At 33.0% G+C, this 144,179-nt stretch overlaps 7 protein-coding genes, 3 long non-coding RNA genes and 1 pseudogene across 22 annotated transcripts; 6 read left to right on the forward strand and 5 right to left on the reverse strand.

The window, feature by feature from the left end:
• Positions 1-1,268: 1,268 nt before the first annotated feature.
• Positions 1,269-18,419, reverse strand: LOC140049463 (uncharacterized). Of its 3 annotated transcripts, none has more exons than XM_072094352.1 (12): positions 18,312-18,419; positions 16,566-16,815; positions 10,891-11,021; positions 10,210-10,601; positions 9,791-9,859; positions 9,593-9,667; positions 9,196-9,252; positions 8,465-8,563; positions 8,137-8,275; positions 7,524-7,690; positions 6,593-6,673; positions 1,269-1,474 (listed from the first exon to the last, which is right to left on the reverse strand). In XM_072094352.1, exons 2-12 carry the CDS (start codon positions 16,785-16,787, stop codon positions 1,464-1,466), a joined length of 1,443 nt encoding a protein of 480 aa, XP_071950453.1. In that variant the 5' UTR covers positions 16,788-16,815; positions 18,312-18,419; the 3' UTR covers positions 1,269-1,463. The 3 variants fall into 3 exon arrangements, with proteins under 3 accessions (XP_071950453.1, XP_071950451.1, XP_071950452.1); XM_072094350.1 differs by lacking the exon at positions 1,269-1,474 and adding an exon at positions 3,812-5,603; XM_072094351.1 differs by lacking the exons at positions 1,269-1,474; positions 9,196-9,252 and adding an exon at positions 3,812-5,603.
• On the reverse strand, positions 13,897-15,702 carry LOC140048911 (uncharacterized; annotated as a pseudogene).
• Positions 18,420-36,284: 17,865 nt separating the features above from the next.
• LOC140049792 (uncharacterized) lies at positions 36,285-37,823 on the forward strand. The gene has a single exon (XM_072094739.1). It carries the CDS (start codon positions 36,285-36,287, stop codon positions 37,821-37,823), a length of 1,539 nt encoding a protein of 512 aa, XP_071950840.1.
• Positions 37,824-53,212: 15,389 nt separating this feature from the next.
• Positions 53,213-62,901, reverse strand: LOC140048599 (uncharacterized). Its single transcript, XM_072093351.1, has 11 exons — positions 62,790-62,901; positions 61,672-61,750; positions 61,345-61,489; positions 60,499-60,680; positions 59,839-59,938; positions 59,194-59,301; positions 58,517-58,623; positions 56,533-56,750; positions 56,135-56,211; positions 55,678-55,840; positions 53,213-54,827 (listed from the first exon to the last, which is right to left on the reverse strand). Exons 1-11 carry the CDS (start codon positions 62,827-62,829, stop codon positions 54,793-54,795), a joined length of 1,254 nt encoding a protein of 417 aa, XP_071949452.1. The 5' UTR covers positions 62,830-62,901; the 3' UTR covers positions 53,213-54,792.
• Positions 62,902-70,938: 8,037 nt separating this feature from the next.
• LOC140049468 (uncharacterized) lies at positions 70,939-75,471 on the forward strand. 11 transcript variants are annotated; one of them, XR_011845266.1, is made up of 7 exons: positions 70,939-71,158; positions 71,915-71,991; positions 72,444-72,698; positions 73,419-73,479; positions 73,756-73,828; positions 74,770-74,829; positions 75,092-75,470. It is a non-coding gene; the product is annotated as an uncharacterized lncRNA (long non-coding RNA). The 11 variants fall into 11 exon arrangements; XR_011845267.1 differs by having other exon boundaries at positions 70,939-71,116; XR_011845263.1 differs by having other exon boundaries at positions 71,128-71,297.
• Positions 75,472-77,349: 1,878 nt separating this feature from the next.
• Positions 77,350-79,852, forward strand: LOC140049491 (uncharacterized). The gene is made up of 3 exons (XR_011845276.1): positions 77,350-78,479; positions 78,661-78,718; positions 79,166-79,852. It is a non-coding gene; the product is annotated as an uncharacterized lncRNA (long non-coding RNA).
• Positions 79,853-80,770: 918 nt separating this feature from the next.
• Positions 80,771-81,897, reverse strand: LOC140049492 (uncharacterized). The gene is made up of 2 exons (XR_011845278.1): positions 80,978-81,897; positions 80,771-80,844 (listed from the first exon to the last, which is right to left on the reverse strand). It is a non-coding gene; the product is annotated as an uncharacterized lncRNA (long non-coding RNA).
• Positions 81,898-83,047: 1,150 nt separating this feature from the next.
• On the forward strand, positions 83,048-85,134 carry LOC140049490 (uncharacterized). The gene is made up of 3 exons (XM_072094388.1): positions 83,048-84,114; positions 84,304-84,421; positions 84,534-85,134. Exons 1-3 carry the CDS (start codon positions 83,327-83,329, stop codon positions 84,966-84,968), a joined length of 1,341 nt encoding a protein of 446 aa, XP_071950489.1. The 5' UTR covers positions 83,048-83,326; the 3' UTR covers positions 84,969-85,134.
• A 114-nt stretch (positions 85,135-85,248) lies between these two features.
• Positions 85,249-87,318, reverse strand: LOC140049302 (uncharacterized). The gene is made up of 2 exons (XM_072094152.1): positions 86,698-87,318; positions 85,249-86,297 (listed from the first exon to the last, which is right to left on the reverse strand). The coding sequence occupies exons 1-2, from the start codon at positions 87,074-87,076 to the stop codon at positions 85,642-85,644; spliced, it is 1,035 nt and encodes a 344-aa protein (XP_071950253.1). The 5' UTR covers positions 87,077-87,318; the 3' UTR covers positions 85,249-85,641.
• Positions 87,319-105,547: 18,229 nt separating this feature from the next.
• LOC140050258 (C3 and PZP-like alpha-2-macroglobulin domain-containing protein 8) lies at positions 105,548-106,561 on the forward strand. Its single transcript, XM_072095372.1, has 2 exons — positions 105,548-105,621; positions 105,962-106,561. The coding sequence occupies exons 1-2, from the start codon at positions 105,618-105,620 to the stop codon at positions 106,387-106,389; spliced, it is 432 nt and encodes a 143-aa protein (XP_071951473.1). The 5' UTR covers positions 105,548-105,617; the 3' UTR covers positions 106,390-106,561.
• Positions 106,562-128,108: 21,547 nt separating this feature from the next.
• On the forward strand, positions 128,109-135,006 carry LOC140049397 (uncharacterized). Its single transcript, XM_072094271.1, has 5 exons — positions 128,109-128,193; positions 131,561-131,639; positions 132,002-132,261; positions 133,638-133,725; positions 134,066-135,006. The coding sequence occupies exons 2-5, from the start codon at positions 131,579-131,581 to the stop codon at positions 134,491-134,493; spliced, it is 837 nt and encodes a 278-aa protein (XP_071950372.1). The 5' UTR covers positions 128,109-128,193; positions 131,561-131,578; the 3' UTR covers positions 134,494-135,006.
• Positions 135,007-144,179: the final 9,173 nt, after the last annotated feature.

Genomic DNA, 144,179 nt, shown 5'->3' on the forward strand with positions numbered 1-144,179 from the left:
TTATTCATCCATATACGGTATATGGTTTCATCCCTTATTCATCCATATACGGTATGGTTTCATCCCTTATTCATCCATATACGGTATGGTTTCATCCCTTATTCATCCATATACGGTATGGTTTCATCCCTTATTCATCCATATACGGTATATGGTTTCATCCCTTATTCATCCATATACGGTATATGGTTTCATCCCTTATTCATCCATATACGGTATGGTTTCATCCCTTATTCATCCATATACGGTATGGTTTCATCCCTTATTCATCCATATACGGTATGGTTTCATCCCTTATTCATCCATATATGGTATATGGTTTCATCCCTTATTCATCCATATACGGTATGGTTTCATCCCTTATTCATCCATATACGGTATGGTTTCATCCCTTATTCATCCATATACGGTATGGTTTCATCCCTTATTCATCCATATATGGTATATGGTTTCATCCCTTATTCATCCATATACGGTATGGTTTCATCCCTTATTCATCCATATACGGTATGGTTTCATCCCTTATTCATCCATATACGGTATGGTTTCATCCCTTATTCATCCATATACGGTATGGTTTCATCCCTTATTCATCCATATATGGTATATGGTTTCATCCCTTATTCATCCATATACGGTATGGTTTCATCCCTTATTCATCCATATACGGTATGGTTTCATCTCTTATTCATCCATATACGGTATATGGTTTCATCCCTTATTCATCCATATACGGTATGGTTTCATCCCTTATTCATCCATATACGGTATGGTTTCATCCCTTATTCATCCATATATGGTATATGGTTTCATCCCTTATTCATCCATATACGGTATGGTTTCATCCCTTATTCATCCATATACGGTATGGTTTCATCCCTTATTCATCCATATACGGTATGGTTTCATCCCTTATTCATCCATATATGGTATATGGTTTCATCCCTTATTCATCCATATACGGTATGGTTTCATCCCTTATTCATCCATATACGGTATGGTTACATCCCTTATTCATCCATATACGGTATATGGTTTCATCTCTTATTCATCCATACATGGTATATGATTTCATCCCTTATTCATCCATATACGGTATGGTTTCATCCCTTATTCATCCATATACAGTACGGTTTCATCCCTAATATTCATCCATATATGGTATATGGTTTCATCCCTTATTCATCCATATACGGTATGGTTTCATCCCTTATTCATCCATACACGGTATATGGTTTCATCCCTTATTCATCCATATACGGTATGGTTTCATCCCTTATTCATCCATATATGGTATATGGTTTCATCCCTTATTCATCCATATACGGTATGGTTTCATCCCTTATTCATCCATATATGGTATATGGTTTCATCCTTAATATTTGTAAACCTACTTTTAGTGCGATATCATGAACTCAATAATTATACTTACCCTCAATAATAATTACCTATTATAAACTTTATTAACCATAGTCTGAAAAAGAATATATTACAATTAGGTTAGTATTTAGTAACATTATGTAATAAAAACATAGATATAGTTATAATGTACAAGATTGTAATTGTGTTTAACTAATGTTATGTGGAGTAGCTTTGCGTCAGGGAGTTGAGTAATTGGTCAGATGTTTTGCCCTACTCCGACGTAATTTGTACTTTATACTAAGTACATTGAGAACACTTGCAGAACAAATTTAAATTGGCAAAGTGTTCTCAATGTACTTCGTATAGAAATTACATCAGAGTAGGCCAAAACTTCTGACCAATTATAATGTACAACCAATTTACAGTATTAATACTATTTTTTTTTTTAAATATTGGTCTATTGTTTTTATTTATTTACAATTTTTAAACTATTAAATATTGTATGTACAGTATAACATTGAGGAATGGCAAATTCTGCTATGACTTTAAATGTACATGTACTGCATATAAACACATTGTTAGGTAGTAGTAGAGTAATTGTGGGTTTCAACTATTACATTTTCGCGAAGCTTTCACATTCCATTTTTATTTTACCTTTCTTTTAAAATGTTCAATAAATGGAAGATTAAATTAAACTTTTTAATATTTATTATTAATATTTTTCCATTTTCAGTGCACTTTTGTCAAAATAAATTATAAATACAAAGTTCAGCAAAATACAATAATAGTTGAATATGTCTAATATTAGAAATATTTAAATATCGGTCAATTTTCAATACTTTGGTTGCTTCAGTTAAAAGTACGAGAGGATATTATTTGTTAAAATACTAAAATATTTGCTTTTATTTAAATTTGTTCACTTTCAACCAACCTCTTCTGTAAGTTTTTAATATTTACAAAGTAAAAGTTATGTATGAGTCATGAAGACCTGAAGATAGCAAAATTTCTGATTCTGAAGTTACATTTTTAGGTATTTGTGTCTAATATTTGTATTTTATTTTGACTGCAACATTACAGCTTTGTGATGTACTGTTATCAACATTTCTACTCACCTCGATACAATATATTTTGTTGTTTCCCTCGTTTGTTTTTTTTTATTTCTTGTTTCTTTTGTTGTCAAATCCCATATTTCCATTTCATTTTTTCAAATTATACATCATTTTTTATTCTTTTCGGTAATGTCCATATTTTAGGTAGGCTTCTGAAATCTTGTAGCATATAATTCAGAGTACATGGACAATGTTTCTTTTTCACCTTTTATATATTTTGCTTGCTGACGTCCATATTTTTTCAAAATTTATTGCAGGTTTTACTTCAATTTCTACAGTTTTGTGGAATATATTTTTACTGATGATTGTACACAAATTCAGTTTATATTTCAGTATTTCATTAATACAACCACCTGATATTTAACTACAAAGCATTTTTATACTTAGACTTGTACACAATCAATATTGTTGTTAAGCTGCCTTTCATTATGGACACTTGCTTTTTTCTTTCATCGTTTATTTACTGTAATTTGCTTGCTTGAAGTATATATTTCAGTATATTTTTACACAAACACTGTAACCACCTACAAAGTTTGTTATGGTTAGTTTGCATCGCTGTTTGTCATAGAAAATATGATCTACAGTAGGTTTAAGAGTCTTTCATCCAACAATCATAGACTCTATATTATTTTTACTTTTATTTCAATCTTTATCATGTTTTTGAAATTGCTTGCTTACATCCAATTATTGATTGCCGGTTTTACAGTGTTGTATATGCAATATTTTTTTTTTTATGCATTGATTTATGAAACATTTTACAAGTAACTCATGATTGTAAACAAATTATTACATTATACAACCACCTGTAGCTACCCACATTCGTAAACAATTGGTATTGTTGCTCAGCAGTCATACATTATATGGATACTATTCCATTTCCTTTATCTGTTTTAAAAATATAATTTGCTTCCTCTCTTGACGTCCATGTTCTCAAAATCTAATGAAGGTTTTACAGTGTTGTATACTCATTCGTCTTTCTTTTCTCGACATTGATTTGTGAAATATTTTACCAACCTACTCATGATTGTAAACAAATTAAGTTTACCAAAATAAACATATGGTACAGTATTTCAGTATTCATTTAATACTTGAATCAACTGTAAAATGCAACCAACTACAACGTTTGCAATGGTTAGTTGCTAGTACACAGTTGGTATTGTTGATTAGTAATCATTTGTAATCAAGGGTCATTTGAAAGTCTTTCCACCAGAAATCATAGGCTCAGTATTATTTTTACTTTTTCTGAGGAAAAAGTAAAAATTTGCTCGCTGACATCCAATCAATTTTTTAAAGAACAACCGAAACGTTGAGACATTCTTAACCATATTTTATTTCCTTTTGGAAACACATTTTGTACAAACTAACTTTTCTACCATTTGTATTGTTTAACCGTTCATAGGAGAAATATGGTTTCTCATCCAGCAATATTTACAAATTTTACATTTGCATGGGATTAATTTTAATCACATTTTGATGACCTAAGTTGTTCATCATAAGCCAGTCACCACAAAGAGTGTTTATCATTTTTTGGTTATTTAAAAAAAATGTCTCTTTCTGTCATTGTTCAACAACCTATCCGTCCGGGTGTGCTTCATTCATTTCCATTTCAATATTTCTTTTTTCTACATCACATCTTTAACGCAGAAAGTTATTCTATCCGAGATATGGCAATCAAATGTGATAAACATAGTGAATGTTACTGTAAAACTAGAAAATCAATTTGACTATTTTTAATTAATCGGAATACTTGCACATCGCACTGGAATATATACTTTGTAAAAGAAGCAGATGTCTTAAATATTCATTAGACATGAGCTTAGTATTTCGAGAGTAAAATTAAAACCACATTTTCAAAAACTTCAAATGTCTAGTATTCTCGATAGCAGATCTAATTTACTTTTGTTTTGTTAGCTTTTATTACTTTCTAAAAATTCTATTACGCTCCGCATTCGGCATACCTTTTGTTTCTAGTTTTACAGTACTGCGATGTATTTGATTAATGTTTCAAATAATTGATAGAATAAATAAAGAATTATTGTACAATTTATAACATACAAAGGAGTTTTTTTTTAATGTTCAATTCTAATTGTTGATGGATTCAGGTTACACACTAGATTTTTATACATTTTTCTATTACATATTAGACGATTACACAATAAAAGAAATTTGAATAAAACGGATAGTTGCTAACAAACATTCTTAACTTGTTAAGCCAATCAGAAAGATTATTTACAAAATATGAGATTGACAGATTAAAAATGGTTTTAAATGAATGTACTGTAGTTGTACAGTGATTTTTCTTCAAAATGGTTTGTTTTTTGTTGAGCCATGTAAAAATAAACAAAAATGGATGACCTAATAACAAGTTTTCATGGCAATTAAAAAGAGAATTTTTATATAAAATAACATTTTGCATAAATAAATTGATTTTACAATAGACAATTATCCGCATGTACTTTTAATGTTTCGTTTATAATTATTCAACAATGTTTTGTTTGTGCAAAATAATCTTGCTTGTAAGCAAGTTGTAAAGTAAAAGTAGGTTTTGTTAAGCAAAACAAAAATGAATCCCTTTTAAAAACATTTCATGTATATTATTACCTCACATATTTACTAGTACAATTTATTTACAAAAAAATAAAAATGGTTTGCTAAGAATACTAAAACAATAACATGTTGATAGCATTAAAAAGTTAATGTATGCAGACATTTACAAAGTTTTACAAAAAAGAAGTTTATCTCATAGATAATGTTTGAAGATTGTATTTTCGCTCAGTTAATTTGTTTCTCCATTCTCATCGACATCAGTGACTTTGAACTTTGACCTCATTTGTTTGCTTCTTTTAATGATAAAATCACTGTTAAAACACAATTTAAGGTAATTTGTTCATTCAACATGCTAACACAGTAGCATTGTATTATTTTTCATGTTTCCAAGTGCAATTATTTAATAACGTTCATAGCCCCGTGTAGCTTGTGGGGCTCTCCTAGGGACGCCACGTGATGCTTCAGCACCAGCGGCGAATGGGTCGCGAGATCCATAATCCATGCGAGGGCGCTCTGCACGGGCTTCAGCGTACGCATCGCGAGGTGCAGTATAACTGGCGTTTGGTCTTCCACGTGCTTGGGTACCTGGTTATAGAAATTACATGGGGAAAAAATAAAATTATATTGAACAAACTCTTGTTAACTGGTTGGATTAGAAGTTGTTATCCTTTCCATTAATGTGGATAGTGGAAACAGCTATTTGATGGAATATTATTCGCAACAAGATTTTCCTTAAAAAAACAGTTGCCGCTTCTTATACAAGAAGTATTGTGGTAACGATTTCGACATTAAATTACATTTTTATAGTTAATGAACAAAGTACTGCAGAAAAACTGACGAATATTGTACAGTATTTTTGCGACTTGTGGCTGTGATCATGCAATCATTATTACATACCGATCTCATATGTAAATGGCTGATAATCAACCTTTACAACAAATAAGATAGTTATAAACAATATGAACAATATAATTTTTGTTAGTGTATGGTGAAAACATGTTGGGAACTGTCGGACACTGTATACATTTTTTTTTAAATTTAATGCGTTTTAGTTCATCTATTATTTATTAAATTCATCATGTCATGTAAAAGTTTCATGTTTTTTTATTTATATTTTATAATCTCACAATGCACTTTGTATTAACTGTATACAAACTGAATAGTAAAATCCCACCAATTTATGTTAAAAATGTATTCAAATTGATTTTTCTAATGCAGAGCTTTAACAAGTTGAACAAATATGCTAGACCATGGTTTAGTTGAACTTCTTACAATAAGTTCTAGCACAGAATCTATTTTACTAGACATATTTTCATAAAGTACTGCTCGAGTTTAAGGGATGTATTTTATTGTATACAACAATTTTCTATTTCATACTTTTCAGAGAAAAAAAAAATAGATATTACAATTGTTAAAGAATTGTCTTAGTAGTGTAAATCATAGTTTGGTACATTTATATATAAATTTTTATTAATTTTTTTTTTGCGTGTGTAACATTTTTTTGCATTAAAAAATGCTTTGAAAATTCTTTGTTTTTTTTGTCCGATATTCATATTTTAAAAAGAAAAATTTACCGTATTCCTTTGACGTAGCTGCTTCGGCGTATGGATCCATGTAAGCTGGCCGGGCTGGGCGTGCTGGTGCTGGACGCGATTCTGTAATAAAGATTTCAATTATACTAACATCCTTTTGCCAAATATATTAATAGCAATGCTTAAATAATTGAGAGTAGTAAACACACTTAAAATATAAAAGGATGCAATTGTAGATTAATAACGTATTGTAAGCATATTTTGAAATCTGTGAATTATTATAGTGTTAATGTTACAGTCAGCAATTGCCACCTTGACCTTTGTGGACAATGTGATGATATGGGTTAGTAGTATGAACAATTATCTATCTATTGAACTGTGAAAACAATACAATTGTGTGAGGTGAAAGCCAGTTACTAGTGTTAGTTACTAAGGACAATCAAGAAACATCATTATGGAACTTTTGCACTTCTTATTATTTGTGCCTATTGTTTTCATTGCTTCATATCCTCAACAGAAGGCGTTTGAATAAAAGGAATTGTTCCTTTTGTTGTTGAAACACAATGCAAAGAATCTTAGGCTGATTTTGTCTCAAAGATCAGCAATAAAATAAGCAATATTTTGGTACCAATGTCCTTTAATATAAACATTCAAGTATTTGTTCATGAAATTGTATGCATTTTAACTTTTTATATGAATTCTTTTGTATCTTTATGTTTGAAATGTTGTTTGTATATTTTGTATTGTTTTTGGGAGGTCAGCTGTACTGCTGTAGTACAGCTGATAGAGCTACTCTTGTAAAACAAAGTTGGATAAATAATGTAACATATTATTAATTACTATTAGCACATCAAATTAATGAATATGTCAACTTTACTTTTCAGTCTTTTCATACTGTTATGGTATACAACAATGTAGAAATGATAAACAATTTTGTCTTTCCAAAATGAACTTTCAATTTGATTTATGTTACCTGCAGGGTATTCACGGTTATACGTTGATGCATTTCTGTCATACTCTTCATATCCAGCAGCGGCAGTACCGTATCCTCGTGCTGCAACTTGGGGTTCACGTCGGGCAGGATACGCTGCTCTTTCTGGAACTGCCTCATTGTATCCTGGACGTGAAGCATATGGGTCCCTAAAATTATGAAAAAAAATATATTTAACAGCAAGATAGAAAGCAAACAGTGATAAACTGGAAATTAATTTACTCATAACAGCATAGATGAAGAAATCTGAGAATTGAGAAAGACACAACCCAACCTACATTCCAAATAAAAATCTTTGCTTATTATGATACATTCGCAGTATGATTAAAATCTGATTCCATGGTGACTCTTTAATATGATATGGTATGGCAGAACAGATTAAATCGATAACCTGCCACATCGTATGTTAAAAGATATTAATTTGGGATCTTCAAAGATCATAAAGAACATAAATTTTTAAGTCATAGGAGTTATTGTTAAAAGTGCAATAAATTTGTTAATGGAAAGCTCATTTAAAAGAGTTATTTATTTAAACAAAAACAAACAAAAGACAGCTGCCATAGATCTTGGTTTTAACTTTAAATAAAATATGTACCTTTCACGTGGCGGATAATCACGGTGTGCTTCCCTAGCAACCGGATAACTTCTGGCTACTGCAGGCTCTCGTGGCCTATCACGAGTGGCTGCAACATCAGCTCGAGCATCTCCGTAATCATACCTAGGTGGAGCACGGCCTATAATAAAAACATCAAAACATTAACTTTATTTATTGAAAAAAAATTAAATTATCTTTATTACTCAATTGTTTTTTCAACTTGGATGTTCTAAATTTAAATTGTGTAAATTTCTTAGTCTATTATGCAATGTATTCTTTGCATTCGTATCAGTATTTTAAATTCCTCTTACACCCTTAAAACACTAACCTAAAACTGAATCTCGAGGAGGTGCTGGATCTCGTACGAGAGGCTCACGAGCTGGAGGTTCAGCCCGACTTTCTCCATACTCTCTGGCAGAAGGGCGTCCTATGCAAAAAGAGTATTCATAAATATTAAAATAGCAAAAACACTAAGAGTATACCCAGATTCACACATTTATATGTTGTCACATGGGTTGTATGGCAACACAATGGAACTAATAAGGAGCTTTTGTTTTCACAATGCGCCATGCAGCTGTCAGTGTAAAAAATGTCCTGACTTTTGTACTCGATTGCTGCATAGGCTTGCTGCATCATGGAAACAAAAGCTCTTTAATAATAGGGGTGTGAACTCATAGAAAATGTGTATATACAGGCCTCGCAGAATCATGGATTTTTTTTTCCCCCAAGGCAAACTACTGTTGTACTCTATAACCGATGCAAAAACTTGTTGTAATTTTACTTTTTATTTTACCCTTTTTAATTTTTAGTTATAGTAATAAAGGACAACTGATTCTGCGAGCTCAGTGTTGATAAATCTCTATTTTATTTCATGTGATTTGCAATACTATAATAAAATGGATTAAAAATCACTGAAACGACTGGAAACTGACACTCCTGTAACAACCTAAAAACATTTTACAACTACAGTACAACTCTGTGTTTTTGTCACAACATGCCTTGCATGTATTCAACAAATTCAGTTTTTTATCCTGCCAAAATGTAATGTACATTTCTCACCATATAAATGTTTAGCAGGCCTTTCTGCAAGATATTCAGGAGCTCTGCTGTGTGTTCCTAAAAAAGCCAATTAATTTGATAATTATCAGGGAACATGTTCGTTTTTGATTGGCCAATAATTGCCAATCATTCTCAAACCGTTTGCATTATCTTGTCTGCTCTACAGTACTGCATTTACATAGGAATAAGATTTTTTAAAGTTGTCAAATTGAAAGTGGCATCTAAATGACTCAGAAATGATGTGATTAGGACAAATTATAAATAACTGATTAACAACAAATGACATTGTAATGGATAGGGTATTGCTTTCGTCTGCTCCTGTTCTGTAGGTAAATGTACAACATTAACTACACTGGACATTAATAATCATGCATTAGAAGAGAACATTTGCCCCTACCATAGCCATTTTCCTCTTGACCGTATCCACCTCTTGCTGGTGGGTAATCATCTACAGCTTGAGCTGGGTAGGATTCTAAATAAACCAATAACATAAATCACAGTTTGATAACATTTTTTTTTTCATTTTTTTTAAGTTGCAAAATTAAATAGAAACAAAAAATTAAATAGGAAAAAATGTATTACAAAACAAATTTACCTGGTCTGCTTCGCTTTACTGGCGGGCCATAATCTTCTTCTTCATAGTGATGAGGAGTAGATAAAAGACCTGCAAAAAAATAACCAGTTTTATAACTACTTCTTTCCCATTTGATTGGTTTATTTTGTTTCACACTACTTGCAAGTTTGTTCCTTCCACGGCGCTATAGGATGTTTGCAATGTCACAACGTCGGTTGTTTTTCTTTTCTCGTGACAGATTATTTAGAGTGTTAGGTTCATATAATTGTGGGTTAATTTTCTAGAAATTCCTTAAAAAGAAAATAATTATGTTTGTGCATTATGCAATTTTAACCTGTTGGAAAAAAATTATAACATGGTTAACTCATTTTCTTCAGTATTTTTACAAAGTATAGATTTTTAAATAATTTATGTCAATAAAGGTATACATGAATGCTTACCTCTTTCTCCTCCTCCTCCTCCTAGTCGTTGAGCTGGTTGATAACTTTCTTCATATTCACCACCTCGTCCTCCCATTTCATGTTCAAGATGGAGAAGACTTCTTGGACCATTAGCTCGTGATGGTCCACCTCTTCCTCGCATCATCATTGGTCGTCCATTGCCTAAAAGACCTCCTCTGCCTCTTGGGCCACCTCGTCCACCTGGTCCACCTCTACCACCTGGCCCGCTTCTACCACCACGCGGGGGTGGTCCACCACGGGAGCCAAAACCACCGCGTGACAATGGCCCACCTCGAGATGGAGCTCCACGCGAGGGTCCACTATAAGGTGGTCCACCTCTATGTGGGCCACTCATGCCCCGTCTCATCAGTGGGGGAGCACCTCTACCACCACTAGTGAAAACAAAATATGTCTTGTATTTCAACAATTTACAATTTAATTCCAAAAAAATAATTACTAATGTTTTGTGTGGAATTAAAATTGGATTTAAAATTTTAAATTCAAATATAGATTGTAAAGAACCTCGTTCTACAACAGTTAGAAATCAAATTTAGTGATTGATAATGAAAATGAATTCAATTTCCCTAGAGATACTGTAAACCCTAACAAATTCCTTGTCAGTTTTCTTAGGTAAAAATACAAAATAGTACTGTACTTTAGAATTTGATATTAAATACTTACAATCCACCTCTTGGTCCCCCTCTGCCCATTGGTCCACCACGTTGTCCCCTTCCTCTACCTCTGCTAGTATTATCGAGAGAATGAAGTGCTTTCAATGCACTGTCAACTTTTAATGGCTTTCCATCTAAAACCTGAAAAGTATGAAATTTTAATAGTGAATAAACAAAGAATCAGTAACTACTGTATGGCTCTTAAAAAGAAGACTGACATTTGCAGGAGACTGTCTTCGCGCAATAACGACAAAATTATTTCCGATGTTCTGCTGTGGCACCCAAAACATGGGCTTGCAAAACAAGGAAGACCAACACTTACATACATCGATGTACTAGAGACAGATACGTATAAATAAAACATGGCAATTAAATAACATACGCAAAATTGTTTTTATAACTCATGTGTCTATCTTATTTGTGTTGTGTTCGGGTAGAGGCTATAAAATCAGGTAGGAATATAAAATATCCTCCCTTTTTACCAAGACAAAATGGATGAAATGATAAAGAAGAATGAAAAAGTTAGAAAATTTGATATTTAGAATGATAGCATGGAATGATATATTTAATGAAAACCGTAAGGTTAGAGTCCATACACTGTGTGAAAGTCCAATTATGCTGTTTGGCTCTGTGTGTATGTGAGACGCTTCATACCCGATGTCATCATATTATTATATACCTATATATATATATATAACTATATACAATTTGTATTTGCAAGATAAAAATATTATGTCTTTTAAATGTCATTGTCATCTGTGTAATTCTTTTATTTTGCTTCTTATGAGTCACTGTCCGAAGATTCATTGTCTTGGATGACTGGAGTGTATTTCCACATCTCTTGAACTTCACGCGGCAGAGGTTTTGACTGTGGAGTTTTTAGAGAAATGCTGCTGATAACAATATCCCCTGTCACCATCAAACGATGAAATACATCACTCATGTTCTCGACTCGTGACGTTTTCCTTGCATGTTTTCGTCGATAGACTTTATTGTCTTTGTTCCTTGCTTCTTGAGCCTCTTCGCTTATCATACCTATCGGTAATCTGGGGCGGATCCAGAAAATTTTGAGAGGGGGGGTCCGCCGATAAAAAGGGCACATCAGATATTGAGTATTTGAGCCACAGCCCCCCCATGGTGGGGGTTGTGGCGAAGCGAATTTTGTTACAGGACACACTTAGATGGCCGGAAATGGCACTCTCGCACGCAAAATCCATGATAAATGGCACCTTTCTAGTTCGCCGGAAATGACACTTTATTAGCAGGGATAACGATGCAAAATTAAAAGTTGTTATTTTTCAACCAATTTAAACATTATCTGTTGGTATTTTGTTTCAATATTCCAATAAAGAAAGAATTACGAAAATCTGACTTGTAGTTTTCGAAATATAGGGTCTAAAACATTGCCGAAAATGATCGTTTTTAGCCACGAACGTTGTAAACAAATTGCGCCATTTTTCGCTAAAATAATTACATATAATTACGTTTTATAGTAATTTCTTTTATATATCAACATTGGAAATATCAATAAAATATGTTATTAAATGTTTATAAAATATATAGAGTTGTTTATTTAACGGAATTCGTACAAATTCATTGCTCTAAATTTGTGTAGAGTACCGTTCAGTACAGAGAGATCACGTGACTTCTTGGTACACGCGCGCGAGAGAAAACATTCCGCTGTGGGTGATTCGCGTCCACCAATCCAAAATAGCCAGAATCCAAAATCTTTCAACCGTGAGCTCTGCCAATCGCGGGAAAGCTCAGCTTTGATTGGCTTACGATGACATCATATCACAAAATGGTGGTTTTGTAGTTGAGCCTCACGTAATTTTCACAAATATTGTTTCAAAAATGAAATAAATGAACCTTCTTTATGGTATGTGTGATTTTTCTTTAAAATATTTGAATAATAAAGGCTTCATGTCGAGAAAAAAACATTTTTTTGGCACTTATAATAAATATTTCTCAGAGAAAAAAGCACATGGCTTGTAGAACTATATTATCTTGGCGTAGGAAGACAAACAAATCCCAGGTCATGAGAGGCTCAACTATAAAAACAAGGTTGAATAGTATAGAAGTGTAAGGACCGTTCGATGATTTTTGAGTAAACAATCTACCGTGTATCATGGTCGTACGCGGTAGATAGTACGATATTTTAACTACATTTTTTACATGTTTGGTTGGATGTAATGGAAATAAAAAATAGTTGATCTGATGGAATGATATGTAAATAAACAAATACTCAAAAGAATTATGTTTACAGTTCAATTATTTTCAGAATAATAATACATAAAAATGTGTTTACCAATGGACAAATATCGCGTCAATGACAGAGCGCGCATGGTAACGTACGCGGAGTTGAATCGTAAAAAGTTTACATGCGCCCTCTGTAGTATGCGAAACGATCTATTTTTAGAAGTTTAAGTAGAGATCATCACGCATCACCACCTCTCACAATGCTCTTTGATCGGCCGCCGTAACTTAACATCGCGCTCATTGTGATAAATTTCTGTTTTTATTTTTGGGGTTAGTGTAGCTTACTCTGTGCATACTACTGTAATATACACACAAATATGTCACACGAATAAAATATTGAACCTCTAAAAAAAGGGCACCCTTAAAATTTAGGGGGGGTCTGGACCCCGTGGACCCCCCCTCTGGATCCGCCCCAGGTAATACAGAACTCGAAATGATTGATGAACCATGAACTAGGAGAACATGTACACTCACTGGCATTTTATACCATGGATAGAGTTGTAATATAACTCTGCTGTTTTTCGGCAGTATTCACCAAATTGTAAAGGGTCTAAACACGATTTGCATGATATTGCTACTAAAATAATATGGATTCTGTGTACTAGGTTTACATCCAACCCGCAAATTTCAGCGAAAGTCTCCTTTTCCTGGAAAGCTCTGCGAGCTGTGTTGCCATCGTTTGAATTTCCTGAACCTTGTTTAGGTTCATCTACTTTCAGTCCCATCTCTTCTTTAAACCGATCGTGTATTTTTTTCTTCATATCGGCATCGATAGCTTTTTCACTATTATCAGACGAAATACGCCACTTTTTTACTGGCATTCTGTACCCAATATGAATTAGCATTTCGAAGCACCTAATCCATTTGTGTAGTGGCGAGAGCCCATAGCTGTAGGCTTCTTCACTTGACGATGGGAGTTTATCCAAATCATTAAACTGTTTTGGAGTAGCTCCACATATATAACATCGCATTGATGACTTGGTTTCAGTCAAAGCATTCACAACCTTTTGGTCAACCATGGTGAATTGTAAATTGTAGTGTATTTGGATGTTGTCTTTTCTGTTTTCATTTGCAGCCAGTTCATAGTTAATATCCAATAATATTTTCGTTGGTTGCAGCTTTTTTATCTCATCTTGAACATACTCATTCTCTTCCTGTGAGAGTTGAGTCGTTTCTTTCTTGAATTGCAGGTGTATAGGTCGGCAAAATCGCGAGGAAGACGCCACCGGGTTTTGCCATAAAATATGGTCTTTGAACTTTAACTGCAAAGGAACGAGAGTAGTACAAAATATGCTACTATCATTGAGTGTACCTGTAGATTTTTGTTTATATTCACTGTGGCCTGACGAGCCGTCAAACCCCCATTTGAAAACCAATTTACAAATCAACATCGTCTCTTTCTAAATTTTCAACTACTTCTGTAATTTCTTCCTTTCTTTCCTAAACAATTTGAAGTGCAGTATGGTCCAGCAAGCTTTGAAGGGGTAATATTGCCGCATCTTCTTTAACCGTTATATTGTTTGGGTAGCATTTATGCTTAGCTTCCCGCACGTTGTTATATGGTGGGTAAATATCTGCCTGTTTGCCTTTTGCAGCCAACCTGAGGTATGACTGTTTTGTCATATCAGTTTCAACTAAAAGTGACAAAGCTTCTTCACTTGTAAACTTGATCAGTTCTGTTTTTTTATCGGATATTAACTTTCTTATTTTAGCTTGTCTTGATGGTGTTAGCATTGCAAACTTCAGCACATATTTTAAATGTGAATTTTGCCTTATAGACAGACGCCTTGTGATGCAGCATAGAGAAGTTCTTCTGGTTCTCTGACTACTAATAGCTGCTGTGCTTTTCTTTTTTTAGAGCGTTGCGAGAGAGAGCTCCAGTTCTTAGCCGGACGTCCCATATTTTGTGATAATGTTCCTGGCAGAGAGTCAGTTCCGTCACTAAACGAAAATGTTTGGTCCAGCCATTCTTTGTTATGGTTCTTGAAATGAACCTTGTGACGGCCATACTTGTACCATCTTCTTCGTAAACAATAAAGAAATGCTTTGATATCTTTAGTAGTACACTCCAAAAGTTCTGTTGGTATGTTCTCGTCATTCCTTTACATTGTAATGTAAACGCAATTCACGTAAACATACATCGCAGGCTAGTTTAATGTTGGTAATTAAACAAGCCGAATGGACAGCTTCAAAAAGTTGTCTTTTTGATATGGAGGCCATGTTACCTGTACCTATACTTATTCTCACACTGGTATCATTCCCTTTTCCAATGCAGACGTGTGGGAATGTTTTCTCTTCGTCAAGTTTGTGCGATTGCGGTACATCATCAATGTGCGCAACCAAGCATAAACGGCCGAATGCATTATACATTTATTTTAAAACGGCACGCATAGGGACATTTAAATCGCTTCCTACTATATGCAATGTCGCGGATTGTCGCAGCCAAATTTGGTATTAACGTAAAGCTCAAGCTTTGCCCGAAATATTAATGTCAAAATTAGCACGCGAATCGACGCGAATCCAAACTATTTTAGTGGTTTTACTTTAAAAATACGGTTTTTGGTATTTTTGGGCTATATTTGGCGACTTTTAACCCCAAAATAAAGCAATGGAAATTTTATTTTTACTGCCTAATATGGTTAATAACAGACAACAATTTCATGCAGTATGAAATCCATTGCTTTTTTCTAGAAAAAATAACAGCGAATTTATCAAAACTGTTGTTTTTGCTCATTTCAAGTGAAATGTCATGGTTTCTTCCAGTTTCCATGGTTACAAGACACTATTAAAATTTACAAAATATAATATTATTAATGAATTTATATAATTTAAGATGTCTTCTTCCTAATCCAATATTAAAAAATTTGGATTGCCACATTTACCATTTTGGACTTTTGGCACACTTTGAATTGATTCTGGCCCACTGTGTGGCGGTGACAATGGCAGATAGGAACTTATGGAGGAATCGAGTCATATAAGTTTGGGACTAAGTAAGTAAATAGAGGTAGTTCAAATGAAGAGTGTAAAATAAACATTTTGAGGAAAAAGAACTTTAAAGAATTAGAAGACAATGAAATTACAATCAAGCTACTGCGACTGTTTGTGTGTTGTAAAAATTACTCCAGTGGTATTGGTCCTGTACAAGGATGAACTGTAATTTGACCAATCATGACGCGATGAATATGAAAACTGCCACTTTTTTTGGTTACCGTTGTGCCTACGTTGTGTCCAATTGGGAATTAAAAATTGTATTATTTGGAATTACTGTATGCCAAGCACTTTTTCTTTCAGAGGTACTAATAAGATATGAGTGGGTGCTGTCTGTACTGCATTGAAAGATGGTAAGAAGAGTACTGTAGGTACTGTACTACTACTACATGGGGTACAGTATATAATGGTAAAGAAAAAATGGTTAGCAAGACTTACGAATCCATTCATTTCTTTGACAGCAATATCTGCATCTGCTGGATTTTCAAATGTAATAAATCCAAATCCTCTGGAAATGTTGGTCTCTTTGTTCTTAACGATGATAATCTCACCAATCTTGCCGAACTTGGCAAACTTTGCTTGCAATGCTGATTCCAAAGTCTCCATGGACATGCCACCTACAAACACCTTGCCAGGTCTATCTTTTTCGGCTGGAGGCATGGTTTCTTTTTAAGCAGCTAAACAAATACTGTATTACCGGTAATATAAATAAATTATGTGTCACCGTCAATGGGCAAAATACTGTAGAGTAAAGTACTGTACAGTATGTATCTTATTTATTGATAAAGTTTAAAATTCAGTGCTACTACTAACTAACTGTGATTAGTATTGTAAGGATACTTTTAATAAAAGGTTTGATTTGATTTAATAATTTAAAAAACAACATTCATGTACCCACTGTACATGAAGTAAATATCCACACCAACACAGCACAGTTAATCATACTGATAAAATACTAATGTAATACAGATGCATGATTGACCATGCCAATATCAAACTGTTATTACAGTGCACATGTGGTTGACTGCGCTGTGAGTGATAGGCTGGGATATGACCGGTTGGGCCGCCGACAAGTTGAGCCGCCGGTAATTTCTATGAAACGCCCAGTGCGTCTTTTACGACATTTCGCGTAGTGATAGAGGGGTGTCCTAGTACATAAGTTCATGGTCTCTAGGTTTATTGTGTCATGAAAATAAATAATAATTACATACTACAATTTTGTTGGTTTGAACCGCCATAACAACACAGCAAAGGAAAGTAGTCATATTTAATAATTTAATTGTTTTTAATCTTTCAAATTCTTTCAAGTGCAGTGCACTCCATAATATTTTTCTCGTGTAAAATCATGTTGTCTCTCAGGACTAATAGAGTATTGATACTCTTCGAATGAGGTTAAATAATAATTATTTTTTATCTACTATCTTTTAATATCATATTTTATTGAATTTTACAATGTTAATACACAAAATATTTTACTAAAAAACGGTGGTTTTATGCAATTAATTTACCGAAAAATGGAGTAGGCCTAGTTCATACAACTGCCGCCTAAGGGGGCAACATGTTTACGTCATTTTTGGCTAAAAACGATCATTTTCGGTCATGTTTTAGGCCTTATATTTTGGAATCTACAAGTCAGATATTCATAATTATTTCTCTTTAATTATAATATTTAATAATATATACTAAAAACCGTGATATATAAACTTTGGAATATACATTGTTATATCTAATAATTAATATAAATAGAACTTCTATTAAATAGAAACGAGCACCGGCGAAAGTAAGCATTTGGCGTTTCATAGAAAATAACGTTTTTCTGGCGGCGGCTCAACTTGGCCTAATCCGATAGGCTCATCTGTAATTTCAGTAGGCCAAACATACTGTACAGTATATACCTAGGCTAGGCCTAGTACTGTAGTCTAGTAGTAAAACGAAATTTCATAAATAAAATACAGTACTGTACCAAATAGAACAAGGCCTACATGGACTGGTGGTACGGGGTGGTACGCCGCCGGGTCGGAAAGCATCACACACGCATCATGCCTACTAGCCTAGTAGGCTCGGCGTGGGCATGCCTTCGCTGTTAATACCAAGTTTTCAAGAAATATCGTGGATTATATATTGGAACTACCTTAAAAAAGACTACAAATTTGACACCGTTTAATGTATAAATTAATAGTTTACCTATTATCAGCAAATGCACTTCTAATATCAGTCTTTAAGTTATAATTTAGTAAGCCATATAATACTTGAAATAACCACTTCCAAAAAACAAAAGGTTAAAGAAAGACGCAAGCAGAGGCAGCGTTGCCAGCGATAAAATTTAAATTATGCCGTATCCTGTCTCAAATAATGCCAGATTGGGAAAAATAATGCCAGATCCCCAAAATGTGGCCCTAAACAGCGCCACCAACGGTTGTATGTCTAATAAACGTTTGTAAAACCCCAACTGACACAAAATAGGGCCTAAAATTGTATCCCCATGTCATACAAAATTTATATTTTTAGTTTTGTGAGTAATAACTAATAATTCTAAATATCTGGGGTGCGAAAATGGTAATTGCAAATGACACCAACACCAACCCCCACCCCCCTCCCCCCCAAAAAAAACCTGTTACAGCCATGGAAATTTATAATTTTTGAGCTGAAATATGAGAGCTGCTCGATGGCCGGGATCTTTGCACTTAATTTCAAATATGAAAGGATCTTAGCCCACCATAATTAGAAAATGGCAATTATAATTTAAAATAGGAAATAAAAAAAATTATTTTGAGTGTCTCCAGGACCTCAGCCCCACCATGGTTGATAAGAAAATTTGGAAAAATACAGCTACTCGATGGCCGGAAATGGCACTTAATTTAAAATATGAAATAAAAATATATTTATTAGTGTCTCCATGATCTTAGCCCACCATAGTTCGAAAATGGCAATTATAATTTAAAATAGGAAATCAAAATATATATTAATTGTGTCTCCAGGACCTCAGCCCCAACCATGGTGGGGCTGAGGTAAGAAAATTTGAAAAATATAGAGCTGCTCAATGGCCGGAAATGGCACTTAATTTCAAATATAAAATAAAAATATATTTATTAGTACCTCCAGGATCTTAGCCCATGATAGTTTTGAAAGTGCCAATTATAATTTAAAATAGGAAATAAAAATATATATTAAGTGTTTCCAGGACCTCAGCCCCACCATGGTTGGGGCTGAGGTAAAACAAATTGGAAAAATAGAGCTGCTAGATGGCCGGAAATTGCACTTAATTTTAAATAACAATGTATAAGAGTCCCTAGGACCTCGCCCCATCATGGTCACTGAGAGGTGAAGAAAATTTGGAAATATAGGGTTGCTACGACGATGCAAATGGAACATAATTTGAAATATGGAAAACAAATTCTCTAGAAGAAATTCTTTTTAAAATTAGAGCTTCTAGTTATCGGAAATTGCCATTTTAAGGGTTGGGGTAGGGGTGTGGCCGCTTATAATTATGAACTGAAAAAACAAAACCCCTTTCATAATGTTTTCGTTCAATTGTCTCTATATCTGGGGATCCAATAACCTGCATGGTCTCTGAAATAGAGCAACATAATTGGCCAATAGCTAGCCTCTTCGGATTTGTTGTGCTGCCTATATCGCACACACGGTAGTTTTTGAGCAGCCTTCCTATCCGAAGAGTCGATTAAGTCCGAAACGAAATGATGGAAGAACTATTGTACGGAAAACCCGAACAGATCTGTTTTGTATGATATGATATTGTGTAAGGTGATATGTATTAACAAAATATTTTATTTTTGTTCTGTGGTATTATTATTTTTTTGGTTGTTCAAAAAACACTAAATTATGCCAGATTATGCTAAAAACGGCTAAATAATGCCGCGGCATTATGCCAGATGCCGTGGGCCTCCAAATAATGCCAAAAAGCATAATAATGCCAGAAATGGCAACTATGAGCAGAGGGAATAATAGAGCACCGCGTTTCGGTACTTTACAAAACATGAAACATACGGTCTAAAATGAAGTAGAAAAAATATGAAATATAGGGCCTAGTCTAGTAGTATAGTAATTAATATCATTTGTGGTGCTTTATTATTATTTACTGAATGTTGAAAACACGTATTTTTAACCAAATATAAAAATCACAAAATAAGCAGTATATTAACTAGATTGATGTATTGCTTATAATATCATTCAAGTTCATAATTAATTGTTTTTGTAATGTAGTTACATTGCGCCCTCTATCATCTTTACATTTTTTGTGTGTTGAGTGTTTTAATTTTAATATCTATGGTGTTTTTCACGCTGTTGCTTTAGCCAGCTACGTCCCAAGAAGACTACTCATTTCAGAAGCTATAAGCAAGCAGCAGTTATAATAGAGAGAAATGGTGAACCGCGATGACGTCACTCAAATTTCACCGAGTGGGTATAGATTGTAAACAAACCATTTCGCCACATGTTTTTGTATGGGAAATTCCGATGGGTTGAGTTAAAAAGGTAGTTAGAAAAGAACGTTTAAAACACACATAATAGCAGTATCTTTTTTTTTTGCAACACTCTTAACAATTTTAATGTTATATGGGCAAATCTTAACATATTTTATTTCAATTTGGATTGAATTAAGACGCGTTTTTGTTATATACTGGACCCAGCTCTAGGCCCTAGATAGTTTCGCTGATGCTGTGTTGACCTCGAGTAGGCCTACTCGAGCAGGCCTACTCGAGCGAGCCTAGCACGGATTATCGGTTATTATAATAATAATAATAATATTGGAAATTCTTTATTGCATACTGTACTACTACTACTTTAGCTAGGGTGCTGCTAGGCCTCTCCTATCTAGGTAGTAAGACTAAATAGAGCATCTCTAGTAGACGTAGCCCTAGCATTTAGTTTCAGCTTGACAACTGCCATTTTGTTATGTGGCTAGTAGTGATGCTTCCTGCCGGGGGGCTACCGCCAGTAATGAATACTTGATAAGACCATTCTACTATAATACTATAGGCCTAGTCTAATGTAGACCTACAGATAGATATGAGATATTTTTAGGAATATGATTGTGAATGATGGATGACTAAATACACAAATAGTAAAAGAATTATGAGCGTTACAGCAACAACATTGGTTAGACGACGCCATGATTCACGTGTATAAACATAGGAAATGTGCCGCCCTCAACGGTTTGCTATGATTTTATACCCACTCGGATTTTAGACGTCGGTTCGCCATTTCTCTCTATTCTAGACGAGAGGCAAACGTTTTTGATAATTTTTAAAATAGAACGAGTCATGCTAAAATTACAAACCCGAAAGCACGTCTGGGAGAAGAGAGTGAACCAATTTGCACAGTATTATATAGACTGCACAGTAATCTGTAAAATCTTACCTAGGCCAGTATTATAATAATTCACTGTCAAATAACCAAAGCATGTATTTCTGGTATTTACAATGAGTCCCATTTAACTGTCAAGACATTGAATTATTATCAAAACAGTCCCGATAAGATTAATAGTAAAGTTTTTGTTTGTAATAGGATATACAGTTCACACTTGAAGCATCTAATAAATGTTGAATTATTATCTCTTGATGAAGTGACACCCAGACTTGATCTTAGCAATAAAATAAACTAAAGTGACTGAAATTGAGTCTGTTTAGTATAATAAAGTAATATTAGTTAGGCATCATTTTTATTTGAATTATTTAATTAAGCACATCATCTTTTACAGATTCAGTATTTTTTATTTTTCAATTTCAATTTCAGGTAAATAATTGTTTACTTAAAGATGTATTGTTCCTTTGACTAATTCCAAAAAAAATATAAAAAAAAGATTTCGAAAAAAAGTGGGTCATTTTGAAGTATCATAATAGTTATTAACTTTCACCAAAAATCAGTCGAAAAAAAAAATCATTTAACTGAAATACTGACGTACAGTATTTTGGTTTAAAAATTAACTTTGACTGGAAGTCAAAGTTTTCGATCAAAACATATCTCATAACGCAACGTGCTTGATTTGGCTACTCTGTATGCATAATCATAAAACTTCCTCGCGATCTGTGTGAGAACACCTTCTCAACCGTGACGAGTTGTAAACAATCCTAATAGCATCATGCATAATGCATAATACTCATGGTTTGAAATCTTTGTTTACTTTCGCTCCTGACGATTTTCCTGACGAAATGTCAAATTAATTTACCTGTTAATTACGTAAACTTGTTGTTTTTGGCTCGAATTTTCAACTTAAAGTGAATAACTTTAATATTACTTTGATATGACCAATTTAAATTTAGAATATTTTGATTTTCATTTGTTTGTGTTTCAAGGGACAATACATCTTTAACGTGAATAATTATTATGTGACAATAAAATGACAAATTTGAAATAACAAATATTTTTCAGGGGGACAATATATCTTTTAAACTGTTACGTCAACAAACGAGCAGCGTTTTCTGTAAGAAATATTTCTTGTTTAAGGCCTATAGTATTTCCATTGTAATTCTTAAAGTTGTTATAATGTCTTATAGTTAATTTTTTAAAGGTTATTTATCAATACATATAAAATATAATTAAAAAAAACAAGGAAAATAGAAAAAAAAAATGTTTTTTATTGTAGAAAAAGGAATCTATAATTCATGTTGTTGAAGAAACAACTTTCTGACAGTAAGTTACAGTGGGAGTCTTATAATGTAAACTGTATTATATTTCTGTATAACAATTTGCATTGTATATATAATTATTTTATTTATAATTTTTTCTCCATTGCTATACAATCTACTAATCTGTGAATTAGCCAAACTTTTATGGCGCCTTACAATGGTATCTTCCTCATGGGTATTTGTTTGGCTGCCCGAATTTAATCAACACAAAATGGTACAAAGTACGGCTAACAACAGCATCACGCTTAACCCATTCCAAATGAAAAAGCTCGCGTTTTTAGTCGCGTGGAAGCGACTCTATAGTTCACTATGTCGGTCGGTCGGTCTGTCTGTCTGTCTGTCGGTCTGTCTGTCTGTCTGTCGGTCCGGTATCACTATGCGTTTTATCGCTTTCTGACCTTATCTTGATATCAGTTTAATCTAGCTAGGTCAATTTTTCACAGTATATTCCTTATGGCCAGGAATCAATGTGGTTATGTTTTCACGGTGCGCAATAAAAAATTACGCGGTCTACGCACGATTTAACGAAATCACGTTTGTAATCATATCTTCACAACCATGAATCACAATTAAATAAAATTTGGTACTCATAAATTTCAGGGCATAAATCATCATATGGCAATACAATTACGTGCGTAGCGCATGTAACGCATGCGTACGCGCGCTTAAAATTTTCAAAATTTATTTTCGATGAAATAAGAGTACATTTCAGGCAATTTTAAGCGTTTACAAAATTGCCATGAGTGCGCATATTTTTGCGCGCGCACTGCGCGTTAAATGTTATTGCGCACTCTTTTTGCCCGATTTCTGTTTTCTTGACTTACTTTTCAACTCGAAATTACGTTATACGAGCACGTCGAAAGTGACAGGCTACGCACGTGTAAATAAAAAAAAATAAATGTTTTTAAACATTTCAACATTTTTAAACATGTTCAGTAATTTCGGTCAGTATAGTTCACTATGTCGGTCGGTCGGTCTCTCTGTCTGTCGGTCTGTCGGTCTGTCTGTCGGTACGGTATCACTATGCATTGTAGCACGCGACTTAATGGCTGTTGGCCTTGTTCTATTTTATAGCTTGCAATAAATATTCATTTCATTAGTGTAAAATTACTTCCGTTTAATATACTGACAAGCCGCTTCAGTGCCCGAATGGCGGCTGGATAAAATAAAAGCTGTTACGAAACATATTTATACGAGAGATGATGGAACGGTAACGTCTACCACTATGTAACACCTTTAGGCGCGCCTATGCATTAGAATTATATATTTGAACTTCCTTGCACACAGAACAAAAACATTTTGAGAAAAAGAGATAATTCTCATAAAATAGAAACATGATTCAAAATAACAAAACGTTCCTTTCAAGTGTAGTGGCCATTAAAGTATTTTAAATTACACATTTTTGTTACAAATTATATATCGTAAAATCTCGAAAATATGCCCATGGGAATTGGGGCTTCTTTTCGAGATGAATGCTGTACATTTTGTGAATTGCTACTAGACAAATATGATTGTTTTAAACATTCTCCATCATGCCAATTTTACATATTTACCATTTTAATCTCCTTACTATGTGTTTGTATTATTTGAGATTCATAATCTATAATATTTATAAAGATTGATTGATTTCGAAATGGCCTTATCTCGGGAGTTTTTTAGCAAGCCAAAAAAAAAAAAAAAAAAAAATTGTATTTTTAGTTTTGTGAGTAATAACTAATACTTCTAAAAATATCTGGGGTGCGAAAATGGTAATTGCAAATGACACAAACACCAACCCACGAACCCTTCTCCCCCCCCCCAAAAAAAAAAACCTGTTACAGCCATGGAAATTTAGAATTTTTGAGCTGAAATATGAGAGCTGCTCGATCTTTGCACTTAATTTCAAATATGAAAGGATCTTAGCCCACCATAATTAGAAAATGGCAATTATAATTTAAAATAGGAAATAAATATATATTAAGTGTCTCCAGGACCTCAGCCCCACCATGGTTGGGACTGAGGTACACAAATTTGGAAAATAGAGCTGCTCGATGGCCGGAAATGGCACTTAATTTCAGATATGAAATAAAAATATATTTATTAGTACCTCCAGGATCTTAGCCCACCATAGTTCAAAAATGGCAATTATAATTTAAAATAGGAAATAAAAATATATATTAAGTGTCTCCAGGACCTCAGCTCCACCATGGCTGGTGCTGAGGTAAGAACATTTGGAAAAATAGAGCTGCTCATTGGGCGGAAATGGCACTTAATTTCAAATATGAAATAAAAATATATTTATTAGTACCTCCAGGATCTTAGCCCATCATAGTTTTGAAAATGGCAATTATAATTTAAAATAGGAAATAAAAATATATATTAAGTGTCTCCATGACCTCAGCCCCACCATGGTTGGGGCTGAGGTTAAAAAAAATGGAAAAATAGAGCTGCTCGATGGGCGGAAATGGCACTTAATTTTAAATAAAAATTACCTCGCCCACATGGTCACTACTGTGGCTGAGAGGTGAAGAACATTTGGAAAAATAGGGTTGCTACGACGATGCAAATGGAACATAATTTGAAATATGGAAAACAAATTCTCCTAGAAGAAATTCTTTTTAAAATTAGAGCTTCTAATTAGTTACTGGAAATTGCCATTTCAAGGGTTGGGGTAGGAGTGCGGCCACTTATAATTATGAACTGAATCAACAAAACCCCTTTCATAATGTTTTCGTTCAATTGTCTCTATATCTAGGGATCCAATAACCTGCATGGTCTCTGAAATAGAGCAACATAATTAGTCAATAGCTAGCCTCTTCGGATTTGTTGTGCTGCCTATATCGCACACACGGTAGTTTTCGAGCAGCCTTCCTATCCGAAGAGTCGATTAAGTCCGAAACAAAAGGATGGAATAACTATTGTACGGAAAACCCGAACAGATCTGTTTTGTACGATATGATATTGTGTAAGGTGATATGCATTAAATTGCAAGATTAAACAAAATATTTTATTTTTGTTCTGTGGTATATTATTTTTTTGGTTGTTCAAAAACACAAAATTATGCCAGATTATGCTAAAAACGGCTAAATAATGCCGCGGCATTATGCCAGATGCCGTGGGCCTCTAAATAATGCCAAAAAGCATAATAATGCCAGAAATGGCAACTATGTCCCCGTCCCCCAACCCCTTACTCTTTTTTTAAATATGCAAATTAGTTTTAGAGAGGAAAAGTGATTGGACCATAGGGGAATTAAATCCTCTGTGATTGGACAATGGGACAACTCATGAATATTTATGATTATTTTTACCCTTAAGTTTAACCCTTAAATTAAGTGTTTTCCTTAGGTAAGTGAATCCCTTAACTCATTTGTGAATACCCCTTAAGTGTTTCCCTTTGTTAAGGGAATTCTTAAATTTTAAGGGTAAGTATTTCCCTTAGCCTAAGTGAGATTGGTGAATACGGCCACAGGATCTTGATTTGGATGTTAGCCAGAGTGTTTCTGAAGCCGATAGCCTCTCACTTTCGGATATTTGCACTAATGCTATTGAGATAGTGCAGGAGCTATCGGCTAATTTGCGTATTGATGACGTAGAAGTAAGTGTTTGTTTATTTTATTTTTTTACGTAATATTTATTTTACCGTGTATAATTCTAAAAAAGTAGATTGTGTGTAACCGAACGTGTGTTTACAGCGTTTTACGGCTTCTGTGTGTTTCTTTCTAATTTATTTATTTACAAAGTGTTTCTGCGTTTACGGTTTATATGCGTTTTCCTTTCTAATTTATCTATTTTTTTTTCTGTATAGTACGGTGTTGGTGCTCACACCAAATGTTTGAGATTGAGAGGAAATGTCGAGATTAATGATTCAGTGGAGTCTTCGATTATTGAGGTAACTATCGTTTTATTCTCTTTACTACTGTTGTTGTTGTTGTACCACGTCTTTTATTTCTTTTTCTTTACCGTTTTATTCTTTTTGTTTTCAGCCTGTACCCATACAATACGGAAGGGGTATTAATAGAAAGAGGCTCAAAATCGAAGACGGGGAAGAAGAAGAATTTGCCGATATTGATACTGTTGAAGATGAGGACCTTAATCTTGATGAGGTAGAGTTGATCACTTCTGTAGAATCGTTCAATTAGCTGATAGGTTTAACCAACGTTTTAACGCGACTATTAGCGATTTTTTAGTTAATTTTTTTAATATTGATCATTTAAGTTTAGAGGTGTTTCTGCCCACATTGTATCGAATTTTCGAGCATGTCGTCGATAATCTCTGCATTAACGTGCATGTCGACGACATGCTTCGAATAGTCATACAGGCTGAGGGGTTAGATTCACCTATCTCTATCCCTTTTGGACGGAGGGGCCATCTTACGGCTGACGTTATTTTTGCAGCCATTATGAAGGTCCTTCAGTCCAAAACGGATATTTTTATTAATAACAAGTTTAAATTTAACGTTCTCCATATGAGAATGCCTAGGGGTGGGGGCTATAGAAGAAACGGTATCGACATATTGTTAAATGCTAAAAGTATAATTAAGATTATGAATGATGATAACGAAACTATCTGCTGCGCACGCGCTATTGTTACGGGTATTTCTATGCTCGAAGACAAAATTAACAACGTAACTAGATGGAATAACGTTAGACAGGGTAAGTGTGAACAAAAAATAGCCACCCTTCATTTACTTGGAGATTCGGGGGTTAGGGAGCAGACATGCGGCATCGAGGAAATAAAAAAGATGCAATCAAAATTACCAAATTACCAAATTATTGTCATTTCAAAAGACAATTTAAGAGCCATTGTCTGTAAGAATCAAAGAAATATCAAAAAGAGTGGCAGACTAAAAAAAATGGATTTCTTTCAAATTTTGCACATGGCTATATATGTGTTGAGAGAAATCAAATATGAAGTATTTTTTATTTCACACGTATATTTCCATGGCAAAGGCCAAATTTGTGTTTTTGACAAATTTTGTCCTTTTTTAAGGTTTTTTAAAATGGATATTGGTACTACTTTGATGAACGATATTTTTGTTTTGTTCATTTAATTATAAAAAATAATTAGTGTATGCATAATAAAAATGCATTGTGCACCTGTTTCAATTTTTTTTATTTTTTTTTATTTCATACTTTGGGAGATACCATTTATTTAAAAAGGGGTGTTTTTCACTTTTTTTTAATTGTTCAATGCAACTAAACTTTACTTCACCATAACGCCCAAAGTGGTGTATTTTTTTAGCTGATTTATTACAAATAGGTAGTTCCAATGTTTAATAATTGATTTCTAAAATAAAATACTGGGGTAAATTTAAAATCTGCAAGCAGTGTTGCGAGAAACATAGGCATTTTTATATTAAAAAAAACATGGTATATTAGTAAAAACATTTTATTTTCTTTGATTATTTGATTTGAAACTCATTGGTCAGAAAAATTCTTAATGTTTTATATAGTTCTAGTTGTGTTGTGAGAAAAAAATTTTTTTTTAAATTATAGATTCTGTAATTCCCAGTTTTAATGTCATTTTATAGGTTATATCCTCTGGAAATTTGAATAAATTATCAGATCGTTGTGAATTTTAATCTTTGCAACAGATTACTCCTCTCTTATTTTGAAGCTCCTCTTTCATTTGTTTACTTCTTTTATTTGCTAACCTAAGCAGATCCCACATGCCCATCAACCACCACTTTCGACTACCATCCCTCCCCTCCCCTCCCCCCACCCCGACTATAACCACAAAAAGATAAACTGCAACACTTTGGTCGATCATCCACTATCGAGTGTCAAATCCATGCATTCAAGCACCACCCACACTGCCGCTACTATCGCCCCAATGAATAGACAGATTCAAACTCCTCCATCCCACCCCCTCCCCCTTTCTCCAAGCCCCACCCACCCCAAGTTAAAAATTGCAATGCAAAAGATAGGACATAAAGTTAAGTTTTTAGACCCTCGCCTTCAACCTCCTAACTATTTAAAAGTCCTGGATCCACCACTTTTCCCTCCCCAAAATAGAACCAATCAAAAGTCAATGATATACTCAGGTATGTTAATGCTACATAACAAATATTGAAGCCCTGATTTGAAATTTCATTTCATTTAAGGTCAGCATGTAAAATATCACACTTTATTATTAAATATTGGTTTTAAATTCTATATTTTTTTAACGGTGATGTTTGGATTCAGTATTAATTATTAATTAATAATTATCTGATAATTTGCAGACATGGAAAAGCAGTTGTGTGTTGGGTTTGTAAACAAGTAGGACATAAAGCGAAATTTTGCCAAGTTGAACACTGAAAAAATGGCAAAGTAGATGAAGCCGTAATAAATGTAGCTAAGATGAAGTGTGCTGATGATAATGACATAACATTAAATGAAATTAATATAAACAATGATTCTAGTAATAATAGCAGTAATATTGTAAATTCAGGTAACACAAAATCAAGTAAAATGTTAAGTTTATTCTATTGTAATATAAGAAGTGTGAAAAACAAATTATTAGATTTCAATGTTAGATTTTCTTCTTCGTCTCATGACGTCATTGCTATATCAGAGACATGGCTCGATAGCACAGTATATGATAGTAAGCTTTTAAACAACGATTATACAATTTTTAGAAAGGATAGAAATTCTCATGGAGGGGGGGTTTTAATTGCTTGTAAAACATGTTTAAATCCATTTTTATGCACAGATCTCAATGTTGATACACTTGAACTGATTTGGATAGAATGTCATAGTAATATAGGTAAAATTTTATTTGGAGTGTTTTATAGGCCGCCTTCTTCAAATGTTCAATATTTAAATTCCTTTATTGATAATCTAGATAAAGTTCAAGCAAAAGTTGTTGATTACAAACAGGTATTACTCATAGGCGACTTTAATATTCATGTTGATGTGATCATGAGGCAATTGAGATATGTCTAAGGATATCAAAACAACGTGACAAAGTTATAACAAAAACTGTATATGCACTAAAAAATGCAGATTTTGAAAAGATGAAAAGCATATTAATTAATTTTAATTGGGAAAATTGTTTTATGTTTGAAAATAATAATATTTGGGATAGTATAATGAACAATATAAACAAGGCTATTTCTGAATCTGTGCCTATTAAGAAAAGAAATAAGACTAAATCATTTTCATGGATTACTACAGAAATTAAGAAACTTTGTACAAAGAAAAGAAAATTATATAGGAAGGCTAAGATTTTAAAAACAAATGAAGCTACAGATAGATTTAAGTGTTGTAGTAAGGAACTGAAAAAAGCCATATATTGTAGTCACAGAAATTATGTTCTAGACATCTCAAATAAGGCTACTTCAAATATAAAGCAATTTTGGGCATATATTAGGGCAATTAGACAAGATTCACAAGTTATAAGTTTTAAGATTAATGATGCTATAGTAACAGATGCTAGAGAGATAGAAAATTTGTTTAATGATCAATTTTCTAGTAATTTCAGTAATAATGATGATGGTGGTAATGATGACTTGCTCTGCAACTCTGATATTATCCCTCAGCATTATATGGAACTTGAGAAATTTAATGTGGTGGAAGTTTATCAGGCATTAAACTATTTAATTGTTTCAAAATCTCCAGGACCTGATAATTTACTTCCCATATTTCTAAAGGTTTGTAGGGCAGAACTAGCACGATTGTTGTGCGACTTTTTTAACTTATCTTTAGAAAAAGGCATTTTACCAAAACAGTGGAAAACTGCTAATGTTGTACCTGTTTTCAAAAAGCATGGAAAACCTAAAGGTGATTTTAAGAGTTACAGACCTGTGTCTTTAACACCAATTGTTTGTAAAATTATGGAGAAACTTGTGTGTACCCGAATCAATAATTTCTTAGAGGCTAATAGTATATTATCAGATAATCAGTTTGGTTTTAGACATGCTTATAGTAGTGAATTGTTACTCACTAAGGCGTTTCATTCATGGGCTCAAAGTTTAGATGCAAAAAATTGTAAGCAAGTAGATGTAATTTTCTTAGATTTTTCATCTGCTTTTGATAAAGTACCCCATAATCGTCTGATTAAAAATCTTAAACAAAGGTTTAAATAAATGGATCCAGGATTTTCTTTTAAATAGAAAACAAAGAGTTATCTATAGAGGTGAAATATCGCATTGGAAGAATGTAATTTCAGGGGTACCCCAGGGGTCAGTTCTTGGCCCTCTTTTGTTTCTATTGTATGTGAGTGATCTTGAATATGGTATAGAATCTTCAATTTTTCAATTTGCAGATGACAATACCATTTCAAGACCTATTCATGAATTAGAAGACTGTATAAAGTTACAGAGTGATTTAAATAAGATTTATGAATGGTCAGTTTTAAATAAACTACCATTAAATGCATCAAAATGTGCAGCAATGAGTTTATCCAGGTGTAAAGATCCCATCATATTTGCTTACGATATCAATTCCGATTCAACAGAAAGAGTCCATGAATTCAAACTACTTGGTGTATATATCAACAGTAAATTAACATGCCACTCTCATGTAGATTATGTTTGTAGTAAGGCAAGCAAACTTCTTGGTTTTGTTTCAAGATGTAGTAAAGCAATGTCTTGGATGGCAATGCTAAATCTTTACAAAGCACTAATACTACCTGTTGTGACTTACTGTTGTTGTATGTGGGCACCTACTGAAATATCTCATATGTATAGACTTGAAAGGGTTCAGAGAAAGGCCACTAGAATAATTATGTACAGAAAAGAAGGAAATTGGGACACTTCATATTTATATAGGTTAAAGACCCTAACTATTTTAAGTATTGAAGATATATTTAAAGTGTATAGACTCACATTAGGTTTTAAAATAATGCATGGCCTCTGTCCATCATCCTTTAATGAGTTTGTGAGATCAAGTGAGAGGTGTGAAGGGCGGTTAATACATTGGAAGGCAAAGACGAATACATTTTTAAATTCTTCGTTTGTTATTTTCCCTAGAATATGGGAGCAACTTCCCAATGAAATTAAACAATGTGCTACAATTTCAGACTTTAAAGCCCAACTCATCAAACATTTGATCTCAAAATATTAAGTTGTACTGTAATTGTTTATATTGTTTATTCAATGCAGCTTATTTTTAATTGGTGTATCTCATTATAACTTTGTTTTGTTTTGTTTTATTTTTACTTAATTTGTGCTACTTAGTTTTGTTATTTTTGTATTTTATAAGTAATGATGGAGTAAGAGCAGTTTTCTGTTTGGGCTCATGCCTATTACTTGCTCCTGGCAAGATGAATTGTAAAATGTACTTTATGAACTTTTGCCGAATAAATATTATTATTATTATTATTATTAATTATTTAATTTCCCTTAGTTATGCATAGCAACAGTTACTATGGTAACTAAAATTGAGATATTCTTTAGATTTTGCATATTTATCTTATACAAATTTAATTTTAATTTGTAGATTATTAGCAGGCAATGCCTTATTTGCATTTTCAAATTACCGTTTCACAAGGTCATATTCGTAAGCACTTTCTTCTGTGATTATTTTTATTCATGAAAACCCCATGTTTTATTTACAGCGGCCACCTCCCTTAACGGACGCACTTTGAAAAGCCTGTTTGTTCTTCCTATTTAATTAGTGCATTTGGTGCTTACCGTAAGCAGCTGCGGGCACCTTTTTATACAAAAAATGAGATTTTTTGTAAGCGGCCAATCGAAAAATGTGATACTTATTGCATGGACCTATGAATTAGAGATGCATGTTTATTGTATTTCTTTATATATTAGCTTTATTTTGAAGAGGTTTTAAAAACATTACTGTGAAGAGATGAGAAAACTACACTGATTTTGACCGACCATTTTTCATATAATAAAAGTTTTTAAAATTTGTCTGAAAATGCTAAAAAATACTAAACCACCTGATTATAAATAATAATAGGCCTACAATTATAAGCGGCCACTTTTCCAGGTCCCGAGGGTGGCCACTTACGGGAGGTTCTTGAACTGTATTTAAACAAGAATATTTCTTACAAAAAACGCTGCTTGCTTATTGTTATTGCTAAGGTCAAGTCTGGGGGTCACTTCATCAAGCCTAGATACTTCAAGTATCCTATTACAAACAAAAACTTCAATGGACTGTTTTGATAATAATTCAATGATTATCTGACAGTGAATTATAGTAATATCATGGGACTCATAAATACCAGAAATGCTTTGAGATTTGTCATTAGACTCTTTTCTCAGCCGTTTTTTGGATTCAACAGGTGGTACCTATAAATTATAGTCGATTTTCCATTTTAACAAAAATGTCAAAGTGTAGTACTATACTGCTGCTTGATTTCATCTAATGAATAAGTCATCTCGTGTGACGTAGCGGGCTAGAGCAGCAATTATCCTTAGTTATGCAAAGAAACAGGTTCTAAGATAACATAAATAATACATTTTGACATAACTTGACCCAACAAATAACCCTTTCACAAGGTCAGACATTTTCTGGGATTCAGTAGATAAGTAAATTTGGGAAAAGGTAGTAAAGCTATGTAATCAAATGTTTGTAGTCATGAAACCCCATATTAAAAATATTGTACTTAGTTAGTATAGAAACAGTTGCTACAATACACTATAGGTAAAATGTTGATGTCATTTGACCTCAATATGTAATTTTTTTTTTCATGAAAACTCCATATTTTATTTTTTTTTACCTTTATTCAGATTCGTCAAGACTTTCTTTCTGAGATTATTAGGATTCAGTATTTAAAGTAAATTTGGCAAAAAGTAGAAATGTAAAACTATGTAGAAAAAATGTTTTGTATTTATGAAAAACCCCTTTTCGCATAGAAACAGTTGCTATGGTAAAATGTTGACCTCAAATGAATGAATTTACAAGGTCAAGTTTGTCATTAATGGAATGCAGTAGAAGTAAAATTGAGAAAAATTACAAATGCAATCAATTATTTGTATTTATAAAAACGCCATTTTTTACATTTTTTTAAAAATTACTTTCCTTAGTTACACATAGAAATGGTTGCTAAGGTAACACTATAGGTAAAATATGAAAATTGTTGAGAATTGTTATGAACTATCTTGTAAATGTTGATCAAACATTAATAGTTGTAGTAAAGTGGGGACCTGTCCTGATTTGCATTCTGACCCCTTTTGACCTTTGGGAGGTCTTTCTGTATCTCTTTACACAAAATAGATTTAAAAATTTATAAAAAAAATTGACGCAATTATTTCCAAGTTTAACATTATTTTCCATCAACTAAATATTTCATTGCAAAATACTGTTTTTCTGGCAATTAATTGAAATAAACCTGGCAACACATTCTCCTATTTTATCTAAACTATTCGTATGACTCTAGTAGCATTATGACAAGCCACATATACATTTTATTATTGGATTAGCCATATTTAAATTGTGTTTCATGTGTTTTGTTTGTTGATATTTTATTATATTTTTTGTATTTCTCGTATTTTCCTGGCAACACAAAACCTATGTACGAAATTTGCCCCAGTGTTTTTTTCGTGATTATTGTTGAAAAACCTATTGACTATCAAATTAAAAAACCTCATTGATTTAAAAACACCACTTTGGAAGTTATAGGTACGTTTATGGGGTATACTTTTATAAAAAAAATATTTTTTAAAAACACCCCTTTTTAAAATAATGGTATCAACCAAACTCCATTTTGTATTTTTTTTTTTTTACATTAAATGGAACTCAATACATGTTGTTTACACTGCTACAAACAAAAACTGTATACTGTAAGTATTTTTGGTTAAAATAAGTATACAAGTTTGTACTTTTTCACTATAGAAAATCTGTGAAAATGGCAAAAACATCAAAATTTGGATAATTGACCGTTGTCATGGCAACGGAGGCTAAAAATTCAAATGAATGATGTAGATATGCTTTTTAGTGAAATGTCTATTCATGGTAAAAATTTGAGAGAAATCCATTTTTTTACATCTGCCACCAAATCTTTGATTTTTACAGACAATGGCTCTTAAATTCTGTCATTTTTAGCGGCGATTATAGAAAGAAGCAGATATATCTTTATCATCATTCTAATCATTACGATCTCATAACCACAATGACAGGTTTTCTAAAATTTGACTATTTCTGCGATAGATGTCATAAGGGGTATAATCACAAATACCAACACAATTGTCAATTTACGTGCGTGCTGTGCAAGCACAACGACTGCCCCTCTTCTAATTCTTTTGAAAATAGAGAGAGTAGAATAGAATGTAAAGAATGTAATAGATTTTTTAAGGATAAGCAATGTTTCACCAATCATAAAAAATCTCCTGATTCTAAAGTTTCAGTATGTGGCAAAATTAAAAATTGTTCAACTTGTAATAGGATCGTTCAAAAAGATCACAATTGTCAAAACCGCGTTTGTAGAATTTGTAGGACTTTCGTTTCATACGATCATCAATGCTACATGGAACCGGTTGTAGCCCCTAAGCATACTGAAAAAAAGTTTAAGAATCAGGAGGCCCGTAACAGAGCTGTCACTAAATATTTCTTTTTTGATTTCGAATGCACGCAAGATACAGGCGAACACAAACCAAATGTATGCGTTCTTCAAAAAACTTGTCTTAATTGTATCGACGGTGCTAATGATTCCTCCGATTGTGACGTGTGTGGGGAGAAATAAATGGTTTTTCACGGGGGGGTCTGCATGCGAAGATTTCTGCAATTACGTATTCAAAGATTACAAATTTAACGAAAATATTACGTGTATCGCTCACAACTTCCAGGGTTATGATAGCTACTTCGTGCTCAACTACCTGTACGAAAACTCCATTGTACCGGATGTAATTGCTCGCGGTGGTAAACTTTTTTCGATTAGGACTAAAGAAACGAGCATTCGATTCATCGATTCCCTTTCATTTCTGCCCATGTCTCTATCCAAATTGCCCAAAACTTTTGGCATCTCCGAACTTAAAAAGGGTTACTTTCCTCATCATTTCAATTCTTTAGAAAATCAAAATTACGTAGGTCCTTACCCCGATTCTTCAAATTATTCCCCCGATAAAATGACTACTTCAGGTCGAAAATCTTTCTTTAAATGGTACAACCAGAAAATTGAAAGTAATCAAGTATTTAATCTTAAAAAAGAACTCGTCGAGTATTGTATCAGCGATGTAGATATCTCAGAAAGTGTTGTCTTACTTTTAGACATCTTTTTTTGAAAGTAACTATATCGCCGAAAAACCCTCTACTCGGCGGTGTTGACCCCTTTTCAAATAATTTAATCAGCGTGTAACCACGTATTTTCTAGAAATTTTTTAAAACCATCCACCATCGCTCTATTTCCACCATCAGGGTATCTAACAACCGTTAACCATTCTCACTCTAGCATGGAATGGCTGTGCTACGAGTCGCATAAAAGGGGGGTCTTTATCCATCATGCCAGAAATGGAGGGGAAAAATTGTTTGGACCTTACTTTGTCGACGGCGCATGTTTAGAAAACAAAATAATTTTCGAATTTATGGGTTGTTTTTTCCACGGGTGCCAAGATTGTTATAGATCCGATTCCATTCATCCCTTCAATAACGAGACCATGTTGGAATGCTTTGTCAAGACAAGCAAGAAAACACGGTTTCTGATGGAACAATTTCCAGATTTCGAATACGTCGAAATTTGGGAACACGAATGGAAACGGATCAAACAATCGTTGGCCTCAAACATTAAATCTATCGTCTCCAAAGTTCCTTTCATTAGGCAAACTTTGAATCCAAGAGACGCGTTTTTCGGTGGGAGGACTAATGCCAGTTGTTTGTTCTATAAAGTAAAACCGGGTGAAGAAATTAATTACATCGATTATACTTCCTTGTACCCTTATGTAAATAAATACGGTACCTACCCCGTAGGGCATCCTGAAATCAATGATCGCAACGATATGTCCACAGATATCAACGATTATTTCGGCTTGATAAAGTGTACAATCGAAGCGCCTAAAAAATTATTCCATCCGGTCTTACCTTATAGATCAAACGGTAAATTAATGTTTGCTCTCTGTAGAACATGCGCCGATTCTCAACAACAAACCGCTTGCAATCATTCCGGTACAGATAGAGAATTTACGGGTTCTTGGGCAACGATCGAGGTCGCTAAAGCCGTGGAAGTTGGGTACGAGATACGTAAAGTTCACGTAGTATGGCACTTTAAAAATAAAAGCGCGTACTCTGCAGATTCTCCCTCGTCCGGTCTATTTGCCTCTTACATTAACACGTTTTTGAAATTGAAACAAGAAGCTTCGGGTTGGCCTGAATGGTGTAAAACGTCCGAAGATAAACAAAAATACATTTTGGACTATCGAACCGTAGAAGGTATCGACTTGAATCATGACGACATTGCGTACAATCCTGGGCTTCGATCTCTGGCCAAATTAATGCTAAATAGTTTTTGGGGTAAATTTGGTCAGCGTGAAAATCTCACAAGAATTAAATATACGCAAGATCCTAACGAGGTTTACGATATTTTATCGAGCCCTGGGATAACCGTTCATGACATAAATTTTGTTAATGATGATCTGGCGGAGGTAAAATACGAGGACGAGGAACAATTTGTTGAAGTTAACCGAAAGGTTAACGTTGTCATTGCCGCATTTACCACAGCGTTAACGCGTTTAAAATTGTACGAGCTGTTGGAGCAATTACAGGACCGCGTCCTGTATTACGATACTGACAGCGTAATCTTCGTATCAAAACCCGGGGATTGGGACCCTCCCCTGGGCGACTATTTGGGTCAGTTAACGACTGAGGTCGATCCTAAAGATGGTAAATTCATCGAGTCCTTCGTTTCTGGAGGGCTTCAGAACTACGCCTATAAATTGGATACGGGGAAGACCGTTTGTAAAGTTAAGGGTTTTACCCTTAACTTTACAAACGCTCAGAAAATTAATTTTGACACCGTCTCCAATATGGTAAGGGGTGTTGGTCCCGATACAATTAAGACGGTTGAGAAGAATCGCATAACGCGCAAGCCTAAAACACGCAAGATAGTCAACGAAACATCGACTAAAGACTATCGAATCGTGTACGACAAAAGAATTATTATCGAAAATTATCGCACAGTTCCTTACGGGTATGTTTGGTGAATCACTGCAGTAAATTTCTTTTTTAAAATTTAAACATACTTTGTTATAGATAATTATTTGTTACTCTTTATACATTCTTTACCGTACTCTCTCTTTTTTTATAGTTTGAACAAAATATATTTGTAGTTTTAATGTAAATATTTTTATACCTGTTTTAATATAAATAATTTTTATACCCGTTTTTTAAAGTCGAATTTTTGCGGGGTTAAGTAAATATATTTTTAAATATTTTTCCGCTTGATTTTCTTATGTCGATACCGTTTCTCTTTTTGTAAGTACATATATTTCGTAATTTTAATTTAAATATTTTACCACTTGAATTCTTATGTCGATACCGTTTTTCCTTTTTGTAGATTAAGTAAATATATTTTTCCACTTGAATTTCTTATGTCGATACCGTTTCTCTTTTTGTAGATTAAGTAAATATTGTTATAACTGTTTTAATGTTAATAAATTTTATACTTATAAAATCGATTTTTGTAGATTAAGCAATATTTTTGTAATTTTAATTTAAATATTTTTCCACTTGAATTCTATTTCGATACCATTTCTCTTTTTGTAGATTAAGTAAATATTGTTATAACTGTTTTAATGTTAATAAATTTTATACTTATAAAGTCGATTTTTGTAGATTAAGCAATATTTTTGTAATTTTAATTTAAATATTTTTCGACTTGAATTCTTATGTCGATACCGTTTCTCATTTTGCGGATTAAGCAAATACATTTTTGTAAAGTTATTTTGTTTTATGCGAAATTTGAAATAAATTGAATCACTGTACTTGTTTATAATATATATACTTGTCTGTTTCTTAATGTTGACGTAGACGATGACGATAACAACAACAACAACAAAAGACGTACGTAATGGTGACTGTAATTTTTATTTTATCGTATCCAATATAAATATTGTAATCTCTCCTCTTTCTTGTTTAAATTTTTTATTTATCCAACGTCACCAAACAATTCGTTCCAGCAAGGCTTTATAAATGCCTACTAGCAAGACTTGGAGTAAATGGTCAAGACCGGGGGAAAATGGTCAAGACCGGAAGAAAATTAAATTTTACCATTCTATAAGTTTATAGTCAGTTATTGTGTTAAAATTCATTTATTATTAGACCTGTATACGTATTCAATAACAAAAAATAACTTTGTTACATTAATAACATATCTTTAGTGGTTAAGGTACTATATTATTTCTCTGTATACTGACGTCACAAATATAAATAAAGAGAGACTGTAACTAAATGTTTATTACTTATTAGGGTTACAGGGAGAGTTCCGGGCAACGTTAAAAGGTCAATTAATGAGCCACCCAACTTAATTAAGTACCGGTACCTAACAAATGTGCTCAAACTCAATATATGGTTGCAAATCTACAAAAGAGGACATTTTATTTTTAAATTTGGGTTAATCATTAAAAGGTCAATTACTTGAACTCTGAACATGGGAAAAAGACTTGTGTCAAGTGACACTTGAACTTGACCTCTACACAAGGACGAATAGACTGTGACAATTAACCATGACCTCTGGTCTGCCGTTTCATTGGGGGGCTCTCAAATTTCGACGGAGTCGAAAACTGAAACCCCCATGCTTTTGGGACCTGAGGTCATATACCGTATATGGATGAATAAGGAATGAAACCATACCGTATATGGATGAATAAGGGATGAAACCATATACCATATATGGATGAATAAGGGATGAAACAATATACCGACCAACTTAACTGAAACCAGGTAGTTGTTGCAAGGTGAACCTGTGAACTCATCGTGAATCCGGAAATTACTTTGACCGCGTACAATTGAAATTGAGTTGAAAATCTACCAATGAATCAGAAATTTTGTTTTAAAACTCTTTATAATATATTTCTAAGATAGAAATATGGAACAATATCGTAATAGTGAAAACTGTTTTACATTTTGCGGTACACCTAAGATTGTTCAGGTAGGTATCCAAGGCAGAAATTTGTTCCAAAGTTTTTCCATTGTGCTCGCCTATGTCAGAATTAACCATAATTTATATATATATATATATAGATTCTAAATTACAGATCTCATTTCTTTTCATGAAACTGAAACTTGACAGGAGACAGGACCACAATATAAAACAAGTGCATTTATACCTTATTGTGAAATCCTGTATAAATATGTTAAATAATAAATGCATTATTGCTATGTAATTCAATGTCTGAACCTTCAGGGCCATAGTCACCAGTATGGTTGGTAAGTTTTCAACCTGTCAACTTTTGGTAGAAGCTTGGTGATGAATCTTGCCCGAGATGAGTGGAGGTGGACAGAGATGACATCAAAAAGCAATTATTATGTCGACCCGGTAAACTATATGGCTTTTGGACATGTATCATTGTGAAAATAGTGTTGAGGCAAGTGCTTTTGTTGAAACTGAACTTTTATTACCTATGCCACAAATATCTTAAATGGAAAACATTTCTAAAGGACAGAAGCACACTAATTCTGCTTTCTCTCTACAACTTGCTTCTACAAATGCAGACAGAGAAAGAGATTCTAAGTTAAGTATCATTTTGTTTGAAAGAGGCTGATCATAAAGATATTACTTGAATACTGAGAGTCGACGAAATCTAAATGATGTGGTTAAACTATATCCCTATATATGTATATGAGAGGACATGTATGTGTGGGACTTGCTGGATTTACATCAATTGATCAGTGTCATTGAGCGTGGTATCATTGGAATAACACAAATTAATGATTTCATCAGAGCTGGCAAATCTAGTTAACATTTAAAGAGAGATGATATCCCGATTAATGAAGAATGCTGCAATTCGCACAAAGGTGTTTGTTGGCCATGGCATGATGAAATTGGACAGAAAATGTTTGAGGCATTGGTAAAAGTCTTGTAGAAGGCAAACTGTCTATATGGTATCCTAAGAAAAAGACGAATATTGGCAAAAAATATATATGACGGTGAATACAGGTCACAAACTTATCAAAGTAAAAGAGGACTCCTATAGAGATTATTTGCCGGTGAAATGAGGTATTTCAGTTATTTTGCCAATTTGTTTCTGAACAAGGTTGTTGGGAACGCAGATCAGTCTGTGGAAGTTTGATGGATACAGTAGTAGAGAACGAAGGAAGGTCAACTTACTGTATCGCATTCAAGATTAGAAATATTTCATTGAAGGACTTTGGCAGAGTTAGTTGTCATTTAACTGAAGAAGTTTATAAGATGTTTTAATATGAAGAAGTGTACTGTCAGTACTGTAGACCTCCTGATGGTCAACATTTTGTGTTAATCACCATGTTGTTGTCATAAGCATATCATTTTGTGTATTTCAATCTAATTTTATTTAACTTATACAAGTTTTAAAAAGAAATTTAACCCATTTTTAAAAAATGGCGGCCATTTTAAAATTCAAAATGGCCGTCATTTTGTGTTAATCACCAATGTTGTTGTCATAGGCCTATCATTTTATGTGATTTCAATCCATGACATAACTTGCACATGTTTTAATAAGAAATTTAATCCATTTTTAAAAAATGGCGGCCATTTTGAAATTCAAAATGTCAGAATACTAATGAATATAGGTTTATAATAATTCTTATATAGCAGAGAACCCATATGAACTTAAAATATTATTCATAATGGGTGTTACTTTGTCCAATATGGTACATTTATTGGATATTTTACGTATAGGCGGCCATCTTGGATTTGACACCCTTAAGCTTTTTTTAAAAAATGGCAACATATTTTTTTCATTACTTTACATCCTAAAGACACTAAATCAGCTGGAATTTTGCTTTTAACAAAAAAATGACACAAAATTACATAGTGGCCTACACTAGAATGTAGGTCACATGGCTTGCAATAGTACGCACTATTAAACGATCATTTAATAGTACTTTTTTTTCGTATACGAAAAAAAACATCTTTTCGCGTTTGGGAAAATATTTTGTTTTATACTATTGCTTTTGAAACACAACAGCGCCACATATTTTGTACTTTCGCTGCGATTTGATTGTTATGACTGGTTTTTCGCGATAGAAGTGCATTTTTGGAGATATATATATAGAGAGAGAGATTTACTCATTTAGATCAAAAAGGCATTTAAATTTGCTTTAGATCGAGGATTTTGATTAATTAATAGAAACATCTCTACAAGACGTGGAATCGTTGGAAAAAACATAATTAGCCTAGACGAGTTCCAATTGTCTGTCGAAGTTTTGCCTTTCAGCCTAGGCCTAGCTAGTACTAGCCTAGGCATAGGCCTGTTAGTATTAGGCTAGACCTAGCCTATGCGTTTCAGCCTCACTATGCCTAGGTTTTTTGGTCGTTTGTTGACATAATTAACACTATAAAGTAGGTGTGTTTATAAAATCCATATAAATATAACATTATAAAAAACCAAATGTTACTGCTGTTTTAATCAATGTGACTCAAATGTAGGCCTTGGTTAGGGCTACATTTTATTTGATTCAAATGACAGGAATCTATTTAAATGTAAAATAGGTACGTACCGGTAATGGTACAAATAATAACATTTGGTGAATGATGAAAGGTTAAATATTAACTCGGCTTCGCCTCGTTGATATATAACCTTTCATCATTCACCTCATGCCATTATTTGTACCATTACACTCATTAACATTCGTTATTTATATAATATTTATACAATTTTCTACTATACATTAGCCATAACTTTGATGGCGCCTTACAATGACATTTATTTATTTTTTAAATCATAGCAATTTAGGATATTTTGTTTGGCAGTCCCAATCTAATCTCGTCTCTCATATGTAAATAACTTGTTTTTCGACCAAAATGCCATTTTTTTTAAAAAACTGTGTGTTTATTTTAGGTATCCATTAGGAGAAGACGAGTTTTGTCTACAGCGACGGAAGTGATACAAATGTATATGCATACCCTCGTTCGTCAAATAAGAGTTTTTATGATGGTAACAATTTAAATTAAAAAAAAAGATATAATTACAAATATAGTTCATTTTACTTTTTATTACAGATCTTTATCGCCACTCTCTTGTGCTTCACGTTGCAAGAAACACTACGATAGTTTCTAGTAGATCTAAACGGATATGTTTCAGCATTCATGATACACCAGAGCTACCATCAGTTGATGAAATGCTTGATGCTGATCGGAGTTGCAGGAGAAAGTTGCCACTGCGTAAAGAGGTCCAATGTAATCTGCAGTACCATCACGATACCAACACTCCTGTATAGCTCAACTAGGCAATCTAAACGTGTGTGTTTTAACATTCACGACACACCAGAGCTACCATCAATTGATGAAATGCTTGATGCTGATCGGAGTTGGCATAAAAAAAGTGCCACTGCGTAAAAATTCCAATGGAAGCTGCAGTACCATCACGATACCAACACTCCTGTATAGCTCAACAAGGCAATCGAAACGTGTGTGTTTTAAAATTCACGACACACCAGAGCTACCATCAATTGATGAAATGCTTGATGCTGATCGGAGTTGCCAAAGAAAAGTGCCACTGCGTAAGAGGTCCAATGGAAGCTGCAGTACCATCACGATACCAACACTCCTGTATAGCTAGCTCAACTATACTAACATTCACGACACACCAGAGCTACCATCAATTGATGACATTCTTGATGCTGATCAGAGTTGCCAAAGAAAAGTGCCACTAAGTAGCAAAGGTGAGAGCTGTAGTAATATCATAACACCAACGATCATACATAGCTCTATTAAGGCCTGTGCACACCGAACGCGAAGCCGCGAAGCGTCATGCGTCACGCGTCATTCGACGGATCGCTTTGAAAGTTGAATTGTCATGCGTCTATTAGTTTTTCTTGTCGGTTCCCACTAAACGCGTCACGATGTGCTGATTCGTCGCGATTGCTAGGCCTAGGAGATAGTGGGTTGGCCAATACAATGCTACATTTAAAATAAGATGACTGAAGTATTTCCTATGTAAGTTTAACCAGAGAAGAGTTAAATTAAAATGTAATTTAACTCTTCCCTGGTTACACCAATCACAGTGTTTGGTTTTGGTGGGAAAATGTTATCCGTTTCCAAAGCCTGAAATGTGCATGATTGTATGTATATATCACAAGGACAGAAGAAGATGTATCCAATATCAATACAGTTACAAGAATTAAAGCATTTATTGCATGTTGATTACACGTACATGTGATCTGCTGACTGTATTTATTAGTGGTGTTACAAATATCTTTCAACAGAGGTTATTATAACCATATAAAACATTTCATATAAACACGAACTGGGAATCTTCCTGGGTTTGTCATTTTCAAATATAAACTATAGGCCTAATATTAATGTAAAGTTTTCACATTCATTTTCTAATTATTATTAAATATTATATTATTCATGACAAAACATACAGTTTTTTTCTCATTAGATTAAATGTAATAAATATCCCAAACTCATATTTACACTGTATATTATCTTATGACTTTTTCACATAAATACACTTATTGAAATAGTGAATCATTGTTTTTAAAGGTATCATTAAATATCAACCAGATTTTCTTTTTTACTACTCCTAAATACTTTCGCAAAATAATATCAAAATAATAAATTTAAAATGTATCATCCCAAAAAAAATGAAAATTGAAGAAATATTATTATTGTTAAAAGTGAATATACTAACCCTAAAGTGTTATACTGTATTACACACAACGAAAATGTTTTAAATTATATTTTCAGGAAGACAATATAATAATCTTTTCCAAAAAATGACACTAAACTTAAAGATGTATTGTCCCATAGAATCATGAAAAATGAAGATGATTAAAATCAAATTTGAATAGGCCATTTTGTAGTTTTAACAAAGTTAATCACTTGCATAGAAAAAAAACCCCAAAAAACTTATGTTTTCACTTATAAAATGAAAAAAATTCCATTAGCTGGCTGCCAATTTGACTATTTTTTTTAGTATTGGAGTATAACAAAACATATACATATTATATTTCCATGTGTTCTCTATTGCTAAAAAAAGACATTCAGTTCAGCTTTCCTTCTATAACCACTTAATAAATACTAGTTACAGTCCAACTCCTCCTTAATCTCTTCCATTTTCTAAAAAAAAAAAAATGAAACAAGTATTAATAAATTGCTATAGTAAGGCATATTGCTCAAATCATTTTTTCTGGCCAATGTATGTCACCAACTGACATACCCATTTGAAAAAAGTCTATACAAACCTGTATCAGCCTCATAATTGCCAGTCCACATTTTTGAGGAGCAATTGCTCTTAATTCCATGGCAATAATATACTGGCCGCTTAAACTACTAGCTTGGTCATTGGTGGAGTTTGTAACGCTGGTAATAGCCTGAAGGATTCCATTTATCAATGTTCATCTAATTGACCTAAAAGAAACAAAAACAAAAGTATTTATGTATTAATATTACTACTAGGCCTATCCTAGCCTTACAACACTAAATCAACTAAATATTAGGCCTATAAATATGGAAATACTTACCCTTCTTGTCTTTACGATAAGGGAAGTAAGTCATACACAGACAGAAACATAAGGATTAATGCATGAAGACAATAATTTCAGACAAACATCTGTGTAGAAGAATGCCAGAAAAACTAGGCCTAAAACGCGTCAGAGATCAATTTGTAAAGTGAGTTGACAAGCCTATTTCTAGCCTAGGCCTAGTAGGCCTAGGCGTACCTAGGTTTAGGCAATACTAGGGCCTAACTAGCCTAGCTAGCTAGGCCTACCTAGCCTAGGCTACATATACCCTAGTAGGCTAGGCCATGCCAAGTAGTACTTATAGGCCTACATAATACTTACTAATCCCTACTAGTCTACTATGTGCTAGGCCAGGCCTAGCCTAGGTTAAGCCTACTACTAAATATGAGTACAGTACTACTCTAGGCCTAGCTAGGCCTAGCCTACTTATTATTATTAATTAATATTTATACGCCGTGGTTAGGATTCCGGCACCGGAACTCAACTGCCCAGCGTTAGGGAATCCGACACGCTATTGCGCATGCCCAGAGCGAGGTAATCGGGGCGACTCTATACTTCTTATCAAAGAACTTAGTTCTCTTTGTTCTTATCAACAGCGATGGATCATTTCATAGCTGCGCCACACGGCGAACTAGCCTAGATGCCTACTAATATGGGATCCACTAATCTAGGCTAGGGCTACCAGTTAGACGTGGCCAGTGGTCCTATAGTATTTATTTTGTAATTAAAAAGTGGTTGCTTCATTCATATATAAACTTCATATCATTATGAATTATATAATTACATGACTAGTTTTATGATTTTTCATAACGCATTATAGTTACTCTCTACATAACAACATGCAATCACAAGTTGATTTGTTGACGGCAGCCACCGCGTGAATGTGAAAAAAACTGTTCGGGAAGTCAGGGTCGCAACGCTAAAAACAGCATTACGATTCTTAGATAGATACTGATACTTATTAATACCATTATATTTATTTTAACGCGTGGCGTAGTCGTATTTTAATTATTAATTCATGTATGGCATAGGCCAAGTTTCATCCATCGCTCTCTCGCTCGCGCAACGACTATCTAGGCTACAGTAAATCCCTATAACACTCCGACTCTCCGTGGTGTGGCACACTATTAGTGCAAGCTATAATTCACTTCCCAGAGCTCTGGGCATGCGCAATAGCGTGTCGGATTCCCTAACGGTGAGCAGTTGAGTTCCGGTGCCGGAATCCTAACCACGGCGTTTCCATAAAGACCTCGCTCGTCAGCCACCATTTTTTTGCCGTCGGTGTCGTCGATGAGAGATATTCCTGGCTTCTGATTGGTTGACGAACGCAAACCGCGCTCGCGACGCCTCAAAAAGTTGACCAAGGTTCAACTTTTGAAAATTCGCGTGCGAAGCCTTCGCTGCTGTCGTTTTCAACGCGTTGAAGTTGAAATTCGACTATCGTACACTGTTCGCTTGTATGTTCACACTGGAAGCGTCCGTCGCCTGCCGCGTGCGTCACTTTTTAACGCGAAATTCGCGGCTTCGCGTTCGGTGTGCACAGGCCTTTAGACATGATGTAATGCTTGATGCTGATCGGATTTGCAGGAGAAAAGTTTCATTGCGTAAGTAGTTTGATACAGTAAGTCTACATGTTTAGTTAAGGTGCAATGTCGGTGGCTAATTGAACCACGGATGAATTTTAAACTTGACATAACCAACATAAATATAAGAAGGATATTTAGTTCTTATAAATCTAAATCCATTGGCAGACATTAAGGTATGTAATTCACTAGGTATTATAGGCGTATCCTGTAAGGGTGGTATACACGCGCGTGTAGGTCTTAGCATTTATTGAAAGCTATGGATACATAAGCAAGGCAACCAAACACTGAAATACACTTTTATTATTTTATACAGTACATGAGGAAACCTACCACCTCTTGATATACGTATATACATGCGAATAGGCCACTGTGCTGATAGAATAATACTTTAGGTCTTACAATTATAACGAATAGTAAATTTAACTTTTCGAGATTACTAATAATCGCATATTGTTGTTTTCTAATGTTTTTTTAACTTACTGTAAACATTCTTTTTTTTAAACTACATTATTATTTTATGATCACATTTCAAATTGAAAAAGTAGGCTTAACAGTTATTTTTAAATAATATTATTTCAATAATTTGGCCAATTTGGAAAGAAAACAAAATTTCCAGTCTGAAGTCGGAGATGCTACCTCATCGTGGTAGACTGGTGTCAACATCATTGGTGTCAACACCAAATGGTACCAAGGATGGCTAACAGCATCACGCTTAACCCCTTCCTATGCTAGCTTGCAATAAACAGAATGCTCCTATCACTTTCAGCGAAAAGAGGGGAAATATAATGTTAAGTACGGTCCCCCTAATAGGGACACCCTATTACTTTATTATAAGCCTATACGAAAATTCTTAGAAAATCAAATAAGATAAATTGTTATATGTAGCTTAATTTATTTAAGCATGGTAGCCTACTACAAATACAATCCATAAGGCCATATTGTAAGATGACTACGGAAATTGAAGTTTAGGCAAAAACACTTTAAATGATATAGACTTATATAGAGATATAGAGAAGTTACACTAAAAGAAGCAGCAAACTAGTAAGTAATACCGGTACAGTATGAGTAAATCTTTTAAAACAATAATATCATCGTTAATATTGTGAGAGCTTAACGCTATATTTTTAACATGTATGGTGGTGTAAGATCGCAGGGCCGAGGATTTTTCTATTTCACTGGCGATCACTTATAGTGTAAATGGTCTTAAAAGACCATTTACACTATCGAAACTTGAAGTGCAATAATTAGTAATATAACTATAGCTTTACTATTGTTTTATTTCTGTTATTAATTTGGTAAAATAAAATAGTCACCAATATTTCTACGTTGGTTACATTTAACCGAATTATTTTGTCTTTTATACTGCACGGTTCATTTTTCGACCAAAGTAGTTAACTTTATTAAACTAAACTCATGCCCTAGATTTTGACTATCTTCTTCATTTTTTTGTTGGCGTTAGGGGAAATACATCTTTAGGTCAACCTGTTTCTTTTTGTTTATATATTATGATTATTAAAGACATATGCCTAATATAACAAAGCCATATACATGGCTGCAGTCACGTGTTCAAGTTAGTGTTTACCGACCAACCGACCGACCGACCGACATAGTGAGCTGTGTTGTCGCGTTGCACGCACGCGACTAAAAAACAAATACAAATAATTTCCTTTGTGAAGTCACCATTATAAATAAATATTCTTATTTGAATATAAGTTGTCTTTGCTATTTGTTTAAGATTTAATTGTAATTGTAGGCTATAGTAAATAAAATGTATATTGGAATAGTGTAACTGTTTTCATTTTTTAATAACCAATGTTTTTTTTTTTTAATAACCAAGATAACGCAAAGTGGATACGTTACCGGTAAATAAACGCTTGAAGACGAACGTTAGGTAACCGTTGTTTTGAATAACAATGAAATATAATACGTTAAAAAAACAATCAAATGTTAATTTAAAATTGAATTTGATTGTTCAACAACTATGGCCTAACATCGCGTTGAAAATAGCTCGGTAACGGTAATAAACGGACAGGTTTTGGTTAAATTAGGCCTATTAATATTTATTATTTATTCAAGCACACAATTGTTAAATAAACGATTAAAAGGCCTAACATAAAACCGATAATAATTTCAAATTAGCAAAACTATGTTGTATTCATAAGAAACAATTAACAAGATTACAAAGCAATAGCCCTATATACACTAGAAATGGAAGTTTATAATGATAATTACATTAAAAGCAAAAAAAAACCTAAATTAAAAAATCCTACATTTGGGAATATTAAAACAAGGCCATATAGATGGCTGCAGTGGCGTGCTCATTAGTGTTTACCGACCGACCGACCAACCTACCAACTGACCGAAATTACTGAACATGTTTCAAAATGTTGAAATGTTTAAAAACATTTATATTTTTTTAATTTACACGTGCGTAGCCTGTCACTTTTGACGTGCTCGTATAAGGTAATTTCGAGTTGAAAAGTAAGTCAAGAAAACAGAAATCGGGCAGAAAGAGTGCGAGGTAACATTTAACGCGTAATATTTAATTGTGATTCATGGTTGTGAAGATATGATTACAAACGTGATTTCGTTAAATCGTGCGTAGACCGCGTAATCTTTTATTGCGCACCGTGAAAACATAACCACATCGATTCCTGGCCATAAGGAATATACTGTGAAAAATTGACTTAGCTAGATTAAACTGATATCAAGATAAGATCAGAAAGCGATAAAACGCATAGTGATACAGGACCGACAGACAGACCGACAGACCGACAGACCGACCGACATAGTGAACTATAGAGTCGCGTCCACGCGACTAAAAACGTGGTTAGGCTTTAACAGTTATGTTTTTTAAATAGAACAGGTCAAATCGTCACGCCAAAAACAACAATTTTATACTGGTTTATTTCCTAGGGTTCTGCAATGGTGTCGTTGCATTAATAGGCTTAGTGTTTAATTTTTCTAAAATAACTGATGTTGTGTCAGTGTTATCTATCTATACACCGCTGTGCATAGGCCTAGTAGTACGTTTCTCTTCTTCTTTTTACCATCTTAAAATACAGTTTCTTGGATGGATTGTTTCATCCTTAGAAATCCTTGCTGAAATTCTTTAAAAGACATGCCATATATAAATGGATTTATTGATAAATTAGAAACGACCAATATAAATGTTATTCTATAAGCTTCTTTCGAATTGATGAACATATCTACAATGTAAAGCGGTGTATTTGTTACAAAATATACAACAGCGACCAGCAAGAGAGTTATTAAATGGTTATTCTTCTTTTGCAATCGGCTGCCTTTGCTCCGCTGTTGTGGTGACTGTGAGGACGGAATTCCAACTGCAGACCTCCTATACATTCTCCAAAGAATGCGCCCGTAACAGTAATGTATGATAATAACTGGTAGAAACCAGTTTAAAACTATCGTTATTATTGTATCCAAAACCTGTTTACCAAAACGGTAGTGACATCCAGTTCTTGTAAAATATAAAATGGCTCGTAACAGTCCAGGTACGTATGGAACAATGAAATATATGTACTTGCATTTTCTCTTCAATGTTTTCCGGCGGTAAACGATGGGATGCAAGACTGCAATATATCGCTCAATTGTTATTACAACCAAATTATATGAAGATGTAACATGTATGTACACGAAAACCTCCTTCAAACATGGATCATGAAAAAAAAAATTGGTTAGATATACTGAAGAGCCTACCAGATCAATGACAGACTGATGAATTAGTAATTTCAGTGAAAAATACTTAGTATAACTCTTGTTGTATACAAACACAAAAATGACTATCATGTTCGCAACGATGCCAATAGTAGTTATCGAGAATACTGTGACAAGGAAAGTTATATTCCGATTTTTTTCAAATGACCATTCAGTATTATTCATCATCGTAGCGGAACTTAAAAATTCGCCTGCAATTGTCAAATTCTTTTTTAATTGTCGTAATCGTACAGCAGGTATTCCAATCTCACATTTAAAGTTCACCATTCGTCTGTCTCTAATACAGGACCTGCTTTTGATTTACAGGAGATTAGATAGAAGAGGCTTTCAATAAAATAAAAACTATGCGGTACAATAAATGCAAGGTTGTTTGCAACAATGTTCCTGCTTCTGCTCTACCTATCTGTATAATGAGCAAAGAGATGAATATGGCACATCATAACACATTTTGATATGTTATCAGTCAGGTTGGCCTATATATATATATATATATATATATATATATATATATATATATATTTCTAGTATGAACAACCTTCAGAAAACACACCTCTTTCTACGAACAATCATAATTTCAAAACAAACCTATGTAACCCACAATACCAAGAAATAATATTTATCTTAAAATCACATTGCAACTATTTTAATTGGTCGTCAACTTATCACATTGACTTTATTGTTTGTTTTTTTGTTTGTTTAAATGGTGTTTAACTATTTTTTATAAACTGATAATCTGTACATCGCTGTGCATATGTGAAGTACTCTTCTCTCATTCTTTTTATCATCTTTAGATACAGTTTCTTGGATGGATTGTTTTATCTTCAGAAATCCTTGCTGAAATTCAATCCATTGGCTGCCAATTTGACTATATTGCTAAAAATTACATTTGTTTTCAAGTAATTAATTTTCTATTCAACTTTTGATAAATTGAATAACTATAACTTTCATGTGACATTAAAGTGAAATATTCAATAAAAAAAAAATAAAAATCATACATTCTCACTCCTGAAGAGGATCAAAGCATATTGATGGAAACGTCGAGAAACTCAACAGTTCTTTTCAGAACTAATATACGTGGTATACCGCAAACTTTATATCAAAAAACATACAATTATATCTTTAAGAAAATATTATCCCAAACACTATCTTAACGATAGCAGTACGCGACATAATACGCCTACCTCACATGTCATAAAAAAAATCAAATATATTCGTGCAATGGAACGAACAATTTTATTCGGTGCAAGATGACAGTTTTGTTTTTTACTTTCTCTCGGTCTCTTCGCCTCGTGAAATTATAACCGTTCATTTTTCAACTCATGGAATTATTCGTATTATTCCACTCATAAACATTTAATATTTAATATTATATTCATCAAAATGATATCTCGATGGTCGGAGATACGGTTTAAAGTTTCAGGAAGTGATGTTCTATTAATTTATAATTTCAACTAAAAGAAAATAATGTATTGTTGATTTCTAAGAAGTAAAAGAAATGTGTGGTTTCTTCTCGTACTGAGAACACATTTTAAATTTATCTTAAAATAATATAATTACATGTGAGGCAATTACGCGACATTAAAATGGAATATTCAATAAAGAAAATGTAATTATATATATTTTTTTTCAGGGGGACATTCAATAATAAATGTATCTTTAAGAAAATATTATCCAAAAAACACACCTTTGAACGATTACAGAACAAGAGCGGTTACCTAATACGCCTACCTCACATGCTTTATGCTTACTATGCAAATAACGATGACTTTATATTTGTTCAATGGAACAAAACATTTTGTTCGGTGCAAGATGACAATTTTGTTTTATACTTTCTCTCGGTCTCCTCGCCTCGTGAAATTATAACCGTTTATCTTTCATCTCATGAAATTATTTGTATTATTGCACTCATAAACATTCATTATTTGTATATTTATCAAATATCTCGAGTTGCTTTTTAAGCGACATCTTCAACTCAGGAATATGTTACTTTATAATATTTTACATAATATAATTTTCATGAAAAATGTTATTTACACATTGTGGTCGACAATACGATTTAAAGTTTCAAGAAGTCATGTTTAAAAAATGTTTGATTTCGAAGAAGTAAAAGATCTGTGGTTTCTTCTCATAAGAGACACGTTTTTATCTTCAAAGAATATAATTACGTGACACCGTTTTTACTGTAGGTTTTAATTTAGTTTAAACCTTAGAAAATGCCCCCAAACTAATGCCCTAACGGATTAACAAAAATGTGTTAATGCGCATGACTTTAAAATACACTGTATTTTGATTGATTTCACCAGCACGAGCTTTTTACAGAGCCGATCTACTAAAATGTAAATTGTGGAAAATAATAGGCCAAAATAGCCATGTAAATTAAACATAATGTTTACAAAATTATAATGTGTTAATTTTATAGAACTAAATGTTTATTTGATTTGATGAGAAATCAAAACGATGAACATTATACAAAATCGTTGATGTGCGTAAACAAATGTGAATAAGACATTGAAATTGAAAATGCAATCAATTTAATTGTTTTAATTGAACAAGAATACTATACTATTATCTTAACAATATTATTACAATTTCATTCATCAATTTAATCTTCGCTAAAGTATTTAAACATAATGCTCAGTACTGTATATACAGTTGGACGGTTTAGAATTGGTTAAGGTGTATAAAATTAACAAATCAAGTTATGGTAGCTAAACACTATTATACAAAACAACACATTTCTTTTGAAATGTCGACAATCATTAAGTTTCATGAGAGTGAGTGACATTTGAAATTTAAGCATTTTCAAATACAAATTGACATTCAAACTAAAGCTGTCAAACTTTATGTGACAACAAATGTGATATGCCCATATATGGACAAGTTGACATCATATCACGACCACATTTGGGCATATCACTACCACATTTGGGCACATCAAACCTTTTTGTCAAACTAGTTTGAAAGTGTAGACAGAGCTGAAAGTTTCTGAATTCTAAACTGTGCCGACAGAGCTAGCTGGGAGATGTCACAGTGACTACTGCATGTTACATTATACATAGCGGATGTGGAGTCGGGAGAGGGTGTATTTTCTAAGCTTACTGATCAATAAATGCTAAGCTAATGTTTTTAACCACCCCGTTGTGTGTATTTATAAATCAAAACAAAATGCAGGAACATGTCATGCTGTACTAGTTATTTTTATCAGATTGTAAAACGGTGCGTCATGCTCGACTACCCAGCTACAACCTGATGGATGGAATATTACTTACTTTTATTTATATTCTCTGTAAATAATTGCAATGTATTTTTAGCTAATGTAAATCCGATTGATAAATTGGAAGTGTGTACAAAAGATGGAAGTTTGGAATGAAAGTATATTTCATCAGTTATTGCAATTTTTTAATATAAATGTTCAAAATATGACTGTTAACACTAAGAGAGACCCAGTTGGAAATTTCAGCACAAGTCCTAGCTCTAAATATACATAATTATATTAAGATATGACGGTTCTATATAATAACTTTCGTCTGTCTGATGAATTCATTGTTTCATTCAAGTTTTATTTACACAAAATATGGGTTATTATATTCAAAATTGTTCAAATTATTCAAAGTCATATTGTACAATGGCAAATTATAAAAAAAAATCAAGTTAACAAACACATCCAGAAAAACTGTTGGTATGTGGTGGCCATATGGTGATTATTTAGTTTAAAGAATATCTATTACAACAATATGTATATTGACACCTGTCAAGATGTATAAAACATATGAAATGATACCAGTATAATACAGTCAATTCTCCCAATACCGGACTTTCTAAAAACGGGAAAGCTTTACCTAATCCCAACTTGTTTTAACATTAAAAACACATTCAAAATACCATAATTTCTGGAAAACCAGACATAACAGGCGAGCAAAAGGGTCTGGTATTGGGAGAGTTGGCTGTACTAACAATATAGCATAATTCTATTTTTTGACTAACACCATATTTCTTTTATATTCAATGATCGACATATTGTTGTATCTGAAATCATAGAATCTAAGCACAACAAAGACAAAGTACAAACCATCACATGGCAAAATAGTTTGGCTTCTTTAAAGATTGCTGCAGCAAACAATGATTTACTGCAAAAACTGCGGTTGTTAACATTGAGAGTCACATGTTATTAGTAAGGTCGTCATCTCCAGATACGGCAGGTATTATCTTTACTACCTGAAAAAAAAGAAAAGATTGACCAAAACTAATATATTATTGATAAATTCTTTATTTACCGAAATATATGTTGCTTGTGTTTTAAGGCTCTTTTCTATCAAAATAGGGGTTACTATAGTAGAGCCCCTGAATTCATAGAGGAAATACATGTTTTAACACAACAGCCAACACCTATTTAGCGAAAACCCAAGTGGACATGAAAGCATCCTTTTAAACCTCCACATATGTACTGTATACGTACAAGTAAAATGTGTGTATTACTTCACACACATAATACAGTGCATGATACTGATTACATTTCACGCCTTTAAGATGTATTTGTTGAAAATAAAGTTAAATGTGGCACGGATCACATTTACCAGCAAAACTATTCTTTTTTAAAATTATTCAAGAAAATTCAGACATAATAATAATAATAATAACTGGTACTTGATATGGCGCATTATGCTGAAAGCCTCAATGAGCTTTTCAAAGACAGACAAATTTTGAAAATTAAAAATTCAAAAGGTGGGTTTTGAGGAGAGATTTGAAGACACTGGTGGAAATTGCCTGACTGATTTCAATAAGCAACGCATTCCATAGAGAAACGGATGCCGAAGAAAATGAACGATTTCCATAAAACTTAGGGTTTAGTATAAACATTTTTCAAGAAACCTACTAAGATGAAAAAAATGTTGGCTAGGTCTAGGTTAGATTTGTCGATGACTGATCCTACAGTACATACCTTTAGCCCTCTAACAGAAATAAAAAACGTCATAAATTAAAACGTATATGTATCCGTATATGTGTTGATACGGATATGTATGCATATACGCAAGTTTGCCAAAACTCTATTAGCAATTGATTTTACCTGTAATAATAGTGCTACCCTCATAGTTAAAAGCACAGCTAAATATTTCATCAGTATGACCTTCTAGAACCTGTAGACATTTACCCGTCTTAGAGTCCCACAACCGACCTGTCTTATCTGCACTTGCGGTTAATATTTTGCTTCCTTGAGGGTTAAATGAAATCTATTAAAAAAAAATATAAACAACAAATAAAATAGCATTTTCTGAGTAAGAAAAAAATTGGTTTCTGACTAGTAGAGTGGCCGAGTGCTTAAAGCAGAGCGTCGCAAAGTATAGCTATACAATCAGCAGATCAGTGTTAGAACAAGTGATTTAGGATAAGGACTTAAAAATGGCAGTCCAGTGTACACATTTGGGGGGCTACTTAGAGGTACTGGTCCATCTCATACCCTACTGTGTACAGACGATTGAGCACTGTGGAAGCTGTATGACAAAGTGAGTAACATCCCGACTAACCTTTGATATTTCTCCCTCATGACCTTCAAGTTTGCATACGCACTGATGTGTTACAGCATTGTATACACGTGCTGTACCTATAGAAAGAAAAAGCATCATCTTGAATTTTGGGTCATTCCAATTCAAGCATACTCAATAATTAAATGTTGCACGTTACCCTTTCGATTTCTCCCTTATTTTCTAAAACTTAGGAAAGTTAATGAAAATATGGATGTTTCATGAAAATTCAGTGGGCCACATCTTTTACAGCATGATTATAGCTTTAGGGCTGCTGGTGGTACAAATATTCTTACTACAACAAGTATTCTCTGAAGTAATTAGTATTCGATAAAATAATGGAGGGAAGAAAATCAGGCAAACATCTGAATAAAAAACATCAGAAATAAACAAATATTTACCATCAGCAGAAGCGGTTGCAATGTACTGGCCTGTATAATCAAACACCACGTCCAGAATTTCATCTTCGTGTCCACGCAAAGTACCAACACATTTGCCATTATCAGTAGACCATATCTTGCAGCACTTGTCCATTGAACCAGTAACAATTAATGAGCAATCATAATTAAATTGGGCTGAGCTTATCTCACCACGGTGTCCTATCAATGTGTATAGTTGCCTAGCAAAAAAAAATGTACAAAATATACACTACTTTTTATATTACATTAACAATAACACTTTGACTGCCAGCGGTTTTTCCAGTTAGAAACTGCCACCGCCAGCGTTTATAGCCCAATTCGATGTTTTTATCAAAGCTGATTGAAACTACGTATGTGATCTGATTTACATGTAATTTAGACTAAAATAATCAAAAAGATTTTAGCTTTACAATGGTACCAAGAACGTAAATCGTAATAGTAAAATGAAAGTAACCCACTTTTTGAGTTTTTCGTAGTTTTGCGCAAGAAAGTCGAGATATACGCGATTTTGTGCAAGACATCACAAAATGAAAATATCGCCCGGTGAGATCAACAAACAACGAAAAATTACTTACACGGCACCGGTAGGCCTATAAAAACAAGTTATCACTATCGAAAAATGTATTACATTTTATAAATCATAAATCTTACATCAATGTTTCGCCAAAATCCACATAGTAAAGACACCAGGCCTAGTTAACTAGGCCTAAAGTTGGTCCAGAACCGTTTTACGACTAGCCTAGGCCTAGGCTATAGCCTAGTACTACTAGCCTAGCTAGTAAAATGATGATAATATTCATACCATTTCTAAACAAGTTTGTTGCGTGAAACTCGGCCACTTACAGTGAAGCACCAAAACAATTAGGGTATACATACAATAATAAAATTAAAGACTTCATATTGAAAATTCATCCATTATTTTTTATTCAAATAACAAACACAATGCGCCAAACCATCGCTGTACGCGCTACTGTGATGCGCGGTGTATGTTATTTCGACAGGTACCATTTTGACAATCGTTCGTAACCAGATTAGTTACTTTCAAAAAGTAAAATATTCACGGTCCAGACCGAATAAGTGTCCATATTTATAGTATATACCAATAATTAACCTATCTACCGGATTTCGTAAAAAAACACGAAAAACGAAGATCTTCGTGTTTGGCAGTCAAGCGTTGTGTTTCCAAAAACGAAGATCTTCGTGTTTGGCAGTCAAAGTGTTAAAGGTTGATTGAGGACCATATTTTTAAAATGTCGCCGCATGCGCTCGCCGTAAATTGCTGTGATGTCACAGGTGCATCGCAAAATCTACATAATGAGTCCAGATAAGCAAAAGAAACAATAAAAAAAATCAACATTTATATTTTTTACAAAGCGTGTTTACTAGAAATGCGATTTACCAGGAAACTCATGACGAAAATTTTGCAATGCACCTGTGACGTCACAGCAATTTACGGCGACGGCTGTACGGCGCTCGCATGCGGCGATATCCTTAATCTCGAGATGGTTCTGAAATCATATGTACATTACTAATACTAAAATATGGTCCCCAGTCAAGTTGTCCTTTAACTAAACAAACAAAAGCTGATGGGGTACTATTAATAGAAAGTTTTTGATTTTGCGATGACATACAACCTACTTATGTGATCATATGGAAGTACTATTCGCATACGTTGGATCAACATTTTTTTTAAGTTTCCAAACCGAACTTTGTAAATTGTATGTCCAGATGACAAACTTGGATTCTGTTTTTACAGACATGCAAATTTAAATCATATTTGGGTGTACAGTCACCGCGAAAAGGTAGACGATGACGTGAACATCAAAATCGAAAGCTCTATGACCTGTTTATGACCTACATGTGACCATGACTTACATAATGACCTGTTGATGACCTACATATGAGATATTCATGACTTGTTTATGACCTACACATGACCTGTTTACCAAAATTGTGAATAATTTACCTTTTACTTCTGATATCCCAGCAAGACACTGTGTGGTCAAATGATCCAGTAATAATCTGAGAACCAATCGTGTTGAAGGATAATGCTATAATTTCAGCAGAATGTCCCTTGAAAAAAAACCAAATAAAACCAATTATAATTCATTATTCATTGATAAATGTTATTCAATTATTATTATTATTATTTTAAGAATTACTTGTATAGGTATCAAGTCAGGAAATCTTAAATGCCCAATGACAACACTAGTTTTTTTTTGCTTGTCAAATGTAATTTCAGTAGTCCAAGCTAAAAGTTTACTATATTTTGTTTGAGATTTGAACAAGGCTAGTTAAACAGAGGATATTTACACTGGGCTATCTTTTATTAGAAATTGTTTGTTTATTTGTTTTATTAGTTTCTCCACACATTTTGAAATAAAAGATAAAAATTACAAATTGCAAATAAGAAAATTACAATAAACAAAAAAAAAACATCAAAAATGTGCGGATGGTGGTCAAAATAAGTTGCGGACAACTTTAAGTCGTGACCACCAGTTAAAAAGGGTTAACAATTATTTAAAAAATAATAATAATGAAGGTATACAAAATTGACATAGAAGGGGCATAATGTATTTAGATGCCAAAACAAAAAAACTAAAAAAAGAATTATTATAGAGAATGTATTGTGCATTTGCTTACTGATAATGTACATATTTCTGCCCCTGATTGAGTGTCCCATAGCTTAGCTGTGGTATCCATACTACCAGTAGCTACAATGGTGCTCTGAGGGTTGAATGCGACACATACCTGTTTGGAGAAAGAAGATGAAAAACCAAACTTTGGAAGTCACAAAGATAAACTAAAAATATGAAATAAAAAGGTTAGCTTAAAAGCGGAAGATTTCTAAGAAAAGTTTTTACTGCCAGAATCGCCCCATTGGCTATCTCATAAATTTAATCTCATAATCTAATATCGGTACTGATTTTTCACTCTAACCTAATTTTGAAATAAGGGATTCGGACACTAAATATTTCAGCCACCCTAGATTGACACCGAATGACAACCCTAGATTGTCGGACATCAAATTCATGATAAAATGACACCTCCCACTACCCTAGTTGGCATGGAACACTCGCAAGCAGAAAGTAGAAAAACAATCAGACTTTTTCTGCCTGTAAACACTGTGAGATCTTAGAGATGAGTGTTCTGTGTGAGAACCGTCAGTTGTTTGATCGTTCTCTTCAAAGTGTAGTCAGTATTTAATTTTTTTTAAGAGGCAAAAAGGACATGGCTGTTAGCGGGAAGGGGGTGGGGCTAAATCTACTCCTGACTCACTGTACTTACTATTTCTGCTGTGTGGCCCCTAAAGGTGTGATAACATTTTCCACTTTCAGAGCTCCATAGCTTGCAAGTCTTATCAAATGAACCTGTTGCGATCTTATCACTAAAGAATAAAATAATCTCTCATCAAATATTGAAAAGTTTAATTTATGGTCGATGGAGATACTTGGAAAAATAAAATATCTGCCCTTACTATAGAAAGGTGCTACAGTATATAACTTTATGAATAAAACAAAATACAGAGAACCATAGAGGGTACTAAACTCTATATAGATATTTGCATTTAAAAACATAATAAACAAGAGTTTTGCCATTGTCAGATGGGCCAAAGTGGAAACTCATTTTTTAATTTATTAAACACTGGGTGCTGAAAATATCATTTACATTATCAAGATATATAATAATCATAATATAAAATCTCTTTAAAATAAAAAAAGAAAATCAGGAGAAATTGAATTTTAGCAGGAGATATATATATATATATACAAACTGTTATCTGTACTTTGTTTTTATTTGAGAAATAACATTTATTATTGATTGATATGAAGAATAAACGCATACAAAAAGACAATACAGTATACAACATCCTAAAACTCCCTTTAGGAGAGTTGGCAGCAGGTCTGCTATTCTGAATTAATTTAATTAATTGTAATAATTAATTACCCATAAGGATTATTGAAAGCAATTGCATAGACAACATTGCGATGCCCTTCCAACGTGTGCAGTTCCTCCCCTGATGCTGTATCCCAGATCTTACATGTTCTGTCATAACTCCCTGTTATAAAACTTGAGCCAGATTTGTTAAAAGCCACGTTTGTTAGCGGAAGTATATGAGCTCGAAGAACCTAAAATAGTAGTAATGAATACACTTGAACATGTTAACAAAAAACCACAAAACTCTATTTTCAGTTATCGAAACTGTTTACTAGAGAGCTTGAAAGACATTGACTTTGAGAAGTTGACTTTGATATGCTGGAATTCAATTCATTTTAAAGCAATATCTAAGATAGGCAAAAGAAACAATAAAAAAATTCAACATTTTATTTTTTAATTTAAAAAGTGTGTTTACTAGAAATTTGCGCACTTTGCGAGACTAGTCTATCGACCCGAAAGAGTAGCTAGAAACATTTCTTTTGCTGATCTGGCTATTGAAGTGTTTCTTCAAATAACAGACTAAACATTTCGGCTAAACCTAATGCAGGTAAAATTAGCAATTGAAATGACGGGAACTATCTCTTGTATGTTTAGCAACAATGAAAACTCATAAGGTAGTACACTTGATGTCATAGCAAATTATGGTGACGGCTTTACTGCGAATGCGGGCGGCGAAATCATAAATATAGTATGTACATCCTAAATTTAAATACATTGTCAAAATATGGTTCTTGGTAAATTTTCCTTTAATGTGTTTTTTTTAATCCAGCCACTGAATTCAGACTGTGAATGTAGCTTTATAACTGGGTATCAAGCAACCTAAATTAGTTACTTAAACAAAACTTTCTTTATTACCTTAAAAAGAAAGAATTTGTGATCATCAGACTGAGAAAGTTTGGTCTGAAGTTTCTCGATAAGTTGACGAACTTGTTCCATGCGACTAGGAGTAATCAGCGCTTCTTTTTGAGCTATCTGGTCCAACAAGGCATCAACATCTGTCCTATAAATATTGAAAAAACACTCAATTAAGAAAATCATAGAATATAATATCACTACAATATTATTATGGGAATTATGGGAACATGACACTTATTTTGTCAATCAAACTAATCTAATAATTAATATAATTATGTAGATAGGGCTTAAGATATAAAATAGATACTACAGGGCAGTACTACATACTCTGGTTTTAGATCTAGAAGATCTATAGATTTTGTTTTGACCATCTGACTTCGACTTTGTTCATATTCCAAAATAATACCTAGAATGATCAATAAAAAAGATACAATTTATTTGGTTATCTGACATACATGAAAAGATGTGCACCAAATTGATAGTCTAAACGGAAGTGTTTTAAAAGATAATAATTAAATTGTCTTAATATGAGAAATGTCGATGTTATCTCTGTGAAAATAAATGCCCAAAACACCGACTGTCATGAAAGAATTTCTTGCAAAATACATGAATTTCGTGTTACGTGCATCTTGCTTCTTAATCCAACAGAAAAGATGTTAGGCAAAATAGAGTGTATGTGCATTTTACATTATTCTTTTCATTTGACCCTCCATTCGGGTAATGCTAATATTTGCCTGGTAGGCCCGGGAGGGCCTGGTGTCGCCCGGTAAGGTTTTATGATATAAAATATTATCACATACATGCTAAAATAATATTTAATGTTATTGTAATATTTAATTGCACATTTTATACATTATTTAAATACTGATTATGTTTTTTCCAAAACTGAAGACCGCCCTCTGTGATAAGTGATGTTTCGTGTTGTTGACATGTTGTGACGAATGAAAAGTTTTAACTTTTTTGTGGAATGAAAAATATATATGTTAAATTGAATTAAAACCATACCAGGCGATAATACCAATCTGCTACATGGCGATACACGGGCAAAGATTAGTATGACGCTCTGTTCATTCAGGAGATTTTTAAATTAACAATACATGCCGATCCAGAAATCACACAAAAAAGCTGTTATTTTTGTTTTTTTGCGATTGACAGATCAGGACGTTTTTCATCTCTAAGATGGCTTCCGTGGATTTACGAGTAAAGCAAAGATGTCCACTCAGTGCTGATAGGTCGGTTAAAATGCTTTTATTATAACTTTAAAAATAGGACGAAACGTCCCTGATTATATGCCAACCAATAGAAGGCTTACCACAAACACAATGTTACGTTCAGGAGCTGCTGCCGCCGTGTGTGGCTGGATAATGTGGCGGTGTTCCTAAATATAATGAATTAAATATAAAACATTTGAAGAATAATGTAACTTAATCAAATAGTAGACATACCTGGTGGATAATACCTCAATAAAAAACGCTTTAACTTCATTGTATTTTATGGGTAAAATGTGTTTTTGCAGAGCTTACTCTTCTTACACAAAAAAGCATCAAGTTGCCAAGTGAAATACTGCCCTCAGTGGGAAAAACAGCAATTCAAATAATACACCACACACAGCACAGTAGTAATCTGTACAACACAAAACGATCCGCCGGCGATTTTTTTCCCGTACGAGAGTTCCTCCATCGGTTCGTTTCGGACTCAATCGACTCTTCGGTAAGCCACCGATGCTCACTGATGCGTGACAGACAGCAACCACAAAACGTGAGCAGCTTTTTTGATACTATTACTACTAGCCTACCAGGCTAGGCCTATACTATACTCACTGTAAATATAATAATATATATTAATAGTAGTACTGAACCTCATTGTAATAATAATAATAATAGGGCTAAAATTTTAATAATACAGTATGTCACGATATTACTGCCCGACACAAACACAAACTAATAACTAGAATTTAATTCGTCACTTTGACGAATTATAGGTGATCATTTTTATCGCTTTACTTACATTAATATTTTTTAAACATGCACGTACGTTAACATACAATAGGAAAATGTTGATGTATACCATCCTGTTATACGCTTATAGTGCGGAGTTGTGCCTATTATGTGTCATATACAATATGTACAGTATATACTGTATATCTATAATACAGTGTAGCATAGGTGAAATTACGGGACCCACATCATGTTCAAATTTTTTGGTATGATGGAATTATCAAAATAAACTCGAAGATGACAATTTCGAAAGATAATGAATTGAGCAAATAAATATAAGGATTGGAAGATAATTTGACACGTAGAAGCGCAATGCGCGCTCTTTGAAATTTGTATAACTTTGACTAAAGAAATTTAAAAACAACGTTTTAACTTCAACTGGCCATATGATAACATCACAACATCCGATAGGCTTAATTTTTATATGAATTCATATCTACATTTAATCAGCTTTCATAATAAATTATAATCTTCAAGGTCACCTTTAATTCTGAAGAGCTATAACATATTCAAATGTATGGTGTAGCTGAAATTACACGACCTTGGTTATTAAAGTTTTTACACATGATGACGTCATCAAAATAAAAATGTTGACAACTCTTGAGAAAGATAATTAATTGAGCAAGCACATACTAAAATTTCGGCGAAAATCGGGCTCAAATAACGGAGATGCGCTCTATTGAATGTGATAACCCACACAAAAAGATAAAAATTACTAATTTTTAAATTGAAGTGGCCATTTGATGACGTCATCCCATTTTGTACGTCTAATGTGTACATGAATATGTATCTACAACGCAATGGCTTCCCGAATAAGTTAAAAAAATTGGGGGTCACCTGCCATTCTGAAGAGTTATATTCATTTTAAAAAGGCCTTATTTTTCACCATTTTCAGCACTTTGATGCAATTAATTTGCGCATTTTGTTATTTTTAACCTGCTCGTATAGCGTTATTTTCAGTCGGAACCTACTCAAATTTGGTGAATGTACTAAGGATGGTGAGTAGAACGAGATTTGTATAAAAAAATTGCAAATTTTACGCTTTGTAAGTATCGCGCGCGCAAAATATTTTTTTTGCGCAGTAATTTTTTGAAACACGCAAATGGCCTAATTCATGCTCTAAATTAATTAAAACGTAATTTTGAGCTTTTTAAATTTTTACTGCGCGATTCCACACGCATGACCCTACGTGCGCGCGCATTTTTACTTGCTAATATTTTTACCCTTGACCTGAGGTTTACGTGTAGTGAATTTCATAAATATGTGATAATAAATTATGGATATATGATTGATAATGTGATTTCACAAAATGGCGTATACGTGACGCCACGGATGAGTGATCACGCTGAAAAGCTTATTATGGCTAAGTTAAAATATTTGAAAGACATTGTGAAATTTTTGTGATCATTGCTATTCAACTTTTTGAGATAGTTGACGAACAAATACGAAAGCGATGAAAAAACTACTTTTTAACTTCAACTGGCCATATGATAACGTCACAAAATCCGATAGGCTTAATTTTGATATGAATTAATATCTACATTTCACCAACTCTCATAATAAGTTATAAACATCAAGGTCAACTTTAATTCAGAAGAGCTGTAATGTATTCAAATTTACCTTGTAGGTGAAATTACGTAACCACCGTTATTTAAATTTTAAGACGTGATGACGTCATCCAAATGAAAATCTTGGTAACTCATAAGTAACATAATTGGTTGAGGTAGAATGTATTAAAAATTAAAAGAAAATCGATCACAGATAAGCGAGTTGCACTCTGTTGAATATAGTGGTCTATGACAAAAGGGGAAAAAACCCTATTTTAAAAATTCATGTGGCCAAATGATGACGTCATACCATTTTGTACATCTAATGTGTACGCCATCCTATGACATGATGCATACGCTTATAGTGCTGAGTTGTGCCTATTATATGCCATATACAATATGTACAGTATTATACTGTATATCTATATACAGTGTAGCATAGGTGAAATTACGGGACACACATCATGTTCTAATTTTTTGGTATGATGGAATTATCAAAATAAACATAAAGATGACAATTTCGAAAGATAATGAATTGAGCAAATAAATATAAGAATTGGAAGAGAATCTGGCACGTAGAAGCGCCGTGCGCGGCCTTCGAAATTTGTATAACTTTGACGAAAAAGATGAAAAAACTACTTTTTAACTTCATCTGGCAATATGTTAACGTCACAACATCCGATAGGCTTGGTTTTTATATGAATTCATATCTATATTTCATCAGCTTTCATAATAAATTAAAATCATCAAGGTAACCTTCAATTCTGAAGAGCTGTAAGATATTCAAATTTACGGCGAAGGTGAAATTACACGACCTACGTTATTCAAGTTTTTATGCATGATGACGTCATCAAAATGAAAACACTGACAACTTATGAAAAAGATAAATAATTAAGCAAGCACACACTGAAATTTGTGCGAAAATCGAGCTCAAATAGCGGAGATGCGCTCTATTGAATGTGATAACCTACATAAAACGGAAAAAATCCTAATTTTTAAATTCAAGTGGCCATTTGATGACGTAATACCATTTTGTACGTCTAATGTGTATATACATTTATATCTACAACTCATTGGCTACCATAATAAGTTAAAAAAATTGGGGGTCACCTGCCATTCAAAAGAGTTATATTCGTTTTAAAAAGGCCTTATTTTTTATCATTTTTAGCACTTTTGTATAATTAATGTGCGCATTTTGTCATTTTTAACGTGCTCGTATAGCACTATTTTAAGTCGAAATGGACTCAAATTTGGTGAATGTACCAAGGAAGATGAGTAGAACGCAATTTGTACAAGAAATTGTTATTTTTTACGTTTTCTATGTACGCACGCGCAAAAACGTGTTTTTGCGCAGTAATTTTTTAAACATGCAAATGGCCTAATTCATGCTCTAAATTGATCAAAACGTAATTTTGAGCATTTTAAATTTTTAACACGCGATTTCACGCGCTTAACCCTACGTGCGCGTGCGTTTTTATTTCCTAATATTTTTACCCTTGACCTAAAGTTTACGTGTAGTGAATTTCATTAATATGTCATAATGAATTATGGAGATATGATTGATAATGTGATTTCACAAAATCGCGTATAAATGACGTTACGGATGAGTGATCACGCTGAAAAGCTTATTAGGACTAAGTTACAGTATTTGAAAGACATTGTGAAATTTTGGTAATCATTGACATTAAACTTTTTGAGATATTTGTTAAACAAAATCTGTACAGAAAGAAATTGCGAAGAAATTTTTTTTTTAACAAAAACAATTTCTCACTAGAATTTAATTCGTCACTTTGACGAATTATAGGTGATCATTTTTATCATTTTAATGAAATTAATTTTTTTTAAACATGTACGTACGTTAACATACGATAGGAAAATGTTGATGTATGCCATCCTATTATACGCTTATAGTGCTGAGTTATGCCTATTATATGCCATATACAATGTACAGTATATACTGTATATCTATATACAGTGTAGCATAGGTGAAATTATGGGACACACATCAAGTTCAAATTTTTTGGTATGATGGGATTATCAAAATAAACTCAAAGATGACAATTTCGAAAGATAATGAATTGAGCAAATAAATATAAGGATTGGAAGAGAATTTGACACGTAGAAGCGCAATGCGCGCTCTTTGAAATTTGTATAACTTCGACTAAAGAAATTTAAAAACTACTTTTTAACTTCAACTGGCCATATGATAACATCACAACATCCGATAGGCTTAATTTTGATATGAATTCATATCTACATTTCATCAGCTTTCATAATAAATTATAATCTTCAAGGTCACCTTTAATTCTGAGGAGCTATAAGATATTCAAATGTATGGTGTAGCTGAAATTACACGACCTAGGTTATTCAAGTTTTTACGCGTGATGACGTCATCACAATAAAAATGTTGACAACTCACGAGAAAGATAATTAATTGAGCAAGCACATACTAAAATATCTGCAAAAATCGGGCTCAAATAACGGAGATGCGCTCTATTGAATGTGATAACCCACACAAAAAGATAAAAATTACTAATTTTTAAATTCAAGTGGCCATTTCATGACGTCATACCATTTTGTACGTCTAATATGTATATATATTTATATCTACAACTTATTGGCTTCCATAATAAGTTAAAAAAATTGGGGGTCACCTGCCATTCTGAAGAGTTATGTTCATTTTAAAAAGGCCTTATTTTTTACCATTTTTAGCACTTTTGTACAATTAATGTGCGCATTTTGTCATTTTTAACGTGCTCGTATAGCGTTATTTTAAGTCGGAATGGACTCAAAGTCGGAGAATGTACTAAGGATTGTGAGTAGAATATGATGTATACATCAAATTTTATTTTTTACCCTTTTTAAAAATCGCGTGCGCAAAAATGTGTTTTTGTGCAGTAATTTTTTGAAACACGCAAATGGCCTATTTCATGCTCTAAATTGATCAAAACTTAAATTTGAGCTTTTTAAAATTTTAATGCGCGATTTCACGCGCATGACCTTGAAACACGCAATATTTTATTTGCTAATACTTTTACCTTTGACCTGAAGTTTACGTGTAGTGAATTTCATTAATATGTGATAATGAATTATGGAGATATGATTGACAATGTGATTTCACAAAATGGCGTATACGCGACGTCATGGATGAGTGATCACGCTGAAAAGCTTATTAGGACTAAGTTACAGTATTTGTAAGACATTGTAAAATTTTGGTAATCATTAACATTAAACTTTTTGAGATATTTGTTACACAAAATCTGTACAGAGAGAAATAAATAATAAGAATCGTACGTCACGTTGCGCAATTGTAAACATCATGAAAAGCTTCGCTTGACGACGTTACATAAATGTCAAAATGTTAACATAGGTAACAAAATGTTATGTTTGCAAGTTTTAGAGAAAAGCGTTACACAAAAATCATACAGAAAGAAAGAAGAAAAATAAAAAGTTGATGTTGATGATTTCGTACAATCACAAGAGGTTATCCTGCAACTTCGTTGCGGATAACCAATAAAGATTTCATACAATAACAATAGGTGATCATTTTATTCTAAATGATCACCTAATTAAATGATTTAATAGTCAAATACAAATACAGTTCGTTTCAAACAGCTATATTCAATGCAAAATAACAGTCCACGTCACTCTGTCCGCCGTGTACTTCGGCGTTCACAATGTATTGTTCCACAGTGTTCACTGCGATGAAGACTAGAAGACTTTATCTTCGACGTGCCTCTACATAGTAGGGTAGGAAGGAGGGGTTACCGTGCACCCCCATGATGTATTTTTTTAATGTACTTTTTTGTAATCCTGAATATATGTAATTAACATTTTTTGATGTTCCCAAGACGAAATATTGTCCCATGGGGTTTTTTGGGGGCCATTTTGGTGGCCATCTTGGATTTATCAAAATCATAGGTCTGATTTTGGTCTTAAATTGTTCAGAATATGCACATTTCTATGTACTATAATGAAAAGTTTTCGTTCAAAATGGCCGTAAATGCCACTTTTGACCTTTGACCTTGTTTTTACATAAGGGTCATATCTTGGTAACCCCTGGTCATAAAGATTTTATTTTTTATCTTAAATTGTTCAGAATATCCATATTTATATTAGCTTTAATGGAACATATTTTGGAAATTTGACGGGAAATATCATTTTTGACCTTTGACATTCTTGCATAACGATTTTCGCAATAATTTAGACTATTTTTGTATTCGACCTATATCTTGACAACGAGTGATCATAGAGGTTTGATTTTGGTCTTATATTGTTCAGAATATGCACTTTCCTATGTACTATAATAAAACATTTTCATACAAAATGACCGGAAATACGACTTTTGACCTTTGACCTCGTTTTTACATAAGGGTCATATCTCGGTAACCAATGGTCATAACGATTTTATTTTTGTTTTAAATTGTTCGGAGTATCCATATTTATAATAGCTTTAATGAAACATATCTTTGAAATTTGATGGAAAATATCACTTTTGACCTTTGACATTATTTCCACACGAGGGTCATATCTCGGTAACCCCTGGTCATAAAGACTTTATTTTTGTCATAAATTGTTCAGAATATATCTATATTTATATAAGATTTAATGAAACATATTTTTTAAAGTTGGCAGGAAATACAACTTTTGACCTTTTACCTTGTTTCCACCCGAGGGTCATATCTCGGTAACCCCTGGTCATAAAGACTTTATTTTTGTCATAAATTGTTCAGAATATCCATATTTATATAACATTTAATGAAATACAACTTTTGACCTTATTTTCACCTGAGGGTCATATCTCGGTAACACATTTTTTTTGTCTTAGATTGTTCAAAACATACATATTTCTATCCACTCTAATGAATATTTATTTAAAACAATGATCATAAATGTTACTATCAATTGTCACATTTAACACCTTCCACAGACTTCTCATACAGTAAGAATTTTTTCTGTTTTAAAGTAAATATAAATTTAAAAGATGTAAATAAAATAACATGCTGAGAAAAAGGGAAAATTACAGACTTTATAAAAAAACTGACAATAAATGTCATTTTTTACCTTTGATCCCTATTTAAATATAATTTACATATAATGCGAGAATTCTTAACAATTCTCAAATTAGAAAAAAGTATAAAAAAATGGTAAAATGTAAAGTATCTGATAAATAATTTAAAAAAAGTGTCTGATAACACGTTTCATTACATAATTATTCATAATTAAAGGTGACTACTTTTATCCAATAGAATGTGTTTATTGTCCAATTGGAAGAGACAATAACAAAATTAATGTCAACATCTTCATAATCTTAATTTATTTTGGAAACAGTACTGATAGACGGCTACAAAAATACATTCTAATCAAATTCTATTCTTCATTAAATAATGGAAAATTTAGGGAAAGAAAAGGGAATAATTGTATTTTACACGTGGATGGTATTCTTGACATAACACTCGATCTGAGGACAGGTACCTTCCACCCAAATACACCAAACCAAACAATACACCATTATATGTACACCGTGAAAGTAATCATCGGCCATCAATTACGCAATATACCACTAGCAATAAATAAACGACTCTCAAACATCTCATCCGATGAAAATTGTATGAACACAACTTGTTCATTTGGCATTAATTTTGCACCCGATTCTCGTACGGTTCATGTCTAACAACAAGAAACTGCTGCGCTGTTCCATGTCAAGCGACCATAACAGGCCCATCCATATCACGCATGTGTCACTGTTGCATGTCCCAGTACTGTACTACTGTAAACTTCATTCATCTAATGTGAAATTGTCCGCCGGCAACCAGCAGACTGAATGAATAATTTCAATTAATATTATTTTGATCATATTTGTAAATATATTGTAATATCAGTTGCATGGACATTTCATTTACACTTTAATTAAATGCATTATTACATTTTTTTACTTGCCTGACATATTATATCTATTAATTTTTTATTGACAGATTAAGTGATATTTTTTTTAAAAATCGCGTATCAAAAGGTCATCTTTTGACATAAATTAAAAATAATACTTACGTATAAACTATTTAAATTAAGTATAAAAAATATCAAGTGATGCATTATCCTGCCTATAATATTATATAAGCTTAGTTATATTAAAACTTAATTGTATAGTAGATACTGTATATTATAGCGATGTAAAACTGTGTTAACAAGTTGTCGCGCCTGCTGGCCATCAACCAGCTACCACATTACGTACGTGCCGTGTGCACCTAGACCAATTGCTGAATTGAATCGGTCTGGTCAATTCGTCCCTCATTCGTACCAATGTTGTTAGTTAGGATCTATCTGCTTGATCAATTCCCACTTGGTTGTCTTTGTCCCTTAAAATTCTATTAGATGTACATTAACTATTGAATAAACTGACCATCTAGTAGTAGGTTATGATAGCCCTCTAGAATCCCCTAGATAGTCTACTAGGCTAGCCTAGTTTAGTACTACTACTAGCCTATATAGGGATTATAGCCTAGCTAGGCTAGGCTTTAGGGCCTTTGGGCCTTGTTTAGGTAGGTAGGCCAGGCCTAGCCTACTAGACCCTCCCGCCTACCACAGGCCCTATGCCATAGCCCCAAGGATGCTGGTGAACCCGTATCCAAACCAACTTGTACCCGGATGCCAACTCGTACCCAACAAGGGCCAAATTGGTCAACTCGTACTCACTTTGGCTAAAACCCGTACCCGGGCCCGTACCCAAATCAACCCGTACCTAATTATTTGGCTTACTCGTAACGGATCCTATTAAACCTATGCTAGTAGCTAAGCATAGCCGGTTGTCAAACTAATAATGAGGTTCACAGATGATGAGGGTCATTTCAAGACGATCAGGACAAACTAATTAATGTACTAATTCAGGACGTTTGGGCCGCAAATTTGTTTTTTTAAATGGGAAAAGACAATCAGTGATCGGTTCATTCATAATAACAACATTTTATAAAACAGATGATTATTTGTACTACTGTATTAAACAAATTTGCACATTTTTTTTCCCCTCAGTTTTGAAAAATGAGGTCAAATGATGTTATAAATAAACGCAGTACTCAACTAAATTGAAGATTGCAAATGTAAATTAGGTAAAAAATGAATATTATTATTATAACGATAAACTTAAGTTGTTTCTCTCTTTATTATCCATGGCATGTCGAAAAGTAGGTATAAGAACTCATAAAACAGTTGATCATGGAATATTGGTTATTTAAAATATTGAAAAAGATTTTCAAACCAGAATATAAAACAACCAAGCCCAGCTAAACATTAGAACTATCAGACCCAACGGTAAGACTATTGTGCCCAACGCCTATGACTGACCCAAAACTGAAGATGATGGGCCGGCGGGCCCACAGTTCATGTGGTGCAGATTTTAATAATGAAAATTTTTTTGGATGTTTGGACTGTGGTCCAAAAGTATATTTCTGCCAGTCGTGTCTGCTGGTAACACACCGGCAGAAAATTCTTCATGTTCTTGAAATTTGTAAAGTAAGTAAAATCATTCACAAGTTATGACAGTTTTACTGTTTTTCCCCAGTGTCCAAGTTTACACGTGCCAAACTTACAAGTTGAAGTCTGATGTCAACTATCTTGTTTAATTATAAGCCAGCAAATTTGATTCACATAATCTGATTTAACATTTAAATGTATGGAACATTTGTTAGACCTACCAACTTACTTGCTGCTAAGGCTTTCTGCTAAACCTTTTGAGGTTACAGTTATGTTTAACACGCTAAAAATACACAGATGACGTGTAATGAAAATCGGAAAAAAAGGTATTCTGAAAAAAAAGGCGAGTTGAAGAATCATAAATTTAGCCGATACCGTGTTGATGTGTTCTCAGGCTATAGTTTGACCTCTTGTTAAACAGTAATTATTGACAGTTAATATATATGGTAGGGTTGATGTGTAGTTTTTAAAACAAATCGAGGGAAATACTGTATTGTTATGAATATTATACCAGCATAGGCCTAGGCATAGTGAGTAAAATTCTAACTAAAATGCTTTGAAAACTAGGCAGGCTATGGCTGCTAAGCTAGCCCTAGCCAAATAACAATTTTAATACTAAGCAAAATATTTTGGTTAAAACTTAGCATTATGGTTTTGCTACAATTATTAAGTGTATGTTGAAAAACTTATGGACGAAAAAGGCTCCACTATGAAAATCAAAATGGCGAAATGCTTGAAATCATGAAATTGCAAAAATTTAGTGCCATGAAAATAAAAGATTTTACAGTATATCATTGTAACTGTACCTGAGAGTTTTATTTTATATTAGTACAATGCCAGTACAACTTTTTGTACATGCCATGTAACTAACAAAATGATTTGATGGTTTGTCAACAAGCTATAAATTGCTGGGTTTTTAATATTAGTTGCATTTTCAGTACAACTTGTTGAAGATAAAATACTAGCTCTAAAATACTAGTCTACTAGCTGTCTATTTTAGACTTCATAGTTTAATTACTAAACATGTCTTAATTAGGCATTATCATTTTGTTTCTGTCCACAGTTTGTTCCTATTGAACTTGCAGCATTTCCAGAGAAATATCATGAGGATGTTGATATTAAAAGTAAGTTGTGATTTTACTAAACAGCCATGTACAGCCAAATTTGCCTCTATTCACTGTTTGTGCTTTGTAGTTTTATATTAGTTGCATTGCCAGTACAACTTGATGTAGGCCTACACAGCATATCAACTAACATAATATCATTAAATGATTTGTCTACTACTAGCTGTCTATTTTAACTTGATAATTTAACCATGGACCTATAAATTAATCTAATTTATAGGTCCATGATTTAACTAAGAAATATGTCCTAATCAGTCATTGTGCTTCTATCCACAGGTTGTCATGCATGCTATTGGAAAAAAATTCCCATAGAAATGTCATGAGGATGTTGATATTGTGCACATTAAAAGTAAGTTATGAGTCTACAGCACAGTCTAGTTTAAAGCCAAATTTGCACTTATTCACTTTGTGGTATTGTGCACAGTCAGGTAGACAGCCCAATTTGCCTCTATTCACTGTTTGTACTGTGTAGTTGTATTGGTATTGATGCCAGTGTTTTCTATTCGTTGCATTGCCAGTGCAACTTGCTGTACATATTAACTAACATAATGATTACATGGTTTGTCTACTAGCTGTCGATTTTAAGTTTCTTGGACTCTGTTTTTAATCCTTTTTGGTTTTTTTCAATGTAATTAATAAAGAACCTACTTATGTTTTAGACCTGATTTGTAGCAATAAGGATATTTCTAATAGTGTTAATTGTAATGATGACATTTTTAATTCTGATCATTCTTCTTTAACCGTACTTATACATATTGTAATAGCATACGTGATGTTGATCATTTTAAATAATTTTCAATTTTTAAAGACTAAATAATGCTGACTGAATTGATACTTTGTATCATATACCGTGTATCATATACCGTGTATTCTCTTGGAATTGTGCAATAATGTTGATGAATCTGTGTGACCTTTTCTATGATTTTGTTTTAGCTACTGCTTGCGATCTTGTTCCTATGTATAAACCTCGTAGGAAGCTACCTCCATTGTTTGATGCTGAACTTTTTGCTAGTGTTAAGTCCAAAGAAAAATCCTTAAATTCAAGAAGAAGTATCTTACTGATTCTGTATTACTGCTCCTTTGTAGGAGCAAGTACTACTCTTACTTACAAGCACTTGCTAATGAAATGAAATGTAACAACAACAAATTTTGGTCTTGGATGAAGAAGTCTTATAAATCTAATTACTCTTAACCGTCAGCCTTAAATCTTGGAGGTACTTCTGTTTTTAAGCTGAGATGCTTAACAAAAGGCTGATATGTTTAACAATTATTTTCAATCAATCTTTAAAGCTACAGTAGTGGTCCATATGAAATATCATGAGGATGGGGATATTTTTGTGCAGATTAAAAGTAAGTCTACAATACAGCAGCCTAGTACAAAGCCAGATTTTCCCCTATCCACTGTTTGTGTTAATGTGTAGTTACACTTGTATTCATTTCTGTGTTTTTATTTAGTTGCAACGGCAACATTGTACATGGCATATTATTTTACACAATTAAATAGTTGGTTTCTTTAACATTAACATTTTTACTAATCATTTTATGTTATGTTGTATGTTATTAATGTGTTGTTTCGGTGATCATGTAATTACAGTTGTATTTATTGTTACAGGATAAAATACAGGATTGTGTCGTGTGAATACATAAACAGACATATGAAGAAATAGGGGTTGAGGATGAAATGCCATCACCCGTCCAAGACAGAATTTAGCACCTAAAAATATTCCTTAAAAGCATTATCAAATAAACATTTCAAAAATAAATATCAAATAATTTTAGTTGTATGTGATATTTTAGTGTGACAAAGAAATTACTGTTAATAATATTAAAATAATTTTGTATTTCGCAGAGATGTTTTAGATATTTATAGTACAAATTAATATTTTGTTTTATCAATTAACAATACAATAAATTACACGTCTTGTTGTTACTATTGATTTATATGGTATTGCAATAAAATGTATACAACACTCCTAGTTTCTTGAGAGTATATTTTGCAACAGAGCATTATTACAGGCCTACTTTTAGTAATGTTCACTTTGTAATATACCCTTGTACCAATTGATGGGTGTTGCACATTATGCGAAATAATAATGGTTATAATAAGCATTATTAGTCATCTTACTGTTAAATATTCCACTAAAAGGCTGAAATGAAGAAAATAGAGAGGTTTCGCAATCTTACGAATACGATAACGAAAACAGATACGTCACACACACGTATTCGTTTTCGTAAGCCATAAAAAAATCTGTTTCGCATGGCAACGAAATATTGAGGCGCGTCCAAATGATGACTGCGGTAAATTTGAGCGAAGCGCAGGTACGTGTTGCTTGGTGCTTGGCTGCCTAGGCCTAGCGTAACATCAACGCGAGTGAGGACTTTAAAAACTGCTATTTATCAAAATTGACTTGGCATTTTAGTAAATTACTTTCAATAAATCTATAATTATATTATAATCATGAATCATTCCTGATTCAAATGCAAAATGTGCAAAATAGATCAAAAACTATACTCGTTTTGTAGTTACGAATATGACTGGCGATATTCGTCAACACGAATACGCTTTACGAATATTAAATGGGGATCAGCTCAAAAGTTTCACAAATGTATGACGTATCCGTTTTCGTTATCGTATTCGTAAGGTTGCGAAACCTCCCTATTGAGTTCATGAAAAATGTTGTAACGTCATCATAATGGCCACTCAAATATTCATTCATTCATTTATTTCGACAAATGGGTTCGAATAACCCCTTACCCCCCCCCCCCCCCCCAACTCCACCAACTTTTTTTTTCTTAAGTGCCCTTTTCACACAGAGACCATCAGCGAAATTGCTAGTAAATGCCTAACTCATGAGAATTATGGCCAATTCTCCTAGCCAGCAGACATTTTTTTCATCTACTACAGTAGGTAGACTTAAATATATTTTTTCTTCAGTTGCTTGCATTTTTCCCTTTTTAAAGAAAAAAAAATGGCTACGGGTGCACTGCCATGTAGGGTGTTATAACTGTTTTTGATAACATCCTCTTCCCATGTACCCGTATTTATGTGTAATTAATAAAATGATATTAGGTAGTTCATTTAGACGTGTAGCTACACCTGAAAGGGTCAATTTCAATCAACTAAGTTTAATACATTTTAAAATAAGGCATTAGGCCTAATAATAGTAACATATTTTTTTATTTTAAAGAATAATACTCTGTCTCCGTAAAAAAAAATGTTGTGTCACTTAAAGTTGTAAGATTTGCCTTCACCTATTATTATTGTAAAAGAATAATACTGTGTCATTCTTTTTGTTTTGTACATTATTAATAGGAGCATTTTCACTAAAAAATGAGTTCAAGTTGCATAGTGTGTTCATAGGCATCATATTTTGAAAATACAAATGGTCCAAACAATCTAAAATCTTAGTAAATTACCCAATTTTTCTACCAAAGATGAACAAATACATATAAAATGCTTGTACCAAATTTGAACAAAATTGCAATTGATTAAGTATTTTTCCGCAATAGTTTTTGAATGCTGTTTTACAGTTTTATTATTAGTCCAAATAATATAAATTTCAATTACCAATACAAATCTAACTTTCCAATATAATTGTATTACAATTTTGGAATTAAATGCTGTTTTATGTGTGGAACAAACTTACACTATTAAATATTAAGTATGTGTACTAATTAGTCATTATTAGCTATTATTTGACATTTATTTTTTCGTTATTTAAAATCTACGCGAAAAAATCGGAGAGGACGCTGTTTTGCTAGTAAATTGATATGGTTAGTGTGTGTGTTATTCTTCCGCTCGAGTATTCTTTAACTCACAGACTTCATCGCACAGGTACGGAGCTCCCAATTATTTTTGTATTCTTACACTACAGGAAAGGATATTCCATTTTGCTAAAGGAACCGTTAATTAATGCAATATGTTTATTTATTTTCAATTCATTTAATCAAGAAAGGAAACTAATGTCTAAAAAAATAAAGTATGAAACATAATGAATTAAAATAATAAGTACTTCCAATATGAGAAAATATATTATCAATGTGTAAAATATCTAGCAATGCATGCCTTAATAGTAAATTGACGAGTCTCACTAAATATTGTAGGCTAGCTAGTGGTGGTTCAGTGTATGGGGAACCGGGAAGAGATTCGCTCTAGCCGCGTATGCTTATTAGTCACTCCGCGAGAGAGGTCGGCCTACGAGTAGGTCTTTTGGTTTAGTGGGGGCCTAGCTCATGTCTACCAGAGTGCCTCGGCGGGCTCTGAGGGCTCTACCTCCTACCTATACCCAGCAGAAGGCAAGGCCGATGCTAGACAAGACCATTTTTAAATAGGGAAGTTACTAGTAGTTCCATTTATTTCTAGTTTAATAAATCAAATAATAACACTTATACTACCTAAACAGAAACAAATTATGAAATGTGATGAAATGAAATAATAGTTAGGCTTACTGTTACGGGAAAATATGTTATCCACGGAGTAATAAAAAATATCAACAATAAAGTTGACGAGTCTCTGGCCAGCAACTAACTAAACTAACTCTTATACTTACAGCAAAGTTGTCTCAAAGAAAGCTTGAGTCTAAATAATTTCTTTGAATACTAAAAACAGGCCTAATGATGAAGGCTGCCTAGCCTACTAGTACTACATACTACTAGTACTAGTATGCGTTATACAAATTTAAAACCATCCATTATTATATATTCTATAGGCCTACCTGTACGACCACTGTAAAACTAAGCCATGTTACAGTTTATGAAATGTTTAATCCTATAAAAAATTCACTGTCCGTCTCAATTTCTACATTGCAGTCAACAGAAGATGGTAGCAGCCAATATTATTAAGCATCTTTATTAGTGTATCAAATCAAATTTCTCATGATTTAGAAGGTCTCTTGAAAACCTTAGAATGGTTTAGCACCACTCGCAGAGAGTGGCATGATTTAGAGGTACAGTACCACCAAAGCAAAGCAATTTTTATCAGTTCACATCATTTGTGTGCGGTAAGTAGCTTCTCAGAGATTATACCTTAATTCTCATCCTAAAAAGTACTTATTACACTTTATAACAAATTCTGTGAGAAATATATATATATATTTTGTTTGCTGCATGGTAACATTAAAAGCTAATTTTATTGTATCATTACTAAAATATCTAATGCAGTGACGTATTTATATTTTTCAGCTACAGATATGGAAAATTTATGTAAAAGTGTGGGTACCCATCAATGAGAATAAACCAGGTAATGTGTTTGTATATGTAGAGTAACATATATGTAGAATAACATATACATAACTGTACAATATAGCATCATCCAAATAAATCTACTATAAAACCAATGCATCTTTAAGATAGGTAGAATCAGTTATTGGTGTGCCACCACCCTTTACCAGATCAGTCAATAATGAAATTGGCCCTTTAACTTGTAAATTGTGAAGTTGATCAACAATAAAATAATCTGGTCATTGTTATTGATATGAGCATTAATTATTAGCTCAGATAAATCCATCCAACCGCTGCCACTCACTTTCCTATTGGACGGGGAATTGAACCTGTGAGGTGTGGGTGAAAGCCAGAATGTATTGCCGCTAAGATAAAGGGGACTTGCTTAGGAGCTAATAGGACTGTTTTTTCACACAGACTACATGTATATGATGTAATTGACATTTTATTAATTGCATTTTTTCAGGTGTATTTGATTTGGAGCACATTGTCAAAACTCGGTATAGAAGAAAAAAGAAGGAATACTTGGTATTAAGTGGATTGGGTTCCCGAGTCAGAGTGTACCTGGGAACCATGGCAAAACATCCTACGGCATTTAAGGGGGGTGTGCAAGAAATAAAAAAAGCAGGAACATGTTTACTTATCTGATTGCAGCCCCGATCAATTCAGACAAACTTGAAAGTTGCCTCTGGTAACTTATAATGATTAATATTGTATACACTACTGTACATATTAATTATTTTGTAATATGTTATGTTATCAACATGACTTCATCAGGCTGGGTGAGTTGGTATGATTGCTGCACATTAATACTGGCAAAAGCCTGTGTAGTTATATAGTCATAGTGTATGTAATATTTTTAAATCCTTATTGTATATAACTGTATGTAAATGGTATTTTAAATGAATAACTATCTAGAACAATTAAACTTGGTTTGTTGTACATCCTATTTACTGTATTCTTCAAAATGCTTTAGTTTAGTCTAGAGTGTTTACCAGTGGCATTTTCTGTATACTGGAAATTCTCCCTTTATATGGTAGCCGAACAAGTGTACCGTACCATCATAAAATTACCTGTTATGGCTGACTGACATGCAATTTGGTGTTAGTGTAAATGTTGTTGATAATTAATTAAAGCAAACAAGTTAAATACATTATTAGTATTTCACGGATCGCAACATGTATTAAATTTTATTTCAATTGGTTACTAATTAACATATTGAATAAAAAACAAAAGATACTACTGTAAAGTAAATGAAATCAAAATTAATAAAATAATATTTATTATGTATCAATCAATTAAAAGCATTTGAAATTATATTATAGAGGTAAAACATTTTGCATAAACATTGTGTAAATTTACATTTATAGTTGCATTATCATTATACATTAAAATATAGGTCCGATATCATTTGGGTAATGAAATGTACATACAATTCAGATACTATGGGGAACTACATATTTTTATTGAGTACAGTCTCCCCTAACTTTATGAACGTAAAATAATTCATAGTTAAAACTTTTACTTGAAAAAGCATTTATAATTTCTAAGGGTGCTATTTTGTTACAATTGTAACTTCACCTATGCTTTGGCTGAGGTGGGTGTGGCAGTGTCACTCTACATTAAAAAAAGAACACATGGACAATACATAAAGTTAAAGTTGTACAAGATATAATATAAAATAATATTTATTATGTATCAATCAATTAAAAGCTTTTGAAATTATATTATAGAGGTAAAACATTTTGCATAAACATTTGACATATCATTACTGGAGCGAAGATGCTTGAAAGTGAGAGTATCATGACGATTATTAACTATGAGTAAATTATAAATAATAGATCTTTGATCTTAAAAATTAAAATTACTTGGATACGCGTCAGCTGCCATGGGTACGAGTTGGTATAGGTACGGGACGGGGTTGACCTGTATTTAGTAACAATGTATAGTTACAATAATCATTTTTGAAAATAAACAAACCAAACTTTGCATAGAACGACCCTACTGTCTAAATATTTTTTTTGCACAATGTACATCTGAATAATGGTGGACATCATTTCACACTCTTAACAACTTTGTTCTATCTTCTTTTATTGTATTTGAATCACTTCGATTTCCACAATGAATCATGTATTTCTTCAATAACTGTAAAAAATATTATTAAATCACATTATTAGTTGATAATAGGGTTAGTGTAACTACTGTACGTGCAAATAATTATCTGATGACATTGCCCAGATCCAAGTAATTTAAATAAATATGCACTGAAATTTCTCACCATGGAAATGCCCTTCTTATATTTTCATACAGCATTAATACCGTAGTATCAAATTCTAGGAGGTACGAGGGTGGGAAAAATTCATGACGATATCTTTTATTTCTGAAAGTACAGCTACAACCATCTGGAAATATAATGTTTTAAATTTAATACAGAACTGTAGGCCTATATGTATTTGGTTTGGAAACATACGTACAAATATAAATTTAATCACACTAACCAATAACATTTTTTATTTTTAAAAATTGTTATCTAGAATATGAAATCCTGAAGTCTATCATAGGTTTTATAGATCGACCACAGAAGAGCGAGAAAAATGCCGTGAAGTAAAGTGGGCAGAGGGTCCCATTTCAAGAAAATTAATAATAAAATAAATGTTTTACATAGCATTAAACTTTACTTGGATACGCGTCAGCTGCCATGGGTACGAGTTGGTATAGGTACGGGACGGGGTTGACCTGTATTTAGTAACAATGTATAGTTACAATTATTATAATTGTAATTTGTAGCAAAAATGTAGTTGAACATCATGATGGTTGATACTGGGCCTAGCCATGCCATAGGTGGATCGCCATTGGTTAGCCTAGCTAGTGGGTGGGGGAGGTGTTAGTGGGGATCTCACCCGTACCATAACAAACTCGTACCCATGCCAAATTGTATTGGTCAGTTCGTACCCGAATCGAACATTATACTAGCCTAGGCATTTTTTAGCATTTAATAAAACTTGGGTATGAATCATTATAATAAGGGTGTATAATAAGGCCTGGCCTCGTAGAGCAATCAGCTAGAGCATCCTGAGGCGGATGCATGGGTAAATAATCACGGCTAGCCTAGCCTACTACTAGATAAGGTCAAGCTAGGCCACCACTGCACAAAAAGGCTAGGCCTAGCTAGCCTACATAAAACGAAATAATTATATTTATTTATACTTATCTTGGTACAAAACTGCACGGTCTCCTTAGGCAGGCTAGATCGATCGGGTCGGTTCAAGCATGGAGGTTTATTTTTTTAAAGGGTCCTCCAGTGATAATTATTGATAGGGGGGCTTGGTATTTAGGAGGACTCGTCTAAGACGATATCGGGCCCATTTTAGAGACGATCAGGTCAACCCGTACCAAATTTGGTGAAATTGTACAGACATTTCGGTAACTAATACCAATGACTGGGCATAACATTCTTGGTGGAAAAACATCGAAATATTTACTGAAATATCCCGATAGTTTACTTAAACAGAAATAAAATCTAAATCCTAGAATTGCATACACTGCCTCCTAGTAGTATAACCTAGGTCTATAATTATAATGCGAGCGAGTTCCATTGTTTGGTTGGGCCTACGACTCAACTCTGGTTGCCGGCGGACAATTTCACATTAGATGAATTAAGTTTTACTGTAGTACAGTACTGGGACATGCAACAGTGACACATGCGTGATATGGATGGGCCTGTTATGGTCGCTTGACATGGAACACCGCAGCAGTTTCTTGTTGTTAGACATGAACCGTACGAGAATCGGGTGAATTTTGAGTGGTACCTCACTCAGCTATGTTATCCCCATTTGTAGGCCCTCCTTCGGGGGATCTGATGGGCCTATTGCAGAGGACAAAATGTTTGGTGATATGATATTGGTATATAGGATGCAAATGGGCATCCCTTGGTGGTGAAATTAGGTGGTATCTCTCTCATCTAATTGGTGCCGATTTGTTAGCACCTTTCGTGTACCCGGCAGACTTCCATTTACGTTGACTTCAAGTGACCTCCAATCAACACACTTAAATAGTCAGATATTGGTACCTAGCTCATCTAACCAAATGTATCTGGGCTGCCTGTCTACAGCCATTTACTGAGTATTCAGTACAGTAATACAATAAATACTAAGCGGTCAGAAGATGCTACTAATCAATCAATCAATCATTCGATTTATATAGCGCCATTCCAACAGTCATTGCTCATGGTGCTACCAAAAATATCAGAAAATGTGAGTTTTGAGTAGTGACTTTGAAGGTGCTCAATAATGATGTTTGTTTAATGTTCAAAGAGGTGGTTCCAGAACCTACTGTAGGTCCAGCAATACCGAAAGTCCGATCTCCCCAACTATGTTTGCGCCTCTGAATGTCCAGTCGCTTTCTCTTAAGCCCCTTTCTCACAGACGTGCCTGCAATATACCGGTATGATGCTGGCGTCGTGCCGGTATCGTTACCGGCATATACCCATTCTCATCGGACTATCGTGCCGGAAATATAACCGGTATATACCGGCTTTCTGTGAGAAAGGAGTCCGGCATATTCGGCCAATAAAAAGTCTGACAAAATAATTATTGAGGGCGTCCTTTATTGTTATTATTCTAGCGATATGGCAGCGAATTTTAATTTGCAGATTATTATTCTCTTACTTTATAGCATATTTATGCAATACATGTTATGTACAGTATATTGTACATATATTATACAGGTACAGGAATTAAATAGCCGTCATCGGCAATCTGTAAAACAGCATAGAAGGAGAAATCAGGCTGTAAAATTTACAAGGCGACGAAGGGTCAGGCACCAACAAAGAGCTATGGCCTATAGATTATATGCTATGGCAGCTATTGATGGTACGTCGTGCATTCGCCGTATATGGGTAAAGGATCGCAGGCATGGCCTTGTTTTTTGGAATACTGTAATGACAACGTATACAGATGAAGACTGGCGCCGACATTTTAGAATGTGTAAGGCAACATTTGAATTTATAGCCAATGAATTAAGACCCGCCCTGGAAAAAGAAACGACAAATTGGAGAGCACCTATCCCCTATAAAGTTAGACTAGCAGCTGTTATTTGGTGGTTAGCCACACCCACCGAATATAGAAGCATATCAAACATGTTCGGAATTGGAATATCAACTCTATGCAACCTAGCACGGGAGGTGTGTTTTGCCATCCGAAGAAACTTATTTAAAAGATATATATCGCTTCCCTCTGGTGAGAGATTAACAGCAACAATAAATGGATTCGAAAGACGCCGGTTCCCTCAATGTGCTGGGGCCATAGACGGTACCCATGTCCCCATTCTAGCCCCGTCAAAAAATCCTGCAGACTACCATAACAGGAAAGGATGGCACTCTGTGATAATGCAGGCAGTGGTGGATCATAACTTTTGGTTGGTTAAAAATTATTTAACTAAATTATTGTACAAAAAGAGCTGTAACTGCTTAAGGTGTTTGTTTAATGCTATTCTATCCAGGGTTACATTAGGCCTATGAATAATCTATATTATTCTACTTCCAAATGCATGATTCTAAAAAAAAAAGTATGGTTAAATCTAAAAAAATGTTCTTCATACATACAGCTTTACAGATGTAAACATTGGATGGCCAGGCAGAACGCATGACGCAAGGGTTTTGGCAAATTCAAACATATTTTCCCTTGCAGAGGACAGGCAAAATGGTCATCTTTTTCCTATGGAGGTAAGCTTTTGTGTAATTAATTGCTTATTATTAATGGCTAGGATTTCTATAAACACACGAATAAGAAAGGCATGATAGCAACAAAATTAATTGAATTGTTTTATTTATTTAGAATTCTACAGTGATAAATGGTGTAGAAGTACCTGTGTTTCTCATCGGTGATGCTGCATATCCCTTAAAAAAGTGGCTAATGAAACCATATACCAACCATGCATTAACAGCCGATCAAAGAAGATTTAACACACGGTTAAGCTCTGCGAGAATGGTCGTTGAAAACGCATTTGGTCGTCTGAAGGGAAGATGGAGAATACTTCTAAAGAGGAATGATGTCAATATTTCATTTGTATCAGATGTGGTTGCGTCATGCTCTGTTCTGCACAACATATGTGAGATGCATAAGGAACAGTTCTATCCTGAGTGGGATGAAGAAATGCGCAATTATGAAAGGCAGCATGGTTTGGTGCAGCCAAATGATAATGTTGATCCAAATAATCAGAATATAGATGTAACATCTGATATTCGTGATGCAGTTTCGGCATTCTTGTAAATTTTAAACTAAGTTTTAAGTATTTTCATGTGGTGTATCCCAAACTTTTTGTTGATTAGAAATGTTCTCACCATGCAAACCTAAACGCAATAAATAGATTAACAATAATGTCATTTTTAGTGTTTTTTATTAAACAATAATCAGACAAATATATTATTTTATATATACACGATATACATAATAATACACTTTATTACAGTATTATCCTATAGAAAACAAAAAACAGTTTTTTGATTACTGTAATTTTTAAATAGCTAACTTAACATGTTAAAAGGTTTACATTTAACAGGTGTTTTTGGTATTGATAATGTAGTACAGTACATGTATAACTACAAAATAAAACCTTTTTGATTTTAATAAAAAAAATCTTACCAGCAATTAATGTTTGTTTGTATAACTAAACAATTAATTTGTAACAATAAAAATGATGTATTGATAGTGCTAAAAGGTCAACATATGAAAAATAGCATAAGCTGTGATTAAAGGAGTTTACTAAAATAATGTCATGGTGTGCACTTGTTTTGACAGAAAATAATCATTGTATTGTCCCAAGTTTTAAATTAACATTATTAGTATACAGTAATTAAAAATTTACTATTTTCAATCATTTTCATTTAACAACTCCAGGATTACATTAAATTAACATAAACACAATGATTGGTTTAAAATGTGTCTAAAGTGTATAAAATTCTCCTTGGCTGCTGTCTGCTGAGCTGGATGATGATGTATTACCGCTGCAAGGTGAAGTAGCTGATGGTGAAGAAGATGACTGGTATAAGTATCCTTGAGTGTGTGATGGAGGACCCATATTGTAATTAACTCGTGGTTGATTGGTGTAAAAAACAGGAGTTGGATGTTGGATTTGATTGGGAACATGTTGATTTTGCATTGTTGTCATCATTGTTGTCATGCATGTTGTAAACTGTTGTAGCATATCCCTTTGAGTGTTTTGTACTTGTGTAAAAAGCTCTTGTTGGGCATTCCTATTCTCTCTTTCAACTTTTAATTCCCAGTCCCTCTGTTCTTTCGCTAGTCTCCTCTCATCCTCTATCAATCTTTTCTCGGATGCCTCAAATCTGTCTGCTATTAGTGTTGAGACAGCTTCCATAGATTTGTCTAGTTTTGTCTTTTTTGCCTTTTTTCTGGGTCTTTCTTCTTCTACCTGCACTGGACCAGCTGGTTGATCCACATCATCATCTTCTTGAACAAGAACATTTGTATCCACTTGAACAAATTCTAACACTTCAACCACTTGGGCATTTTCAACTTCCTGTATAGGGTCATCCTCCTCTACAGTAGCCTCTGAATTAACTTCAAATGCCTCTTGATCTATAAAAAAAAAAAATTTTATATTTAAAACAGAAAATACAAAATGACTAACTTAAAATAAGCACATAGAATAGAAAGTCACTAATTATTAATTAATATAAATAGTGGCCTAGTAGTATAGCCTAGTACTACTATATTATTACAGTGAGTAGCGGTCATGAACTATGTAACCTTACCTAAATAAATTGAGTATTTGTTTATATTTATTAATATAATAACTGTATAAAATATTTAAAAAGGATCCAAATTGATGATATAGATTTATGGTATAATATAATGTTGGCTTTAGCCTAGGCCTAGTAAGAGTAGTAGGGCCTGCCCTGGTCTGGGCGAGTAGAGCTAGAGTAGTTAGGCCTAGGCCCTAGTTATAATAGTAGTGAGTAAACTTTGCTAGACTTACCCACGACTGCATCATCTCCTGCATCATCTCCAGCTTCATCTTCATCATCTGGGCTTACAATAGATTCTAGAACTCGAACAGGTTGGGCACATGGCCTGTGTCCCCAAATTACATCACACAAATCATAATATGGCCAAGTATGCTTTTGCTCCCCCGACCTGTTGTTTTTGTCTTTAATGACATGGTACCTGGCCTTTAACGTTTTCAGTTTGCTTATGACTTGTTTTTTTGTTCGTTTTACGCCAACCACAGCCAGCTTACAAACAATATTAACGTAAACAGCTCCCGACCTTATTGTCCCATCCATCTGTTTACAAATTTCTTCTTCTCCCCTTATTTTAAGAAGCTCCCTAATCTCGTTTTCTCTCCAGTTCGACATTTTGACAACTGAATTGAATCGGCGCCAAAGTGATACACTTGACCGCGCACAAGGTGTCAAAGCCCCGCGACGGGGAATATAACTGCGTTACGTTCTCACAGAATGCCCGTCTCGCATTGCGGGGAATATTCCTAGTAATATTACTAGGTCTTAAGCAGGTCATGTCGGTGCCGGCATGATGCCGGCATGATGCCAAGACGACCCGTTCTCACAGAAAACCATACCGGCATAGTAATGGTATATTCCCGCAACATTCATGGCACACAGCTCTGTGAGAAAGGGGCTTTATTGATTGTCAATCATTCTGAGAGGTATTTGAGAGCGCAACTATTTATGCATCGGAGCACCAGCAGGATCTTAAATTGAACACGCAACTCCACTCCAAATACGATCGCCTCGGTCTTTTCATTAAGCTTGAGGAAGTTTAAGCCCATCCATGTCCTAATCTCAGCAGTGCATGCTTCTAAACGTTTTACGGCGGTCAGAAACTCAGTCTGACGGGGATTGACAGAAACATAAATTTGTATATCATGAAGTTGACCAGGAATATGTCCTCTATACATTTGACCTTAGAGGGTTAGATGAAGGCACTTCCTCTTATTTGGAAATTTCCTGATGTATGGCGCGCCAAACTGTCATTTAATCACATTAAAACAAGATATCACACTAGTATGAATGAACTACAAGGGAATGATGACAGGACAGTCTGGTCATGCGGTCCTATTCTTTCAGCCCATCTTATTGATCTAGTTGAGAAAACGACCATGGAGTTGAAAGAGTATGAAGATGATGAACAAGAAATTGAATTTGAGGTGGATGATGACTGAAAATCTATTGCAGTAACTTGATAAATGGGTTTTGAATGAGTAGTTTATATAGACCTACATATACATAGTTTTATTTTGAAAACAGAAAAATTCTCACTATAAGAATTCTGTGAAAATTGAGGTCCTCACTCCTGAGGACGATCAAAGCATATTGATCGAAACGTCGAGAAACTTAACAGTTCTTTTCAGAATTAATATACGTGGTGTACCGCAAACTTTCAAAAAATTTAGGTCAATGATTAAATGTGACAATACTAAAATTTATGACCATTTCTTGAAATAAATACTCATTAGAGTGGATAGAAACATGTATGTTTTGAACAATTTAATAGAAAAATAAAATCTTTATGACCAAGGGTTACTGAGATATGACCTTCAGGTGTAAACAAGGTCAAATGTCAAAAGTTGTATTTCTGGCCATTTTGTATGAAAATGTTTGATTAAATTGCATATTCTGAACATTAAAAGAATCAACATCAAACCTCTATGACCACTGGTTGTCAAGATATAGAACGAATACAAAAATAGTCTAAATTATTGCGAAAATCGTTATACAATAATGTCAAAGGTCAAAAGTGATATTTTCCATCAAATTTCAAAAATATGTTTCATTAAAGCTAATATAAATATGGATACTCCAAACAATTTAAAACAAAAATAAAATGGTTACCAAGATATGACCCTTATGTAAAAACGAGGTCAAAGGTCAAAAGTCGTATTTCCAGTCATTTTGTATGAAAATGTTTTATTATAGTAGATAGGAACGTGCATATTCTGAACAATATAAGACCAAAATCAAACCTCTATGATCACTCGTTGTCAAGATATAGGTCGAATACAAAAATAGTCTAAATTATTGCGAAAATCGCTATGCAATAATGTCAAAGGTCAAAAATGATATTTCCCGTCAAATTTAAAAAACATGTTCCATTAAAGCTAATATAAATATGGATATTCTGAACAATTTAAGACAAAAATAAAATCTTTATGACCAGGGGTTACCAAGATATGACCCTTATGTAAAAACAAGGTCAAAGGTCAAAAGTGGCATTTACGGCCATTTTGAACGAAAACTTTTCATTATAGTACATAGAAATGTGCATATTCTGAACAGTTTAAGACCAAAATCAGACCTCTATGATCAGTCTTTGTCAAGTACCGTCTATATTTATGATTTTGATAAATCCAAGATGGCCACCAAAATGGCCCCCAAAAAACCCCATGGGACAATATTTTGTCTTGGGAACATCAAAAAATGTTAATTACATATATTCAGGATTACAAAAATGTACATTAAAAAAATACATCATGGGGGTGCACGGTAACCCCTCCTTCCTACTAGACTAACACTACCTCTTATTACAAACTATACGGAGATCAGCTTCTCCTCCGACCATCTATCTATAGTAACATAAAACATGCATTTTCTAATCTTTACGATTCCATAAGTAAAACACAATTATTACTAATAAATAGTTTACAATTACTATTATAACGATAGTAGTACTCACGGTCGTTATTTCCCCATTTGGGCTTATTGAGTTCACAGTTTTAACGTGTAGCATTAGCTACCTTTTCCCACATCTATTCTCTACGCCCAGAACTGTGCAACTGCTAATCTAAACACATGGTAGAACATTCTATCCTGCTAATTTGCATAACAAGTGATACAGTGTGTGCAAGTGAGTATCCAATCACAGACTACCACTTGGTACATACAGAAATATAAAGCGTGTTCTGCACTGATGAACTTCTATTGTATTGTAAAAAAATCGTAAGGTAACTGAAAAACATAAATCTAACTTATCTCGTGACACAGTATAATACTGTATAGGTAGCCACAAACCAATGTATGTACCATCAGATTCACAAACAGTAACACACACACACAGCAGCAGCAGCACTCATTTAGTGTTGGTCGTCACAAGCAAGGCCTACTAGATAGCGTAGCCCTAGTGAACAATTTTTTTTTTTTTTTAATTTCAGTTTTTTATGATTTTCCAAATTACATATACACATAACAAACAATAATATTAGTTGTAGGCCTATAACTTAATTAAAACTATGGAACGATCTCCCTGTTAAAATAAAACTTTCTGTATCTTTAATTACTCTTATTAAAATCTGTAAAACACTACCTATTAGCCATTTAAACAACATACTTTTGTTATGCTCTATATTTTTTCTCCTTCGTTTTTGACTTATATTTTGTTTATTGTTTTATCATGCTTTTTCTTTTATGTATTTCTGCTTACTTGTATTGTAGCGGCCCTCATGAGACAAGCTATTGCTTCTAGTGCGGGCCTCAGTTGTTTTGTCATAATAATAACTGAATAAATGTGTATATGATGATGAGTTTAAGTTATGAATTGCCATTATAATTGTAATGTATAGTGAATTGTATTACTTTTATAATGTGTTTTTTCTTTTATGTATATTTGCTTACTTGTATTGTAGGGGCCCTCATGAGACAAGCTATTGCTTCTAGTGCGGGCCCCAGTTGTTGTTGTCATTTTAATAATAACTGAATAAATGTATATGAACTATGAAAACACCAAAATGGCCTATTATTAAAAGTCTGAAATCTTTATTTTTCATGATTGGGGATAATACGTACATCTTTAACGTAAAATTTCCATCAGCTTACAATATAAATATTAATTTAATAATATTATTTTAAAAGGTATAAAAAAGATACACTGTGCATAGGAATTCCTACTGTACATTAAATCGTTTTAAATTCAGTAATACTACATTGCATACTCATAGTCCTACACAAGCTTGGCTAGTCCTACAGCTTGGCTAGTCCTACACAAGCTTGGCTAGGCTAGCCATGGGCTAGTACAATACCATAAGAGCCTCTCGTTCGTGACAAAAGTCCGTTCAACTTAAAAAAATATTATCTGATACGACCTACTATTGGGTCGTAGACCTAAATATCTTTATATATGCTATTGGGTTCTTAATGTAATTACTAAGTAGGCCTGGTATTTATTAATTAATATCAATCAAAACTCGTATTAGTGTAGATTCATTTTACTATTGTGAGAGCCTGTTATGTGTGAAAGTATAAGCTCGCGGTTTGTAAATGTAAATTGTATTATGTTGCCACGCATCAGTGAGCTGACTTTACCGAATACCGAAGAGCGTCGATTGAGTCCGAAACGAACCGATGGAGGAACTCTCGTACGGAAAAAAAAATCGCGATCCGCCGACAAGTAGAGTCACCAGTCAAAGTGGAAAAAAAGGATTAAATTATTATCTGTTTAATTTATCTTGGTGAACAGGAAGTGTGATATAAACTCATTCTGCCTGAACACAATTTCAGTAATAATTTTTTCGTTATTAAGTTGATTGCTATAGTCTTGCATTTTTTAAAGAATTATTACAGATTTTTTTGCAAAAAAATCTGTCCAGTAGTTCAAAAGTTATTATAAAATATCTAATTTTTCTGAGATATCCTTGTGGTTATTCTAATTATTACACACACCCCATTGCTCAAATGCATGTTGGCTATTCCAAACTTGCTGGCTAGTCAGAAGATAGTACAGTTGGTAGGTATTCTCATAGAGATATTTTCACTACAATATCTCTATGGTATTCTCAATGTGTACACATAAGTAATTAAATAACTCCTTGCTGTTGGAAGTTTATTTTTAATTATTAATAAAGTAAATAACAAAATAAAGAATTAGCTATAATTATAACACATTTAAAATAAGTGCTTTTTATAATTAGTTACCAAAAGTAACTTTACTCCAATTTTTTACATACTGAAGTCAACTTATTTGGAAAAAACAACGCATTTCAATTGGGCAATTTACATGTTCAAAATTAATCAAAATATATAATAAATAAATAAATAAATAAAACGATATAATTACAATTTTCATTTGAATGTGTGTTTATTATTCTGTGCCTGCTAATTTTTTAGATAGACAATATAATTTACAAAGAACAGAATTCAATAAACATAAAGGGAAATGAACTACAGAACTATTGTTAATTGAAAAACAATAGGCCTATTGTGAAAACCATTATACAGGATATAATAGACGATATCAGTAATGTGTAAATGTACTGGTGGTGTAAAGAAAGTGTAAAACAAAAAGATGTCTTTTGATTTGTTAAAGCTAGGCAACAATTCTAGGCCCAGTAGGTAGATCTGTTACCATGTTTGTTTAAAACAATCAGGACTGACAATGGACAATCAGGCCCATAAATAAAATAGGGAGAGGCTTAGGCCATCCCTAGACCTAACCGCAAAATAATCAATTAAACTAAAACTTAAAAATCAATCTAACCCTAATAAACTGTGCTTAAATAATCTTTTCTATATCAGTAAAATCGTGCTTGAAATACCGGTAATCAAAGCCCTAAAAACTGGGGCCTGTCGCGTTGGGCCCGATCTTGGTCGTAGCAGGCTCCTTATCCATGTGTGGTATTGGTGTAACCATACATTTCGTTGCCGATTTTCAGGTTTACGCAATGTCAAATAAAATAAAACAGTGTAGTTTTGAAAAGAATTGATGTTAGTCTTATACTAATACTAAATTAATTAGATTATTTTACGGAAAATATATTTTTATTATAATTATAATTTTAATCGCAAAAAATAAATGTTGGGGAGTATAATAAAAATATTTATTTTTATTTAACCACGTGACGCGATCGTGTTTTGAAACTAGGGTGGGTGTTTTCCAAAGTTATTTTTAGTGCGCATATTTTGCTCACCGGCATCTGTGCATATTTAAAATACTTCCTTAATAATAGGCCTAGATAAAATAAATTATAATTAACCCTAACACATGCTTTCCAATATAATTTTTATTTATATGAATTTTATTGCATATTTATTTTAAACTAGGCCTCTATTTATTAGTGACAAAGAACAAGGAAGGCCCGGTTAAAAACATATTCACACGTCGTCCACGATAACAAAAAACACATTTGCTAAACTTTACCGGAAGTCGATCATTCCGTCTGAACGGTTTTCTATTCAAAGCATACAGCAGGCATTGCACTGGTAGGTGGGGGGGGGGGGGGGAGAAGACAACAGACAGAATAGCATTTGTTTTCTAAGGTCTTGGCTCTACCATAGAGATATTATAGTGAACTAATATCTCTATGGCCCTACTAAGGAAATTAAATACTTTTCTAACTTTCAAAATACGTTATATTTGACGGATTTTTACAAATCAAAGATAAATTTGTACGTTTTAAATACTTCTGAACACATTTATCTTGTTTAAAGTGATGAAATATGTTTCTGAAAAAAAGTTAGGATATGCTGTAAAAACTTGTAGGGCCTAGTACACATGTTATCAGTGGATTCATCTATTATGTAAACAATGCTAATTACTTGTGCTAATAAAATATAGCAGGATACCTGCTATAATTTAGTGTTAATTATCAATGGTATTGTAGTTACTGTAGTTGAATTGTTTTGACATGTTGACCTACGTCGACTTTTTATTGTAATTGTTATTTTCTATATCATGTTTTTCTTTTTGTATATTTCTTTTGGATGCACCTTCCATTTGGTCGAGTGCCACTGTTGTAAAAGTGTAATCTCCAAATAGATTATTATTATTTAGCAATTTTGACTTTACTTGTAATGCAACCGTACTCGTCTAGCTTCAACTCACAGCAAATATTTTTTATATTTCATGTTTGCCTCAAAAAGATAAATAAGTATACAATACAAGGAAAAGGAACACAAACAAACATAACAAGGCAGAACCAGAGGTTTTCCAAGTATAATTCCATAATAATATTGAGACGATATGAAAAATGTCATCAACCTAACCCTGACTCACCGACCAACTTAATTACCATTATCGATCATGTTTCTACACACTTCCTAATACATATTTTCAGTTTCAAACTAATCTTTTCTCATCTTTAACTTTTCATATGATTTTAGTAGGCCCCTAATTGGAGATTTAAACATTCTCTCTTTCTTAAAAAAATACTCACAATCTTGTAGAATATCATGTCTATAACAACAACAATAAATTGTGCTTTGCATGCTGGCGGCAATTTTATCACCATGGGCTACTATAGCATGTTCTGACACTTTTTCATGCCATGGGCTGTTGCCGTCAGTAGGCTCTACTGATTTTTTTAAAAAACGTACTACATCTTTCATACTTTTATCAAAGTGATATATTTTTTATTGTGGAATTATAAATTCTAAAATGTTTTTTATTAGCTTATCTACAAATTGTTTTCTTAATTGTCCTTACTGTTTCAACCACAACATTACATTTTCACAATAATGATTATTGTTTTCGTGCAATAGATTATTATGCTCATAATATTGATTAACTCCTTTCAATAGAACTAGATTAGGCTTAAACGCTACACGAACTAAACTGTTTTTTGTCAAACATGATGTTCCTTAATGAGAAAGTTGACTATTATTTTAAAATGGATCGTGTTGGTTAACTCTCGTTCTACCATTCAATGCGTCACCCTTTTTGTACTCTTATCCAACCTGCGTGTCCTTAACAGTTTGATGGTAAGCATTGATGTGATTATGTACATTGGTAGCGGTAATTCAGTTATTGGCATTGAGAAACCCAACATAAGACATACTAGTAAATTAGAAAAAATAGCAGGTATTATAATAACACTTAAAATAAATTCCTGTCAATTGATTGGACGATAAAAACACACTCATATTTAGATTACAAATAAAAAAGATTGTTTTCCTACCTGAAAACATACTTATTTGACAATTTCAATGATGAGCCTTTTTTTTTCTACACACCACTACTACTGTAGGCCTAGCCTACGTCGAAGTAACTGAAATTACTGACACCAGTTTCAAAATTTTATCAAAACGAAACTAACCAATGACAAGCTCGTAGGCCTATCTATTCTTATGAAATTTGATCTTGCATGAAAGGATCATTCAATTTTCAACACAACTTCTAGAACATTTTTGTATTATACAGAGACAATAATATTTGCCAATCTAAAATTCCTAAACAATCAATAATCATTTGTTTTACAATAAAGGATGATAAAATAAACCGCCAACTGAAATCTAATGTTAATTTAACGTTGAAACATCAATGGCAACGCACTTAAACACATATTATTTAATATTAAACGTTAAAAACATGTCATTTTAACCAAAGTATTAAATAGAATTTATCTTTAATTTAACGTTTAATTAACATTGAAAAACAAAAATAATAATTGTTTGAAAAAACAACATAATTTCAAGAGTTTTTCAACGTTGAAAACATGTCATTTGAAAATGACAATTGGATTTCAACGTTAAAATAACGTTGGAATAACATTGAAAAACAAAAATAATAATTGTTTGAAAAAAATTACTAGTTAGAAATACAATGTTATTTCAACGTTGGATCAACATTGATAAATTAACGTAAATTACTAGTTAGAAAGACAATGTTATTTCAACGTTGGAGCAACATTGATAAATTAACGTAAATTTCTTGTTAAAAATACAATGTAATTTCAACGTTGGATCAACATTGATAAATTAACGTAAATTACTAGTTAGAAATACAATGTTATTTCAACGTTGGATCAACATTAATAAATTAACGTAAATTTCTAGTTAAAAATACAATGTTATTGCAACGTTGGATCAACATTGATAAATTAATGTAAATTTCTTGTTAAAAATACAATGTTATATTTCAACGTTGGATCAACATTGATAAATTAACGTAAACTTCTAGATATAAAGACAATGTTATTTCAACGTTGTATCAACATTGATAAATTAACGTAAATTAGGCCTACTAGTTAAAAATACAATGTTATTTCAACGTTGGATCAACATTAATAAATTAACGTAAATTTCTAGTTAAAAATACAATGTTATTTCAACGTTGGATCAACATTGATAAATTAACGTAAATTACTAGTTAGAAAGACAATGTTATTTCAACGTTGGATCAACATTAATAAATTAACGTAAATTTCTAGTTAAAAATACAATGTTATTTCAACGTTGGATCAACATTAATAAATTAACGTAAATTTCTAGTTAAAAATACAATGTTATTTCAACGTTGGATCAACATTGATAAATTAACGTAAATTACTAGTTAAAAATACAATGTTATTTCAACGTTGGATCAACATTGATAAATTAACGTAAATTACTAGTTAAAAATACAATGTTATTTCAACGTTGGATCAACATTGATAAATTAACGTAAATTTCTAGTTAAAAATACAATGTGATTTTAACGCTGGATCAACATTGATAAATTAACGTAAATTACTAGTTAGAAAGACAATGTTATTTCAACGTTGGATCAACAATGATAAATTAACTTAAATTACTAGTTAAAAAGACAATGTTATTTCAACGTTGGATCAACATTAATAAATTAACGTAAATTTCTAGTTAAAAATACAATGTTATTTCAACGTTGGATCAACATTAATAAATTAACGTAAATTTCTAGTTAAAAATACAATGTTATTTCAACGTTGGATCAACATTGATAAATTAACGTATAATTACTAGTTAAAAATACAATGTTATTTCAACGTTGGATCAACATTGATAAATTAACGTAAATTACTAGTTAAAAATACAATGTTATTTCAACGTTGGATCAACATTGATAAATTAACGTAAATTTCGAGTTAAAAATACAATGTGATTTTAACGTTGGATCAACATTGATAAATTAAGGTAAATTAATAGTTAGAAAGACAATGTTATTTCAACGTTGGATCAACATTGATAATAAAACGTAAATTTCTAGTTAGAAATACAATGTTATTTCAACGTTGGATCAACATTGATAAATTAACGTAAATTTCTAGTTAAAAATACAAGATTATTTCAACGTTGGATCAACATTGATAAATTAACGTAAATTTCTAGTTAAAAATACAATGTTATTTCAACGTTGGATCAACATTGACAAATTAACGTAAATTACTAGTTAGAAAGACAATGTTATTTCAACGTTAAATCAACATTGATAAATTAACGTAAATTACTAGTTAGAAGGACAATGTTATTTTAACGTTGGATCAACATTGATAAATTAACGTAAATTTATAGTTAAAAATACAATGTTATTTCAACGTTGAATCAACATTTATAAATTAACGTAAAACATTTGTTAGAAAAACGATGTTATTTCAACGTTGGATCAACGTTGATAAATTAACGTAAAACATTTATTAGAAAGACAATGTTATTTCAACGTTAAATCAACATTTATTAATTAACATAAATTACTAGTTAAAAAGACAATGTTATTTCAACGTTAGATTAACATTGATAAATGAACATAAACATTCTATTGAAAAGAAAATGTTATTTCAACGTTGATTCAATGTTCATTAATAAACGTAAAAAAAATAGTTAGGGAAAAAATGTTATTTCAACGTTGATTCAACGTTTGAAATACGCTGACAACATGATTTCAACAAATCAACTATATTTCAACGTTGATTCAACGTTGAAATTATGTTCTGTGCCCACTGGGATAGTATGACTATCTTTGTACTTAAATTCACATGTTAAAATTGGTAAATAGATTTACATATTCTTTCACAAATTGGTATTTAACAAGGATCGCTTTTATCTTCCTTGTTATTTGATATATTTTTACAAGATTTTATATCTGGATCATCTTTTGCAGTCGGTTTGTTTATAGCCATATCCAAGCAAGTGATGGCCTTTTCCAGAAGCTTCTGGTCATCAACCTCACTTTTTTTGTTTAATTTTGATTTTTAAGGGGTCGCTTTGTAGAGAATGATGTTTCTGCAATATCAATATTTTCTTTATCTTCTGTTGCCGATTCTTCCTCCATGTCCTCAAGCATACAATCAGTATCTTTAAGTGGTGTTTAAAAAATAGATATTATTATATGAGTTAAAATATTTGATTCATGGCTATAAAGTTTTACTTCATTAATCTTGCAGGTCCCAAATACAGAAGATGAGTGGCTAAAGATAAGTCATGAGTTTGCGACGCGATGGAATGTTGATAATTGCATTGGGGCTTTGGATGGCAAGCATGTAGTATCTGCGCCGAATAATAGTGGTTCTTACTATTTCGACTACAAGAACAGCTTCAGCATTGTTTTACTTGCATTGGTAGATGCAGATTGTAAGTTTTCTTATATTGATTGAGTTTCTGATTGGGGTGTGTACAAAAATTCCACGCTTTCAGATGCTTTAGATAAAAACCTGCTGAATATCCCTGAAGCCAGACCTCTCTTTGAAGATGGTATATCTATGCCATATGTTGTGGTTGCAGACGAAGCATTCCCATTAAAGAAGTACCTGATGAAACCCTACAGCTCAAGATACCTTACTGAAGAAAAGCGGATATTCAATTATCGCTTGAGCAGGGCACGAAGAATTGTGGAGAATGCTTTTGGAATTCTGTGTAATCGTTTCAGAATCTTTCTCAAGCCAGTTAATCTACAACCAGAATATGTTGAGAAGATTGTGCTGGCAGCCTTTGCGCTTCACAACCTGCTGAGGGGTCAAAGTGCTAATAGAAACGTTTATACACCATATGGCTATACAGATGTGGAGGACAGGATAACGCATGAGGTGCATGAAGGGCAATGGCGACAGGAGCCAAAGCAGGGGAAATGATACCTTTGGCTCCACAGGGTAGCAACTTTTACAGTAACGATGCCAAAGATGTCAGAGACAGATTCTGCAATTACTTCAACTCAGAGGGTCAGATACCATGGCAGTGGCAAATGATATAGATGCTATATGTGTGGCGACATTAGTCTATAATTTTAAGATAAACGGATCCTGTTATATATTACTCAATAGCTTACCTCCATATTACAAATTGTTTTTCTTGACGACAGGCTATCGTTTAAAAAAACAAGCCTATCCATAAATCTCCACCGACTTCTGTATCTCTCACTTGTCCCACTACCACTCTTTCTTACCCTCTCTTTCATTCTTTCTCGTCTATATTGGCTTCTTATATTGTTCCATTTTCGTTTAATTAGGTCCACTAAAATTTAAAAACAATTTATATAATTTTGATGATGTCAAATACTGTAAATAAGTAATGATTATTACTTAAATAACAATGATTTTTTATGATGTCAATACTTTAAACTGAATATGCAATGAATACATTATTACATTGTATGTAGACTTATTGTTAAATACTGTTTGAATTGCATTTAGTAATACAGTACTAGAGTTTTTTTTTAATATTACAGTATAAATATTTTGGCAAAACATTAGAAGAAAAATAAAGATATTGCCTAGTATAGACACATATGCCTATACAAATAGTAAAAATAATAGTTTGTTTTGTTAAATTTGTTTTTTACTTCTCCTATAATTTACTCACTAAGTAGTCTTGGCCTACTAGCCTACTACTAGTAGGCCTTCTATACCTTTAACTAGTAGAGGCCTAGCTAGACCATTATTATTAAATACTATTATTATGATGATTTATGGATGACATGATATTTAAATTATAGCCTAATATAGGCCTAACTAGGCCTGCCTAGCTAGGCTAGGCCTAGTTGTACTAACATTTTTAAAAAAAGATCTAATTTGACCCACCATGGCCTAGGCCTACTGATTTTTATAAAAATAATATTGGCTTAATTGGGTAAGAACAATAAGCATTTAGGCCAAGGCTAGGATAGCTTTACACTTGGGTTTCGTTTGCTTTTAAGTGGTGGACTGAAGCACACTAAAATAATTCTAAATTAACTTTATCTTCAACATATTGTAATAATATATATGACAATTATTAATTGGACCTACATACTCATCCCTGGAGAACGCATGACTGAACATAACAGGCAAGTAGTTTCTTGAAATAAACGTCTTTTCATCATTTAATGAGTGAGCATTGAGCATAATCGCTGTTACTTCTGGAGGAATTGAAACATAATTGTGTAGCCTATACATAAATTACAGCGTGCCTGTTTGTCTTCAGAAACCTGTTCTCTCATAAGTAAGTTTAATATTTATTTTCACTTATATTTTTACCTGTTTAAGTGAAGGTGAAAATAAATAATCTATATATAAATTTACGTAAGGGCAAAATTCGGTAAATCGCGCCTTACTTCTAGAATTTTTACTCGATGGTATATAAAGTTGGTTCGTACTTTCGGTACTGATTTTAACCACCTGATGTAACCCTGTTTACTAATTAAATTAAGTTAGATAATTAGTTATTGACGATTAAAACGAATTTAGGTTCAACGATTTGCCCCAAATAGGGGTGTTTTCCGATCGTGGTATACACTGTCTAATGGATGTCCATCTTGAAAAATACCCGCCACAAAAATGCGAGGAGGCTTCGCATTTTCCTATCTCCTCCTACGATAATTGTTTTTAATAGCTGAAAACCGGTTGAACAGTTCGAGTACAGCATCATAATGTTGAAGACAGGCCGATTTTCTTTAAAAAATACTATTTTGATACATTTAATATACGTTTTTACAAATGTATTGATTTGTGATGAATGGAACATTCCAAATTATTTGGTTTAACCATACAGGTATAGATTTAGATTTATGGGCCCCCTTGGAGAATAAACATAAATAGTATTGCAATGCTGTACAATACTGTTAAGGTATTAACCACTTTTGATCGCAATTTGAATCGCAAATTTCTTACTGTGAGTGTTGGTACTGTTAGATGTAATATAAAAATATATACAAATAAACTTTATTACTGTGAGTGTGGGTAGGCCCTACTGTTAGATTATAAACATATAATATACAAATAAACATTCCAAATTATTTGGTTTAACCATGAGGTATAGATTTAGATTTAGATTTATGGGCCCCCTTGGAGAATAAACATGAATAGTATTGCAATGCTGTACAATACTGTTAAGGTATTAACCACTTTTGATCGCAATTTGAATCGCAAATTTCTTACTGTGAGTGTTGGTACTGTTAGATGTAATATAAAAATATATAAAAATAAACTTTATTACTGTGAGTGTGGGTAGGCCCTACTGTTAGATTATAAACATATAATATACAAATAAATAAACGTTATTACTGACAGTTGCTTCTCAACGTTTGTATTAATTAATAATTTAAAAATATATAAACGTCGTAGTGGTGTATCGTTACATGTACTTTACTATTTCAATCGACTATGACAGTGAGAGTTTTAACAAAGTACCGTATTAAATCGTAAATGTTTTACTTTATTTAGTGGTATATTATTTATAGGCCTATAAAACATTAAAAACAATATTTCGTTACTGAGTGGATAAGAATATATTTTAAAATGTTTCCTCTTTGTACCTATCTTCTTCCCCCATCCCTCAACCCTTAATGTTACATACAAAACACAAATTGGGTTTGTTTAAATGAGTCCAAATAAAAAAATTTGACTCATTTTGTTTCTCTCTCGGAAGTAATTCCCAGGGTGCTAATTTTGGTTGACTACATAAATCATTGTGTATATTTATTCGTTTCTGTAAACGACAATGTGTTATAGTCCTGCGGTACGTACATTTGAAATCTCCATTTTTTTCTCGCTGGAAATACTGTGTATTCGAGAACCATCTGTGGGCACGACCTAGATGGTACGCGAGCGAAGCGAGCGTGCCATCTAGTAATAATAAATTAATATAACAATTCACTTTCATTTTTACGAGGTTGTTGAATAGTTTAGCTAAAATACTCGGGTAGTCAAGAAGCGCATTGGATTGGATTGGACATCTTGATAGCAATGTTATGGTTTTTACGTATCTTAACCACATTCAATTCTTAATCCCTTAATTATCTTAGAGTTAAATATAAATAGTTGTTTAGGAAATTACTGGTATAGTAACCTTATTGTTTCAACAAGCATATTTTACAAATCTTAAACTGGATCTAGCGTCTATTTTTGCTGTCAAGAGAATTCAAAAGTGCTAAAGTGAAAACTGAGGTTTTTATTAATCAACAAGGCCATATAGATGGCTGCAGTCGCGTGCTCAAGTTAGTGTTTACCGACCGACCGACCGACCGACCAACCGACCGAATGGCTGAACATTTAGAGTTGAAAAGTAAATCAAATATGATATTATTAAAGAAAGGTTGTAAAACAGAAATCTGGCAAAAAGAGTCCATATTAACATTTAACGCGCAGTGCGCGTGCAAAATTCTGCGCACTTCTGGCAATTTTTTAAGCGCTTAAAATTGCCTGAAGCGTACTCTTATTTCATGGAAAATAAATTTTGACAATTTTAAGAGCACGTACGCATGCGTAATATGCGCTACGCACGTAATTGTTTTGCCATATGATGATTTATGCCCTGAAATTTATGAGTACCAAATTTTATTTAATTGTGATTCATGCTTGTGAAGATATGATTACAAACTTGATTTCGTTAAATCGTGCCTAGACCGCGTAATTTCTTATTGCGCACTGTGAAAACATCACCACATCGATTCCGGGCCATAAGGAATACTGTGAAAAATTGACTTAGCTAGATGAAACTGATGTCAAGACAAAGCCATATACAAGTTACTGTTTAACGACCGACCGACCGACATAGTGAGCTGTAGAGTCGCGTTGTCATTAGGTTAAAAGCAAACATCCGATTGGGTTATTTGTAAAATTTCAAAATTATAAACTTGTGAGAGACCCGACATGTTGCTAAACACGTCCAATAAACTCCTGACTCACCGACCAACTAATTATTTGCTCATTTTTCTTACCCTGACTTTCTACCCAATATTTATTATTCATTTTTAAGTTCAGATTTTCTCATCTTTATCTTTTCAGATTTTTAGTAATGATATTTTTACAATGAGATGTACACATTCCCTCTTTCCGTTTAAAAAAACACCCATATTCTTGTAGAGAACTATGTCTAACGACAAACGAGAATAAATTCTGCGTTGCATGTTGACGGCAACCTAGTACCATGGGCTGACTGTAGCATTTTCCGTCACTTGTTCAATAAATCAGTGTTGCACTCAGCAGACACGATATTGCAGGTTTCGATAAAAAATCCAAATATGTATATGTTACAGTAAATTCAAAATACAGACGTGGTTTAATCAAAGATTATATAGCGCCGCTACGCGGCGCAAGATAGGTAAATGTTGCCAAGCTCCTATCTTATAACACTACGCGCCCAGTAAATCCATGGACGCCATTCGGGCGGACAGGTTATTATTGTGATTTAAATGTAAATGGTTTAAATTTTGCGGTCCGCCTCGAAGTATCTGTGGTTAACCATCTTGATGATTGATTCATGGAAAAGGGAAGAAATTATGTAAACAAAGTAAAATAAAAGTTTCTTTGGGATCTGGACACTTTCCGATTAATTCTGTGTGTTTACATTGATATGTTTGGTTAGACAACTTCGTTCTTTAACCGAAACATCGTGAATATTGCCTTGACAACGACTTTATTCCGGTTCAAACTTGTCCGCCGGAATGGCGTCCATGGATTACAAAGGTCTCACCCAGTTACCTACCTTGCGCCGCGTAGCGGCGCTATACAATCTTTGGTTTAATAATTAAAAAAGGTACATCTTTCGTACTTTTATCATAAGTGGATTTTCTTTCCTGATTGTAGAATTAAGTTCTAGAATGTTTTTGATTACTTATTTACAAATTGTTTTCTTATTTATTAAGAATAAGTGATAAATTGCAATGGATTTGTTGAAGAAGTTAGGTTTTTTAACCTGTGTACTGGTCATTGTTTACAACACTGGTAAGCATAAAATATATACTAATTGTGATTGATTCTTTCCATATACTGATTTTGTGACAGCAAATGTCTTGAATTTTGATTATCTATCTATTATATTAATTATCTTTTGACAAACTGGTTTGTCCTATTGCCATGGTGCTTTTGAAAACTTAGTCAACGATCACCCATAAACGATGTGGTTGTGGTGCCTCTTATTGTATTGAAACTAAAGAAAGTAAGAAAACTCCATGACTTTGAAATTGTTGATATAATAAGTTTTTTTTTTCATGTTTCACCCTTAATAATCAATTTCACAATACAAATAATGTTTTCGTGCAACATATTAATATATCCATTGTATTGTGATTATCTTTAGTTTCAGATTTCATTGATTCTTTTTTATTTTGTGAATTTAGAGCCAAGCTTGGTTAATACATTACACGAACATAACTGTTTTTTGTCAAACATGATGGTCCGTGATAAGAAAGACTATAATGTTAAAATGGACCGTGTTGTTAACTCTCGTTCTGCCATTCAATGCGTCAGCTTTTGTACTCTTGACCCAACATGCGTGTCTATCCGTTTTGATGGAATTAATTCATGTGTGATGTACAGCGTCGAAAGCGGTAGTATAGATACTGACAATGGTCAACCTACATACTACGAAATTACCAAGGTATTATGGCATGTCCAGGGATGTTTTTCTGCTTAATTGCACAAAACAATACGTGATTAACTACAACTATTATATTATAGTGTGCTAATTTTTGTTTCTACTGATACACACAATTATTTTGACATATTGCTCACGTACGTAGGCCTACGTTTGTAATAATGTCGTGGTACGTGAGACCATGCCCGGATTGATTTGGAAGTTTTCTCCCCGGGTATCAAGCGTGCGAGGCTTGGCTCAAATGAATGCAATATCAAGACCAACAGAAAGACAACAAGTTGTTGATTGCCGTTATCAGACCATTTATTGTGTACAACTCCACGTCACTCAGAAAATAAAGAGAACGAAGAAAGGAAAAAACCCTGAAAATATACAAACATAATTTCAATAACAGTCAGTTTATAACTTCACTCACTTTACCACCGTATTACCACTATACTTAAACACACTGTGTACAAACTGGTTATCATTCAGAACAATACAATCAATTAAACGTCATTACAAATGATTAATACCTGAATCAACTTGAATGATGTATTTACTAACTAAGAACGAAAGATCGTACAGCAATCAACCATTTCTCTATAAATTGAAGTAAAGATTTGAGAACATTATATGCTTTATTTAAGTTGTATGCATGCAATTTAGTATAATAAATTAACAGGCGAATGATCCGTCTATCATGTAATATAATTCTTTTTACTACTTACAATGGTAACTTGAACAACGGCTTAATAATATATATATATAACACGGTAACAAAAATCACATCTTCCTGTGTTTGCAACAAAAGCTTTTCTGACGCGCAGACAGAAAAACCAGGTAGTTAACCAAAACATCACCTATATGCAAATGCGCCAAACACAATGCTCGCAAAACAACTAGCAGCAAGACACTTATATGCAAATACGCAGAACGCACACGAACAACAACTGATCCATGACAATAATACATAACAAAATGCGTTAATTTAGTCGGCCTATTCACGCATTAAACCATAATTTACTTCCTATCAGAAACAGGCGTGATCTAAGCACAGGGGTTGAGAGATTGGATCCAGTTGGGTTGGTGACAGCTAGGCATTTCGGAGTACCAGGGAAGAGTGAATATTATTATTTTAATATTTCATTAATTTTACTCTTCTCTAGGAGTACTGTTTTTGTCGTATGCCTAAATCTATGTATCATGTAACTCTCGCAAGCCTGTAAAAACAAGAGTGCGTATTGCGCATTCGCGACATAATTTCTTCCATCTTCATCATTGTCATTTACTATTATTTATTCTTTATATCTAGATAAGAAATCATGAATGTACTGGTTACAACAACGAGGAGGTCAAATGCGTTTACCAACATGGACATGAATGCGAAAATATGAGTAAGTTCATTACTGTCATTCACGACGAAGGGTAGAGGTTTCCGTGTTCAAACAAACATCACATTAAAAACGATTAATGGAGGCTCGCGCTCAAAGTTATAAACTGGTCGTGCGTAATATCATTGTTTAATATCATTATCATGTTATGGTTATTCAAATTATGCTTGGTTCATAAGAACACTGTACATTGACCAATTTCGGCGCGATGGTGGATCCCATCTTAACTGTCGCTTCCGCTTGGTCAACTCACTTGCTTTGCGCCTATACGTCATTGGAAACAAGCTTAATGTAGATTTTGTTTGTTAAATTATTATTATTGTTATGTTATTTTTCTCTACAGTCTGCAAACAATATGTTACAACTACAAACAACGAATATCGTTTTGATAACCCAATACTACAAGTAGAAACGACGACAAGGATAGAGTTCAGTGTCGTTGCTAAAAATGACGTTCACATTGCGTTATCGTCAAGTCCGGAGGTTATGACACCAATGTATGAGATTGTGATTGGTGGTTGGAAAAATACTAAATCAGTCATTCGCCGCTGTGCGCAGTGTGACATTGAGAAAGAACATAAAGAGACTGGAATACTATCTGTGGATGAGTTTACCAAATTCTGGATATCGTTTGTAAATGGATCAATTCGTGTTGGTTTGGTAGGCAGTGACCTTTTCATGGAATGGAATGACTCGAATCCACTTCCTGTCAAATACGTTGGATTCTCAACATGGCACGGAATCGAAGGAACATTTCAATTTTGCCAGTGAAATGTTGTTTTTATTCATATTTATCTTTTTAAAATTAAGCACGGCAGTTGTAAGCTAGGCCTACCTCAATCATAATATAAGGAACGCTAGAACAGTAGAATGATAGGCCTGCTTCTGTTTAAAGATATCAATTAACCTTAATGTAACGTTATCTTGTTTATTAATTATATATTTCAACTGGGTGTTAAACTTGGCCTGCTACAATATGGGTTTGCCAGTCGTCGTAGTACCAAGGATATTCTTGTAAATGGTTTGTCCTTGTGTGTTTGAAAAAATTGTGACAACTTGTTGACTGCACTATGAAATACTTTTATGTCGGCGTTTTGTAGTACTCGCTGGAAACGATGAGAAAGCTGGGGTGTCACGAAAGCTCAGACCACGAAAGCTCAGACCCCCTAAGACCTAAGATCACGAAAGCTAAGACCCAACACCTAAGATTACAATACTAAGATATACTACAGCTTAAAAACAATACTTGTTTATCCATACATAATTTTAAACACCGTAGGTTTCATTTATTACCATAAATATAATTTAATACTACCGCAAAACATAGATAAACTCACATTATTTTCGCCCGTTGAGTAAATGTATATTTTTTCTTTACAACAAACAAACTTGACGGGTTGTTTGTTGGTATATATTTACTCCATTGTGTTGGTTCAGAGGATGTTTTTCTTACGCACCTGCCTTTCTTGTATTTTGACTCCAAATTTGTTGACTAACTTTATCCTGAACACCACACTTTAAAATTAGGACTTATAAGTACTTTCAGAAGGAGAAACACATAATAACAAATAAATAAATCCTTTAAATTGATGATTTTACAGATGTGTTTCTTTGTATACTGTAATGACAATGTAATTCCTCGAGCTCCCCATGCTCAATGTTTTTGTTTCTATGGAGCGCCAAAAAAGCAACAATAATAGTACAAGTATAAAAACAGAAAGAAAACGAAACAAAACAACTTATCATGATTTTTAAATTAAAATTTATTTGCCAGTATTTATTTCTTCGTACTTGCATGATTATACTATTATCATTACAATTTTAATTTTACATTGTTCCATCCACACTGTAGATGGACTCCACAGAGTTTTCAGCCCTCTATATAATTTTTGCTCTTTTGACGTTCCATAGAAACAAAAACATTGAACATGGCCCATGGGGTAGGCCTACTGTACTGTAGGCTAGTCATTTTGTGTGCGAGAAAAACGTCTGTAAAATCATCAATTTAAAAATGTATTTGTTACTTTTTATGTGATTCTTTTTCATGAAAGTGCCAATTCTAAGGTGTGGTATTCAGAATAAATGTTGGGAGTTAAAATACAAGGCAGGTGCGAAAGATAAATATTTGTAATCTTAGGTGTTGGGTCTTAGCTTTCGTGATCTTAGGTCTTAGGGGGTCTGAGCTTTCGTGGTCTGAGCTTTCGTGACACCCGAGAAAGCTGTCCTAAATGTGGTAATCATACAGTCTGAATTCTGCAGGATCGCTGTTGTTGGTTGATGATAACTTATTCCTTCCTGTAACCATTGAGTTCGAATGCTTTGTTGACATGTTGTATTTCTTGTCGAAGACACTTCTTGTCGCTGATGGAGTGCGCTCTTTTGATGACAGTTTTACAAACTGATTTCTTCGTTGACGGGTGGTGGAAAGATCGCTTATGTAAATATCTGTCCGTACGGTGTGAGTGTGTTTGCGATAAACTTTGTGGGACATAGGGCCCTCTGGTTCCTTTGTGACAAATACGTCATGAGAAATGGTAAACTGTGGTCGTTTTCCTCTTCCATGGTGAATGCAATATTTCGATTTCATTTTCATTTATTTTGTCTCCATAAAAAGACAATATAAAAAACGTGGAAAAAAGAAAACATCACACAAAACCAGGCAGAGACAGGATTCCTAAAAACTTAATTACTACCTAGTAGGTCTCCTATTGCACTGATCGTATAAAAAAACATTTAGAAAAAAATTTGTATAAACATTAAAAATGCATATAATACTATGTTGAGAGTTAAGGTGTGATAGAAAACTATAGTCCACCTTGTTGTGCTGCCAGATGATATAAATAATGTATGAGAAGATTCAAAATAATGGTCAGACGCACACGTTTTAGATAACTATTCAATATTGACATGGAAAACGATTAATAGTAAACTGAAGGTTTCGATATTTTTATGGTGAATTTATACGAAAATATTGTAAATGAATGCTTTAAATTGTTCTGTTTTTTAAAAATATTAGCAAATTTTAAATAAAAAGGATTAGAAAATTGATTTGTATTATTTTAGTATTCCAATTCATTATAGGAATGATCCATTTTGATGTGCTGATTTCAACAGTTTGTCATTTTTATTCTTACAAAAATTAAGTCTAAGTATATTTTTTTTAGTGCGGGGTTGATAAACTATAACATTAAACTTGTTTTGCTTGTAAATATTTCCCATGTGCCGTAGCACGGTACAGTAAGCCAAATGTGACGACGTGTTCTGGATGCGAATAACTGTTGTCATCAATAATACATAATTACAAAAGAAACTAAACAAAACAATTTTTATTGAAGAACAGTTACTGCTATAACATTCTAATTATTTTATAAAAAATAGAGATGTAGTAACTATAATTAATACCTCCGTGAGAGTTTTAAAGGTGTTTTACATAACTGTAGCCTATGACTATTAAAATGAGTAAGAGAGAACAATTAAATTATCACCATAATAATGTGTATCCATAAAAGAAGTAATTTAATGAAAGTATAGAAATAATATTATATCTCTTTATTTATGGAAACCTGCAGTGAAGTTAGACTTTTTTATGTTTTTGTAACTTAATCACCGAAATTTCCAATTGATATTAAGTGATCATAATAAAACCACTCGTTTGACGAACATTCGTTTTTGTCCTCTTTTATTTTTGCGTTGAGACCTGAAACGCGCAGAAAATTGATTAGAAATTGATTTTTCGCAATATAAAATTTTAATTGCGCGTGCGCGTGTGAAATCTTGCTCGATAAGCCAAATTTTTTTCAATACAAAGTTGACCCCTTATATAAATCGTGATTTTATGAAGTTTCAATAAAAAATGATTTATCGTTCTGAATTTCTGATTAATCATAGAATTTCATAAAATGACTCGTACGTTACGCTCCGCAAGTCCGGCGCTAACTAAAGCCTGATTACGACATCTTTGTGGAAAGAATGAAGAATAAAGAAGATGAAAAGTAAAAGATCCTGACAATAATAATATTTTTTAAAAAAGCCTCTTGTTTTTTCTCCAATTATAGTGTACATAATTTCAAGTATGTACACTATGATCATTCTAAATTAACTTGATCTTCAGCACATTTTAATATAGTTATTATGAGATGACAATTATTAATTGGACCTATTTACTCATCCCTGGAGAACGCATGACTGAACATCACAGGCAAGTAGTTCCTCGAAATAAAAGTCGTTTAAATGAGTGAGCATGGAGCATAATCGGTGTCACTCTGGAGGAATTGAAGCATAATTGTGCAGCCTATAAACAAATTACAGCGCGTCTGTTTGTCTTCAGAAACCTGTTCTCTCATAAGTAAGTTTGATATTAATTTCACTTATATTTTTACCTGTTTAAGTGAAGATGAAAATAAATGATAATATAAATTAATTTAACAATTCACTTTCATTTTTACGAGGTTGTTGAAAAGTTTAGCTAAAATACTCGGGTAGTCAATAAGCGCATTGCATGGATTGGGCATCCTGATAACAATGTTATAACACATTTAATTCGTAATCCCTTAATTATGTTTAATTAACATAATAGTTGTGTAGGAAATTGCTGGTATAGTAACCTTATATTGTTTCTTACACGCACTTAGTAATAGTTGGTCGCGGTGAGCACAAGCATATTTTACAAATCTTAGACTGGATTAGCGTCTATTTTTGCTTATGTCAAGATATTTTAAAAGTGCTAAAGTGAAAAACTGTTGCTTTATTAATCAAAAATGTTGATCTATGAATTGTATTTCGTCATTAGGTTTTAAGGAAGGTATACGTAAACATCCGATTGGATTATTTGTAAAAACTTATATAAACTTGTGAGAGACCCGTGTTACTAAACACGTTCGATAAACTCCTGACTCACCGACCAACTTGTTATTTGGTCATTTTTCTTACCCTGACTTTCTACTCAATATTTATCATTCAGTTTGAAGTTCAGATTTTCTCATCTTTATCTTTTCAGATTTTTCATTCCGTTAAAAAAAAACCTGATTCTTGTAAAGAATTATGTCTAACGACAAACGAGAATAAATTCTGCGTTGCATGTTGACGGCAACCTAGTACCATATGGGTTTCTGTAGTAGCATTTACCGTCAATAAATAAATTAGTGTTGCACGCAGCAGACACGATATTGCTGGTTTGCGAAACAAATTTAAAAAAAAAATGTGTCTTTCACAGTAGTAAATACAAAGTACAGACGTGGTTTAATAATTAAAAAAAAAGGTACATCTTTCGTACTTTTATCATAAGTGGTATTTCTTTCCTGATTGTAGAATTAAGTTCTAGAATGTTTTTGATTACTTATTTACAACTTGTTTTCTTATTTATTAAGAATAAGTGATACATTGCAATGGATTTGTTGAAGAAGTTAGGTTTTTTTACCTGTGTATTGATCATTGTTTACAACACTGGTAAGTATCAAATATTGATATTGAAACTAAAGAAAGTAAGAAAACTCCATGACTTTGAAATTGTTGATATAATAAGTTTTTTTAAAAACCGAAACGAGTTATTTCATCATGTTTCACCTTAAAATCAATGTTTCACAATAAAAATAATGTTTTCGTGCAACATATTATATGTCCATTGTATTGTGATTACCTTTAGTTTCAGATTTCATTTATTCTTTTTTATTTTGTAAATTTAGAGCCAAGCTTGGTGAATACATTACAAGAACATAACTGTTTTTTGTCAAACATGATGGTCCGTGATAAGAAAGACTATAATGTTAAAATGGATCGTGTTGTTAACTCTCGTTCTGCCATTCAATGCGTCAGCTTTTGTACTCTTGACCCAACATGCGTGTCTATCCGTTTTGATGGAATTAATTCATGTGTGATGTACAGCGTCGGAAGCGGTAGTTTAGATACTGACAATGGTCAACCTACATACTACGAAATTACCAAGGTATTATGGCGTGTCCAGGGATGTTTTTCCAAACAATACGTGATTAACTACAACTAGTACTATGGTGTGCTACAATTACATTTCTACTGATACAAACACAGTTATTTTTACATATTGCTCACGAACGTAGGCTTACGTTTGTACTAATACGTAACAAAATATGTTAATTTGTCGGCCTATTTACGCATTACACCATAATTTACCTCCTATCAGAAACAGGCCCCGTGATCTAAGCACCTGGGTTGGAGGATTGGATCCAGTTGGGTTGGTCATAGCTGGGCATTTAGGAGTACCAGAGAAGAGTGAAATTATTTTGATATTTAATTAATTTCACTCTTTTCTGGGAGTAGGCCTACTGTTTGCCGTACATACCAGATCGTTGGGTCATCTATGGATGCTGTAACTACACACACTTACAAACGTAAACATGTCTTAAAGATGTTTTTCTTTTATTTTCTCTTTTGACTTGTTGCACATCTTAATGTTGGACTTTGAAAAATGTTATTATGCCGGCCTGGCCATTTTGAGTTTTTTTTTTAGTTTTCGGTGGGCATGTATTATGCTCACAACCAACCATGACTGCGACGGCTGCGTTAAGCTGCTGTAGTATTTCTGTCATCTTCATCATTGTCGTTTACTATTATTTATTCTTTATACTTAGATAAGAAATCATGAATGTACTGGTTACAACAACGAGGAGGTCAAATGCGTTTACCAACATGGACATGAATGCGAAAATATGAGTAAGTTAATTACTGTCATTACACGACGAAGGGTAGAGGTTTCCGTGTTCAAACAAACATCAAAGTCAAAATGATTAATGGAGGCTCGCGCTCAAAATTGTAAACTGGTCGTGCGTAATATCATTGTTTAATATCATTATCATGTTATGGTTATTTAAATTAATGCTTGGTTCATAAGAACACCCGTACATTGACCAATCACGGCGCGATGGATCCCATTTTAACTGTAGCTTCCGCTTGGTCAACTCACTTGCTTTGCGCCTATACGTCATTGGAAACAAGCTTACTTTTGTTTTTGTTTGTTAAGTTATTACTAGTTTTATCTATTTTTTCTCTACAGTTTGCAAACAATATGTTGCAACTGACAACGAATATCGTTTTGATAACCCAATACTACTAGTAGAAACGACGACAAGGATAGAGTTCAGTGCCGTTGCTAAAAGTGACGTTCACATTGCGTTATCGTCAAGTCCGGAGGTTATGATACCAATGTATGAGATTGTGATTGGTGGTTGGGGAAATACTAAATCAGTCATTCGCCGCTGTGCGAATTGTTACAATGAGAAAGAACATGAAGAGACTGGAATACTATCTGTTGATGAGTTTACCAAATTCTGGATATCGTTTGAAAATGGATTGATAAGTGTTGGTCTGGTAGGCAGTGACCCTTTCATGGAATGGGATGACCCAAAACCATTTCGTTTCAAATACGTTGGATTCAAAACATGGAAGGGAATCGAAGGAACATTTCAATTTTGTCAATGAAATGTTGTTTTTATTCATATTTATCTTTTTAAAATTAAGCACGGCAGTTGTAAGCTAGGCCTACTTCAATCAAAATATAAGGCACGCTAGAACAGTAGAATGATAGGCCTGCTTCTGTTTAAAGATATCAACTAACCCTGAGGTTATGTTCTTTTTTAATGTCGGTTTGCTTTGATAATTTAATTTTAAATATATATATATTACATATAGATTAAATTTCTAAATGCTCATGACCTCTTACTTGTATTTAATCAAATAACTCGACTATATTTCAGATCTTGTTGAGATGTTAAATGAGGGTTTTGTATACAGTATTATTGGCTGACATGGCGTTTGTTTTGTATTATTACGAACTAGCCCGAACTCTACTACACAGCTAACAATTTAACGTTAAAATAACGTTATTTGAATGTTACTGTAATACGTTTTTTTAATGTTACAAATTAACGTTAAGTTGACTTAAAAATGTTGACCCTTGTAAACGGTCATTGAAAGTTTTTTGTCAAGTTTGTTGAAGGTTTAAAATAAAGTTCAAATGAGGTGTTTTTATTAAAACATTCAAAAATAGTTGTTTTAATACTAAATAAGTAGCTAGCTTGATAGATAGAATTGTACAGATGTAACTGAGTTAAGAAGATTGGCAGATGCTTGGCTTTGGTATACTCAGGCTAATACTAAAGTGGGCCAAGCGCGCCTAGAAGTACAGATGAGACAGACTAGCCAATCAAATCGTATTTTTCATGAAATAAGATCCTTCATGAGGTCTGCTTGTGAATAATGTACGTGTATAACAACTACTGTAGGTCATAGCATAAAACTGTTTGTTTTTCTAATCTGTTGCAACATTTTAATATACTCTACTGAAAAACAGTATCTAATGTCCCATTTTTGTGAATGTCATTTTAACTTAAGATGGACGTTATCATAACAGTTCTGTTAAGTGCATCTCCTTACATTCTATTACCGATTAAAGTTGTGTACACGGCTTGATTCTTTCAACGTTAGATGTATGTTAATGAAAATGTTATATTTTAAGGTTCTAATTGCCGCTCTTTTCAATGTTAAGTTATCTTCTAACGTTATTGTGAATGTTAATCGAACGTTAGATGAATGTTTATAAAGTGTTCTCTAATAGATACTTTTACATTTGATTGATACATTTTTAACGTTAATAAAAATGTTATGTACAAGTCGTATTTTAACATTTTTGTGAACGTTCTTTGTACGTTAGATAAAGGTTTTAGAAATATTTATGTATTTTAACGTTATTATAAAAAGTTAATCTAACATTAGATGAACGTTGTTAAAAAGGTTCACCGAAAGTTACTTTTTGAACGTTATTCTGAATGTCCTTCTAATGTTCGATAAACCATTCTGTTTAAGTTAGATTTAAAACATCATTGTGAACGTTCTTTCAACGTTAGATAAAGGTTTTAGAAATAGTTATGTAACATTTCATTTTAATGTTATTATGAAAGTTAACCTAACGTTAGATGAACGTTGGTAAAAAGGTTCACTGGAAGTTACTTTTGGACGTTTTTCTGAATTTCCTTCTAATGTTTGTTAAACGTTATTTTTGTATATTTTTGCTGGGAAATAGCCAGGTGTTTTATTGACAATACTGAAGGTTTTTAATTAATATTAATTTACACATTATTATTATTATACCGTATTTCGTTCATGATACTAATTGACATTTTTATCACATCTAATATAATCTAATGAATTTTATTATCGAAGCCGAATAAAAATAAAAATATATATTAAAACTAAGAAATTGTGCTTGCTCAGAGAATTATTAATTTTCAGAACTAGTGAACGGAAATTACTAATAATAATATATGCGTACCGGTATTAATGTGTATTATACAATTTTTGTTATAATGAAGAGTTTTATTGAAGAATCGAAGTATAATAAATGTATACATTAATTAATGAATATTACACAAACACTTCAACATAAACTTATTGCAATAAATTGTGTAGATACTTGGGTAAATTTTATTTTTGGTGACCTATCTATTAAGGTTCAATATGTTCTAGGAAGCACGTTATTCCATAAAAATAACTCTCACGACATTTATGCTGTATTTGACAGTTATTGTAAAATGTACACAAGCCGTGCTTGGAAATTAAGAAATGCAATTGTATTACAACTTTGAACTGTTTTATTTAAAAAAAAAAGTGTTTTCTTTTCCATTGCTGTTGCAAAATTAGTAGTTGTATATTAGTGTAGTTTTAGTTTGTAAATAAGTTTTGTAATAGCGTCGAGTCAAATTTTATGTCATTATCTCAAATATGTTTTATTTTCGTTTCAGTTTTTATTTTTCATTGTTTTTGTATTGAATTTTGTAATTGGTATGGACGCACCATCTACGCATGTGTGCCACTGTTAAAAAAGTGTTGTTCCAAAAAAATATTATATTATTATTATGCCAATTTATACTTAAAATATACAAAGATGTACTTTTTTTATCACAAAAAAAATCACAAAATGTACACGTCACTTACTTTACTCTTTGAATGTAAAAGAGTGAAAAACCAAATGCTTCACTCTTTAATACCACTCTTTAAAAGGATGACATTCACTCTAAAAGAAGGAATTTTGGTTCTTTGTAATTTGGAATATGCTGGTTTAATTGAAGTTTAGCAAAGTAGCATTACATTTTAATATTATTATGAAAGTTAATCTAACGTTAGATGAACGTTGTTAAAAAGGTTCACTCAAAATTACTTTTGAAAGTTATTCTGAATGTCCTTCTAATGTTTGATAAACGTTATTAAAAGCGTTCTGTTTAAGTTAGATTTAAACATTATTGTTAACGTTTTTGAGCGATAGATAAACATTATTAAAACAAGTTATTTAATTTTATATTTAAACGTTACTATAAATGTTCCCTCAACGTTAAAATAATGTCAAACTTTTTTTGAAGGAACGTTATTCGAACGTCACTTGAACGTCCGTAGTGAATCTGACCAAACAACAACCAAACACTAACGTTAGATAAACGTTATGTGTTTGCTGAGTACTTGGGCCTATTGCTTTTTATTAGTATTGTCTAAAAGTCGCTTGTCATTGAATTGAAAGGGATCCTTTATATTCTTGTTACGAATAAATGAAATACGAACGTGAATCAGTAAGTTGTATATCTTTGTAGTAGAATAGCTCTTTTAAATAACATCATCTTTATTCAAAACCAATCAGATTGTTCTGTTTATTTTCTATGTATGTGAAGTTGGTTACTAATTCCTAGTTCCTTATTCAAATTTAATTAAAGGGACAGTCACAAATATTTAAAAAAAATATATTTACATGAGAGCTTTGACCTCCTCGACATCTTCCGGTCAAAGGTCTATAACATTGTATGCATTTACGCCCTCTACGGCGAATAAGTAACTAGCTTTTACAAACGTTTTTAAACTTGACCTACTTAATTTTTTCACAATATTTTGTTATGGATCGATGACCCTTGGCCTACTTTACCATTTGGCACCCTAGTTCCGCGAACCTTTTTTTAATCTACGCCCTCTACGCCGAATAAGTATAAACTGGCTTTTACGAATGTTATAACACTTGACCTACTTAATTGTTTTCAAAATATTTTGGTATAGATCGATCACCCTTGACATACTTTACAATTTGCCACCCTAGTTCCGCGAACTTTTTTTGCATCTACGCCCTCTACGGCGAATAAGTAACTGGCTTAGTACGACGAAGGAAATCGAAAGTACAAGTACGATGAAGGGAGTCAAAGGTTTAAGAATGACCAAGGAAAACGGAAGTTCGCTTATTATTTGAGTTGAGTTCTTTATGAACATTTTAATCGTTTTATTTTATCTTATGATAGATAACTACTCAAAAGTATGCAATATTGGCCTACTTTACCATTTGTCACCCTAGTTCCGCGAACCTTTTCATCTACGCCCTTTACGGCGAATAAGTAACTGGCTTGACGAACGTTACAACACTTGACCTACTTATTTTTTTCAAAATATTTTGGTATAGATCGATGACCCTTGACCTACTATACCATTTGCCACCCCAGTTCCGCGAACTGTTTTGCATCTACGAATTCTACGGCGAATAAGTAACTGGCTTTACGAACGTTATAATACTTGACCTACTTAATTTTTTCACAATATTTTGTTATGGATCGATGCCCCTTGGCCTACTTTACCATTTGCCACTCTAGTTCCGCGAACGATTTAATGTTTTTAAAATATTTTGGTATGGATCGATCACACTTGACCTACTTTAACATTTGCCGCCCTAGTTCCGGGAACGTTTTTGCATCTACGCCCTCTACGGCGAATAAGTAACTGGCTTTACGAACGTTATAACAATTGACCTACTTATTTTTTTCAAAATATGTTGGTATGGATCGATGACCCTTGGCCTACTTTACCATTTTCCATCCTAGTGCCGCAAACATTTTTGCATCTACGCCCTCTATGGCGAATAAGTATCTGGCTTTACGAACGTTAAAACACTTGACTTACTTAATTTTTTCAAAATATTTTGGTATGGATCGATCACCCATGACCTACTTTACCAATTGCCACCCTAGTTCCGCGAACTTTGTTTGCATCTACGCCCTCTACGGCGAATTAGTAACTGGCTTTACGAACGTTATAACACTTGACCTACTTAATTTTTTCACAATATTTTGTTGGATCGATGACCCTTGGCCTACTTTACCATTTGCTACCATAGTTCCACGAACCATTTTGCATCTACGCCTTCTACGGTGAATAAGTGACTGGCTTGACGAACGTTATAACACTTGACCTACTTATTTTTTACAAAATATTTTAGTATGGATCGATGACCCTTGACCTAATTTACCATTTGCCACCCCAGTTCCGCGAACGTTTTTGCGGCTATGCCCTCTACGGCGAATAAGTAACTGACTTTACGAACATTATAATACTTCACAATATTTTTGAATGGATCGATAACCATTTACCTACTTTACCATTTGCCACCCCAGTTCAGCGAAATTGTTTGCATCTACGCCCTCTACGGCGAATAAGTAACTGGCTTTACGAACGTTATAAGACTTGACCTACTTAATTTGTTTCACAATATTTGGGTATGGATCGATGACCCTTGGCCTACTTTACCATTTTCCATCCTAGTTCTGCAAACATTTTGGCATATACGCCCTCTACGGCGAATAAGTAACTGGCTATACGAACGTTATAACACTTGACCTACTTAATTTTTTCACAATTTTTTGGTATGAAGCGTTGACCCTTGACCTACTTTAGCATTTGCCACCCTATTTCCGCGAACTTTTTTGGCTCTACGCCCTCTACGGCGAATAAGTAACTGGCTTTTACGAACGTTATAACACTTGACCTACTTAATTGTTTTCAAAATATTTTGGTATGGATCGATCACCCTTGGCCTACTTTACCATTTGCCACCCTAGTCCCGCGAACTTTTTTGCATCTACGCCCTCTACGGCGAATAAGTAACTTGCTTATTACGAAGAAGGAAATCGAAAGTACGATGAAGGTAGTCAAAGTTTAAGAATAACCAATGAAAACGGAAGTTCGCTCTACTTACCAAATCGTAATTATTTGAGTTGAGTTTTTTATGAAAGTTTTAATCGTTTTATTTTATCTTATGATAGATAACTACTCAAAGGTATGCAATATTTTATCGTTTAATTGTTTTGGTCTGAAAAGTGCTCTGCACTCTCTTGACCAATGTATTGTCGACAATAAATGTGATGTTACTTTTCTTTGCGAGCATTGGCTGAGTGAAATACTATTTTGGAATCAAAGGATATCAGACTTTGCTGAAATCAAGTTTAAACCCGGAAGAAGTGTCAACCGGCAGACCTCACGGAGGTATTGGCTTCATATGTAAGCTTGCGAAAGACAGTTTAAAGAGAACTGTCGATCTCGAACATAAACGCATAAGCGCAATTCAGATTGTGAACGATGGTAATAATTTATTGTCCATTTTTTGGTGTTTATATGCCCCATTTTGATCAGTCCTATGACCAGCTACAACTGTATGCTGAAACAATTGATGCGTTTTGCAGGGATACATTGATGATTGTGATTATAGTCCGGTCATTATTGTGGGGGATCTGAATGCCTCACTACCACGAAAAGTCAATTTACAGCGAAATTGGTTTAAATCGCATCCATTTAATGCCCATAGTATGATTATGTACAGTTTTATATGTGATAATGATTTCTCTGTTTGTAATTTTGATTTTAACCAATTTATTGACCACACTTATTTTAAAGGTATCTACCGTATCTACATCGACCATGTAATTGTTAACGAATACTCTCGTAGCAAAATCAGCAACTGTCAAATTCTAAGTGACATCCCGAACAATACCAGTGATCACTATCCTCTTATTACCACAGTTGACATGTAGGTAAATATATCCTTAAACAAAGATAAGAATGATGATCAAGAGGCGTGTTACAACCGTTAATGTAGAAAACGTCAGCTAATGTCGAAACAGCCTTTAATGTAGAACAATCCACCGCTAATGTAGTAAATATAAATCAACATTAGCTAATGTAGAAACGGTCAACAGCTTATGTAGTAACGAAAATTGCCTCCCAGCTTATGTAGTTACTATCGCCAGCTAATGTAGAACATTTTATATATTTTACAAAAATGTCTAAATCATGTGCAAATGCATCGATTTTTACTATGCTATCAGTCTTTCCATCTCTTAAATTGTAAGCAAAATGACCACACATCGTAAGCAACCATCTCTGTTAAGGGACCGCTTCTCATAATCGACCACCTCACGTAAGGGTTCACCTCCTCTCATAAGGGACCGCTTCTCATAATCGACTACCTCTCGTAAGCGACCACACCTCTCGTAAGTGACCACCTCTTTTAAGAGATCACGACCTCTTTCTCTCTATTAAAGGACCGCTTCTCATAATCGACCATCTTCCATCACAATGACCTCTTGTAAGCGACCTCCTCTCTTAACGACCACACCTCTCGTCAGTGAAGACTCTTTTAAAGGACCACATCTCTTAACGACCACACTTCTCGTAAGTGACGACCTCTTTTAAAAGACCACCACCTTTATTAAGGGACTGCTTCTCAAAATCAACCATCTCCCATCACAACGACCCCTCGAAAGTCATCACATCTATTGAACGACCACCGCTCGTAAGCGACCGTCTCTCCTAACGACCACAACTCTCATCAATGAAGACTTCTATTAAAAGACCGCTTCATATAATCGACCATCTTCCATCACAGCGACCTCCTCTCTTAACGACCACACCTCTCGTCAGTAGTGGCGACTATTTATGAAAGTGGTCCCTTAAGAGAGGAGGTGATCACTTCCGAGAGGCGATCGTTTATGAGAAGTGGACCCTTAACAGAGATGCTGGTCGTTCAATAGAGGTAGTCATGTTCGAGTGGTCGTTGTGTATGGAGGTCGTCGATTATGTGAAGCGGTCCTTTAAAATAGGTCGTGACTGACGAGAGGTGTGGTCGTTAAGAGAGGAGGTCGCTTACGAGATGTTGTCAATTATGAGAAGCGGTCCCTTAACAAAGACGGTGGTCGTTTAATAGAGGTGGTCACTTTCGTTGTGATGGAAGATGGTCGATTATGAGAAGCGGTCCTTTAATAGAGATAGAAAGAGGTCGTGGTCCCTAAAAAGAGGTGGTCACTTACGAGAGGTGTGGTCGTTAAGAGAGGTGGTCGCTTACGAGAGGTGGTCGTTTATGAGAAAAGGTCCTTTATGAGAGGAGGTGATCCCTTACGAGAGGTGGTCGGTTATGAGAAGCGGTCCATTAAACAGAGATGGTTGCTTACGATGTGTGGTCGTTTTAGAAAGTTGGTTACTTACGAAAGGTGGAAAGCTAAGTAAAGGTCGATGTATTTGCACATGATTTAGACATTTTTGTAAAATATATAACATTTTCTACATTAGCTGGCGATAGTAACTACATAAGCTGGGAGGCAAATTTCGTTACTACATAAGCTGTTGACCGTTTCTACATTAGCTGGTGTTGATTTTTATTTACTACATAAGCTGTTGGTATTTCTACATTAGCTGGAGGTTTTACTACATTAGCGGTGGATTGTTCAACCTTAACGGTTGTTTCGACATTAGCTGGCGTTTTCTACATTAGCGGTTGTAACAAGGCGTCTATGGAATTTCCGATGTGTCACTGGGAAGTTTCTGTCGTGAATTTGAAAGTAATTTCAAATCTAAGATTGATAAAATTAACTATCAAGAAAATTGTATTAATGATCATGACTCGGCTCAGTCTTCTATTAACAACAAACACATTTTCGCTGTTATTCATGATTCTTGCAATTCCAGTACAACTAAAATAGTACTAGGTCAAGAAAGACAGTAAACTGGTGGAACAGCAACTGCACAATTGTCAGGGACAGACAACGATTTTGATTTGGTATATGGAAAGACTGTGGAGGGCATAGGTCCGGCCAGATATGTTCATGTTATAAACTTGCCAAAAACATAGTAAATGTATAAATGTTCCCTTGCAGAGTTTTTTAAGATGTAACTTAATATTTATAAATGAAAATATTTATATATTTAAAAAGATAATACACAAACATAATAAAATTGTTTATTTATCAAAATGATTATGTTTTGAAATGAAATAAAGGTGATTGAACCTCACAAAAGAGAAAAAAAAGTAAATTAATTAAAGAAGCGTTGGGTTTACCTAAATTCTGTTAGAAACACTGCTCACTCTTTAAATTTACCTAAGTTGTCCAATATTATTAAATGTAACCAAGTTAGTTTACTTCACCAAATATTTATTAGTGATTCCAAATCTAGTTCTTTTTACTCGCATCTGTTAAATAGCAATTTAGAACATGTAATAAACCCCTAATTGATAACATAAAAAACAATGACTTTTCTAGTTGTAATATTGTCTTTAATAGTACAAACCGCCATAATCTTTTAAAAATGTGTAAATCTGTCAATGATGGTATCTGTGATAGCGTTAATTCTGCCCTTTTTCACAATGATTTTAACACTTTATTTAACTGTTTGATTCTTGTAAATCTTCATTTTGATTTTTTTATTTTGCTGTACAGTTTTTATATGTTTCTCCTAAGGGAGGTGAATAAATTTGAATTTGAATTTGAATTATATACATTACATTTTTATTTTGACAGGATCAGAATAATGACTGGTTCTTCGGAAACTGCGCAGTTCTCATGAAAAGTGGTTTCTGGTTCAAGGAATGTAACCATGCTAATCCAAATGGACTATAGAAAGGGCGATGGATCAGGAAGGAATAGGGACATCATCACATGGGGTAGTTGGGGAACGTACGGATATAAATATTGTATGAGAAGTTTCAAAATGATAGTCAGACCAACAAGTTTTAGATAACTCTAATGTTACGTATCGACATTTTTATGGTGAATTTATACGAAAATAATTATTTTAAATGAAGCCTTTAAATTGTTGTTAACATTTTGGCAAATTTTAAATAAAAAGATTTAGACAATTGATTTGTTTTATTTAGTTTGTCATTTTTATCCTTACAAAAATTAAGTCTAAGTATATTTTTTATAGTGCAGGGGTGATTAAGTAAGTATAACAACTGTTAAGGTTTGTAAATATTTCCGATGTGCAGTAGCACAGTATAGTAAGCCAAAGGTGACGACGTGTTCTGGATACGAGTAACAGTAGAGAAAAACAAATTAAAATAAAAAACCAAAGAAAACAATTTTTTATTGAAGAACGGTTACTGCTATAACATTCTAATTAATTTATAAAAAATAAGTTGAGATGTAGTATCTTATTGAAACCCAGTAAACATAATTTTTATAGCCTACAATTCGTCTGTTCCACATGTGGGTCGGAATTGATATCTGTAAACTGCTCCAAAGATAGAATAAAACAACTAAAATACCTCCGTGAGAGTGTTACATTTTAATGGTGTTGACTGTAGCCTATGACTATTAACATGAGTAAGGGAGAACAATTATCACCACATTTTTATCCATAAAAGAAGTAATTTAATGAAAGCATAGAAATATATTATATCTCTTTATTTATGGAAACCTGCACTGAAGTTAGACTTTTTTATGTTTTTGTAACTTAAGCACCGAAATTTCCAATTGATATTAAGTGATCATAATAAAACCACTGATTTGACGAACATTCTTTTTTGTCGTCTTTTATTTGTGTGTTGAGACCTGAAACGCGCAGAAAATTGATTAGAAATTGATTGTTCGCAATATAAAGTTTTAATTGCGCGTGCGCGCGTAAATTCTTGCGCAATAAGCCATGTTTAATCAATACAAAGTTGACCCCTTATATACATCATGATTTTATGAAGTTTCAATAAAAAATGACATATCGTTCTGAATGTATGATTAATCATAGAATTTCATCACTGGCGCTAACTTATTTATTCATTTATTCAATATTAACATGAAAATGTACCCATCAAAAGGACAAAAATCTAAAAATTTACAAATATAAAAATTTAAAGGTACAAAATTAAAAAATCTATAAAAAATATACAAAATTGAAAATTTACAAAAGCAGTACACAAACACGCGAGGAGAAATTGCACATGACGACGAATAAAACAAGAATCATTTGTGATTAAGGAGTTTGGCGAGAAAGGGTATAGCATTTTTGGCATATCTTTCGGTTCGAGGACGGGGGATGAGAAATTCGTTGGATTTTCTAAGGAGCATACTGTGAGAACGAGAATTAATACGAAACCACTCTTTGAAAGAATTGGAACAGACGCATCGATGTGCAAATGCTTTAAATAATTTAATTCTTCTCGTATCAAGCGTCTGAAGATTAGTACTTTTAAGTGCGTTAAGATATGTGTCGTACTTAGATCCCAATATAATCCGAAGCGCTCTTTTTTCAATTCGCTCAATCATGAGAGACTGTTTTATAGTAATACAACTATGCCACGCTGTTGAGGCATACTTGACAATAGGACGAACGTACTCAACATAAACAGACACCAAATGGCAAGCAGAAACTCCAAAACGCTTGAGACGATTAGGCATATATAATCTACGGCTACTATTAGAAATCATATTGCTAACAAGAGTATCCATCTTAAATTTGCTTGAATAGGGATACCAAGAATTTTTATTTCATGCACAAAATCCAGCAATTTACCACCTATGACTAAGTTTGGAGGATCGGAAGGGTTATTTTTAAAACAAACTTGCAAGGCTGATGGATTGAGTTTGAGAAAGTTGTGACTAGCCCAGTTATCTAGATCACAAACTTCAGAATCAACAAAATTGGGATCACTAGCACGACGGACCTCAACAAGGCTAATATCGTCAACATACTTTCATTTAGATGATTCGGCGTTCACGACAGCATCGTTAATTATAAAGTTAAAAATAATTGGTCCAAACTTAGTGCCCCGAGGGACGCCACAAGAGAGCGTTACCCATTCAGAGAGATCGGAATAGTAACGAACTCTTTGGCGTCTGTTGGTAAGAAAGTCAGCTACCCAGGGCAAGATTTCATTTCGAACACCAAGATCAAAAATCTTTTGGATTGCAAGCGTATGATTGACAGAATCAAAAGCCTTGGTGAAGTCATTTGCAACTGACGTACCAACAGTGTTTGGTTTGTCTGAGCTTTTATAAAGAGTATCCAGCATCTCAACCAGACAATGAGTTGTTGAGGATCCCTTTATTCCACCCAATTGATGGTGATCAATTCGGGGGGAGATATCGATACCCATTTACAAACCAACTCCTCACATAGTCGATTCAAACTGTTTCATTACCACAAAAAAATTGCAAGAAAATATGGTCTCAACAAATATATATCAAAAGTTTACCAAAATCGGAATACCGCAAAGGTTCAAATTGTGACGTTAAAAAACATGGCCGCCAATTTTTTAAAATCGGTAGTAGACAGCTGTAATTGGTGTCAAATTGTTCAAAATATATATGTTTATATTTACACTTTTGGAACATTTTGTTGAAACATGACCGAAAATTCCATTTTGTGACCTTTGACATATATAGCATGATGTTTATATATCTACGTAACTGCAAATCACAGAGTCTTGATATTGGTGTCAACATGTTCAGAACATACATATTTATATTTACCTTTTTAAAACATTTTGTTAAAACATGACCGGAAATTCCATTTTGTGACCTTTGACCCATATATAGCATAAAAAAACTGTTCATATCTACGTAACTAAAAATTATAGAACCTTGATATTGGTGTTAAAATGTTCAGAACATACATATTTATATTTACTGTTTTTGAACATTTTGTTAAAAAATAACCGAAAACATAAGGTTTTGACCTTTGATACTTATGGCATGAAATAATTATCACATACATGTACATGAGGCATGTATTTTACACGAAGGATATTTTCATGCAGAGCATGTAATCAGCTTTCGCACTTAGACACACAGCGTGTTGAAGATTCAAACGTAGTATTTTGTAAAAATTTTTAAATATAAAATACCTAAATTATTCCTAACTTGATTACAGATTAATATAGAGGAATCTTTATTTGTAATAACTGCCAGGTTTGTGGACGTTCAGTTTAATTGTTTGTTCCGACATACCACTCTTCTGCTCCTTTGTAATTTCGTATAATTAAATGCTCCACACACTTTCCAAAAAAATCTGGAATGGGAATATTTGATGCACATTTACATTTCGAGGGAGAGTTCAGATGTTTTTATGATTCTTGTTGCCATATTTTGTAGCGAGAATTTAAATTGTGTCATCTTTGTTTTGTACAGTATTTGGATTTTGTTCACAGTTTTTGTCTTTCGTCGGAAATTATTTGCAGAGAAAGTGGATGCGGTGTAGATTCTTCAGCAGAGCCTGTATAATGGTTATGGTGAATGATCACTTTCAAATTTGATAATTAATTCATCTGTTGATTTGCCATCATTGTTCCCAGTTTCCCATAACTTTTGGTAGATGTTCGAATCGTGACAATTCCAACTGTGCCATAGTTTTCTCCTTTTTTAGACGTTCCATCTAGATGTAATGTATGATTGGATTTGTCAAGCAGTTCTTGCGAGGATGACAACTAATCCATGTGTATTTTTGATAACGGCTCTGTCTCCAAGCTTCCAAGTTGTGAAACACATGTAGTCTATAGCATTTCTAGCTCCAACATTATACTTTGTTGTTGTTGTTTAATAAATCCATAATTCAACTATTTTTCATTGTAATGTCCATGTTCATATTACGTCTTCATCACTCTGTTTTTTCACTTCTTTGTTGTCATTTCTTCAAGTTTGCTTGCTCAAGATTTGAGGCATGTTCAAGAAGAATTCCATTATATTTTTTTTTCATTATTGCACCACAGCTCTTACAACTTTCTCACCCTTTAATCTCCTTCCTTTAATCCTTGTAAACATGCTAGTTTGCATTGTTTCACTTCTCCCTTGTTATTGCTTCCAATTACTTTTATTTAATCTGTAACTGTTCAGCTTTTAACCCATTGATATCATATCAGAGGCCAACGTGCTATAGATGGTTTTAATTCTTCCTTTTGTTGACATTTTTTGGTGTGTATCGTGACATTTTTTCTCTTGCATCTATTATTTTTACATTATTTTCAAACTGTATAGTTACACAATCAAGTTCCTTTGCCATTGTTTGCATTTGATTGTTTTCACTGCCATTTGCCTTTTATTTCCTTTAATCCATTTTCACATGCAATTCCTTTCAGATCATGTATGTGTATTATAGGCTCTGCATAGACATCGTGTCATGGGAAAACCTTGTGTTTTCAATTATTTTTCAACAACATTTTCAAAAACAGTAAATATAAATATGTATGTTCTGATCATTTTGACACCAATATCAAGGTTCTATGATTTTTAGTTACGTAGATGTGAACATTTTGTTATGCCATATATGGGTCAAAGGTCACAAAATGGAATTTCCGGTCTTGTTTCAGCAAAATGTTTAAAAAGGGTAAATATAAATATGTATGTTCTGAACATTTTGACACCAATATCAAGACTCTGTGATTTGCAGGTACGTAGATATATAAACGTCATGCCATATATGTCAAAGGTCACAAACTGGAATTTCCGGTCATGTTTCAACAAAATGTTCAAAAAGTGTAAATATAAACATATATATTTTGAACAATTTGACACCAATTACAGCTGTCTACTACAAGCGGTAACATTGGCGGCCATCTTTTTTAAGGTCAAATTTTGAACCTTTGCGGTAGTAAGTCTGATTTGAGTAAACTGTTGATATATGTTTTTTGAGACCATATTTTATTTTAATACATCAAAAAAACATTTTCTTGGGGTTAGGCCCTATATTTTCATTGATCCGACTAACAGACTTTTGCTAGAATCGACGTGAGTGATATAGGGCGAAGATTTGAAGCAGTAGGAATTTCATAGTGGTTACTTTGGGGGACTCCGGGGACCGAAATGATGGAATGGGATTGTAATCTATTGCTCACAATTTGGATTCCCTTATGCCAATTGGATGGATCATTCTTTTTTAAATTTGAAAGGCGGTCTTGATAAAAGAATTTTTTTTGCTGATTTGATAGAGAAAATGATTTTGTTTCTAAGGAAGCGCCACAGGTACGTTTTATTTTGGCAAAAGGCTACTTAACAAAAACCTTATTACGACATCTTCAGATAAATGTTTTAATTCTGGTAAAGTTACAAAATGCTATGCTTAGACATTTTTTTAGATAGGCTGTGCACAAAATCGTGGAAAGAAAGAAGAATAAAGAAGAAGAAAAGAAGAAGACCCTGACAATAACAAGGGTTATCCGCAAAAAAAAAAAAAAAAAAAAAAGCCTCTTATTTTTTCTCCAATTATAGTGTACATAATTTCAAGTATGTACACTATAATCATTCTAAATTAACTTGATCTTCAACATATTGTAATATGTTATGAGATGACAATTATTAATTGGACCTATTTACTCATCCCTGGAGAACGCATGACTGAACATCACAGGCAAGTAGTTCCTCGAAATAAAAGTCGTTTAAATGAGTGAGCATGGAGCATAATCGGTGTCACTCTGGAGGAATTGAAACATAATTGTGTAGCCTATACACAAATTACAGCGTGTATGTTGGTCTTCAGAAACCTGTTCGCTCATAAGTAAGTTTAATATTTATTTTCACTTATATTTTTATCTGTTTAAGTGAAGGTGAAAATAAATAATAATACATTAATATAACAATTCACTTTCATTTTTACGAGGTTGTTAAATAGTTTAGCTAAAAATTAGGGTAGTCAATAAGCGCATTAGATTGGACATCCTGATATCAATGTTATGGTTTTTACATATCTTAACCACATTTTACACAACCACAAATTACTGGTTAAATAGCCTTATATATTAAATAGCCTTATATAACGATGATAATCAAAACCTGTTAACAGATATAATAATGGATCTACAGATAATACGGGAAGCATTGTTGGCTGCAAAAAATAATAAAGCACCAGGAGTTGACAATATTACGAACGAACTTCTTAAAAATGGTGGTAATGCAATTGTAATGTCTCTAATGCAGTTATTTAACAAATTGATTCAAATTGAAAAGATCCCAAGTGAATGGAACTTGAGTATAATTGTTCCAATCTTTAAAAAAGGGGACAAAGCAGATTTAAACAACTATAGAGGTATTTCACTAACTTCATGTATATCAAAAATATTTAACAGAGTTATTTCTATGCATATCTCTAGTTTCATTGAAAAAGAAGATCTGCTCTCGGAAGTCCAGGGAGGCTTTAGATCACAACATAGATGTGAAGATCATATTTTTACCCTTAAAAGTATTCTAACATGTCGAACAAAAGAAGGGAAAAATACATATCTAGCCTTCCTGGACTTCCGAAAAGCTTTTGACAGTGTGTGGCGGGAAGGCCTATTAAAATCAGCATGGGATGTCGGAATAAGGGGAAAGGTTTGGCGAATCATTAAGTGTTTGTATAGTAATGTCAAAGCAAAGGTTAGAATGGGGAATGATCTTACAGATCAATTTAATGTAAATAAGGGTGTAAAACAGGGATGCGTTTTATCCCCAATATTATTTTGTATCTTCATAAATGAATTTGTTAAAATGCTCCGTAGTAATGATTTAGGAGTTAGAATGAATGGTTCATGGATGGGTGGCCTCTTTTGGGCCGATGATGTTGTTTTGCTAGCTAATAATGAATTTGAAATGTTAAAAATGCTGGATATTGCAGGGAAATATGCAAAGGAGTGGAAGTTAAGCTTCAATTATGACAAATCTAATGTAATGGTTACTGGGAAACGTGTCAATCGTGATAAAAAATGGAAAATTGGAGATGAATTTATAACGGAGGTAAACAATTATAAATATCTAGGTGTAATAATTTGTGCAAATCAAAAAGAGCATGGTCACTACCAACATGTTATACAAAAAGGAAATCGTTTAATCGCATATATTAAAGGTATAATAGGAAATCTTGATGATTTCAATAGGGTCTATTTCGGGAATATCCTATGGAAAACAATTGCACTTCCCTCGATTAACTATGCATGTGGTGTATGGCACTGTAATTCAAAAGGCGATATTTACAATTTATAAAAATTACAGCTACAAATGGCCAGATTCCTACTAAAAGCTCCGAGATGCACACCGCAACAAGCACTATATGGTGATTTAGGGTGGAGTCCATTATCAAAAACACATGAAATTACTAAAATCAAATACCTCAAACGTGTTATAAATATGAATGTAAATAGATGGCCTAATATTTCACTCCATTGCATGTTTCAACTCAACAGTGATTTTGATTCATTAAAATACAACTTTTTAGCTTTATGTAAAGAAACTTTAGATAAATGCCAAGACTTAAATATGTTTGAACAAGTTTTTGATACTGAAAATTATACTTTTAATTCATTCTCTGTTAAAACCATAGATGACCATGTTGCAGATGCATACACTTTGGATTGGTTAAATAATATAAACCAAAAGTCATCCCTTGAAGATTACTCCAAACTAAAAGAAAGTCCTAGCCTTGAGAGTTATCTTCTTGATAAAACCAATTTCACAGGTGCAAGCTTAAAATTTAAATTAAGATCCAACACTTTACCTCTAGATGGACGAACCTGTAAATGGTCTAAAGAAATATCTGGCCACTGCACTATATGTCAGAGTGGTGAAATAGAAAATGTACAGCATTTTTTATTTAATTGCCAAGCTTTTAATGCTATAAGGGAGATCCAATTAGTGAAGCTAAATAATGACCTTGAAAATTTGGATGAGTCTGCAACATGGGAACATTTTATAAATGCTGATGTTAATGAAAAAACTACTATAGTTTTAGGGGGAGATATTAACTTGGATCCTAGTAAAGCTGTCTTGACAGCATTTGACAAATACTGTAAGAATTTTCTTAAAGTTGCCTGGAAAAAAAGATCCGAGTTAAAAAAGAGTTAATTTGCATTGTTGCTTTATAATTTTGTTTATTAATTTTCACTGTATTGTATTTAATGTTGCAGAGAAAGACTGGTGTACATCTCTGTAAATCTTTTTTTAAATTACTATTTGTGTTTACTGTATTCGTTGATCTTAAAGTTTATTTTCATACTTTAATTTGTTAATTAACTATTGTATAATTCATTTCCTTTTCTTTTTCTTTAAACTTATGAACGCACCGTCATAAAACGTGTGCCGCTGTTCTAAAAGCGTCTGTTCAAATAAAGTTATTATTATTGTTTCTTAGACGCACTGTTGGTAGTTCGTCGGTGAGCACAAGCATATTTTACAAATCTTAGACTGTACTAGCGTCTATTTTTGCTTATGTCAAGAGAGTTTAAAAGTGCTAAATTGAAATACTGAGGTTTTTAATAAAAATGTTGATCTATAAAATGGGTTTCGTCATTAAGTTTGAAGTAAAGTAAACGTAAACATCCGATTGGGTAAATTTGTAAAACTTATAAACTTGTGGGAGACCCGTGTTGCTAAACACGTTTAATAAACTCCCGACTCACAAAAACAACTTATTATTTGGTCATTTTTCTTATCCTTTTCTACTCAATATTTATTATTCAGTCTCAAGTTCAGATTTTCCTAACTTTATCTTTTCAGATTTTTTGTAATGACATTTTTACAGTAAGATGTACACATTACATCTTTCCTTAAAAAAAGAACCCCTGATTGATGTTTAGAGAATTATGTCTTTAATTCTAAGTCTAACGACAAACGAGAATAAATTCTGCGGCGCATGCTGACGGCAACCTAGTACCATGGGCTACTGTAGCATTTTTCATCACTTGTTCAATAAATGAGTGCTGCACTCAGCAGACACGATATTGCTGGTTTGCGATACAAAATTTTAAAAATGTATCTTTTACAGTAAATACAAAGTACAGACGTGGTGCATCTTTTGTACTTTTATCATAAGTGGTTTTTCTTTCCTGATTGTAGAATTAAGTTCTAGAATGTTTTTTATTACTTATTTACAAATTTTTTTTTTATTTATCAAGAATAAGTGATACATTGCAATGGATTTGTTGAAGAAGTTATGGGGTTTTACCTGTGTACTGATCATTGTTTACAACACTGGTAAGTATTTAATATATAATAATGGTGATTGATTCTTTCCTTATAATGCTTTTATTGTGACAGCAAATGTCTTACATGTTGATTATCTATTTACTATATTAATTATCTTTTGACAAACTGGTTTGTTTTATAGTTGTTATGTGGTTGTGTTGAAACTAAAGCAAGTATGAACACTCCATGACTTTGAAATTGCTGATATAATCGGTTTTTTTTAAACCGAAACGAGTTATTTCATCATGTTTGACCTTGAAATCAATGTTTCACAAATAATGGTTTCGTGCAACATATTAATATTTCCATTGTATTGTGATTACCTTTAGTTTCAGATTTCATTGATTCTTTTTTTTATTTTGTAAATTTAGAGCCAAACTTTGTAAATGCATTACACGAACATAACTGTTTGTTGTCAAGCATGATGGTCCGTGATAAGAAAGACTATAATGTTAAAATGGATCGTGTTGTTAACTCTCGTTCTGCCATTCAATGCGTCAGCTTTTGTACTCTTGACCCAACATGCGTGTCTATCCGTTTTGATGGAATTAATTCATGTGTGATGTACAGCGTCGAAAGCGGTAGTTTAGATACTGACAATGGTCAACCTACATACTACGAAATTACCAAGGTATTATGGCGTGTCCAGGGATATTTTTCAAAACAATACGTGATTAACTACAACTAGTACTATAGTGTGCTACAATTACATTTCTACTGATACAAACACAATTATTTTGACATATTGCTCACGAACGTACGCTTACGTACTAATACGTAACAAAATATGTTAATTTTCGTCCTATTCACGCTATAACTGCACAAACAAGTTTCTTGCAAATGCGGAATTTAATTGTTCTCCGACTTGATCCGATTTACTATAACAAATAAATAATGATTACAAAATAATATATACGGTATCTATCATACAGTACAACATAAATAATTCTATACAATAATAATAGACCTTACATGACAATCTAAATAAGTCATAGATAAAACAATACAATATAAATAATTCTTGGTTTAAAATAATTACAACTATAATAATAATAATAATAATAATAACACTAATAATAATAATAATAATAATAAGATAAGTCTCAATTGCTTACCAAAGATATGCCTGGATAACATGTGCAGCTATAGCTATACACTATATCAATTACTACTGTACTACAGCTTTAGGCTTCTAAGTAGTCCTTGGTACATCTACCACTTCTATAGGCTTCTAAGTAAGCCTTGGTACATCTACCACTTCTATAGGCTTCTAAGTAAGCCTTGGTACATCTACCACTTCTATAGGCTTCTAAGTAAGCCTTGGTACATCTACCACTTCTATAGGCTTCTAAGTAGGCCTTTTGTGCTTGCTAGGTCCTTACCCAACAAGCCTAACTATCCAACTGCCAGCCACAGCCCAAGCAAGCTATGCCCTCATTAGCATAACCCATATGGTTGGTCACCTGTTCACTTGACACCCTTCAGTGAACACAAGAACAGTATACCTAGCTTGGATTTGGCACTTACACACGCATTACATCATAATTTACCTCCTATCAGAAACAGGCCCCGTGATCTAAGCAACTGGGTTGGGGGATTGGATCCAGTTGGGTTGGTCACAGTTAGGCATTTCTGGGTACCAAGAGTGAAATTATTTTAAAATTTAATTCTCTGGGAGTACTGTTTTTGTCGTAGGCTTAAATCCCAGATCGTTTGGTCATCAATGGATGGTGTTACTACACACACTTACAAACGTAAACATTACTTACAGATGTTTTTCTTTTATTTTCATTTGTTGCACATCTGAGTGTTAAACATTTGAAAAAAATGTTATTATGCCGGCCTGACCATTTTGGTGAGCACGTATTATTTAGTAGACGTAGAAAGTGTATCATGTAACTTTCGCAAGTCTGTGAAAACAATGATGCGTATTGCGCATTCGCGACTTAAATTCTTCCATCATTGACAATGTCATCATTTACTATTATTTATTCTTCATATATCTAGATAAGAAATCATGAATGTATTGGTTACAATGAAAACAACGAGGAGGTCAAATGCGTTTACCAACATGGACATGAATGCGAAAATATGAGTAAGTTAATTACTGTCATTACACGACGAAGGGTAGAGGTTTCGTGTTCAAACAAAATACATCAAATTCAAAATGATTGATGGAGGCTCGCGTTAAAAGTTGTAAACTGGTCGTGCGTAATATCATTGTTTAATATCATTATCATATTATGATTATTTAAATTGTGCTGCTTGGTTCATAAGAACACTGTACATTGACCGGTCACGGCACGATGGATACCATCTTAACTGTCGCTTTCGCTTGGTCAACTCACTTGCTGTTCGCCTACGTCATTGGAAACAAGCTTAATTTTGTTTTGTTTGTTAAGTTATCACTAGTTTTATCTATTTTTTCTCTACAGTCTGCAAACAATATGTTACAACTGCAAACTACGAATATCGTTTTGATATCCTAATACTACAAGTAGAAACGACGACAAGGATAGAGTTCAGTGCCGTTGCTAAAAGTGACGTTCACATTGCCTTATCGTCAAGTCCGGGGGTTATGACACCAATGTATGAGATTGTGATTGGTGGCTGGGGAAACACTAAATCAGTCATACGCCGCTGTTCGCAGTGTGACAATGAGAAAGAACATGCTGAAACTGGAATGCTATCTGTGGATAAGTTTACCAAATTCTGGATATCGTTTGAAAATGGATCAATACGTGTTGGTCTGGTAGGCAGTGACCCTTTCATGGAATGGGATGACCCAAATCCATTTCCTTTCAAATACGTTGGATTCTCAACATGGCATAACATCAAAGGAATTTTTCAATTTTGCCATTAAAAATAATTGGTAGTCTAATTATTGGTTATGTACGAAATCCATCTTTAACAGCTTTTCTCATGCCATCCTTGGATTTACCTTGTCCGAGGCCATGGGTCTTTTCTGTTTGATGGTTGCGTTCCTTATTCTCAGTTTTGTATGTAAATCGTGTATAGAGCTTAGAGCTGCAATCTCTACGAGAATACCAACATTTTCAGAGAATGAATTCTTGTGCCTATTCTAAAGAAACCCAATATAGATCATTCAATACCAACCAACTACAGAACAATAATTGTTTTTTAATATCCTGTCAAAACTATTTGAACTAGGTTTTAACGAATCATGTAAACTTGACCCATCAGGATCAGGAAGGAATGGGGAAATTAATACGTGGGGGTAGTTGGGGAACGTGTACGGATATAAATATTGTATGAGAAGTTTCAAAATGATGATCAGACCAACACGTTTTACTAGATAATTTTTCAATATTGAAATGAAAAACAATAAATAGTAAACTGAAAGTTAATTGGATGTTTTTTTGTATGGTGAATTTATACGAAAATATTGTAAATAATGAATATGCTTTAAATTATTCTGTTTTTAAAATATTGGCAAATTTTAAATAAAAGGTCTAGAAAATTCATTTGTATTATTTAGTATTCAAAATGTATAAGAATAATTTCATAAAATGACACGTACGTTAGCCCGGCGCTTACGAACACCTTATTACGACATCTTCAGATAAATGTTTAATTTCTGGTAAAGTTACAAAATGCTATGCTTACAAGTTTTTGAGAAAACAAAATTGTGGAAACAGTGACGAATAAAGAAGATGAAAAGAAGAAGATCGTGACAATAACAATAGCAATAACAATATAATAATTATAATAACAATAATAATAATAATTCATACAATAACAATAGGCGATCATTTTATTTTAAGTTATACCTAATTATGTACTATAATACTTCTACTGATAAGATCTTTAGCATATTGTAATATACAAACGATTTTAAAACAAGTTAGTGTTTACGGAGCAACCGACCTACATAGTCGGCCCACTAAAGCTGATGATAAACTTTCTCCTCGCATAAAAGAAATAAATGCATTTTGCAATGGGTTCGTTATTGAAAACTGGTCAGAAATGTACAATTGTGATTCAAAATTAGCGTTTGAAACAGTTTTATTTAAATTTTATAATATTCATGATAAGCATACTTCTCATAACACTATACCCTTCAGGAAAATACCCAAACAACCGTGGATGTCACCTGGTTTAATAAAAAGTAGTAGAAGGAAACATAAACTGTACAACAAATCTATTTTCTCTCAGAATCCCAATCACAAATCAATATAATATTAAATATAACAATATGTTCAATAAACTTTGTCGTACAGCTAAAAGAAATTATTACTTTTCAAAATTTGACGCTGTCAAAATGTAATCTAAAAAAATTTCATCTGCGATAATTTCTGTACTCAATTCAAATAAGACTAATAGAAATTACCCCATACTCATTGAAACAGATGATAAAACCATTACTTCTGATCAAGGCATTTGCGACTCTTTTAATAAATATTTTTCCTCAATCGGTTCTTCTCTATGCAATTCTATGTTAGATCCTCAAATTGATTTTTTAAGTCCTATCTTCCAAACCCAGTTTTTCAATAATGTTTCATTAATCCTGTAACCGAATATGAAGTTTTACAAATAATTAACATTAATGATTTAAATTCCAATAAAGGCGGTGGTCACGACAAAAGTACGTCACGCATTATTAAAATAGCTTCCCCTCACATTGTCAAACACTTTTACCTTTCTATTACCTCTTCTTTTTCGACTGGCAATTTTCCAAATTATTAGAAGCTCGCCAAAGTTATACCTGTTGTTAAAAAAGGCAGCAAAGATATACTCTCAAATTATAGACCGATTTCATTACTTAGTGCTTTCTCTAAAATAACATGCAGAAAGTTAATGTACTTGCGTCTTTATGACTTTCTGGACTGTCATAATATTCTTTTTACACATCAATATGGTCTCCGCAAAAATCATTCTACATCTCATGCGATTATGGATTTTATTAAAAATGTAACTGCAAAGATAATTTTTGTTATCAGTTTTTGTTGACCTATCTATAGCATTCGACGTTATTAATCATAAGATTCTTATTGGTAAATTACATAACTATGGTATTAGAGGTATTGCTTTAGAATGGTTTACAAGTTACCTGAAACATAGGAAACAAATGTTTCTTTGGGTAACTGTCTTTCATCGGAGGAGGAAATCACTTTTGGGGTGCCACAAGGTTCTGTCCTTGGACCATTGTTATTTTTAATTCATGTGAACGATTTATCCAGAGCCAGTCGGGTTATTTCTTTTGCCGATGACACTACGCTTTTTTTATTCCCATCCTGATTTAAATGTTTTATATGCTACAGTGAATAATGAGTTAATATCTATAAATGACTGGTTCATCTCAAATAAACTTATTATCAACTCACGAAAAACAAATTATATCCTCAACAAAGAAAGCCTATTTATTCAAATGGAAAAACTATTGAACGCATGCCTAAAACTCTGTTACTTGACGTCTATATTCAAGAACATTTGAGATGGACCTGTCATCAAAATCACGTAGCAAAAAAGGTTTCTAAAATAATAGGAATTATTAACTCAAATATATTTTCCCACAAGGGTGTTCTTCTTGCTTTATATAACTCATTAATACTTCCACACATTCATTATTGTAATATAATTTGGTGTGCTGATTACCCTTCAAATATTAACAAAGTAAACAAACTGATAAAAAAAATGGCGCTGACAGAAGCGATACATCTGTTTATACATTAAAACACTTCATGAAAAAATTGAAGTTAAAAGATGTATGGAGAAATAAAAATCCAAATAAAATTCAATTTACATGGCGAGGAAAATGCCACCAAGTATATAGACGACTTGGTTTCTGGCTAATCTCAAACAATATTTTTGATCATGATGGAATAAAATCTTGTGACATAAGCCCTGCAATATTTACAGACCATCAGGCAATCTCAATTAAGATTGAGTTTATTGATTTAAGAAAAGGCCCTAGCTACTGGAAAATGAACAATGAACATTACAGATATTGAATATCGAAATTCTATTCGGAAAATAATTTTAAAAACACAAATAAATGAAAATAATTTTGACCCTGAAATATTATGGGAATTAATCAAAATCAGAGTTAAGTATTCAGTATTCAGTATTCATTTATTATCCAGAAAAATACAAACAATAATACAAAAAAGCATAAATAACATAAAAACAAAAACAAGCATAGAAAAACGCAGAAAGCACTATCCTGGCAGATTGTCAAAAAGCAAAATATCGCTATAAAAGACTCTCCTGATAGTGCCAGTGGCAAAATAACAGAAACAAGGTTAAACATTTAACAATCCGGTAACATAGAATTTATATAAAACAGAATAAAAATTACAGTCATTATAAATAAACATGCCTGTGATATATACCGGAATCTCATCCCACATCCGTGGAAATGAAATAAAAACAGAGTTTAAAAAAAGCATTAGTACGAGACTTCTCATGTCTGAAAACAAGTTTCTCACTTCTACGTTCAACAGGTTTAGGTAGCAAAGCACCATCAATTAGGAAATCAGTACAGAGGCACTTCACAACAAATTTAACACGGATGAATTTAAGTCTATTATAAATCGTGGGTAATGAGTCCGTAACCTTTGTTCGTATGACGGCCGCATGTCATAATCCATATGAAAAAAAACCTGGGAAGCATGATCGTGTAAAGCGTCTCTGAACAGATTCAATCTGATTGATGGTGCTTTGCAGAAATGGAAACCAGACAGGTGAAGCGTATTCAATTACAGGCCTAATGATATACTTAAATAATTTAGGAAAAACGGTCTGATCATTGGTTCTAACACACCTCTTAATAAATCCTACAAGTTTATTGCATTTACCAGTAGTCAGAGAGATGTGTTTATTCCACTTCAAATCTGAAGACAAGGTAACACCAATATACTTTATTATCAATTTTATAATGAAAATACTGTTTTACTTTCGATCTAGAGATCGACATAACCTTACATTTACTGTTATTTAGAGACATACAATTATCAGTGCCCCATAGGGCTATGGCAGCTAGATCGTCTTGAAGCTTCAAACAATCATCTTGATTATTTATTACTCTGAACAAGACAGTATCATCTGCATATAATGCATTATTTGAATTAACTACTGATGGGAGCTCACATGTATACAAATTAAAAAGAATAGGTCCCAACATGGAAAGAAAATAAATAAAAAATAAAAATAAACAAAAAGAGAAACTACAAAAAGAAATAAAGCAATTAAATGATGCATTATTATATAGTTGCTCCATAGAAATAAACATTAAAACAAAAACTAAAGAGTTAGAAAACATTTATGATAATGAAACAAAAGGTGCATACGTACGTTCAAGGGTAAAGTGGATAGAAGAAGGTGAACGTAGCACAAAATACTTTATAAATTTAGAAAAAAGAAATGGTAATAAAAAGGTTATAAAAAGTCTTAAAAAATTGAACGGCGAAATTATAACAACCTCAAAAAATAATCTTCGAGAAGAGGTTAGGTTTATAAACAGCTTTATGCAAAGAAAGAAATTCCTCTTAATTAAATAGAATCATATCTTAACAAAACAGATATACCATGTTTAACAGAAAAAGAAAAGAGTTTATGTGAGTGTATTGTTACCTTATATGAATGTGAAAAGGCAATACAGAGTATAAAATCAAACAAAGCACCAGGATGCGATGGTTTGACAGTAGAATTTTATAAATGTTTTTGGGAAAAAATTAAAGAAAGCGTCTGTAGTGCTTTAAATTACTGTTATTGTAAAAAATGAGCACTAATCAAAAACGGGGTGTCATTAAACTATTGTACAAAAAAGGTGACAAAGAACTGTTAGACAACTGGTGGCCTATTACATTGCTTAACACAGACTATAAAATCCTGACTCACATACTATGGTCAAGACTTCAAAACGTAATTAAGACGCTAGTTAATGAGGACCAAAAAGGCTATATTAAGAGTCGATTCTCTGGCGAGAATATTAGAATGATTAATGACATTCTTCATTACACTGAAGAAACAGAAACAGAAGGTGCTATAATATCACTTGAAAAAGCTTTCGATTCTGTTAGCAGGGAGTTTATGTTCTGTGTATTAAGAAAATGTAATTTTGGCGAATCTTTTAGTAAATGGGTAAAAACATTATATAGTAACACAGAGTGTATCATTATAAATAATGGATAGACATCGACTAATTTTAAAATGGAAGGTGGAGTAAGACAAGGTTGTCCGTTGTCAGCTTTGTTATTTATCCTTCCGTAATAATTATAAGGAATGATTTAATCTATAAAGGAATACCAGTTCCTAAAAAAGATTGTGGTTTTGAAGAGGTGCGTATTGCGCAGCTTGCTGACGATACGATGTTTTTTGTCGGAAATGACAAAAGTATAACTAGGAGTGTACAATTGTAAAACAACTTTGTAAAGTGTCTGGTATGTGTTTAAATGAGCATAAAACCAACGCTATGTGGATAGGTAAAAATGGAAATAGAATTGAAAAGCCTGGTAAACTGAATTGGGTAGATAAACCAATTACGATATTAGGTATCTATATTGGATACAATACCAGATTGTGCAAAGAGTTAAACTGGGATGCTAAAATGATAAACTTTGAAAGACTACTGAATACTTGGAAAATGAGAGATCTAACATATTATGGTAAGGTGACAATTCTAAAAAGTCTCGCACTGTCAAAATTGATATACAATGCTTCAATTATAGATGTACCTAACCATGTTATCGCGACAGTAAATAAATTGTCATATGAATTCTTATGGAATGGTACAAAAGAAAAAATAAAAAGAAAAACAATAATTGGTAAACCGTTAGAAGGAGGCATTGGCATGCCTGATTTCTCACTACAAGTAAAAGCACTTAAAATTAAATGGGCGAGAAATCTCCTATCGAGAAAACATATAAAGGTCGAAATTGTTGCCTTTGCATTACATCAATAGAATAGGTAATGAGAATATTTTATTCAGTATGTCATGCATCAATCTCACTAATCAGAAGATCTTTCAAGATAATATAAAAATAAAATTTTTAAATTGTAACAATCTTTATAATTGTGATTATAAAAAAATATATCCCACATCTCCCCCTTCATTACGTAGATGTCACAATGATCTTATTTTTCTTTTTAAATGTCTTCATTTTATTTTTGACTGCAACTTTATCTCCCATTTCGGTATTCGTGTTCCCGCCAGTAATTTAAGAAACAACCGTATCCTTTGTGTTCCCTTTTGTAGAGTCAATGTTCTAAAACATGGTTACATCAGTAGATTAAGTGTATATTATAATAGTTTAGTTTAGTTTAGGCCCATCCCCATATTGACATTTTTAAATCCAATCTTTATCTGTTTTGTCGTAATTTAAGTGTTTCTGAGTTGTTGTAATTGTATTTTATCTGTTAAACCAAGCTGTAAGTGGCGGATTTGTTTCTGATGTTGTTTCTGGTTTAAAAAAAAAAAATATATATATATACCATTATTTTATTTAAAAGTTATTGAGAGCTGCGTCAATTTGAACAAGGTTGACGTTGAAACTCTCAGTAATTATGAACAGATTGTTGAACAATATTTATGGGGAAATAAGAATATTTAAATAAATAACAAGGCTTTATTTTATAAAAATTGGGTTTCATCAGGGTTTACAAAAGTGAAACACGTTGTTTCCTTTAATCGTTTATTAAACCCAAGTGAAATAAAGAATAATTTGGGTATAAAAAGAAATTGGATTAGTGAATTCACTACACTTTTTGAGGCAATTCCAAAAATGTGGATAAATGTAATTAAGAAAAACAATAAACAGGTAAATAATATGGTTACAAAATGTGACGTAATTGATACAATTTTAGAAATGACCATAAAAGATGCATATTTATACTTTGTCAACAGCATTTTTATTCCTTCTCAATGTATACGTAAATGGGAGAATGTCTTTAAAATTACAATAAAAATGGCCAGAAGTTTGGAAACAAAAAGTATTAAATGAAAAAAACAAAAAAATATGCACAATTTAATTATAAATTGTTGAATCAAACTATTCCTACCAATAGTCGATTATATATGTGGAATATTAAGAGTACTAGTAAATGCAATAATTGTGATGCCTTTGACGATGAAAAACACATGTTCTTTGAATGTCCAGGTAACAAGAATTTATGGGGAAATATAGATAACATTTTTAAAAATATTGATGGTAGTAAAAGTTTTTTTAATGAGCTCATTCTTGGCAGTGGAAATTGTACAAAAAACAATATACCATCGCTACTTATTCTATTTATAAAATAAAAATATATAATGAATTAAAAAAACCGTTTTGTCAAAATCCATGGGTGGTCTTTAAATCTAATGTAGTAGATATGACTGCCGTAGGTTTGATTTAAATGTGTTTTATTATATTTATTCTACCATACAAAATAGCATAATTATATTGCATGAATAAATTTTAAATATATTCAGTTTATGTTAAACAACAAAAGTGAACAAAAAAAATCTGCAATGCGAATGGTGCTAGTTTTTTATGTACATTCATATATTTACAATATATAAGATACTTTTTTATTAATCATTCATGGTGTTCTCACCTCCTGATGAGATATTTTATATAGCCATTTTAGATATACTGATGTATATACTACACTGTACTGTAAACATTATTTATGCATTGTTACCTTTATTTACTATAAACTTGAGTATCCTAAATTCAAGCAAATAATGATAAAAAAAGAGAGGAATATGTCAATATGTATTTGTAATAATTAGGATGAACGAATAAATGTGGTAGATTACACCACAAAAGAGAAAAAAAAGTAAATAAACTGCTTAAACGTGCTATTAGAATTATTACACTTTCCCCTTATTAAACCCTATCTAAACCTTTATTCAAAGAACTTAAGTTGCTAAATTTATTTGACATACATAAATGCTAGGTGGCCTCTTTTATTTTTCTATTCACAATAATCTTCCTACTTCTATAATTAATTGATTTAATAATGTTGTACATTATCATGATTATAAACTTCGTAGCATGCATTGTAACTTCCAGTTAAATATTCCTTTTAGAAGAATTTTTAGAAGAGTTGGATGTCACTAATAAAAGTTTAACTTCTCTTTTTACCTTTCGAAATAAATTAAAAAGTGTTTACGAATATAACTATTATTATTTATATTACTATTCTGTTTTTGTTTTGTTTCATTTGTTTTATTGATTTTATTGATCAAATTTTGATTTGTTTAGTCTGTAAATCAACAATGTAAATATTCTTTACTCTAAAAGGGTCTTACGTGACAAGATGTTTATCTTCTAGTAATTATCCTGGTATGGTTTCTTTATATCAAATCTATTTTATATCTTTTTACTATTTGATAGTTTGTCACGAACTCCTTTGACGTGAAATAACTCCAGAAGCTTTTTCCGAATTTAATTCGTTTTCATCTCTTAGTTTTTCTTTTCTAGCATGATCTCTAGTGTCAACTTCAGGAGTGCCTTTCACTCTTTTCTCCTGGTTGTTTCTATTTTCGTGTTTTCTATTTTGAAACTTTTTCTCAAAAAAATGTTCTATCATCAGCTGCATCATAAGATTCTGTTGCTGCATTTGCTGTTGCATCATAAGATTCTGCTGTTGCATTTGTTGCTGCATCAACAACAAAAAATTGTTTGAAGATGATACAGCCCCTGTAGGGTTATGTCCACTGGTTGGTCCAGACTCCTGTGTCTGTTGTTCAGGTTGTAATGACTGAACCGATTCTACATCAGAATCAGATTCATCACCACCGCTGTATTCTCTACCGGATCTTGTTGTTGATTGTTTATCAGTCTTATTTTAAATCTGGATGAGGGTCTTGTTACTAGTTAATCGTAGTTACCGAGACGTTCACAAGTCTACTGTTCCAAATAAATAATGTACTGTTCTTAAAACAATGTTTGTGTACTTACGATTAAACACAACGTAGCACCACGGCTTCCGTAAAATATCACAGTATTGTAAGTACCGCTTCCACAAAATATCTCAATAAAAGTACAGTTGATCCTAAAACAGCCACCAATCTATCACAAAATACAGTAGATCAAACGTACTACTACCACAAAATATCACAACAGTAGATAAAAAATAAATCCACAGTTAAGTCGAACAGTAGATCGAAATAACCGCTACCACCAAATTATGTCGAACACCGTTGCCACCAAATTATGTCACGAACTCCTTTTACGTATGTTTCCGAGCGGTTGAAAATACTTTAGGAACTCCCTTGTGACATAAGAGTAAACACACAAAATCCACAAAGTTGTAAATTAACTCAAAACAAAGCTTTAATTCCAATCAACTTCAACTTTCAACAATCCAGTAAGCACTTTAAACAACAGCTTCACAATAACTTTTACTCTTTCCGTTAAAAAATAACACCCAGATTCTTGTAGAGAATTATGTCTAACGACAAACGAGATTAAATTATGAGTTGCAACCTAGTACCATGGGCAACTGTAACATTTTCCGTCACTTGTTCAATAAATCAGTGTTGTACTCAGCAGACACGATTTTCGATACAAAGTCCAAACATGTATATTTTACAGTAAA

Source organism: Antedon mediterranea, chromosome 5, assembly GCF_964355755.1.
Source record: "Antedon mediterranea chromosome 5, ecAntMedi1.1, whole genome shotgun sequence".
Classification (NCBI taxonomy): domain Eukaryota; kingdom Metazoa; phylum Echinodermata; class Crinoidea; order Comatulida; family Antedonidae; genus Antedon; species Antedon mediterranea.

What these genes read in the sequence shown, in the direction of transcription:
- LOC140049490 (XM_072094388.1), top strand. Translation starts at nt 83,327, where the DNA reads ATGGCAGCGAATTTTAATTTGCAGATTATTATTCTCTTACTTTATAGC. An exon ending in GTGGTGGATCATAACTTTTG is followed by an intron (nt 84,115 to 84,303) that starts GTTGGTTAAAAA and finishes TCATACATACAG; the next exon opens with CTTTACAGATGTAAACATTG. An exon ending in GTCATCTTTTTCCTATGGAG is followed by an intron (nt 84,422 to 84,533) that starts GTAAGCTTTTGT and finishes TTATTTATTTAG; the next exon opens with AATTCTACAGTGATAAATGG.
- LOC140049463 (XM_072094350.1), bottom strand. Translation starts at nt 16,787, where the DNA reads ATGCCTCCAGCCGAAAAAGATAGACCTGGCAAGGTGTTTGTAGGTGGC. An exon ending in AGGAGGAGGAGGAGAAAGAG is followed by an intron (nt 9,860 to 10,209) that starts GTAAGCATTCAT and finishes ATTTTTTTGCAG; the next exon opens with GTCTTTTATCTACTCCTCAT. An exon ending in TAACCGTGAATACCCTGCAG is followed by an intron (nt 6,674 to 7,523) that starts GTAACATAAATC and finishes TCTTTATTACAG; the next exon opens with AATCGCGTCCAGCACCAGCA.
- LOC140049397 (XM_072094271.1), top strand. Translation starts at nt 131,579, where the DNA reads ATGGATTTGTTGAAGAAGTTATGGGGTTTTACCTGTGTACTGATCATT. An exon ending in GATCATTGTTTACAACACTG is followed by an intron (nt 131,640 to 132,001) that starts GTAAGTATTTAA and finishes TTGTAAATTTAG; the next exon opens with AGCCAAACTTTGTAAATGCA. An exon ending in CATACTACGAAATTACCAAG is followed by an intron (nt 132,262 to 133,637) that starts GTATTATGGCGT and finishes TCATATATCTAG; the next exon opens with ATAAGAAATCATGAATGTAT.
- LOC140049302 (XM_072094152.1), bottom strand. Translation starts at nt 87,076, where the DNA reads ATGTCGAACTGGAGAGAAAACGAGATTAGGGAGCTTCTTAAAATAAGG. An exon ending in AGGAGATGATGCAGTCGTGG is followed by an intron (nt 86,298 to 86,697) that starts GTAAGTCTAGCA and finishes TTTTTTTTATAG; the next exon opens with ATCAAGAGGCATTTGAAGTT.
- LOC140049792 (XM_072094739.1), top strand. Translation starts at nt 36,285, where the DNA reads ATGTTGGAATGCTTTGTCAAGACAAGCAAGAAAACACGGTTTCTGATG.
- LOC140048599 (XM_072093351.1), bottom strand. Translation starts at nt 62,829, where the DNA reads ATGAAGTTAAAGCGTTTTTTATTGAGGTATTATCCACCAG. An exon ending in ACAAATTCTTTCTTTTTAAG is followed by an intron (nt 60,681 to 61,344) that starts GTAATAAAGAAA and finishes CTACTATTTTAG; the next exon opens with GTTCTTCGAGCTCATATACT. An exon ending in GGGGCCACACAGCAGAAATA is followed by an intron (nt 59,302 to 59,838) that starts GTAAGTACAGTG and finishes TTCTCCAAACAG; the next exon opens with GTATGTGTCGCATTCAACCC.